This window comes from Poecile atricapillus, chromosome 16, assembly GCF_030490865.1.
Source record: "Poecile atricapillus isolate bPoeAtr1 chromosome 16, bPoeAtr1.hap1, whole genome shotgun sequence".
NCBI lineage: Eukaryota > Metazoa > Chordata > Aves > Passeriformes > Paridae > Poecile > Poecile atricapillus.
In genome coordinates this window covers 12,834,861-12,975,996 of record NC_081264.1, presented here as the reverse complement: position 1 = coordinate 12,975,996, position 141,136 = coordinate 12,834,861, and the positions used below count along the sequence as shown (strand labels likewise).

The 141,136-nt window shown below is 53.9% G+C and overlaps 3 protein-coding genes across 10 annotated transcripts; all 3 read right to left on the bottom strand.

The window, feature by feature from the left end:
• Positions 1-25,725: 25,725 nt before the first annotated feature.
• On the bottom strand, positions 25,726-29,867 carry LOC131585221 (uncharacterized). 3 transcript variants are annotated; one of them, XM_058851083.1, is made up of 9 exons: positions 29,816-29,867; positions 29,223-29,332; positions 29,066-29,135; positions 28,816-28,902; positions 28,167-28,298; positions 27,634-27,785; positions 27,425-27,551; positions 27,246-27,314; positions 25,726-26,853 (listed from the first exon to the last, which is right to left on the bottom strand). In XM_058851083.1, the coding sequence occupies exons 1-9, from the start codon at positions 29,849-29,851 to the stop codon at positions 26,521-26,523; spliced, it is 1,116 nt and encodes a 371-aa protein (XP_058707066.1). In that variant the 5' UTR covers positions 29,852-29,867; the 3' UTR covers positions 25,726-26,520. The 3 variants fall into 3 exon arrangements, with proteins under 3 accessions (XP_058707066.1, XP_058707067.1, XP_058707068.1); XM_058851084.1 differs by lacking the exon at positions 27,634-27,785 and having other exon boundaries at positions 27,246-27,551; XM_058851085.1 differs by lacking the exons at positions 27,634-27,785; positions 28,167-28,298 and having other exon boundaries at positions 27,246-27,551.
• A 3,601-nt stretch (positions 29,868-33,468) lies between these two features.
• OSBP2 (oxysterol binding protein 2) lies at positions 33,469-126,966 on the bottom strand. 6 transcript variants are annotated; one of them, XR_009278904.1, is made up of 16 exons: positions 126,600-126,966; positions 118,860-118,937; positions 100,406-100,614; positions 61,675-61,925; positions 48,187-48,385; positions 46,084-46,204; positions 45,153-45,219; positions 44,647-44,814; positions 41,716-41,961; positions 39,790-39,910; positions 39,065-39,168; positions 38,727-38,822; positions 38,208-38,392; positions 37,122-37,342; positions 34,968-36,384; positions 33,469-34,357 (listed from the first exon to the last, which is right to left on the bottom strand). XR_009278904.1 is itself a non-coding variant. In XM_058851078.1 (15 exons), exons 1-15 carry the CDS (start codon positions 126,863-126,865, stop codon positions 36,242-36,244), a joined length of 2,475 nt encoding a protein of 824 aa, XP_058707061.1. In that variant the 5' UTR covers positions 126,866-126,966; the 3' UTR covers positions 33,469-36,241. The 6 variants fall into 6 exon arrangements, 5 of the variants coding, with proteins under 5 accessions (XP_058707061.1, XP_058707062.1, XP_058707063.1 ...); XM_058851078.1 differs by having other exon boundaries at positions 33,469-36,384; XM_058851079.1 differs by having other exon boundaries at positions 33,469-36,384; positions 46,084-46,201; positions 126,600-126,964.
• Positions 126,967-127,558: 592 nt separating this feature from the next.
• On the bottom strand, positions 127,559-134,621 carry IQCD (IQ motif containing D; the record flags this gene model as incomplete). Its single annotated transcript, XM_058851087.1, has 5 exons — positions 133,811-134,621; positions 132,373-132,606; positions 130,108-130,179; positions 128,940-129,201; positions 127,559-127,605 (listed from the first exon to the last, which is right to left on the bottom strand). Coding segments are annotated over exons 1-5 (1,263 nt in total), but the record flags the coding sequence as incomplete, so codon positions are not given.
• Between the last annotated feature and the right edge of the window lie 6,515 nt (positions 134,622-141,136).

The following is a 141,136-nucleotide window of genomic DNA, read 5'->3' as shown; positions in this document are numbered from 1 at the left end:
CTCCCAGGCTGTTGTGTGCAGGAGAACTGTATCTCTCTGGAATTCTGCTCCTCTTCCAGATCCACAGGCAGGGTCAGCTCTCTGGCCAAGGTGAAAACTGGAGCTGGGCATGCACTGGTGGGGCTGGGTCCACCCACCAAACCAAAATTCAAATTAACTGGCAGCCCTCATGTGGAAATTATGCCTCCTGCTGCTCTCAGGCCATGATTAAAGTCTGGAAGAGGGTAATGCCTTTGGAAAACTCAGCTTCTGCACGTGACTCTCAAAAGTAGGATTTCCACTCCTGCCAAGATCCAAAGCCCCCTTTGCGCATGGGAGATCCCCTTGGGGCGCCACCTCAGCCCTGCCTTGGAGAGGCTGGAGAGGCACAGGGGAGAGGAAATGTGTCCTTTGAATATCCCTGGGCTGGGGTTTTCTCTCTGCTCCAGGGAACACAGACAGCGCCCTCATCCCACGGATCCGAAGCCGAGCCCGGCTGCTCCGCTGTTCAGTGGCTCCTTCAGAGATAAACTGGGATCCTGCCTGGATATCTGAGCACACAGCTCCCCCACATTTCCAGGGAGAAGAAATTATTCCCCAGCCTGCAAACTGAGACTTGATAAATCAGATTAACCTGTCCCAGCTGTGATGGATTGGTCCTCTTGCTCTGGTACAAAGCACCAGGGCAGGTCTGGAATTTTGATGTCCCCAGAGCCACCTCTTGGCCTGGGAAAGCCACAGCCCTGCTGTGAGCAGTGGCTGAAATGGGCTTGAGAGCATCTCCAGGACTGTCACAGGTTGGGGACGTGGTAGGGCAGGTCCCCAACAGGTGGAAAAGGCAGGGCTGAAGCCACTCCAGCAGAACTGAATGTGTCACATTTGGATGAGATTTCCCTGGACATGGCTCTCCATGGTACGGTTTAGTGGGGATGGGAGTAATTGGCCAAAGGTTGGACTTGATGATCTTGGAGGTTTTTCCAACCTTAATGAATCTGTGATCCTGCAAACCTGGGACAGCAGTGACAGAGTCAATGTTTGAAGGGATGGAGTTTGCACCCTCAGGGTGCTTTTACACTCCTGTTGCATCCTGATGCAGGAACAGCAACAGCAGAATTTTGATTTGGATTTGATCCAGACACCACCAAGGCCCAACTCCTCAGCCCACCCACTACAGCCTCCATTCACACAAGCCCCTGGCCAAGGGCCTGGAGGCACCTGGAGGGCCCTGGAGCTCACAGATCTGTGTTCACAGGCAGCTTTAGGACTTCTCACCCTCATGAATTCCTCAGGGCTTCTGCTAAGAAGAGAAAAATGGGTCCAGTTACCACTTTTAATGAGCTGGAGATCATCAGAGGAGCTGTGTCAACAGAGAGTCCAGCAGTTCCAGTTGCTCTGAGCTTTGTGAGCTTTATCTCTCTCCAGACACCTCTGAGAGCTTTGGACAAATAAAGCTGCTTCACTGAGCATCCCTAGAACACCAAATTCCATTGCCCAGCGTGAGGGTTTTGCAGGAAAAGTGGATGTGTACAATAATTCACCTGCTCCCAAATGCCCTCCTCCTCTGCCCTGGTGTCTGCAAAGGAAGGGAGGGAGGAAGGGAGGAGATGAACACATTCCCAGCTGCCCAGGAATGGGGCTCAGCCCAGTTCAAACAGATCAGCTGAGTTAATGGACACAGCTCAGGGGTTGGTTTCTCCCCAGAATTACCAGGTGTAAATCAGCAGAGAAGGATTTTGAAGTAAGCTCCCAGTGAGCAGCTGGAAGTGAAGTGATGCCACATGTGCATCAGGAAAGGTGATTTATCCCAAAGATAAATATGGATCCAGTTTTGGTTAGACCAAGGTGGTGGCAGCTCCTCTGGATTTCCAAGCTTAGAATTGTGAAGTGGTTTGGGTTGGAAAGGACCTTAAAGATCATCTCATTCCACCCCATGCCATGGGCAAAGGTGTCCTGAATTCCATGGATCCCATAGGATGGATGGTGTGATTGATTGATTGATTGATTGATTGATTGATTTGTGCTCAGCTAGTGGATTCCTTTCCCTGATCAAGTCTGAGCCGGTCAGGAGGGATGAAGGGAGGGATGAAGGGAGGGATGAAGGGAGGGATGAAGGGAGGGATGCTCCTTCCCCAGGAGTGATGAAATCTCCTTTCTGCTGAGATTCCTAGGGTCAAAGCTGTGGAAATCAGGAAGTTGTTCCAATGGATGTGAGCCCACAGACTGCATGAAGCTTTCCCACAAATTATTGTGCCCAGGGAGAGGATGGAGGAGCTTGCAGATTGAATTAAATGTAAATATTTGTCTTCTGAGAGCTCTTTGTTTGCGTGTGTTTTTTTTAGAATAGAAGTGAGCCTCAGGATGGTAGAGAAGAGACCAACAGCCCCCTGGACCAGCAGAACTAAGGAAGAGATGATCCTAAAAAAGTCAGGAAATGGTTTTAAGGGAGACTTTTTTCAGGATCAGCCTCCCAGTCTTTCTGGGGCTGAATTTCAACAGAATCCCTGTCCTCTACTCCTTGGCAAACTTATTCAGCTGCTTTTTCCCAGCTCCACAATTCCTGTGCTGCTTTGATAACAAATTTCCACATTGAAAGGTGTGGAATTGGGGGTTGGATCTGCCCTTGTCCATTGCTTCCTCTCCATACAGTTGCAGATTTACAACATTTTAACAGCTTGCCCTTGTTTCCTGTAAATGTTTCTTCAGTAAATTGAAACAATTACTGCTGGAGGTGATCAATACTGCAGCCAATACAGAGGTTCAGGAGCTGTGATTGGGATTGGGATTGGCAGCATGGAGTTTATTGGTGCTGGAATACATTGTGGGATATCCTATGGAACAAGCAGCCCTTCCCTGAAAAACACTGAAATGTAAAATGTAGGATTAATTCTCCTTGGGATGTGTTTAGGGCTTTACCTGCATGGAAAGAAGAATTTTCCCACTATTTGGTGTTCCAAACACAAAGGAAAATGCAAATGGTTTCGTTAGCACATAAATAATTGGATTTGTCAGCCCAAGGTGTGAAGGCTTTCCCTGGGTGCAGAAGGCTCAGAATCCCGAAATTCCAGGAGATGGGGGTGGCGTCAAACTCAAAATAAACCCCCAGGAAAGATGTGAGTTCCAATCCAGCACCAGCTCCAGGTAAATCAAAATGCACAGGGAAGATCCAGACAGGTGTAATGACACAACAAAACATTTGTCTGCTCCCAAATTTCCGGCTCATGGAGAGAGTTTTCCATCACAAGGCGAGTGTGGGTCCCCCAGGAAAGCTCCTCTGGCTCATTCTTCACGGCAGCTTCTTCAATGGCCTCTGGATATTTGTTCCTGGGGAATTTCCAGAAATATTGAAAAGTGACGAATTGAAAAGCATCTGAAACTCTGTCAGGCTCCTTTTGGATTTTGCATTTAATTGAATTTTACCCTGCATTGTCCCAAAGTGTCACTGAGAGATGATGTGTCTTCTATAGCTCCTGGGAAGTGTTTTTTGCCTGGGACAGCAGCTCTGTGTGGACACTTCATTAAAACTCCCCGTGCTTCCTGATCCATGGGCACTTCCACAGGGAATGGGAGCACTGCTGCCACAGCCCATCCCAGCTCCAGCTCTGCTGCCACTTTAAAATGAGATAGGAATTCTATCCAACCCTAAAGCAATGCTCTGAGGGAGAAAGGTGACATTTTTGTGTCCCCAGAGGGTCCAGAGTGACCAGGTGGGGATTGTCCCCCTGTGCTGCAGGGGGTGAGGGCCCAGGAGGTTCCTTTGCCATTCCAGCCGCTTTTCCCTTTCCTGGTAACAGCTGCACTTCAGGGGAGGAATAAATGGATCCTGTTCTGTTCTGTCCTCTCCTATTCCACATCCTTTCCTATTTGGGGCTGGCTTTTTTCCAAAGCTGTGTCCCTGTTACTCTGCTGGGTTGTTGGACCTTCCTCCACTGCATAATAACAAATAGCCAGGGAAAAAAATTCCTTTTTCCTCCCAAGGACAGCAGCATCGTTCAGCAGCCATCCCTGTGACACAGCACAGCCCCCAGGGAGAGGGAGCCGCTACTGGAGCACATCCCAGCAACGGGAGAAGCTCTGGATAAGCCCAGAGGGATCGCAGGAGCCTGACAGGAGATCTCACAGCAGTTTCCAGCTTCCCCCCTGTCATGGGGTTAGTTTACCTTTAAGAAAGTTAAAGTTGCTAGGGACTCCTGGGAGTCTTTTCTCCTGACCAATTATCGGTCATTGCTGAGAATTGACAGCAGTTTTAGCCATTGAAAAGTAAAATCAACTTGTGAACCCCACCTTAAAGTGTACAACCAGAAGTCTGTGGTTTTTCTTTGTTTCTTGACTGTGAAGGGTGGCAGAGCTCCGGCTGGCCTCCGGTTCCCTGCCCAGGCCATGCGGCCGGGCGGGGGCCGGGCCGGGCCCGCCGCGTCTCTCGTCTCCCGGCCGGGAGATGAGGCTTGCCCCGGGCCAGGTCGGGCTGGGCCGGGCCCGGCCCGATCTCTGGTTCAGCTGGAGGTTTTGCTGTAACTACATTCACTAGAAAACTGCTGAGTGAAGAAGGAGAGGAGCTCTGAGCCTGCTGCAAGCAGAGACACCGACCACGCAGCTATGAAGAACTTTTCATCGCAGACAGCTCCAGCTCCTGTTCAACAGAAATCACCGAACCATCTACAAAAGCTTGGGCAGGATTTTAACTCTTTCTTATCCAGATGAGACTTGCGGATTAATCTTTTTATCCAGAGAGAAAAAAGGAGAGTGATCAACATGAGAAGAGACTTTATAAACTACTAGTGGCAAGAAAGAAAAGAGACTTCAAGAAAGGTAGAGAATTAAGAAGATGCTTTAATTAAGCTGAAATATCTTTCTGTTAAAACTATGGAGATGGACAATGAAGTCCTGAAAAGAATTCCTTTAATTCATAATAGAGATGGGGAGGAATAGAGTGTTCAAAGTGTGAATTTGAGTAAAAAGCAGAGTAATTGTGGTATAGTGAAGTGCTGAGAGATTTGAAGCCTTGAGAGGCAATGAGAAAACTGTTTTCTAGTGAAGCGCGTAGAAACAGATAAAAAATACTGTTTGCCTTTGACTAACTTATCCTTAAAAATGCTATCCCCAAACTTATGACCCATAACACATTTCAGAGTGATGTGAAATGGGAGGAGTGAACTTTGATAGCAGCAGCTCTGAGCAGCTGATATCAAGGAGACAGAAAACTATAACAAAATAGCTTTCTTGTGAGAAACTCCATAAATTAACAGAAAGGAACTTCTGTTTCTCTACAGAAACTGAGGAAAAGACTATAAGAAAATTAGAACTGTTTAAACCATCAAAATTATAAAGTTTTTGTCTCTGTTGTCATGTGAACGAAAGAATAGTGAGCAGTGAGAAATGAAAAGGTTTTTCTAAAAGTTTATTCTAGTGTTCTTATTCTTGTAGTTTGTCAATAAACTTTTCTTTATTCCTTTTAAGTTTTATGCCTGGTTTGCTCTTATTTTAATCCATATCTCACAGCAAGAAATAAATAATTCTTTTTTCCCCTTTTTGTTAATTACTGGTTCAAAACCACGACACCCCCCAGGACAGCTCTGATCTCAGCTCTGGGCCAGGGACAGCACCCAGGGAAGGGCTGGAGCTGGGCCAGGGCAGGCTCAGGCTGCGGAGCAGGGAAAGGTTCTTCCCCCAGAGGTGCTGGCACTGCCCAGGCTCCCCAGGGAATGGGCACGGCCCCGAGGCTGCCAGAGCTCCAGGAGCGTTTGGACAGCGCTGCCAGGGATGCCCAGGGTGGGGTTGTTGGGGGGTCTGGGCAGGGCCAGGGCTGGGCTGGATGATCCTGTGGGTTCCTTCCCACTCGGGATATTCCAGGGTTCTGTGAGAGGAGGGATGAAAAATGATGAGAGGGCTGGAGCAGCTCTTCTGCAAAGACTGAGAGAGCTGAGAGAGCCTGGAGAAGGCTCAGGGGAGAAGGTTCAGGGGAGGCCTTGTTGTGGCCTTTCAGCACTTGGAGGGGGCTCGTAGAGGGGCAGACAGAGACAGGCCAAGGAGTAATGACTTAAAATTCGAAGAGAAATAATTTTGAATAAATGTTGGGAAGGAATTGTTCCCTGGCAGGGTGGGCAGGCCCTGGCACAGGGTGCCCAGAGCAGCTGGGGCTGCCCCTGGATCCCTGGCAGTGCCCAAGGCCAGGTTGGACATTGGGGCTTGGAGCAGCCTGGGACAGTGGGAGGTGTCCCTGCCATGGCAGGGGTGGTACTGGGTGGGCTTTAATGTCCCTTCCAACCCAAACCAATCTGGAATTCTGTGATTTGACAAATCCCTGGGGGAATGTGGGGGGCACAGTGTGGGACAGGGGTGTGCTGGGATCCCAGCACAGTGAGCAGCCTCTGCAGGCAGAATTGTTCCCTGGCTGCAGAGGAATGGGATCACAGCCACACTCCCAGCTGGGCTGCTCCCAAAACATCATTCCCAAAGCAGGCCCGTGGTCTCCAGAGGTACAAAACAGCTGTGGCAGCTCTGGAGAGCTGTGACAGGAGCTGGCAGAGCTTTGGGAGCTGCTGCAGTGGCTACAAAGGTCCCTTGTCACAGGTCATGGCAGCTCTGCTGAGCCTGGGGTGGCGGATTGGGGAGCGAGGGGCAGCAAAGTCACAGCAGTGACACCGAGCTGGCACCACACAAACCAGCCTGCAGCACCCGTGGTGGCCCTGGGCCTGCTCATCCCCCCTGGAGATTTGTTGGAACAATTTGGGGAGCAGCAGGGAGCTGGAGGGCTGCAGGTGACACAGGCAGGCAGGTCCTGGCAGGGAAGGAAGGGACCAGGACTCAGCAAACGCTCCTGAGAGGACCCAGCTTTGGAGCACAAAGGGACAGTGGTTGGAAAGGGGGAAATCCCTTCTCTGTGCCTTCCCTGATAACCTCAGTCCTCCCCTAGGACAAAGCTCCAGGTGCCAGCTCTGCAGTGCTGAGAAAGGAGATGCTGGTGCAAACTGGGACACCCCGAACCCCCCGTGGGAGTGGAGCCACACAGAGCCAGGATCAGGATGAGGATGAGGCCACCTGAGCACCCTGTGGGAAGTGTCCCCTCTGCCTGGACCAGGAACATGCTCTGGAGACGTGAGGGAAGTGAGGAGAGCATGAAGGGAAAAAAGCACACAAGGGGAAAAATCCAAATCAGAGAAAGGTCTGAGGGCAGTGAGAGGAAATGGAGGGAAGAACACAGGATAGGAAAATGGGAAAGGGAAATGGGAAAGGAAAATGGGAAAGGGAAAGGGGAAAGGGAAAGGGGAAAGGGAAATGGGAAAGGGAAAGGGGAAAGGGAAATGGGAAAGGAAAATGGGAAAGGGAAAGGGAAAGGGGAAAGGAAAATGGGAAAGGGAAATGGGAAAGGAAAATGGGAAAGGGAAATGGGAAAGGAAAAGGGGAAAGGGAAAGGGAAAGGGGAAAGGAAAATGGGAAAGGAAAATGGGAAAGGAAAATGGGAATACTGCTGAGATCCACACCCCAGATTCTGAGGTCTGGTGCTGTACTGGTGCCTTTGGTGCAGCCAAGTGCCCCACAGGAGCCCCAGTCCAGCAGCAGCGTCTCTGCAGGTGCCTGAAGGTGCCTCCAGGGTGGGCAAATCCATGCCCAGGCTCCGTATGGATTTGGAGAGGCCGGGCAGTGGTGCCCAGCCCAGCACATCCTTCCCCAGCTCAGGTGAGTCAAACTCCCCCAGGTGCTGTCCAGAGGTGCCCAGGAGGAGCCCCAGCAGGGTTTGCTCAGACAGAGACACCTCTAAAACAGACACTGGAATGCCGTACCCATGGATCCAAGTCCCAAATTAAGGATGTGCAGCACAGACCCACTGAGCTGAGCCCAGCTGAGGAAAGAACAAGAACCCAGAAACATCAGTGCTGCTCCAGGACTCTGTGTCTTCTTTCTTCCCCAAGTTCTTTCCACGTCCATCCCACTGCTTCCATACATTCCTGCCCCTCCCAGAAAAAATCAGAGATCTTGGAATGCAGTTTCAGCAACCAGCTCAGTTTCTCTAATGGATTAGTAGTAGTAGTAGTAGATGATGATAATAATAATAACAGTAACAATAACAATAACAATAATAATAATAATAATAATAATAATAACAACAGTAGTAGTAGTAGTAAGCCAGAGTGGAGTATTTTCCAGACTGTTCATGCTTCAAGCCAAGTCTCTGCTCTCACAGACAGATATTCCCTTTTTTCCCTACCCCAAGCCCTATCACAAAGGATCATCTTCCTATTCTTTCACCCTATAAACAAATTGTTTTCTTAATTTGTCACATGCTGGTGCCTGCAATTGTCTCCTCATTATTCCCTTAGCAGATGACTCTCTGCAGCTCCCTGGAAGCATGCTCCCAGGCAGAAATTTATGTCTATTCTTCCCTAAAAAATCGTGTGCTTGGATGTTTTCCTGGTTGTCTGAGCTGGGGAAGAGCTCCTTTCATCAATGAAAGGCCTATTCAGCCTGGACCAAGCCCACAAGAGCATTCCCAGCTCCAGAATATTTTTAATTGGTTCCATTTCAAAAACTGGGCTGCACAGCTCTTGAAAGGGTCTTAATTCTTATTAATTTTCCTGATGGCAGACGTGGCTTCCTTTTGATGTGTAAATTTGAAACTATTTTTCCACACACAACCCCCCCCCCCGCTCCTGCTGCTGTGCGTAGATTGGGATCTGTGGGAAATGAATTCCGAGCAGCTCTGGGGGAAGGGATGGGAGGGATGGGAGGGACAGGCCCAGGGATGTGTCAGGAGGAGGAGAAAGCAGCAGCCAGGAGATGTCTGAGGCTTTAGAGATCAAGAGCAGGCAGCTCTGGCCGTGGAGGGCTCTGGGGGTGGAGGTGACTCCGCTGGATGTTCCCTGTGGGATCCAGAGGTGCTGCAGCATCCCAGGCATCACCAATCCTGCCAACAGCAGCTGAGCCCTGCTCTGACTGACCCCACGGCTGGCCAGGCACCGTGGTGGTCACTGGTTTTACCTGGAGCTCTACACCCACTCTCCCTGGCCAGAATGGGGTAGAAAATGCCCCACTTTATCCAGGATTTTCATTTTTCCCTGTTTCAGTCACCCATAATCATGGAATGGTTTGGATTGAAAGGGACCTTAAAGCTCATCCAGTGCCACCCCTGCCATGGCAGGGACACCTCCCACTGTCCCAGGCTGCTCCAGCCCCAATGTCCAGCCTGGCCTTGGGCACTGCCAGGGATCCAGGGGCAGCCCCAGCTGCTCTGGGAAACAACTTCTGGGGTCAAGGTTGCAGGAGTGGTTTCCTGGTGAGGTCTCCTCTCCTCCAGCCTCAAACCCTGCCTGCCTCTCCCCTCCCCAGCCCTGTGGGACTGGAAATACCCTGGCAGTGCCCAAGGCCAGGCTGGACAGGGCTCAGAGCAGCCTGGGACAGGGGAAGGTGTCACTGCCCATGGCAGGGGGGGGAATGGGATGAGCCTTAAGGTCCCTTCCAAACCAAACCACTCTGGAATTCTGTGATTTCATGATCTTTTCAGCCATTTATTTCTATTTATGGACAGAGAGCACTGATCTGCTGCCAACAATAAAGGAATATAGCTGTAACATTCTCTGTACAAGACCATCACTATTTTCCCTGTCCCTTTCCCCATCCTTTTCCTCTCACTGCTGATCACCACCTGCACCTGTATTTTTATGCACCAGGCCAGCTCTGCAGTCCCTGCACTGCACATTTCTTGGGCCTCAGCACCCTCAGACCCCTCCCAGGCTTTTTCTCCACAGGGCACAAGGATAAGCTTCATCCCCTAAAAATGGTGAAGGCCGTACCTCAATTCACCAAGATTAAAATCCATGTTCACCGTGGCCCCTTTTGTCACATAATTCCAATTTCTGTAAAAACCTCCTTGTCCCTGAGCAGCAGTTTGTGTCACCTGCAAAATCCATGGGATGATTTAAGGCGTGCCTGGCTCGGGATCATTGAGGAGGATTAAGACTTTCCCAGCAGCCTCCCAGGAACTTGTGGCAACTTGGCACCACTTTATGACCTTTTGGGGATGTTCCATCCCCAGCAAACTGCTCCAGGGAGGGGAATCAGAGGTGTCCAAGGACTGTAGATCAAATCAAGCAGAAAAGAGAGAGCGGCTCAGTTTGGGAAAGGTTTACCCAACCTCACTATGGAAATCATTTCTGTCACTTCTTCCCAGTGAGAATGAGGGACCCAAAAATGGGACAGCAGCCACCCCCAGTGAAACTCCAAGGAATATTTTGAAGTGATGCCACTTGAAATTTACCCTGTACAGCCAGGTGATAAATGGAGAGCGAGGCAATGCAGCCAGTGTGGAGAATCCAAGCTTGACCACAATATGGAATTTATGTAAAAATAAATGTGATATGGGAAGAATTAATTTTTTCGTTCAGGAGTTTTGTTTTGGAACAAAACACAGATGCCCAGCCTGTGTCCAAACATACTTTACTGAATCCCACTCTGACATCAGCCTCCTTCAGTGTGGGCACTGTGGGATTTGGGCTGGAAGGAAGGAGCTCCTGCAGTCCCAGGAAGGTCAGGGGTGTTTCCCAAGCATTTTTTCCCACACCAGGATCCTTTGTTTGCACTTTGGCATCTCCCAGCTACAGCTGGGATGTGCAGCAGGGAAGAACACGGGCATGGATAGGGATGGGACTGCAGGAAAAGCATCCACAGGATATTTTCCAAATCCCAAAGTCCCAAAAGTTATGGATTCCCTTCAAGCAAAGCCCCTCTGCCTTCCCAGGGATGGAAAAACAGGATAATGGAGTGAAAACTTGGCTCACTGGGGAAAACACAGCTTGGGTGGATCCATGAGAAAAAGATTAATCCATTTAAATATAAAAATAGGAAAAGTCTAACCCCAAACCCATGACTTTGTTAAGGACAGTGAGAAGAAAGGAAGCTACAATTAACAAACATTTTAAACTTTCCTATGTCTTAACTGAAGGGAGAAGGCTGAAAAATTTAACAGGAAGATCCTGGTCCCAAATTTAATTGGATATTGGCATAGAATATGCATTAAAGGTTCATTTTAACTCAATATTGCTGAAATATAACCAGCACATCCAGGGTTGTGTCCATCAGCTCCCTCCCCCATTCCCAGCGTGACCCCCTCCAAATTTTTGCTGGGGGAACCAAAGGTGGCTCCAGGGAGCTGTGGCACAGCCAGGTCCTCCTGGAAACCCTGGGAATGTGCTCCAGAGGGGTTTCCAAAGGATAAATGTGTGACTTTCCATAAACACATTGTCTGAGGGCTGTCAATGCTTATCCATATTTTTAAGAAGGGTTACAATTTGTGACGTCAAACCTCATCACCTGGAAAAATAATTCCCACTTCTCTGGTGCTTTCACCATCCATGGTCCATGTCCCAGAGCGTGGTGACAGTGACAGGAAAGCAAAAAACTGGGAGGAACTGGCCTAAAATAATCCCATGTGTGAAAAAGCAGCTTTGGAAGTGTGAAACCCTGAAGGGAATGGACATGAGGCTAAAGGGCCACTTTCCATCCCTTTGTTTCTCCTTCACCACAACCCAGAGAAGCAACCCAAAGGTTTATTTATTTTATTAGGATTATTTCTCTTTAACTCCACACATTTTTGATTGGGGGGTGGCCAATTCCAGAGGGAGCTGATGAGGAAGCACTGAGCCCTTACCCTTGAACTTTAGCCCAGTTTGAGTTATTAAAGCAGCCACAGCACCTAAAACTTGCACCAGTCTTGGCCTGAGGCCACATCTGAGCCCGGATGAACCTCTAAAAGACAAATCTCCGGGCAGAGGAGCAGAGGGGAGAGTGTGGAAAAGAAAAATGAGGCCATTGCTGGGGCCAGGTCACATTAGAAGACTTTAACACAACGCCTACAATGGAATGTGGGGTTTTTCCAATTTTTGTTTTTTTAATTTGCTTGCAGAAGCTGCCAGGGGACCCTGTGCCAGCAGCCAGGGATTTGCTGAAGCAAGCAGGAGGATTCTGGGGACAGGAGGGACAATTCTTCAAGCACAGCCATAAAAATGCCATCAGTGTCTGATGAGTTCATTCCCATTTGTAGCCCTTTGGTTTCAGTGACACCCACTTGGATAAACACACTCTGGGATCCCTGGATTCTCCAGCAGTGGGGAACAGCAACCAGCACTTCAGGCTGATGGAGCAGGAACATCCCTGGATGTCCCAGAGCAGCTGGGGCTGCCCCTGGATCCCTGGCAGTGCCCAAGGCCAGGCTGGACATTGGGGCTTGGAGCAGCCTGGGACAGTGAGAGGTGTCCCTGCCATGGCAGGGCTGGCACTGGGAGAGTTTTAAGATCCCTTCCAACCCAAACCATTCCTGGCTTTGGGGTGGGATGGGGAAGGGGACACCCACTCCGTGCTGTTTCCTATGGATGTGTGTGTTTAGGAAAAATAAAACTCAACCAAAAAATTCATTTCCCCAACAAGGAGGAGATTCTGCATGCTCTCGATACCTGCTGGGGATTCTCCCTGAGGAAAATCAGGATTCATTTAGGGAAAACACTGAGGACAACAAACAGCCTGGGCTTAGATTCCACTTGAAAGTGATCCTGGCAGGATGAAGGGATTGGTGCTCCTGGGCAGGACCAGTGGGGTGGCACAACTCACGTGGCTCCCCCCATCCCAGCAGCTTTATCCAAGATATTTTGGGCAACACAGATGCAGATTCCAGCTCTTAAATCTTTCAGGCTTATCAAAGAGTTTGTTGCTTTTTTTTTTTCCCCCTTCTTCTTTTCCCATTTTCAGCCCCGTGGATTCTTAACCACCGAGATCTTCTTATGTCTAATAAACACAAAAATGCTTCTCTTTCCAGCTTTACTGCTAAAGCCAGGATGATTATAAAGCTAAATCCTGGGCATATGGCGTGGGTGCTGCTCCTGGAAACTTCTCCTGGGTCTGGCACTGAAGGGGGAATTAACCCTTGGCAGCAAAACCAGGGGGAAACCAGGGCTGTCCCCCACAGCTCCCTGTGCCAGGGAGGCAGAAACAGCTGCCCACAAGGTGACAGAGTGGTGGGGCACACTCAGGATGGTGACACTCCCCATTCATGAAGGAATTGCCTCTGGAAGTGCATCCCCAGCACTGGACAGGCAGTGGGAGGGAGGGAGCACAGGGACAGAGGCAGGGAAAGGTTTAGGTAACTTGAGCACCTGAATGATTCCAAAATTCTGGCCCTGCCTCGCTGAAAGCTGCTGCATCCCAAAGCCGTGCCAGGATGATCCGGTCTGGGATGATCCAGCTCAGGATGCTGCTGGGATTCCATAGACCTGGGAAGGGAGGAGAGAGCAGGGAAAAGCAGGATCTTGCTGGGAAGTCCAGAGGTGGCCAGGGCACAGGTGCCATCCCAAAAAACAAGGTGCAAACACCCGGAGCTGGGATCATCCGAGCCCAAATCAGTGCCAGGGACCATCCTGAGCTCCTTATTGAGGCCACCTTCCAAAATCAGACCCCCCTAAAAAGGCTCAGTTGCCTCCTCCAGGGATGGGGCTGAGCAGCAGGAAAGCCTCAGCTGCTGGCTCCAGCCTGAGCTGAATTCCAGGAGCTGGAATCCAGTGGGATAACCAGCCAGAGCCACTGCACACCTGCAGGGAGTCCAGAAGAGCTGCAGGACACGAGGGGTTTGCTCAGCACAAGATGCAGCTGCAGAAGGGCCCAGCCAGGCCCTGGCTCCTGGATAAGGTGGGATAAGAGCCCCAGGGGATCCAGTGGATCTCCCAGAGGTACAGGAGCACTGGCAGGGCACTGCCAGCCTTGGCAGGGCAGGGGGAACATTCAGAGCATCCCCCAGAGCTGAGCCTCACAGGGCAGGTACAGGGAGAAACCCTGAGATGTTTCTGGCTGTGTTTTGTGTGTTTGTGTTTGAATACAAATTGGTTTTCCATATAATTTCCAAGTTTTGCACTTTTCAAAGTGATCATTTTTTCCAAAAAAGGGCAAGTTCCACATGATTTGACAGCATCTCTGCCCCATTAGTTGGAATTAAGTTCCAAGTACAAGGATTTATATTGTTAAAAACAGAAGGGACGCTACAGACCCTTTAAAAACATTGGAAGTGTCTCCCTAATTTAACTGGCAAAGTGATGCTGGTCCCTACCACTGCCTCTGGTGGCTCTGTGCTCTGCAGAGGGACAGCTCCAGCCCTGGGGGGCAGCAGGAGCAGGGCAGGGCCCATCCCCTGTGCTGGCCCTGCTGGGGCACCTCCAGTGCTGGGGCAGCTCTGGGACCCTCCTGACAAGAGAGACCTGGAGGGGCTGCAGCGTGTCCAGGGCAGGGAACGGAGCTGGGGAAGGGGCTGGAGCCCCAGGAGCGGCTGAGGGAGCTGGGAAAGGGGCTCAGCCTGGAGAAAAGGAGGCTCAGGGGGCCCTTCTGGCTCTGCACAACTCCCTGCCAGGAGGGGACAGCCGGGGAGGGTCGGGCTCTGCTCCCAGGGAACAGGGACAGGAGGAGAGGGAACGGCCTCAGGCTGGGCCAGGGGAGGCTCAGGTTCGCTACTGGGAAAATTTCTTCACTGGAAGTGATCAAGCACTGGAATAAGGTGCCCAGGGCGGTGCTGGAGGGATTTGAAATCCCTGGAGGGATTTAAAAGCCACATGGATGTGGCACTTGGGGACATGGGTCAGTGGGGAGTGTTGTGGTGCTTGGTTTATGGTTGGATTGATGATCTCAGAGGGCTTTTCCAACCCAAACAGCTCAGTGATTCCATGATTCCATGAGGAACAGCGCTGTCTTCACTCCCCTGGTGAGTGAGGGACCCTCAGCACCCCGGTCCCTGATGAGAACAGCCCCGTGAAGAGCTCAGCAAGAGCTCCAATGCTGGGAGAAGCTTTTCCATGACTGTGTGGCTCCCACACAGGATCTTGTCCAAGGGAAAGGCCCAGGGGAGCCAGGACAGCTCTCACTGGCCAAAGACAGAGGAGTTTCCTCTGAATATTCCCACAAAATCCCAGCCCTGAGTGGGTGGGGTGAGCTTGAGCACGAACTGCTGCAGATGTGCTGCGGTCAAACCCCAGCTCTCCTTGTGTGAGATTTTGTGAGGGGCAAAGAGAAGAACAAACTGCAGCTTTGAGCAGTTCAGACACCTCAAGAGCTCGAGCTGCAAGAAAACCTCAGCCCAAAGACAGCATCGAGGCCCTGCCTGCTGCAGTCACTACTGAGGAGATGGGCGAGTGCACAGGTTGAAATGTGAGTTTTTGATCAGATCTCAGGAAAGGTTGGCTAAAGGGGTTCCCTGTCAGCATTTCACACGTGGCTCCAGAAATCAAACACTCCTGCAGGCAGCTCGGAGCCACAGGGCTTCATTGGGGAGCACCCCTGACTTTGAAAAGCAGGAGGCTGCATCCATAGGAAAAATAACTTCAATAAATGCAAGCCCTGGGTTCTGGGCCTTTGGGAACCTTTGGGTCTCTGTTCCCTGCATGGATTTTATTTATCTCTTTATTTATCTCTTGCAGGAGTGCTTTGAACAGTGGTCACGTTCTGTTCCATGAGTTATTTCAAATATTCAAATATTCCTTCACGATGGACAAGGAGTTTGATACATAAATGGTCTGAAGGGTCCCCTCCCTTCCTGCTGTGCTCCTGCCCCTGAGGGGTGACACAAAGAGGGTCAGCAGGGAGCAATCCTGGTCCTGAGGGAACAAGATTATCAGGATATTGTCAGCCAAACTCCGTGTCCATGGGCAAGGTGCCTCCCCTTGTTATCTCAAAATAAGGAGTGCTGGAGAGCTGCTCTGCTGGAGGAATTGCTGAGACATCTGAAAATCAATTCTCTGGCTCTGGGAGGAGCACTCGGTGAAATATTCCACAGGTCACTTGGTAAGGAAACCTCCATTCCAAAGATTCCAAAGGAGCCATTACCTGCTCAATGGGGAAAAAAAACCACCTTGAGGATGGAAACAGAGGTTGCATCCACTTTGTAAAGGGTGGCAGCTCAGCTCATACAGCCCAGACATTCTTTTTATCTCTTGTGATTTCAGGTATTAGAGCTTTATCCCCGATTGCATCTCCTTGCTCCTCCTCAGAGCCAAGTGCCCGGCACAAATCTCCTCCAGCCTCCTGTGAGGGACCATCTTCTGCAGCAAATGACCTCTGAGACGTTATAAAGAGGCTGTGGAACCACATCAGGCACCAAATAATGCAGCATTTGAGTGTCCCCTGAAAGATGACCCGAGCCAGAACACAACTCATGGGCATCACTCTCCTCCTGTGACTGGGATGTGATTTAGGGCTTCACATCCTTCTTCAAAAAGTGGCAAAATTAATAATGAAATCAGTGTCTTTCACAAGCAGGGAGCAAAGCAACCCAGTGGCCAATGCTGCAGATTGGTTTGAGAAGAAAAATGGGAGCCCAGAAGCTGTAAAATGATGAGGGAAGGAGAGGGAGTCAGAGCAATGTGAGCTGTGTGTAAAGCACAGGATGTAATCACAGGGCTGGGAGAGGAGCACTGCTGGGGACTCACGGGGACAAGAGGAGCACAGAAGCCCCAGAGGGTGGAGGGAGAGCCTTTGTCAGGGAACAGCAACAGCGTCAAATCAGCCAGCAGGGATGGCAACACAACCAGGGGCGGCTCCTGGAAAACCTTGTAGGGAATGGTGATATCGATGGGAAATGATCTGATCCATGGAAGTGATCTGATGGATGGGAAATTATCTGATCCATGGGAAATGATCTGATCCATGGGATCTGATCCATGGGAAATTATCTGATCCATGGGATCTAATCCATGGGAAATGATCTGATCCATGGGAAATTATCTGATCCATGGGATCTGATCCATGGAAGTGATCTGATCCATGGAAGTGATCTGATGGATGGGAAATGATCTGATCCATGGGAAATGATCTGATCCATGGGATCTGATCTACAGGAAATGATCTGATCCATGGGATCTGATCCATGGAAGTGATCTGATCTGTGGGAAATTATCTGATCCATGGGATCTGATATATGGGAAATTATCCAATCCATGGAAGTGATCTGATCAATGGGAGATGATCTGATCCATGGGAATGCACTTCCAGTGCCACGTAAATCCATGGCTGGGGCATGTCCTTGGCCTCTGGCGCCGTTGTCACCTCCTCACCTCAGACTCATGGAACAAGATGGTTTTTAGGATCCCTTTTATCCCATTCCATGACACAGCAGAGCCAGGAAAACAGGGCCACAAGGAGGTGCTCAGAGGTCTGGAGTGGTTTTGTGTGAGGAAAACTGGAGGATGAGATTCTCCAGCAGAGAAAAGGGATTTGCTGTAACAAAGCTATGGAAGAAGTCAACAAAATGATGAGAGGACATCAAGGACTCAGGTTGTGATTCTCTTCCTGCAGAAGGAAAAGGGGAAACAAACAGGAATCAAGGTCAAAACAAAAACAAAAAAAACCTCTTTCTTCATCAACAGGAATTGCATTTTCTGAGCTTCTTGCCAAGGAAAACTGCAAGTGCTGAAATCCTGCATGGGCCCATAGGAAAAGTGGGAGAGGATAAATGTCTAAAACGATTTTAAAAGGTCCAAAAACTCTAAAAAAATGTCCAAAAAAGCAGGAAGCAAAGGACAGGAATAAATTCTTGGTTCCTGGAGTGCAAGGAGGTGGATTGTGAAGGGATCTCTGCTGAAGGCAGGACACTTCTCCATGGTCTGTGAAGGAAAGGATGGAATCATAACCAGATTTGCAGGGCTGAGTTACTGAAGGTGGAAAAGGCAGAGGCTGCCTGCAGAGAATTCCAGGAGGAGCTCCTAATAGTGAGTGAGAGGGTGACAGAACAGCAGCTGGAATTCAGTGGAGAGAAATGGAAATGGATGCACAGAGGGAAAAGAAACCCTGACTCCAAATGGACCATAATGGGCTCTGAAAAATCCCCAGTCAGGAAGGAGGGCTGGAGTTATGAGGGACATTTCTGAGGAAATGTCAGCACAGCTCTTTGCAGGGGTCAGAAAAATGGGAAAATTGAATGGTGGGGACAGGCAGGGAATGAAAAGGAACAGCCCTGGTACAACACAGAGGTTCAGCTGCAAGCAGGAAATTGGGAGTCTTCCCTGTCCTCATCCCATCTTCCAGAGGCACAGGGCAGAGGATTTACTGAGAGGAAAACCAGACTTTACTGGGTGCAGAGCTATTGAAGCCAGGCCAAAGGGAATCTCCAAGGCACAGGCAGCTGGAGCCAAGGAAATCTCATCTCTCCAGGCTGGTGCTGCTCCCCAGAGCTTCCCTGAGCACTCCCCACGGTGCTTGTTGCTGCTGCAGGGAATGAGATCCAGGGCAGGACAGGATGGGATAATCCAGGAGCCAGAGGAGTGCAGAGATCATGGAAGAACCAGCACATGGATGCAGGTCCAGGAGCTCTCATTGCAGGCCTGGCCTGCTGTCTCAACTTCATGGCTGGCTGAGGCTGTCCCAGCTCTGTTTCTCACTCAGAATTAATTGTGTCTCCTGTCCAAAGGTGGGAGAGTTGGGCTCTGCTTCCATCTTCGCTCACTCCCAGTCATGGGCTCAGTCTGGAGCTGGAACTGTCACACATTATGGAGGTCAAGTCTTGTGGAGCTCATTCCTGTGGAGCCTGAACTCTTTCTCCTCTCCTCTGCTCCTCAGTCCCTGATCAGCTCTGGCAGGACTTTCCTTCTCATTTCATGGGGACTTTGGGATTCTTCAAGGTTTCACAGAATCCCAGAATGGTTTGGGTTGGAAAAGCCCATCCAGTGCCACCCCTGCCATGGCAGGGACACCTCCCACTGTCCCAGGCTGCTCCAAGCCCCAGTGTCCAACCTGGCCTTGGGCACTGCCAGGGATCCAGGGGCAGCCCCAGCTGGGGCCTCACAACCCTCAAAGAGAGCAATTTATTCCCAATATTCAATCTAAACCTTCCTCCCTTCACCTTTAACCCATCCCCCTTGTCCTGGTCACTCCATGCCCCTGTGACAGTGTGTTTTCAAAGTTATTAAGGCCCTTTGATTAGAGAACTTGGTAAAAATCTTTAGGAAAGTCACGTAGATTGTGCCCATTGGATCTCAGGGCCACTTGATCTCCTCCCTTGCTGCATCACTGAGAAACTCCAGGACAAAAGCCTGGTTGAATTTCCCAGGAGCTGGTCTCCCATGTTCCCTAATTCCCCTCCTTAGTGCAGTTCTACCTCATTTGAACATCACTTCTAATAATCTGCCTTTTCCGGAGCTGCTCAGGAGCGTTTTTTCCAATCAAGGTCTCGCTGCTTTCTTTCCCTCTGATGGTGAGGAAATGTTAAGTGAGAGCTTTCACAGCAGAGTTAATGCTGTTAATAGCTCAGCTATTTCATCCTTGAATTCCTTAGGAGCTCTGGAATGAGAAGCAGCCGGCACTAGCCGAGTGTTACCGTTTATTTTGTCAGGTTGTTTTATAACTTCATCCACCGAGACAGCACTTGGAGCCACATTTTCTGACTCGTCCTCCATCAAGGTTTCCAGACTGAGGATTCCTAGAAACTCCTTTTTTCCTAGAAACCTGCAGTAGGTTCTCTGCTGAAGTTTGATCCTCTTCATTCTGTGCTTTGCATAATTCCAAATACTTGGAATAATCTTCTTCCTGCTCAGGTGTGTTTGGGAAAGAAAACACCCCTGGAAGGCAATGGCTGAGCTTCCAGCAGGCACTGGAGGGATGCAGGGTCCTGTGGATGGTGTGGGGGATGATCCTCATGGAGGATCCAGAATTTGGAATCGTGTTGATCCAGTCCTCCTTCCTCTGCTGCCTCCTTTTCCTCAGGATAACCACAGGGGTGACCCCGATCCTGCAGGAGCAGCTGCCAAATCTTCATGAAGGAGTAATTTTCACATGGGCAGAGAGTGATCAAGTTTTAAACTAAAAGAGGAGGGATTTGGGTGGGAAATTGGGCAGGAATTGTTCCCTGGCAGGGTGGGCAGGCCCTGGCACAGGGTGCCCAGAGCAGCTGGGGCTGCCCCTGGATCCCTGGCAGTGCCCAAGGCCAGGTTGGACAGAGCTTGGAGCAGCCTGGGACAGTGGGAGGTGTCCCTGCCATGGCAGGAGTGGAATGGGATGGGATTTAAGGTCCCTTCCCACCCAACCCTTTCCATGTTTCTCTGATTCCATGTGCAGCTCACCAGGCAAGGCTGGAGGCAGCAGTGGCCTCAATGACCCCTGGCCTTGGCCACCCCCAGGAATGAGGCAGACCCAGCTTCATCTTCCCCCACATCCCTCGCTCTCCCGCAGGCAGATCCATATTCTCCTCCATCCTCTTCTCTTCCTTCAAGAGCCTCAGCTGTGCTCCAAAGATCTCCCTGCCCCTGCCCCAAGCTCACATTCCCCCCCAGCCCTCCCAGCTCGGAGCTGCTCCCTGTCTCCCACAGCTCAAGCTCAGTTCCAGCCTCATTGAGCATTTCACCGAGGCCCTGGCTGTTTGCTGGAGTTTGTATCCAGCAAAAATTGGATTTGCCGTGCTGTTAGAAGCATTTCCTGCCTGGGAGAGGGAGCTGTGGCAGCGTTAACATTCCGGTCACTGTGTCCCCATCACTGCTCCTTTAGTGCTTCCCCTGCTCTGGGGATGGAGCAGCCTCGGGATTCTCCCTGGGCTCCAGTGAGCACCCCCCGAGTGCCAGCATGGCTCAGGTTCATTCCTGGAGTGTTTGACACTTTTCCAGCCCCTTTTTCCCTTTTTCCAGGTGCACAGGAGCCAGCAATGCCTCTGGAAGAGGAAACACCTCAGGGAAACACCTTGCATGAGGAAAGAGGATCATGAAGGGTCAGGTACAATTCCCTCTTCCTGCTGCTGCCTTTGTCTCCAGGCAGGTTTGAGCTGGGGTAAAGCAGCTTCTGTCCAGCAGGAGCGGCCCAAGAGGTGCCAACAAGGATGAACACGAAGGACGGGAATAACTCCCAGTGAGGCTGGGCGTGGAAATCTCCTGGGTTATGGAGGAGATTTTTCCTCACCTTGCTTTGGCTGTGTGGGGAATCCTCCCCCTGGGCTGGAGGATGTGCTCTGGGATAGATCTGCTCTGCTCAAACCCCCCTGAGAGCTGGGCAGAGCTGCTCTGATGGAAGTGGTGAACGGAGAGAGAGCTGCCCAGGGAAACATGGAAACGCCAGGGAAAAGGGAAAACTCTTCCTTATCCCTCCTTTGGGGGTCACAGATGTCCAGTGCTGGCACTGCCAGGGAATGGGCACGGCCCCGAGGCTGCCAGAGCTCCAGGGATGCCCAGGGTGGGGTTGTTGGGGGGTCTGGGCAGGGACAGGGCTGGGACTGGATGATCCCTGGAGGTTTTTTCCCTCTCGGGATATTCCACGATTCTACAACAAGCCCAGGCCTAGGATTTGGTTTTAGGGTGTTTCATCCAAGGTCTGCACCTCAGACATGGAGTTGGGAAGGATCCTGTGGATCTGAGCCCTGGAGGGGCCATTCCATGGCAGAGACCCCTGGCCCAGAAATGCCCAGTTTGGGAAGAGGGGGATGGCACATCTGGGACCGCTCCATCCCTCCCTGTCCTCGAGAGCCATTCCGCTGCATCCAGCGGTGCCGCTGTGCCCCGCACATCTGTATCCCGCTGCTTTCGGAGGAGGAAACCCCTCCAAGTCTCCAGGGAAGCGGGAGCTGCTGGATTTTTGGTCACATTTGCGGTTTTCCGAGCGCTCCGAGCGGAGCCCGCGTTGTGCGGAGCGCAGTTGCCATCTAGTGGGACAGAGCATCCCTGCAGAGCCGCTCGGGGCATCCCCGCTCCCCGCCCCGGGATTCATCCCCAGTGGGAATTGTCCAACGGGAAAAGATTCCATTTAACCCTTGGGATGAGCACAGAGCCTCCCACAAGGGGCCACCGCTCTCCATCTGCAAACTGAGCAGGGATTAAATGCATTCACCCCGACCTTGCTTTTAGCCCCAAACTTGCTTTTATCCCACTAATTTACGTCAGGATGGATCCTCTGTGTGTGGACACGGGAAGGAAAAAGCCTCAGGATGATGTTCTGGGAATTTCCTGCCTGCCTGGGACTTGCTTTGGGCTCTGAGGCTGCAGCTGCAGCTCCAGTGCAGCGTTCAGTGACTGCAGAGCTGTTCTGACTCCTTCCCTAATTGCCAGATTTTCCAGGGTTCTAATTAAAACAGGAGCTCTGTGTAATTCCAACACCCATTGGATGCAGCTCCTGCAGGGAATTGGATTAAAAAAAAAAAAAAAAAGTAATAAACCATTTCTTTTCCTACAAATGGCAGCTCCTACAAATCAGCAGCACACAAAGGGTGTGTGTCCCCCTTTATGTTGGGATCCCACCCTAAACACCCCCAAATTCCCCCAAATACCCCCAAAGGTGCTCAGGCTGCAATTCCTGATGGCAGCTCCACAGCTCTGCCTTCTTTGAGTATCCCACATTTTGAAAACAATTGGCAGATGTTGCAAGTTGCTGATCTTTGTCCTGTAAGCACCAGGAGTTCTCCAGGGTTTCACAGAATCATGGAATGGTTTGGGTGGGAAGAGACCTCAGAGCTCATCCCAATCCACCCCAGCCATGGCAGGGACACCTCCCACTGTCCCAGGCTGCTCCAGCCCCAGTGTCCAGCCTGGCCTTGGGCACTGCCAGGGATCCAGGGGCAGCCCCAGCTGCTCTGGGCACCCTGTGCCAGGGCCTGCCCACCCTGCCAGGGAACAATTCCTGCCCAATATCCCATCCATCCCTGTCCTCTGGCAGTGGGAGCCATTCCCTGTGTCCTGTCCCTCCATCCCTTGTCCCCAGTCCCTCTCCAGCTCTCCTGGAGCCCCTTTAGGCTCTGGAAGGGGCTCTGAGGTGTCCCTGGAGCTTCTCCTCTCCAGGTGAGCAAGAGGGAAAAGAAAATAAAGTAGAAATAGGAATAAATAAATTAGCGGGGGAAAAATCACTCCTTGAGTAGAATTAAATTCCTTGCCCTTGGATCATTCCTTGTGCTTGGTTTTGTGTCAGTGGAAGGGAGATCTTGCTCTCAAAGTTCCATGAAATGAATTTTTTTCTTATTTCCACAGTTTTTCTAATTGATTCTCCCATTTTTTTCCCTCATCTTCTTCAGGCTTTCTCCCGTTTTGCAGTGAAGTGTGAAAAGTTTTTTTCATCAGATTTTACCTTTTTTTTTTTTTTTTTTCTTTACTTTTTCCTGGGGGAAAAGTGATGGGATTTTTCCCCTATTCCCTCTGGGATTGGGAAGTGAGGCAATTTCCCTGCTCTGCTGCTCCCTGGCTGTCAAAATCCTTAATCCCAGCAAGGCAGCAAAAGTTTTATCTCTTTTCTTATCATTTATTCCCCTACAAAATGGTAGCAGATATTGTTTTTTGTTTTTCTCCCTTCCTCCCCATAATTTTCCATCTTTTTCTGTAGTTTGCTTTTGTTTTTATTTCCTTTTTCCCTTTGATTTTCCATCCAGTTTCTCACATCACCCAAGTGGAAAAAATATTTTCTTTGGTCCTGCTTGGGTGGGTGGGTTTGTTTTGGGTTTTTTTCCCTCTCATTCTCTTTTCACAAGGGATGAAGAAACATTCCAGAGGGGAGGAATTAAATCCCATCCCATTCCACCCCTGCCATGGCAGGGACACCTTCCACTATCCCAGGCTGCTCCAAGCCCTGTCCAAGCCAGCCTTGGGCACTGCCAGGGATCCAGGGCAGCACTTCCAGGATCAGCCAGTGACAAATTTCCTCCTTTTCCACCCTCATTACTCCGATTTTCCCAGGAAAGGTGGGAATTTCTCACCATGGGCATGATCAGCTGGGAGCATCCACAGGGAATGGGAATGAGAAAAAAGCCCCAAAAATTGGCTGCCAGAGCCAGAAATGGCAACAGGGGTTGCTCAATGTGAGTATAAAATGCATTTAATAAGTTTAATTGCACCAAAATTAAGAGAATTAATTGTCCCTGTTTAATGGGCATTGATGGTTGAGGACTGAACAACAATCCCAGCCATTCCATGGAAATTATGGGATTTCAACAAAACACACACCTGATGGAGCAGAGCTCCTCGAGGATGGAAAGAGTGGAATTCTCCAGGCAGGGTGGGAATTTTTGCCGTGGGACCACCAAAATCCCCTTCCAAGCAGAGTTTCCCTCAGGAGTGAAACACTCGTTGCCATTTGTGCCTTTCAGAGGGGTTTAGTTACAAAATGTCTTAAATTGGGAATAAAGGCTCTGCTGGAGCAGCGTCCTACAGGAATTCCTGGAATCAGGAAGAAGACAGCGAATGCACCTTTAGCTCAGCACTGCTGCACCCTCATTCCTGTGGGGAATAATTAACCAGGAGAATAAAAATGTCTTTTCCAGGCTGAAATTGCCTCAGAATAGTCGGAATTAATCCCTGAACCCACCCTGTTCCCTGTGGCACGGCTGGAGTTCATCATCATCATCATCATCCAAGGAATCGAGGTGATGAACCAGGACTGGCCAGGAAAAGTGGGAATGAGGGAGGTACGTTTACATTTGAGGTTGCTCCAAACCCCATCCAGCCTGGCCTTGGGCACTGCCAGGGATCCAGGGGCAGCCCCAGCTGCTCTGGGCACCCTGTGCCAGGGCCTGCCCACCCTGCCAGGGAACAATTCCTGCCCAATATCCCATCCATCCCTGCCCTCTGGCAGTGGGAGCCATTCCCTGTGTCCTGTCCCTCCATCCCTTGTCCCCAGTCCCTCTCCAGCTCTCCTGGAGCCCCTTTAGGTCCTGGAAGGGGCTCTGAGGTGTCCCTGGAGCTTCTCCTCTCCAGGTGAGCACCCCCAGCTCTCCCAGCCTGGCTCCAGAGCAGAGGATGAAGAATTCCCAGATGTTTTACTGGGAAGTGCTGCACTTCAGACCCTTCAGCAACATCAGCAACTTCCCAAGCAATCCCTGGGATCCTCTGGATGGCTCCAGAGCGAGGCAGTGGCTGCGGTGTCCCAGCACATTCCAGCTGCACCCCAGGGTGGGAAAAAAGGTCAGAAATGGGGGGGAAAGGTGAATTCATGGATATTTGAAAACATCTGACTCCATCTGCTGCCTCACAGCTCCTTTAGAGGCTCCTCCCAGGAAAGTGTTCAATTGGTTCCAAAATCCCAACAGCACCACAGGGCTGGAAAACTCCATCCCAAAAACATTCCCAGCTCAATTCCCACTGGAAAGGATCCTGCTCCAGAACCAACCAAAAGATCTCCTTTAAATCACGTCCATTTTACTCTTTTGTTTGCCCTGGGGAATAATTTCAGTTTCTTGTGGCAGTGGATCCAAAGGATCCAGGACCCCACACATGGCACCAGGACCTGGACCCAGGCACCAACACCGGGACCCTGAACCCTAAAATTTGGCACCCACCCCTATGTGGGACCCTGCACCTCAACATTGGCACCCTACAACCCAAAACTGGGTCTCTGCACCCCAAAACTGGATCCCTGCACTACCTGGGACCCAGCATCACCCCAGGCTGTGCCCCAGAGGTGCCCCCAGGATTCCCTCCCTGGTTCTGCGACATCACGAGGGAGCACCTGGCACTTGGACAAGCGGAAAATCCCCCGGGATGAAGTCCTGGCTGTGACCATTCAGGGATTTGGGAACCATTTCTCCAGCAATCTCCTGCTGAAGGGTCAGTTTTGTGTCCCTTGGTGCCATCCACATGTCCAGGAACCCTGAGGTTGGCAGAGACACCCACAGAGCCTTGCAAACATTTGGGGTTTAATTAAAAACTGTATAAAAATGGGTTTGTGGCACTGTCCTGCTTGTGAAACTTAAAAGGAAAATAATAAATTCTGACCTTCAGCCAGGGACTGGCCAAGCATCCTGAGGGATCCCACATTGCAGAGAAACAAACAAAACTCACTTTTATTTTCATTGGAAAGAAAACACACAAATATTCCAATCCTCATCCATTCCCTCCCCTGGGCAATGAAATCCTGCAAGAAACTCCCATTTTTCCCTTTTCACGTGTAGAAACTTTCCTTGGGTGTTCTCCTGCAAATTAAAACCAGCATTTCCCAAGATGTGCAGAGATGGAGGAATGGGTTTCTCTTTTTTCCAGATTAAATTAAAGCATCCAAACAGAACAGTTCCCTTGGATTTTCTCTGTCGCAGGGTCAGCGATCCCAGCCTGGCTCCATGGGCAGATCCCACCTGTCCAAGGGCACTTGGCAGCTCCAGGATCTGTCACAACCTCGTGGTGCTTTTTGAGGAATTTTCAGGAGCTTTGTTCTGCCTATTGTAATTCCATAACTGAGACCTCAGTGTCCAGGGAGAAAACTCAGAATCACGGAATCATTAAGGCTGGAAAAGACCTCCAAGATCATCAAGTCCAACCTTTGAGCAAATCCCACTAAACCCCATCCCAAAGTGCCACAAGGACCCGTTTTTTTGACACTTCCAGGGATGGTGATTTCACCACTGCCCTGGGCAGCTTGGTCCAGTGTTTAACTTCCTTTTCAACTTGGAATTTTTCCCAAATATCCAACCGGTGTCCTCGTGGTGGAACAGAAGAGAAAATGTCACCTGCAAGCTGCCCCCGGCTCTGTCCCAGAGTGAGAGATGGGAGAGTGACCAGGGGAGGATCTGCAGGGTGGGAAGAGGATGTGGGAGCCCTGTGCCTGATCCCTGGGATTCCATGGCCATCCCACCTGACTCCCTCAGGATCCAACAGTGACCCTGGGATCACTGGTGCCGTGGGGTGGTGCTGGTGGGACCTGCCTGAGGGCTGTTCCCACCGGGAATTCTGCTCCATGGTGGAGCTCAGCCCCTCTTCCTTTCCTTGGATCAGCGCTGGGCCGGTGGCAGAGGGGGAGTCCCCACCCCGGGCTGGCCCCGGGGCTCCTCTCTGGTGCCCGATTGTCCCCCAGGGCTGTCGGGCTCCCAGTGTCCCGTGTCTTCTCCAGCTGCAGCTCCTGGAAGTGCTGCTGGAGCTGCTGCAGGAGCCCCCGGGAGCTCAGGGCCAGGGAGGGATGGGGATGTTCCCTCTGTCCCTGCACAAGAGAGGGAAAAGTCAGCTCGGCCCAGGTTTGGGAGCTCCAGGAGGATCCTGCCCACACATTCCTGGTTTCTCTTGGCTTGGAGATCAGCCCTGGACTTCTGGGGCTGGACCTTTCACCAGACAGCGCTGACGGAGCCTCCGGAGCTGCTCCGGGGGTGCCCGTGGCTCTCTGAGACCCCAACCCCGCTGAGACCCGGCCCGGCCTCGGAGCAGGAGCAGGAGCAGGAGCAGGAGCAGGAGCAGGGACAGGAGCAGGAGCAGGAGCAGGAGCAGGAGCAGGAGCAGGAGCTGGAGCAGGAGCAGGAGCAGGAGCAGGAGCAGGAGCAGGAGCAGGGACAGGAGCAGGAGCAGGAGCTGGAGCAGGAGCAGGAGCTGGGCATTCACCTGGACCAGGGGCTCCCTCGGGGCTCCTGGAGCTGGGACCTTCTCCGGCTGCTGCCTCTGCTCCCCGTCCTGCTCGGGGACAGAACCAGGGCTGGCACCCAAAGGGAAAGCTCCAGGGGTGAGGAACGGGGCTGATGCTGTCATGGGCTCCGTGTCCTTCCTCCCAGCCCCCGAATCACCTCCTGCCTGTGTCCGGCGGCTCCCAGGGCTCTCTCCAGCCTCTGCCACTGCCCGAGGCGCCGCTGGATTTGCTGCCGGAGCCGCCGCAGGGCAATGAGGGCGCGGCTGGGGGAGGGCAGGGATGAGCTGCGGGGACAGGGAGGGAGGGAGGGAGGGAGGCTCGCACGAGTGGGACCCCCCGTCCCCCTGGGCAGCTCCTGGGACCCACCCGAGCGCTGCCGGCGAGGGGCCGGGTCCCACGGCACTGCTGGGGCGGGGGGGGGTCCCCAGGCCCGGGGAGCCCCCAGCCCGCCCCGGCACCGCCGGGTCCCGCGGGCGGCTCGGGAGATGCTCCCGCAGGATCCTCCTGCCGGCCCGACCCTGGAGGAGCAGGGAGAGAGGATCAGAGCAGCACCAGCTCTGTCCCCCGAGCCCACGCAGCCTCTGCTGGGAGAGCTCTGGAGCCAGGTCAGAGCTTCAGGGAACATCCGCAGCCCCCAGGGCCGAGCAGAGGTTTGGCAGGAGCAGAACAAGCACATAAACACCCGGAGGGCGCCTCCTCTGCCCCCCGAGCCCCCTCCCAGCCCAGTCCGTGCCCCCGACACCGCCGTCCCCCCCCCCAGCCCCTCTCCTGGAGGGGACAAAACCTCTGGGTGGCCTCAGAGGAGCAGCACATCTGGGCTGCTGTGCCCCCCGGCTCTGGGGCCGGCTGTGTCCTGGAGCTGCCCCACATCCCCACCGCTCCCTCTTCCCTTCCCTGACCTGCTCCAGGGCCTCCCGGAGCTGCCGAAGGGTCTCCGCCTTGTCCCTCTGGAGCAGCCCGTGGAGCCGCTGCAGGACCCGCAGCCGCTGCTGCAGGAGGGAGCGGCTGCCCCGCTCCAGCTCCCGCAGCCTCTGCAGGAGGAGCAGAGTCACCCTGGGGCTGCCCAGGGCCACCCCCGGCTCCTGCAGGGCTCTTCCCACGGGCAGTGTCCGGGTCCCTCCCGGCCAGGGCGGCACCACCCCCGCCTTGACGCCCATTGGAAAAGAGCTGAAGTTTGGTGGGTCAGTGCCAGGAATTCTCACCCCTGCCTGCTTCTCTGCCCTTCCCAAAATTCCAGCTCTCCCTGCCTCTGCTGGGGCTCTCCAGGGAGCTTCTGACCTGCAGACAGTCACCCCAGTTCTCCTACAGCCACAAGGGTGGATTTCCCCACAAATCCTTCTCCTAAAAGCCTCAGTCCCTCAATAAAACCCCCCGGTGGATAAATCCAGTTTGGTTCTTCAGGAATTTGGGCAGCACGGAATGTTTCCCAAGGCATGCACGTGGCTGGAAAAGGGGCTGAGCTGCTGGCAGGGGTGGGATGTGTGTGTTCCTTCCCACGGCCCCGCCGGTGTGATCCTGGCCCCTCTGGAAAACCGGGAGTGCGCTGACCTCCAGCAGCTCCAGTTTCTCTTCTTGTGAAGTTTTCTCCTTGTCCAGCCACTCCTGGCCCACACAGGCTCTCTGCCCCTGCCAAGACTGGAAAAAACCCCTCTTTTCCCATTCCCACATCTTTGCCTCTTGCAGGAGCCGGCTCTGGCCCTCCCATCGCAGCCAGGAGCAGCAGAGCCCCCAGCCTGTCCCTGCCACCTGCAGCAGTGCCAGGCCAACCCCTGCTGGGGCCACCTCGAGGTCACCTCACCATCCTCTGCAGGTCTGTGTGGCACCGGTGGTTGGTGTCCCAGGTGTGTCCCAGCAGTGCCAGGCCAGTCCTGTGCCAGGGACAGCGTCACCCACGTCCCCAGCCAGGCCCCAGCCCAGCCCTCAGGGTGCAGGACCCGTCCCTGGAGCCCCCTTACCTGGCTCTGTCCCCTTTGCTCCAGGGCTCGGCACCGGATCCCGGCTCTCGCGTCCCCTCCTGGCGGCTCCGCAGGGACCAGCGCGGTGGCACCGGCTGCCCCGTCACCCCCTGGCACCCAGGACCGGGGTCACAAACCCGTTTTCCCTTTTCTATTGCGTTTCCTCGTGCCTTTCCGTGGGACACAAGGAGCAGGGCCAAGTGTGGTGTCCTGGCCACATCCCGCTGCTCTCCAGCAGAGCCAGGAGCATCCCTGCACCCATCCCTGCCCCCACCAGTGCATCCTGTCCCAGCTGTGCCTGTGGCAGACCCCAAACCCCAGAGCCCAGGGCCGTACCTTGCAGGGCAGCCCCCCTTTCAGGTCCCCACGCAGCCCTGGGGACACGGGTGACCCCCAATGCCCGGGGGCTCCCAGGGCTGTGCCAGCACCTGCGGGGAAAATGGCATTTGGGGGAGGGGGCCCCACAAACCCACAGAAACCCCACAGGCAACTGGGGCTGGTCCCTGCCACTGTGTCCCTGGCCCTGCCATGTCCCTTCCCCTGCTTGTCCCAGCCCTGCACCTCCCAGTGCCCCACGGCCAGCCCGGACTCACTCCTGCTGCCGCCTGCTCCTCCCCTGGCCGTGCCATCCGTGCTGAGGGTGACATTCCCTCCATGTCCCCAGGGAGCCGCTGGCTCCCGTGGCCTCATGCCCAGGACGGGATGTCCCCCGGCTCTGGCACTGCTGGCCCTGGGAAAGCTGCTGCCAGGAGAGCCTGTCCTTGTCCCAGCCCTGCTGGTGCCAGCAGAGATCCCTGGAGTTCTCCAGGAATGCCCAGGGGAGGCGGTGGCCAGCAGGTCCCCACGGGGAGAGTCCCTGTGGCCCAGGGCTGGCTGGGCAGGGGGGGATGGCCAGGGGACCCCCCAGGCCACCCCCACATGGCTCTGGCTCAGGCGGGAGATCCTCGCTCCCAGGGACTCCAGGCTCTCCCTCCTGCTCCGGGATGGAGATGGGTCCTGCCAGGGGGCTCTGCCCAGCCGTGCCCGCGTGTCCCGACTTCTCCCTGTGGGGAACAAGGGCTCATCCTGCCCGGGGTGAGCTCCTTCCGTGGGGCCATCCCCAGCAGGCTCCTGCTGGCACAGCAGCGGCTCCACCATCCCCTCCCAAAAGCTGGCAGCAAAGTCCTCGGTGCAGACGGAGCTGGAGCTGCTCCAGTGCCCCGGGCTGGGCTGGGAGTCCAGGAGCTGAGCCCAGGAGTGCTCCTCTTCCCCTGGGACAGGGCTGTCACCCCTGGTGTACCTGGCACGACGTCCTGCCAGCTCTGTGGGGGACAGCAGAGCCATCAGCCCACCCCAGTGGGAAGGAGCCATCCCATCCTGCTGGATCTGAACCGCCTTGGAGGGGCTGGCAATTCCTATTCTTATCAAGGAGCACTTGGGGAGCACCAAAGCACCGACACTGAACACATCCCACCCTCTCCTGAAAGATCCTCAACTGCTTCCAGTAGGAAAAGCCACGGTATCATCCTTATTTTCATTTTAAACCAGGGTCATTTTTGACCTTGATGCTCCCAGGGTCGGCACAGCGTGGCGGGGGCAGTGCCAGCGAGGGCTGGCAGCACCCAGGATGGGGCAGGGATGTTGTCAGCTCTTCCCAGGAGGAAATTATCCCTAATATCCAATCTAAAGCTCCCCAGCATGACTTGAGGCCATTTCCCCTTGTCCTGTCCCTGTTCCCTGGGAGCAGAGCCCGACCCTCCCCGGCTGTCCCCTCCTGGCAGGGAGTTGTGCAGAGCCAGAAGGGCCCCCTGAGCCTCCTTTTCTCCAGGCTGAGCCCCTTTCCCAGCTCCCTCAGCTCCTCCTGGGGCTCCAGCCCCTTCCCTGCTCCCTGAACCTCTGCTCCATCATCATTCCCAGCCAGGCCTTGCTCTGCAGGAGAACTGGCAGAGGGGGCTGGGGGCCCCAGGAGAGCTGGGAGAGCCTCAGAGTGCCCCATCCCCACTCACCGGCCATCCCAGGACGCTGCTGCGATGGATGGCACCGTCCCTGCTGCCACCAGCTCTCGACACAGCCACACGTGGGTGCTGCAGAGAGCGGAACAGGGAAGGGAACAGGGAATGGAACAGGGAATGGCACAGGGAATGGGACAGGGAATGGGGCAGGGAATGGGGCAGGGAATGGGGCAGGGAATGGGACAGGGGATGGAACAGGGAATGGGGCAGGGAATGGGACAGGGAATGGGGCAGGGAATGGGGCAGGGAATGGGACAGGGAATGGGGCAGGGAATGGGACAGGGAATGGGGCAGGGAATGGGACAGGGAATGGGGCAGGGAATGGGACAGGGAATGGGGCAGGGAATGGGACAGGGAATGGGACAGGGAATGGGGCAGGGAATGGGACAGGGAATGGAACAGGGGATGGAACAGGGGATGGGACAGGGAATGGAACAGGGAATGGGGCAGGGAATGGGACAGGGAATGGGACAGGGAATGGGGCAGGGAATGGGACAGGGAATGGGGCAGGGAATGGGGCAGGGAATGGGACAGGGGATGGAACAGGGGATGGGACAGGGAATGGAACAGGGAATGGGGCAGGGAATGGGACAGGGAATGGGGCAGGGAATGGGGCAGGGAATGGGACAGGGAATGGGGCAGGGAATGGGACAGGGAATGGGGCAGGGAATGGGGCAGGGAATGGGGCAGGGAATGGGACAGGGAATGGGGCAGGGAATGGGGCACTGCCAGATGAGTTCACCAGGGGGGACAAGGCAGGAGCTGGGCTGTGTCTTCATCCCCACATCTGAGCCCCACAATGGAATCCCCCATTCCCACACCCCACACCTGGATTTGCCAGGCATCAGCAGGGTCCAGGTCCAGGATCCTGGAAACCCTGGGGTCCAGGGCTGCAAAGAGGAGAGAACCACCGATGGTCCTAAAGCCCTTGGGGTGGGGCCAGAAATCCCATGGGCGGTTCTCCAGTGGGGCCAGGCAGGGCAGGCACCGCCCGGCCCTCCCAAACCGTGGAGGGGATGGGGTAGGTCCGTGCTGGAGCAAAGGAGTGCGAGTCCCGGTGTGCTGGTCCCGGTGTGTCTGTCCCAGTGTGACTGTCCCGGTGTGACTGTCCTGGTGTGCCTGTCCTGGTCTGTCTGTCCCGGTCTGTCTGTCCCAGTGTGTCTGTCCCGATGTGTCTGTCCTGGTGTGCTGGTCCAGGTGTGTCTGTCCCGGTCTGTCTGTCCCAGTCTGTCTGTCCAGGTCTGTCTGTCCCGGTCTGTCTGTCCCGGTGTGCCTGTCCAGGTGTGTCTGTCCCAGTGTGTCTGTCCCAGTGTGTCTGTCCTGGTGTGTCTGTCCCGGTGTGTCTGTCCAGGTCTGTCTGTCCCGGTGTGTCTGTCCCGGTCTGTCTGTCCCGGTGTGCCGGTCCAGGGCTTAGGGAAGCTGCTGAGTCTGACACAGCCCGGCCCGGCTGCCCCCGGTTCTGATGGGCCCGGGGAATGTTTTTCCTCAAACCCAGGACACGGCACCGGAGCTGCCCCCGGAGCTGCGGTCCCGGGGCCACCGCCGTGCCCAGCGCCCCGAGCCCCCGGCGCCCAGGGGGGGTCACAGTGCCCGGGTCCCCCCAGCGCAGCCCCGACTCACCTGGGGCCGGCACAGAGGAGGCAGGAGCGGGACGGGCAGGGCTGTGTGTCCCTGTCTCCTGGCAACATCCCGCAGGGACCGGCCTCAGCCTGCCCGGATCAGCTCCTGCCCACCAGCCACAGGGAACCTCCGTGTCTGGGAACCTTCCCTGAGCCCCGTTTGCTGCTCCTCATTCCCTGCTCCTCCTCTGGGCCAGACTCCCCTGGGACATCTCCCTCCCGGGGCAAACCCTGCCCTGGTTCTCCTCCTTCAAGCTCCCAGATGATCTCTTTTCACATTCCTGCTTCCCTGGACCTCCTGCCCTTGGACACCTCCTGCCTTGGACAACTTCCCCTGGATCACCACCCCTCCTGCCCCTCAAACCACCCTCCCTGTTCCATCTCTTCCCCTCAGCAACTTCTCCCCCAGATCCTTCTCCTTCCCTGAATCACCACTTCCCTGGACTTCCCTATACTTTGGGCAACCTCCTCCTTTGAGCAACATTCCCTGGATTTTCTCCTTCCTCTGCCACCTTCCAGGATCCCTCCCCATCCTCCTTGGAGGATGCCCAAGCTGTGTCCATGTCCCCTCTCACACCCAGAGCTCCTCCAGGACCTGCAGCCCTGGGGAGCCAGAGACCATCTGAGCACCACGGCTTTTAAAACTCCCGAATCCAAGTTTTATTTCCGTGTAGGAGAAGAGGGATCACTCACAATATATTATTGTTCAAAAAGAAAATACATTCAACAGCATTTACAGTGGAATGACATTAAAATCCTCGAGGAGGAACAGAAGGACCAGGAGATGGTGCTCTGGTTAAGTGCTGCTGATAAGATGATTTCTGGAAGATGGAGCAATTTTTTCCATTAGCCTAAAATCCGGGGGATTTCTGGGTTGGGGTGCTCCCCGTGCTCCCCCCGCTGTGCAGGGTCAGTGATGGGCATTCCCAGATGGACACAGGGGAGGGCACAGCACAGGGGACCCCTCAGGACCAGCAGGACCCTCGGTGCCAGCACTTAGGGAGCAAAATCCCGCTCCCTGCTCTGCTCTGCCCAGGAACACCCCAATCCAGCTTGGGAACAGCCTGTGCTGGAGCTTCCCCCTGCTCCAAGCTCCCGGGTGACGCTTGCATTGACACAGCAAAAAGGAAAATAAGGCATTCTGAAGAGCTCCATCACGGACCCGGCCCAGACCTCGCGTGGGACAAATCCCCCAGGACACTTCGGGGCTGCCACAAGCCAAGGCAGCAGCATCAGGGATCAGTGGGAGCATCCTCCCTCTCCCAGGTAGGACACCTGGGGCCAGGGCACAGGCAGCTCTCCACAGGCTGAATCCCACACTGGATCATTTAAGATCAGCTTTCCCGAGCCAGGGCAGGAGGGAACATTCCAGAGCAGCAACTCTCGGGACACTGGGAAGCAGCTTGGAGCACCCCACTCCCAGGAATCCCCAGTGCCGCTCCTCAGACCACAGACTCATCGTTTCCAGATGGGAATGTCTCTGGAACACCTTTTCCATGCTACAGGATCCAGCTTTGGAGCTTCCCTGCAATGGGAATCATTCCACTACCACCCGAGCTCGGGGATGAGCCAAGGGGAATCGTACTTGTGCTGTAAAAACTCAGACAGACACCTCTGTCTTCATCATTTTTCATCTATTGTGTACCATAGAAATTTAAGCAAAATAATTTTATATATATATATTTTATATATATATGTATAAATTAGAAGCAAATAAATAAGATTAAAGGGTGCACTGAGAGCAGTGGGGGCTGCCCCGCACCACGGTCCAGGGCCATGGGGACTGTACATTGTGGGGATCACAGGGATGGAAGTGCTGGAAGCTGATCAGGAGACTGATGGATGAGGAACCTGATTGCATAAGTGTCCCATGTGCAGCCTGGATATTCCAGTTACCATTGCCTCAAGGTTTGTTATTGCTAATTAACTTCCACGTGGGTGTGATGGGCCCGGCCCAGGGCGGCCCTGGAGGCAGGGTCAGTGTGATATGATGGAGTGGGAGAAGGAGACAGCAAAAATGGGATCCAGCAGGGCCAGTGCAGATCTCCAGGTGCTCCTGCTACTCCCTGGCCCAGCAGATCCCGTATTTGGGGTGCTGCCACCTCCTGCTTCCCCTCGGTGCTCCTGATCCTCACCTGTCACCAGCAGAGCTCGCTCCACTTCTCCCGCTGCATCCAGGGCCAGGCAGGGCAGTAGCACCCAGGAGGGGTGAGGGGACAAGGGGTTTCCTGCCCTGCCAAACTGGAACCGCTGCAGGGAGAGGCCAGGATGAGGGAGGAGAGGAACAGGAGCCAGGAGCAGGAGCTGGGATGCAGGGACCCTCCAGCCTCAGCCTGTGCCCAGGCCTGTCTGGCTGAACAGGAGATGCAGGACCGAGGCTCCATCCCAGCGGGACCACAGCATCTCTTCCCTCCTCTCCCACCCAACATCAGGCACAGCTCAGCAGGAGACACCGATGGAAAAGCCAGCATGGAGAGCCAGCCCCCGTGTGCAGGGATATGGAGCAGGGACACGGAGCCAGAAGCATCTCTGGGATAAAAACTCCTCACTGCACCAGCCTGGCATTCCCAGCCTCGCTGAGGCCATTTCTCCCTTCGGATGTGGTCGCAGGAAAACCAAAGCAAACCTCACTCAAACCACTCCCACATGATAAAGACAGGCCCAAGCTTTGCCTGAACACATCAGACTGTGGGGAAGCGCCTCCAAAGCTCTTGAAAAAGAACAAAAACCACATCAAAAACCCCGAAGTCACCAGCTGAAATATCCTACTGGGTGTTACTGGGATGACTGGGCACTGTGGAACCACCAAGAGCCTCTGGGATCAAGCTCCTGGGGACAGTTTTCCAAGCAGAGTTGTTCGTGTCCGTCTTTGAAGGAAACCTGAACCAGGAGCAGGATTTGTTTTTTTAAAAAAATAATTCCATAAAGTCCACACAGAAATGGGGTCAAAAAAAAGAAAAAAGAAAAAAAAATGGCAAAGAGAAGAGTTCACACAAGCACAGCATTCCCACACCCCAGGCATCTTTGGAAGTCGACGTCTCGGCCGCCGGAGCCGAGGCGCTGGAGGATAGAGGCAGCAACTCCTGACAGCAATGAACATCCTAAACCCAAACCAGCTCCACGTGTCCTCACTCCTGAGCAGTCACTGGAAAAGCCATCATTATAAAAAAAAATCAAAACAAAAAAACCAAAAACAAAACAACAAAACAACAAAACCCAAAACAAACAAAAAAAAATTAAAAAAAAAAAAGGATGCTATTTATTAGTGCATAAAAAAATAGGTCTGGAATCCCTGTTTGGATCTCTGTGTGTATTGACTGTGCTGGCCCGGCGGGACGCTGCCGGCGTGTCCTCGCTGTCCCTCGGGCTGTGCTGCTGTCCCAGGGCTGGCCCCGCAGCACTGGGGGGCTCAGAAGATGTCGGGGCACGCGCTCCAGTCCTGCTTGTCCTTGGCCTCCCAGTAGCCGCCCTTGTAGACACAGATCAGCTCCCCGGTGACGGCGTCCACCTTGCGCTCGAACCACAGCGGGATGTACCCCTCGTAGTCCTTCCCTGGCCGGGCAGGACGGGGGTCAGGGGGGCTCCTCCACCCGCAACCCCGTGATCCCACAGCTGCCCCAAGTGCCAGGACTGGCTGTTGCTGCTCCCAGAGCTCCCAGACTGGTCTGAGCCCAGCCCTGAGGGTCACAAGGGCCAGGTCCCCAAGGGGACAAAGTCACTGCTGGGACATGATGGCCAGGGACACAGTGACCAGCAAGGCAAAGCGGCCAACAGCCCTTCCTGCCAGAGCCCACTGCCCCAAAACCCCAACCAGCCCCACAAGTGCCCCAAACCCACCCACAGGAGTCCCCAAAGCCACCCTCCCATTGCAGGGTCTGTCCTCCACAACCCTCCCACAGCAATGGCAGCGCAGTCCCTGCATCCTGAACCATCCTGAACCACCCTGAACCCTCCTGAACCATCCTGAATCATCCTGAACTATCCTGAACCATCCTGAACCACCCTGAACCATCCTGAACCACCCTGAACCATCCTGAACCACCCTGAACCATCCTGAACCACCCTGAACCATCCTGAACCACCCTGAACCACCCTGAACCATCCTGAACCACCCTGAACCATCCTGAACCATCCTGAACCATCCTGAACCACCCTGAACCATCCTCAACCATCCTGAACCATCCTGAACCATCCTGAACCACCCTGAACCACCCTGAACCATCCTGAATCATCCTGAACTATCCTGAACCACCCTGAACCATCCTGAACCATCCTGAACCATCCCTCACCTTCCTCCAGGGCCTCCACGGCCTCGGCCTCCCTGCGCCGGCGCACGGCTCTCTGCTTCTCCTCCAGCCTCTGCTTCTCCACGTTGGCCTCATCCCAGCGGCCGCTCTCCATCAGCCGCTGGTCGGGGCGCAGCCGGCTGTCCGTGGGCGCCACGCGCTCCTCGGGCTCGTTCAGCGTCAGCGCCAGCTCCGAGAAGAAATACATGTTCTCTGCGTTCTCCCTGAATCCAGAGAGCCTGCTCAGGCTGGGGGATACCTCAGGAACAGCCCCCCAGCCCCACTGATCCACTCTCGCTGTGCTGGCCCTGCTGGGGCACCTCCAGTGCTGGGGCAGCTCTGGGACCCTCCTGACAAGAGAGACCTGGAGGGGCTGCAGCGTGTCCAGGGCAGGGAACGGAGCTGGGGAAGGGGCTGGAGCCCCAGGAGGGGCTGAGGGAGCTGGGAAAGGGGCTCAGCCTGGAGAAAAGGAGGCTCAGGGGGCCCTTCTGGCTCTGCACAAGTCCCTGCCAGGAGGGGACAGCCGGGGAGGGTTGGGCTCTGCTCCCAGGGAACAAGGGATGGAATGAGAGGAAATGGCCTCATGTTGCACCACAGCAGTTTTAAATTAAATATGAGGGGAAAATCCCTCCTGGAAAGGGTGGTCAGGTATTGGAACAGGCTGCCCAGGGCAGTGGTGGAGCCCCCATTCCAAGAGAATATTCCCAAAGCAGGGCTCTGCTCCCAGAGCTCCCAGACTGGTTTGAGCCCAGCCCTGCCAGGGTCACAAGGGCCAGGGGAGGACTGGTCTCCAGGGGGACAAAGTCACTGCTGGGACATGATGGCCAGGGACAGGGTGACCAGCAAGGCAAAGCGGCCAACAGCCCTCCCTGCCAGAGCCCACTGCCCCAAAACCCCAACCAGCCCCACAAGTGCCCCAAACCCACCCACAAAGCCACCCCCCCCTTGCAGGGACCTATTCTCCCACCTCAGAAAAAGCCACTCAGCCCCACACATCCTCAGTCCTGGGCACATGAGCCTCCCATTCCACAAGGCTCTGAGAAATCCCATCCCTGTCCTGCTGCTCCATCCCACCCCCAGGGGACTCACGGCAGCGGGTACTTCCTCCACAGGACCTTTGGGGACAGTGTCTGGTAGACAGTTTTCTGCTTGCCCTCGGTGCTGGTGCTGCCATGGCTGCTGTGGACAATCTTGGAGCACTCCATCTTCTCATCCCACGTGCCAGACATGACGTAGTGGGCTTTGCCATCGGCGTCGCTCACCACCCCCGTCACCTGGCAGGGGGACACGGCTCTGGTGGCATTTGGGAATGTCCAGATGGACACCACAGCCTCCAGATGCCCAGCTGGATGTGGTGCTGTGTCTCCTGGGACATCCCAGCTGGGTGCCCAACCCACCAAGCCCCTCCCAGGCCTCAGTGCTGCAGCTCCAGCACATCAGAGCCAAGCCATGGCACATGGTGGTGCCACCCAGCCCTCCCTGGTGACACGTGTCAGAGGGGCCTGACCAGCCCCTCAGCCCTGTGCTGGGGCTCATCCCAGTGGTACTGGGAGCCTGGAAGAGCCAGGTCTGACCCCTGAAGGAGCAGAGTCCCTGCTGGATACTCACCTTGCGGGGGACATCCCTGGAGAAGTAGCTGTAGGGGGTAAATTTCAGCTGGCATTTATCTTTGGACTTATGGTTAACAATCTCTATTTCACCAGACTGGATAAAAGACAGAAAGAATCCCAGCAGGGAGAGACAGAGGAGGTGTTAGTTGTAGTGCAGGTACCAGGGGCTGTCCCACACAGCCACCCCCACCACACCTGCTGGCCTCGGGGAAGGCTCCGGGAGGCCTTTCCCATCCCTGCAGGGAAGCAGCTTCCCATCGTGGCAGGAGCACGTGCCCCAGGAGGGCAATGCTCCTCCAGCCCCCCAGAGCCAGGCAGAACTGTCCCCTCAGCCACCTGGTCGATCCAGAGCTTGCCCACGATGATGTTGTGCACAGTGGAGGTGACTTTCCTCCAGACGTAGTGATTCCCGCTGGAGTGGAACTCCAGGTGGATGGCGCCTGTGGAGAGAGGAATGATCTGAGCTCAGCGGGGCCAGATGTTCTCCAGAGCCCACCACCTCCCCAGCACTGTGCTCATCCTCAGAGCCATCCCTCTCCCTGCATCCCCCAGCCTGGTCTGGCTCTGGATTCATCCCTCCCAGGCTGCTCCAGGAAGGGAGGGTACAACTCCTGCCAGGCCCTCTGCCCAAAGCAGGTCAGAAATGTGCTGCCTGGTTAATTAAGGCACTGGCACCACTGTGGGAATGCTGCCCAGCCCAGGGACAGGCAAAAGGAAAATAAAATGCTGGAAGGAGGCAGCTTATTGCACTTGACTGGCAGAGAGAGGGTTAAAACAGGCAGCAAGTTAACTTCAAATATCATGGAAGGAAAAATCGATTTCTGGGCAAAGCAAAGGAGCCTTTGCAGCTGGCATCATTTCCACTTCCAGGGCAGACGTTATTGTTGGATCACTGGATCAGGAGCACAAATCTGGGCTCCTTAATTGCTTGGGGTGGAATTCACTGAGCCCCAGGTGAGCCCAGGGAATTCCTAAAGGCTAAGGAAGCAGTTTCTTTAACTGCTGGGTTTTGTATGAGCAAGGCCTATCAATCCCAGTTAATTCCAGAATCCATCACCTACCCAGTGGCATGATGGAGAGGTATTTGCCCCTGAACTTGCTGGCGATGGTGATCTCCTGCCACAGCGTCCACCCTCGCCTGGAGTACACGTGGTGGGCGGCTGCTGGGGGGTGGTGGCTCACCTGGGGACAGGACACACAGCCCATGAGAGCCCAGCTGGGTGCCTGGAGCAGCTCCACACCAGCCCTGCACTAAGGATACTCCAGGCTCTGCATATCCCAGTCTCCTCCTGGCCAGCAGGGGGGTCCCCATGCAGTGCCCTGGCAGCAAATGCAGACACACCAGGATCCTGCCAGGATTTGCTAAGGCTCATTTCAAAGCATGATCCATGAAATCTTCACTTGAGCAACCACTGCTGAGAGATGCTGTTGTTTCCTGACCCCAGAACATGGCCCTGCTTTCCTGGGATCCTGGCTGAGAAACACTGATGTGCTGGCACCCCAGTAATCCCAGAGGAACAGCAGCTGGGAAATCCCAGAGGACACAGGCTCACAAGTTGTCCAAAACACACAGCAAGACTTTGGCTTTTCCCCCCCACACACACCAGGCTGGAAAAGCCAACACAGCATCCTAAACCCCGAGAGTGACTTGTTAGAGGATGGTGCTCACAAGCCCTGCCCTGGAAAAGCTGCCCAAAACAAAGGTGGGAGCAGGAAGATCCCAGGCAGAGGGATCTGTCCTCAGGCAGGCTCTCAGCTCGTGGCACAGCCTGGCACAGGCACTCACCGATCCCCAGAGCTCTGGGATGATTTCCCTGCTGTAATTACAGGCTGAGCGCCCCGAGCTCTGGATTACACACACGGGCAGGGCCAAGGCCTTGCCATTAAATCCCAGTCACCAGCAGCAGGAAATCCTATTTGGATAACTGGATTTCAGGCACTGGATTATCACTGCTTGGTTGGGCGTGTTGGCAGGCTGAGCAGCACAGGCAGCATCCAAGGAAAATTCAGAGCAGTGGGAAAGGCAGCTGGAATTGGTCAGGAATAGCAAATCTGGGTACAGAGGAAAACTGGGACCAACCAGAGAAAGTAATTCTGGGCAGGTTATTTATTTGGGAGGGAACAGGGCTGGAGGAAGGAGCGTGGTGAAAAGTGGGGGTGAAAGAATGAGAACAGGGATGACAGAGTTTGGGAATGATGCAGTCTGGGTGTCCAGCAGTACTGGACAGGCAGGATTGGGAATACTGTGGTCTAAGGTATCCAGAGCCAGCGTGTCTGAGGGATGAGGCCACCCCTGACCCTGGAAGGCAGGAGGGCTGCACCAGGGCACACCTGCTGCAGCCACGGGCACTGGGATGGCTCCCAGGCTGGGATGGGCGATCTGGGGACATGCAGAGCTGGGTGGACTTTGGGCACACAGAGCTGTGGGGTGTGGAGGGACGGCAGAGCCAGGAATTTTGGGGATTACCTGCTTCAGGACCTTCCCTGGGTCACACTTCCAGGAGACCCCACACAGCCTGTTCTCTGCCACTGCCCAGAGCAGCACAGCCTAGAGATGCAGGGTGGCATGGCATGGCATGGGATTTGACAGGAGGCCCCATCCTGCCTCAAGCAAGTGCTGCACAGGTGTCTGACAAGTTTGGGTACTCAATGCCAGGGAGGGCTTTGCCCACCCCTGGGTGTCCTGCAAGGAGCTGGTGGCAGAGCCTGGCACTGCTGCAGCAGCTGCTCCAAACCTGGGGATGAAGGGTCAAACCCATCGAGTCCAACGTGTTCCCAATGCCCCCCTTGTCACCCAGCCCAGAGCACTGAGTGCCACGTCCAGTCCTTCCTTGGACACCCCCAGGGGTGGGGACTGCACCGCCTGGGCCACATCCCACTGCTGGGAGAGGAGCCCACGGGAGGCTCAGGGAGGTGCTGGGTGCCCCCAGCAGGACAGGAGCAGCAGCAGGATGATCAGGATGATCCCACGGAGCCCCAGCCCTCACCTGCTCGCAGAGGGAGCGGAATCCCAGCTCCTCCAGGCGGTCCAGCTCGTAGGTCTCCCCCAGGAGGGGGTTGAATGGCTTTGCAGTGCGGTGGACAGTGGTGGAGTAGGAGGACACGGAGAAGGCGGCCACAAAGCACATCTGCTCCGTGGAGCTCTCGCACTTCACCGCCTTGTCCAGCAGCTCGTGGTACTCCAGGTCCTCCGTGAGCCGCTGCAGCATGGACAGGGGCTCGTTGAAGTTTACCTGCAGGGGAACAAGGCAGGGTTAAGAAAGCAGGAGAGATCCCCAAGAGGCACCACCGAGCCCAGAGGGAACATGTGCTTTGCTCCCTGATCTGTGCCAGGCAGCACCAAGGGGTGTGGTGGAGCCAACAGCCCTGTGAGATAATCAGGGATCACCCCAGGTTACCACCCTGACCCCAAAATGAGCTTCAACAATGAGATCAGCCCCCTGCTGCCTCCACCGGCCACAGGACAGGGATGTGCTGCTCCCCAGCCTGCCCTCATCACCTTCACCCCTGAGCCAGGTGACCCAGCTGCCCAGAAAACCTGGAAAAGCTCCATTCTGGGGTCTCCCTGCTCCTGGGACTCGAGTCACATGACAGCACCCCTATTTTTCACACTGAAAATAATGAAATTAAAAAATAATTGAAAGAAAGACAGACCCTCAAAAGGTCTTCTGCCTTTTTAGTTCCAGTTCAAAACATAGAAATATATTTTAAGAAGAGCAGATGGCTGAAGGATGGGAGAACCACTTCTGCAAGCCAAGTTAAATATTTCATAGTAGAAAAAACAAACTCCAGATTCCAGGATTTAGCTTTTTTTAGATTCTCCACTCAAGGATTTAGCCTGTAAGTGGCAGGGATCTTACAGTATCAGAGAAGGAGAGAGCTGGAAAGAAAGAGCAGCATCAAATCCACATAACGAGCAAATCACTTGGGATAATTCTTGGGAGAAATGCAGAGAACAAAGCCAGCAGCTGCATCCTCAGAACCACTCAGGCAACAGGGAGCGAAACCCTTCTATAGGGGAAGAAGATGAATCCACCCAAATTCCTACAACTGTTTTCCTCCTTTTCAGTGCTGCAGGTTTGTTCATTTAGAAGGAAAATCAAGGAGCTGTTTGCACAAGAGGTTTGTCAGTCCATCACATCCCCAGGAAGGGGATGGATCTCAGAAGAGCTCAGAGAATCTCAGAAACACTCTTAATTCGTCAGGAATCTCCCCAGAGAATGTCCACATGCAGCTGAGCTTGTGGAGTGGATCCTGGTGCATCCTCTCATTTCACAGTAGGATCCTCCAAGATTTCACAGAATCCCAGAACAGTTTGAGTGGGAGGGACATTAAAACCCATCCAGTGCCAGCCCTGCCATGGCAGGGACACCTCCCACTGTCCCAGGCTGCTCCAAGCCCCAATGTCCAACCTGGCCTTGGGCACTGCCAGGGATCCAGGGGCAGCCCCAGCTGCTCTGGGCACCCTGTGCCAGGGCCTCAGACCCTCATGGGGAACAATTCTTTCTTATATCTAATCTAAACTTCGTCTCTTCCACACTGCCCTCAGGTTTGGACTCAAGCAGCTCCCAGGATGATTTGATTGATAGGGAAAATATAAATTTCTCTCTCCAGGCACCAGCAGCTGCTGGGATTTCACATCCTGAGCTTATTCCTGTGTCCATCACACCCTGATCTGCTGCTGCTGCAGAATTGGATGGTGCTGGGCTGTCCATCCTAGCTGGAAATAGCACAAGGAAGAGACAGCTCATCACTCAGCCAGAGCTCTGAGCTCTCACTCAGGCTCTGTTTGAAGAGACAGAACACAACCAATTCAGCATCCCAGCCTCTGGAATGAGCTCCTTGCTCTTTACCCAAGAGAGGATGGACCATGAATGCAGCTCTGTGCAGCCCATGTGAGGGGCTGTTCCACACAGAACCCCCAGCAAACCCTTTCTGGCCATCACGGGGAGCCTCTGCCCCCAGGGCTGAACCAGCAGCACCCAAAGTGTGCCCCAGCACCTCCTTCACCAAGAAGCTGCTCTCTGTAAGGAAAATGAGGCTCACTGAGCCCCTGGGATGGAACCCAGCTCTGCTGTGCTTGGTGCAGGTGGGACTGAGTCCTGAGTGTCCTGACCTAGATCACACCAGGGAAAACATCACCAGCAACAAGGTCCCTTCTTCATGAATCCTCAGGGATTCACAGTGTCCTGCTTCCCTCCACGCCTCTGCAACAGCCGGATTTGCAGAACACACCCAGGCAATGCTCCCTCTGCTCCAGCTTGCCCAGGAGCCAGAATGTGCTGGAGCCAGTCCAGAGGAGGCCAGAGATGCTCCAAGGGCTGGAGCCAGGCTGGGAGAGCTGGGGGTGCTCACCTGGAGAGGAGAAGGCTCCAGAGACACCTCAGAGCCCCTTCCAGGGCCTAAAGGGGCCCAAGGAGAGTTGGGGACGGACTGGGGACAAGGGATGGACAGACAGGACACAGGGAATGGCTTCCCACTGCCAGAGGGCAGGGATGGATGGGATATTGGACAGGAATTGTTCCCTGGCAGGGTGGGCAGGCCCTGGCACAGGGTGCCCAGAGCAGCTGGGGCTGCCCCTGGATCCCTGGCAGTGCCCAAGGCCAGGCTGGATGGGGCTTGGAGCAGCCTGGGACAGTGGGAGGTGTCCCTGCCATGGCAGGGGTGGCACTGGATGGGCTTTAAGTTCCCACCCAAACTGCTCCACAATTCCATGATAAGCATGCAGCAGTTACAGAGGGCTCTGCCAGCACAAAATCCAGGCCTGGTGCCAATCCCCTGTCCCTGCTTGGGGCTGCTGGGGCACCACAGCACCGGCAGGACCATGCAGAGCTGTAACCCAAACCCTCTGCACAGTCAAGAGCTGCCCAAACACAGCCCCTGTGCCAGCCCTGGGTGCCAGGGACACTCAGACTCACGGGCATGGGGATCTTGGAGAGCTCTTTGCCAATGCAGTTCTTCATGATGCTCCAGAGGTTAAGGCTGTAGTTGGGTTTGTCAGGAATGCGAGTCCGTCTCCTCTTCCTCGGCAGGAGATCTTTGCCCATGGACTCATTGTAGCTGCTTTGATTTGAACTCTCGAAGACCTGTGGAAGCAACAGAAGGAACTCAGGTTTAAGCTGGACTCAACCAGACACAGCAGCTCCCAGGAACAGCAAGCACAGCCCAGGAGACACCTGAGGAGCATTGCTGGAAGCCTGCTCTCCAGGGAAACATGGGTACAATTGTCCCCCAACGCTCTCCCGCTTCCCTCAGGAGAATGTTTAGGACGCTGACGACTGCTGATATCTGACCCCCACCCATGACTGACAGAGGAACCACCACAGAGCACCCAGACCCAGATGGAGGGTCCCTTCACAGCCATCCCCTCTCCCCTGCTTTCACCCCACCAGGACCATCCTTCCCACTCTGCCCAGCAACTCACACTGTCCTCCAGGTTCCAGTCCTCGGGGTGGCCCTCGCTGGCCCCGCTCAGGTTGCTGCCCGAACGCCTGCGGGAAGGGAACAGCGGCTGGTGAGCACAGGTGAGGGCAGAGCAGGGGAGAGAACACCCAGGGCTGGTGCAGCATCACCCAGAGCATCTCCCTGCACCACCCCAGGGGACTGCCAGGAAGGAAGAGGGGTGACAGAGGCTGTGCACGGCTGTTAGGAGGGGATTCTAAGGACAGGACACACAGGAAGGGATTCTCAGCCCCAGCCCCGGTGGCACAGAAATTCTGCTTTCATCACCAAGCCCAGTGATGTGACCATGGGTCAGACCACAGGTTCCTCCAGCCCAGATGTCCATGGAGGAGTAAGAGCAGGTGACAGCAGACAGAGAGCAGGGTTTGATGGGGTATTAGGAAGAAAATTTTCCCTGTGAGGATGGTGAGGCCCTGGCACAGGGTACCCATGGAAGCTGCGACTGCCCATCCCTGGCAGTGTCCAAGACAAGGCTGGATGAGGCTTGGAGCAACCTGGGACAGCAGAAGGTGCCCCTGTCCATGGCAGGGGTGGAATGAGAGGAGCTTTAAAGCCCCTTCCCCATGGAATCCCATGATTCCATGATTCTGTCTCAGCAAGTTGTTCCCTGCCTCTGCCCAACACTCGGAGGGATTTCCCTCCAAGTCCCTGCTCCCATCAGCTGAGGGGCAGAGGATTAAGCTCTCCCACAGCACCTGCCCTTCTTCACCTGCTTCACTACAGCTGGGAGCCATCCTCAGCCTTGCTCCAGGAATGCAGGAGCACCTGGACACAGGATGGAGCCCTGGACAGAAGCTGGGGAAATTTTGGAGTGACTCTGCGGGAGGTGCTGCTGCAGGAGAATCAGCTCTTCCCAGCCCTTCCCACATTCCCAGGCAGGCTGGGGACGGTACCTGTGGTGCTTGGGGTCTGCGGTTACAGTGATAAAAGCTGGTGCATCCTCCATGGCATCGAAGTACTCTGTCTCCTCATCTTCATCACTGGCCTCTCCTTTGGCAGACTGCACACTCCCTGCTGGCACAGAGCCTTTGAGACATCCTGTGCTGCCGTCCCCTCCAGAGCCCACAGTGCAGGATCTCTCCCCAGAGCCCCCCTGTGTCCCCTCCTCACCAGCTCCCTTCACAGCCTGACCCCTCCTCCACATCCCACTCCACACCCTGAGGATGCTGAACCGATTTCCAGCTCTTAGGAGCAAGGATGTGCCCTGGCACACAAGGTGACCCTGCCATGCTCGGGAGCACTCCCGAAAATGCCCCCAGGCCACCTGAGGGTGACACGGGTGTGCCCAACCCTGTCTGATGTGGCTCCGCTCCAGCACCGCCCCATCCACTGGGAAATCCGGTTTGGATTAAAACAGGAATCAAAAGTCACGTGTTTCAGGTGATGCTCAGAGAGGTTTCCCAGTCCTGAATTTCCAAACATTCCTCCACTGCGGCGGGAGGGATCGATGGCTGCAAGTCCCGGTGCAGCTTCCCCGCTCCTGCCCCATCCCGGACAATCCCATTCCCTGCCTCATTCCCACTCTCCAGAGGAGCAGGGTCACCACCTCAGGCCGATTTGTGCCTGTCCCTGCAGCGATCCCCACCCTGCCCTCCCCACCTGCACCTCCCACAATGGTTTAGGCTGGAAAAGCCCTCTGGGAACATCAAGCCCAGCCTTTCCCCCAGCACTGCCCAGGCCACCACCAACCTGTGTCCCCAGTGCCACATCCATACAGCTGGTAAATCCCTCCAGGGATAGGGACACGGCTGGACAACCCCTTCCATGAAGAAATATTCCCCAATATCCAAACTAAACCTCCCTTGAGGCCGTAGAGGAACGAGGGCAGTGCCTGGCACCAATATCAAACCCCCCCCAGCAGCCTCTCTCCCTCGGGTCTGTATTTCCTTTAAAAGTAAGACCTAGTACTGTTAGCAGTTTTTGTGGCTGTAACTAATGCTTCCCTGGGGGAAGGACATTTGGCAGGAATCTGCAAAGCTGTTGGATCTTATTGCAAACAAGCCCTGGCCGTTCCCCTGCCACCCCATGCAGCCAATTCAGCAGTGCCAGGGGCCCCTGAGCCTTGTTCCAGTGCCATGGCTGCCCTCCAGCACCCGGAGATGTGCCCACCCACAAGGGTTAAAGCTCCCAAAATAGCCAGGAATAGCATGAGTGAGCTGGGGACACAGCCCTCCCTCACATCTGAATCTTGGGGACATCCAAGTCCCTGAGCAAGGACAATTAGGAATAATTATGGCATAATGGGATCCATTTAAAAAAATACCATGGGGATACAGGGCATTGCCTTGGGCATCCTTCCCATTGCTGCCAGCTCGCTGGGAGCAGCCAGGCAAAATGCTCTCAACCCTCCCAGAGGTGTCTGAGCAGCCCTGGCCTGTCCCACGGGTCCCTGAGCAGCCCCATCCCATCCTGGGGGTCCCGAGCAGCCCCATCCCATCCTGGGGATCCCAAACAGCCCCGTCCCATCCTGGGGATCCCGAGCAGCCCCATCCCATCGTGGGGATCCCGAGCAGCCCCGTCCCATCCTGGGAATCCTGAGCAGCCCCGTCCCATCCTGGGGATCCTGAGCAGCCCCGTCCCATCGTGGGGATCCCGAGCAGCCCCGTCCCATCCTGGGAATCCTGAGCAGCCCCGTCCCATCCTGGGGATCCTGAGCAGCCCCATCCCATCCTGGGGATTCCGAGCAGCCCCATCCCATCCTGGGGATCCCGAGCAGCCCCATCCCATCCTGGGGATCCCGAGCAGCCCCATCCCATCCTGGGGATCCCGAGCAGCCCCATCCCATCCTGGGGATCCCGAGCAGCCCCATCCCATCCTGGGGATCCCGAGCAGCCCCATCCCATCCTGGGGATCCTGAGCAGCCCCATCCCATCCTGGGGATCCTGAGCAGCCCCATCCCATCCTGGGGGTCCCGAGCAGCCCCATCCCATCCTGGGGATCCTGAGCAGCCCCATCCCATCCTGGGGGTCCCAGAGCAGCCCCAGCCTGTCACTCACCCTTGGCAGTGCTGGAGATGCTGGCAGAGCCCGAGGCCAGGCCGGGTGCCCCGCGGCAGGCGCGCTCCAAGCTGTTGTGCTGCTTGGCTAACTGCTCGATGGTCTCCTCCAGCCGGATCCGCTGCTCCCGCTCATGCTGCAGCAGCCGCTGCCATTTCCGGCTGTGGCTCTCGGCTAAATCCAGGAAATCGCGGCAGGCCTGTGGCAGGAAGGGAAAGCTCAGCTGGGAGGTGTCATGGTGACTCCGGGGCTGGTTCCCCAACGCCCCCTCCTGCTCCTCTCCCAGGAGTGTGGTTTGGTTTTACCAACTCCCAGAGCTCTGCTCAATCCCCACATCCACAGCTCAGCTCCGGCCATCCAGAGCTGAACCACCCCACGGAGGTGGCTGCAACACGGACACCTGTCCAGGGCAGCCTGGCCTGTGCCCATCCCTGACCCCACTGTGCCCCCCAGGCTGGGCCCTCACAACCCTCAGCCAAGCCCAGAGGTCTTCAGTGGCACCTTCATGCCCAAATTCAGCAAATAAGAAGCTGAATGGGACCATGGTCCCTGGGGTGACAGCCATAGACAGGAGAGGATCATAGAATCATGGAATGGTTTGGGCTGGAAGGGACCTAAAGAATATCCAGTTCCATGGGCAGGGACACCTTCCACTGTCCCAGGCTGCTCCAAGCCCTGTCCTGCCTGGCCTTGGACACTTCCAGGGATCCAGGGGCAGCCACAGCTCCTCTGGGCTACTCAAGCCAGCAATCCCTGTGCTCCAGGGAGGCAGAGCGGAAGGATGCCCAGCTCCTCCCCAGAGCTGCACAGCCCAGGACACGGCACAGGGCCTGGCCTGGCCCCTGCAGCAGAGGGGGCACATCCACCATAGCCAGAACCCCCCATTCCCTTCCCCAGCGAGCCCGGGGGACCCCCCCAGCCATGGAGACCCTGCAGGTGCACTGGGCACAGGGAAGGAGGGCTCAGGGAGTGCTCCAAGGGAAGCCTTGCAGTGCACACAGCATCACCATCCTGTGCCACCAGGCAGAGGACAGCCAGGACACCACAATCCAGGCTGGCAGGGAACCCCTTGGCACCAACCTCCCTCCCAAAGCCCCCTGGGCTGGCATCACCCAGCTCCAGCTGTGCAGGTCCCACAGCAGATTTCCGGGAGCAGGACATCCGCCCGGGGCCAGGACACCGGGACACTGCTGCCTGTCCCACACTGCCTCATCCCAAACAATGGTCTCACAGGACAGCCCGGCCCTCACAGCTCTATTTTTAGGTTATTTTCCATCTTGGATGAAACCCTGAGTTCCCGTGGCCTCGGCAGTTCCTTTGCCATCAGCCCCACGTGCAGCTGCACACGGAGGCAGGGATGCTCCTCCCGCCCCAAATCTCTGCCAGATTCGACACACTGAACTCCTTCTTATGTTTCAAAGTAGGAAAAGAGGATTTTTATGGAAATTCTCCAGGAGCTGGCAACATGAAGGGAAATTAACTGTGCTTGTGCAACTCCTCGTCATACCAAGCAAGTCCAGTGGATAAATGCTGGCTGAAAAACTCAAAGCTATTCAAAAGTACTAAACCCGCAGAGTTCTGGAGGTTCATTCCAACATTCACAGGACCTGCTTATTTTCTGTTTCCAGCTATTTGGAATCTACAGATTCCATCCAGCTCTTGGCTTGGTTACTCAGCATTTGGGCTGCAGGTGGCACCTGAAGATCGAGGTAAGATTCAGGGCTTCAGCTGCCATGACTTGCTCTGATTTTACCAGGATTTGTCCAAGAAAAGCTCCAATTCATCAGTTCTTCATCAAACCTTTCCTTTGAATAGGAGCAGGATTTGAGACTCATCTAGTTAAGAAGTTTTTCCTTTAAGGTTTTGTATCACATACACCTGGAACATGGAGGGACCAGACCCTGCATGTGTCCCCTCCATCACCCCTTTGCTGCTTTCCCTACTGAAGGCAGGGAGGGCTCAAGGTCCTGTCCCCCGAAATTCCTGGCTGTGCTTCCATCTTACACGTGCTCAAAACTGGGATCAGCTCTGGGACCCTCCTGACAAGAGGGACCTGGAGGGGCTGCAGCGTGTCCAGGGCAGGGAACGGAGCTGGGGAAGGGGCTGGAGCCCCAGGAGCGGCTGAGGGAGCTGGGAAAGGGGCTCAGCCTGGAGAAAAGGAGGCTCAGGGGGCCTTTCTGGCTCTGCACAACTCCCTGCCAGGAGGGGACAGCCGGGGAGGGTCGGGCTCTGCTCCCAGGGAACAGGGACAGGAGGAGAGGGAACGGCCTCAGGCTGGGCCAGGGGAGGCTCAGGGTTGGTATCAGAGAACATTCATGGAAAGAGCTGTCCAGCCCTGGCACAGCTGCCCAGGGCAGGGGTGGATCCCCATCCCTGGAGGGATTGAACAGCCCTGTGGATGTGGCACTGGGGACATGGGGCAGTGGTGGCCTTGGCAGTGCTGGGGAATGGTTGGACTTGACGCTCTCAGGGGGCCAGACCAGACCCCACATTCTCAGGGCCCTGTTTTCACCTCCTCCTCTGGAAACAACTCAGCTCCTCCTCACCCCAAAATCATTCTGGGAGCCACCCATGGCCCAAAGCCCACGGAGAGCCTGCCCTGGCCCTTCCCAGTGACACCATCCCAGGCCAGCCCCTGGCTCCGTGGATCCCACGGATGCACTGGGCTAAGAGGATGAAACCAGGGCACATAATGGGATATGGCCATGACTTCCCCATCCCAGCAAAGCTCATTATCTGCTCCAAAGGTTCAGCTCCACAGGCAGCAGGCACAGAAATGCCCCGTTTGGCACCGAGGGTAGGAACTGCCGGCTGCTCCCAGCTCAGGGGCTGAGCAGTTTAAAACGAGATCACCTGTAATTATCCTACTGCAATTAACCAGGGGCTGGAAGGCGTAAAAGGGAATTAGGGGGAAAGGAGGTAATTATGAAGGAGCCATGGGGAGGGAGGGCTGGGAGAGCTTGCACCAGCAGCTGATGGGAATCAATGTCCCAATGAAAAGGAACAGGTGACACCTCAGAATCTCCCATCCCAAAGCTTCAGGAGGATTCCATGCTGTATATCCCAAAGGGAAATCTGCACCACTGGGCTTCATTTACAGCCATAAAAAAAATCCAAGTGATGGGGAATGGTTCTCAGCATTGCTGAGCATGGGGAGGTTTTGGCAAGGTGAGCAGGACAGTCCTCACAGGGCCACAGATGCCACCATGGGCTGTGGAGCTTCCATGAAGCAGGACAGGACAATGCATGGTCCACACTGCATCCCACAATGGTGTCCATGTGGATTTAGGAGCTGGGATACAGGTACAGTACAGGAATTATTATTCCCTGGTTTTGAAAGGCTGTACAGGCTCCCTCTCTGCAGCCTCTTCCTCTGTAATTCAGACAATGGCTTGATCCAAACCTGGATCAAAGGATCTGGATCAACCCAAACGAGGATCACGTTTGCTCCTTGGGAGAGAAGTGATGCCAGGGTGGAGAGGGGAGAATTTCCTGCAAGAGGGATCTGCCAAACTCAGCCCCCACTGCTGCCTCCAGCAGCCAAGCAAATTAAAGTGATTAATTTGGGTTTACACCCCCTACAGCCAAGACAGTGCCAACTTCCACAGGGATGCTCACTGGAGGTGGGAGCAGCACCAAACAGGGATCAGGGGATATTTTTTCACAGTCTCTGTCGACTGAGCTCAGTTCTGAGCCAAAACTCATTCCTGTATGGAACAAGGGCTGCAGAGCACTGGGGTGAGGAGCTCAGACACAAATATCCCAGCTCATCACTCATTCCCAGCATTAATCCCCTGCCTTGGTGTTCCCAAGCAACAAACAATCCCAGCCACTGAGCAGGAGCAACACCTCGAAATCCAGCTTATAAAATCCTCATGGAGAGGTGGCTAAATTTAGTTCCAGCTGAACTTGCTTGGGGATGCAAGACTCAGCCACAAATCCACGTGAGGCTGGCACAGGAACACAGGACAGCGGGAAGAGGCTCCTTGAGGAACGCACCCAAAGGAGGGCACAGAGCCCAGGCTGAAGGATGAAAGTGCAGGAAAAGTGATTCCCCAGTGAGCTGTAGGGTTGAGGAGTCAAAGCCATGAAGGTACAGCCTTGGGAGGCACCATCATTTTCAAAGCTCTCCCAGGATCCATCCTCTGGAGAGTGGAGAAGAGGAAAGGGCAGAGGATGCTGTGCCCATCCCCACGTGCTTCTCACCCCATCAGGAGACTGCCTTTATCCTTCACAGCATCCAAACTGCTGCCTGCCACTCACAGAGGGGCAGCAGGTACAGGAGGTGACAGAACCTGGATTTTGCCCCAGGATCAGAGCTGGATCAAATCCTGAAGTTCCAAAGGCTGTTCTGCCTCAGCATCATCACGGCACAGACAGGGCTGGAGAGCAGCAGCCAGGCTGACAACCAGCGACCAGAGCTAAAAGCAGGCTCCATCCACGTGCAGCCCCTGAGCTCAGGGTTACCTGCAACCATGTGGAAGAGGGACAGGGGAGGTTTCTCCTCCTCTCCAAAGCTGGGAAAAGTTGTGGCAGGTCCTAATCCAGCACTGGCCGATGGAACTGCAAATCTCAGCCAAGACAGGGAGGTACAGCCAAGGTGACCAAAAGAAGTGGAAAAATACCACCGAGGCTCCTGCAAATTCCCGTGGAGGAAGGGGCAAAGTGCCATCGAGGTCCTGCCGGAGAGCAGAAGGCAAGACTTGGTGCCATCAGCTCTGTGGTCCCTCCCAGTGCCCAGCAGCTGCCTCGCCAAGGGCACATTTAGCACCTTTCACACATTTGTCACGGCAAATATCCCGATTTCACAGCTTGTTGCTGGCTAATGGGAACGTCGTTAACAGCCCCGGGATTATTCATGCAGCGGAAAACAATCACCCATCACCCGAGGTCACCCATGTCCTGCCAAGGTGGTGGTGCCACACACCCGCGGGGATCTCTGCTTCCTCAGTGGAGCAAACAGTCAAAATCGGATGGAAGGAACAAAGAGACGAGGTTAATTAGCTTGAAAGGGTAAATGATCACAGCAAGGCTTGCCAGACTGCATAGAATCATGGAGTGGCTTGGCTGGAAGGGACCTTAAAGCTCATTTTGTCTCATCCCCCTGCCATGGGCAGGGACACCTTCCATTATCCCAGGCTGCTCCAAGCAGTGCAGCAAGTGGCCTTGGACACTTCCAGGGATCCAGGAGCAGCCACAGCTTCTCTGGGCACCCTGTGCCAGGGCCCCACCACCCCGACAGGGAACAATTCCTGCCTGGGGTCACCACAGGGTGACAACCTCTGGGGCAGCCCCAGCACAGCTGAGCATTCCCAGTGTCCAGCACAAAGCTGATGGATGCCAAAGGAACGTGCTCACACCTGCAACCCCACCTGTCCCACCATCCCAGAGGATCAGCTACACAAATCCAACCTGCAGGAAAAATCCAGCAGGGAAGTGCCTGCTGCTGTGGGACCAACACCTCCTGCTCCTCAAGCATGGGACAAGGAGCACTTCATGGCCCGGGAGTGACAGGGGAGGAGGCAAGTGCCAGATGCGTTCAATCATCTCTTTCTTGGGTGAATTACAGAGCAGGAGCCGTCACCACTCAGCGGGGCCAGAGCTCTGTCGTTCCCTGGGAGATAAGTGCTCCCTTCCTTCCTGGAGTCATCAAAACCCTGGGACACAGCTGGCTGCTGCAGAACAGCCCCCCGAGGGAAGGGCACTTGCAGAGCCTGTCTGGCTCTGAACATGGCACAAAGGCACAGAATCACAGGATCATGGGTTGGGTGAGAAGGGACCTTGGAGCTCATCTCGTTCCACCCCCTCCATGGGCAGGGGGACCTTCCACTAGGCTGCTCTGAGCCCTGCCCAACCTCGAGCACTTCCAGGGATGGGGCTGGAGCTATTTGGGTTCAGAGATGTGAGATACAGAGTCACAATCTGCCACTGCACCCAGAGAGGGTTAATTTGTCCTTCCTCCCCCAAAAAATACTCTGAGCAGAAAGCAAAGGGGAAATAAAAGGATAGAGCCAACCTGAATCCCAAATCATCCCACACACCGTCAGATGGCAATGAGACATGGAGTGTGGTCATCACAGTGATGGCACCCACAGCCATGCTGGGGCCCAAGGCCAGGCTGCTGCTCAGCACCACATCAACACAGCCTGCTTAAATAACAGCAAATCTGTCCCAAATCCTTGGGGTGACCCTCAGCCAGCACCCCAGCTGTCTGAAGCAGGAAGTGGGAACACCAGGAGCTGCTCCTCCCTGGGGCAGAGCTGGTGGGGAGAGCTGGGCTGAGCCTCAGTACATCATGACACCCTGAGAAACCAAGGTGACATTGTGTAAAACCCCAGAGTTCAACACGGAAAATCACCCCACTCCCTCTGCAGCCAGGGGAAATAGGTGCTACAAAAAAGCACAGACATGGAAAAAATCCTTAGTGAGCCAACAGGGAATGGGAATACACTGGAGCAGGCTCCAGCCCATCCCTTGATGCCACTGTCAGCAGCTCAGCCAGACCCCCAGTGCTTGAACAAGGTGCTCCCTAAATCCCTGATGGTCCCATTCCATGTGGTATTTTGTGCCCCAGCAGTGCCTGCTGCCCTCTGGGCTTCATGGATTCCCTGGGAGTCAGAGATATTCAAGATGGAGAAGTCCAAGACTGAGAAGTATGGGACAGGTATGTCCGAGATGGAGACATCCACAGGTCAGATCTTGACTCCTGGTTGTGAATCTGGGAATTCTTCCACCTTACCATGTTCTTTTGGGCCACCTGATTCAAGGCCGTGGACAGCAGTGTTCCACCAGATCCACCTTGGCCAGGGGTTCCTTAGCTCATCCCAAAGCTCATCCTGGAGCACTGGGGCCAGCACAGCACCCAGACCCCGCCTGCAGCGCCGCCGGCAGCGCCATGGAATCCACCCCATCAATACAGAGGGGATTAGTGGGAAACAGTGGCAAATCCACCGGGCTGGCTGTGCTAAGAGGCTCTAATCCCAACCCCACACAGCCTCCATGGAGCAGGAATCACGGACAGATCCCGAATTGGCGGTGCTCAGCGGGAGAGGAGGATGTGTTCAGTGTGGTTCTGTGATGGGGAACGAGCCAGTGCTGCCCACGGCTTACAGACCAAGGCAATGCCAGCCTGGAGCTGTATCATGGGAAGGATCTGGGTCTGCTTTCTGCTGGGAAAACAACTAAGCAATTTGCTGGATACTCTGGGGTGTCAACCCTTCCACCCCAAACCTCACTGAGCAGCACTCAGCAGCCTCCACTGGCCATGCCAGAGGGTGCCAAGGACATGCTGGGACCAGTACAGAAGATATCCTGCGAGCTGAGACTGTGCTGGGACCTCCTGCTGCAGAGTGGCCACCCCAGAACTGTGTCCCTGCAGGGCTTCCCTGCTCTCCTCCAGCCATGGAAAGTCTCAGGCTTGTCCTGGTGCTCTCACCTGCCTGCACAGTAGTGGGGCCTCTCCACTGCCACCTGTGCCAAAAATCCCCTCCCTGGGCAGCTCCCAGCACTGTTTCCTTCCCTGCAGGGAGGTACCTTCAGGTGGCTGCTGCACATTCCTCATTCTCCTTCGCTTGCCCAAGCCCCCAGACCCACCCCAGCAGTGGGGGACCACAAGGAGAGTGGCCAATCTCCACTTCCAGGCCCCTGGAGCCCCAGTCCAGGTGCTGGTGTGCCTGGAGAGCTCTGTCCTGCTGACAGCTCCCAGGATGACAGATTTCCTCAGGCTCTCGCTGGCTGCTTTCCTCATCCCCTGATGGAGCAGATTCCAGGCTGGAGGAGCATCTGTCCAAGCACTCAGCGGCAGGAGCAGCTGGCACTGCCCACGGGCAGCTCCGACCCCGGGATCTGCAGGAAGCTGCCTCGGATTGTCCCTCACGTTCAGCCTCGTGCAAACCTCCCCAGGGTATGAGAGGGGCTGCAGGAGCAACAGCAGCCCCCCACAATCCCCTCATCTCCCTGTGCCATAAGTTCTTCCTGGGTAAATCCATGGGAGAGCAGAGCTGCCATTCCAGTGCTTTCTCCTTCACTGGAGGAAGGAGACAGAGTGAAGCATCTTGGGGCAGCAGCCCAGGGAAGAGGCAAACACAACCCTCATGATCCCAAAGGTATTCACCCAGCAATGCTTTGATATTTGCCCTCCCCACAGCCCCATCCTGCCCCAGCCTCCAGGCAGGGATGAGGATCCCAGGAGGATCCCTGGGCAGCGGTCAGTGGCAGAGGTGATGCCTGGCTGGGCTGGCTCCCAGCTCAGCAGAGCTGCTGCTCAAGCCCAGGCACTGCTGATGGTGCAGGGCTGAGCTGAGCCCACCAACACAGCCCTGCTGAGCCAGCAGCACAGCACAAACACAGCACAAACTCCCGGCTCTCCTCAGTGCAAAACTCAAACCTCTCAGCCAAAAACATCCAGGAGGGAAGAGCTGCAAGAAGCACCCTCAGGTGCTGGGGACAGATTCATCCTCCCTCTTCTTGCATGAGGTTCTGAGGGGAACCCTGGGACAGTCTGAAACCTCCTGGGTTTCTGGGACAGCAGGAGGAGGAAGAGACAGGAAAGGGGTAAGAAAGGTGAAAACCCCCACAGCAGGTGAGCACCCACTGCAAGCCCTGGCCAGCACAGAGGCCCCACGGCCACACACAAGGGCTGAGTACCCACAGGCCTGATAAAATCCAGTTGGAAGCACCCAGGGAATGATGATGACGAGGGAGTGGGAGGAAGGCACTGCCTGTCTGAACAGATCTGCTCAGAGATACCCTCACACTTCCACATTTAAAAGCATCACAGGATGCTCTGGGAAAGGCACAACATCTCCAACAGCAGGGGCCAGGCTCCACCTCTCCCCATCTGCACTCCCCCAGCCCCACTCAGGCAGGGACAGACCCCGGGGTGCCACTGTCACCCTCCCACCCTCCCCCGTAACAGCAAAGCACCCACCAGTTATTTCCTGTGGCGCCTCCACAGTAGGAACACGCAGGACACCCGGAGCCCTCGCTGCAGCCCTCTCATCCGAGGGGGATTAGGGCTGGGTTAGGGATTTAATCCCACTGCCGGGGCTTTTCTGGGTCGGTGACATGGTTTGCGAGGCGCTGATTAGTGCGCGTCGTTAGCGCAGCAGGATAATTAACACAGCCTGTGCCACATGCCAGCGAGAGCTCCTGCGCCATCACCCTCACCACAGCTATGGGGGACAAGCCCTGGTCCCCTGTGGGGTCTGGCTGGACTTTTGGGCAGCAGAGCAGCTGCCTGGGGTCACAGAGGGAATCCTCTCCCTGAGGAAGCAAATCCAGGAGTTAAAGATGGGAGTTTTCTCACTGCAGTGCTGGAATTAACCCCTGAGAGCACAGGGAGAGCTCCTCCAGCCCACTGGCTGTACTGGGGTGAACTGGGAGCTGCTGCCCAGACGGAGGACATCCATTCCATCATCCTGCCTGTGCCATGATGGGTTTGAGGACCCCAAGGGACAGACCATATGTCCATCCACACCAGTTCAGCACAGGGACGTGCCCAAGGTAGGGACCAACAGCATCACCCCAGCCCCACGGTCACTCCGGAGAGGTGATCCCAGGGACTCTGCTGCCTCCCAGCTTTGAGCAGGTTTCCAAGCAGACACAGACACACCCACAGGGTGTATCCATCATCTACCACTGGATAAACCCAGAACTCACACACTGGGCTGGAGGCCGTGCTGGGCAACCTGAGGCTGCCCAGAGCAGGTGCTCAGCATCATCTGAGTTAACATGGAAACAGTTTGGGGAGTATGGATCAATCACAGCAGCATTCCCATGGGGCAGTGCTCCACAGGGAAGCTGGAGGGAAGCACATCTTGTGCCCAGGCAGCTCATTCCAGCACAGGCACCCAAAGGGCTCCAAATAAACCAACTCCATCAGGCAGATGCCACTCTGAGTCCCCAGGAGACCAGTGTGGCTGCAGGGAGAGGCCAGAGGTTCCTTGAGCCACTGGCACATGACCACCCCAAAAGTGCTGCTGAGCTGGAGCACAGCCCTGGAGGGATCCACAGGGAGAAATCCTGCTGGGACTGGAGCGTGCAGCCTCCAGGATGCTGCTGGGTGTCCTGGAGGGGATTAAAGTGACAGCCTGGGGGCCCTGTCCTGGAGGAGAGGCAGCACATGCTGTTGTCCACCTCACTCTGGCTCCAGCTCTGTGTTTCACACTATTGGAGGCCCTCCTGGCAGGACTGAAGGATGTGTCAGGCAGGACTGTGCTGATGTGTCAGGTGCTGTTCCTCCAGGAAAGTTCATTCCCATGGGAAAGGAAAAGCTGGGTGGGAAATCAGCCTGCCTCAAAGCAGCTGCTGGCATCCCTGCAGGACAGCCTGGGGCAGCCAGCAGTGCCTCTCAAGGGCAGGTGAGTCCTTTGTTCCTGATGGAGCAGCATCTCCCACCCAGCACCTCTCCTGCTCCTCTCACCCTTCCTGCACTGGCCTGACAGAGCCTTCCTGAACCCCTGCTTCTCCAAAACCTCAAGGGGAAACACAAACTAACCCAGGAATAACACAGGCAAGCCCAAGCCCTGCTGCTCTCCAGGCTCCTGTTCCTTGAGGAAGCACAAAGCTCCACCGTAGCATCCCCATTCCCATTAAAAAACTATTTCCATCACCACCCACAGCACTGTGAGCTCTTCCTGACGCCCAAACTGCTTCCTCAGCTCATCCACACACCCCTCCTGCCTGCTGTCTCCTGCTCAATGATGAGACGGAGCTTTCCCCACTCATGCGTGAGTCTACACAACTCAGCGCGCTGCTCCGGATCCTCTGGGCTTCTCATCCCGGTAATTTGTTGCTTCTTATTTTTCCACACCTCCCACTCCTCCCCCGTGGCAGATTGTGCCTTGGCTTTCCATGTCTCTGCCCAGCCCTGCTGACACCGGGCTCCTCCATCCCAGCAAGCCTGGACCCTGCCTGGTGAGATTCCAACAGGAAACAGAGCCAACAGGAGGCTCCCAGAGCTCTGGGCTTCAGTTTAAGCCCTGCAACAGCCAGTCTGAAATCCAGCACATCTGAAACCCTCACCTGTAACAGCCCAGCACATCCCTCTCTGCCTCTGCCCAAACCCTTCCCCATCACTCCCAGCACCTGCTCAGGGATGTTCCCAGCCTCTGGAGAGGAGCACCCGGTGCCAGTCGTGGCAGCACCCAGAGCACAGAGGGAAGGTCACCTTCACAGAGAGGCTCTTTTATTTCCATTTCTATTTATTTATTTCCTCTGCTTGCTGCGCTCCCCGTGGCTCCGGGGCCATTTACATAATCAGATCAGAGGCAGCTGCACAGGAACTGCACACGCTGGCCCCAGAGCTCCCAGCCCCTCTTCCCAGGAGCACCTTTCCATTCCCTGGAGTATGCCTTCCCTCCCTGGAGCATCCATCCCCTCCCCAGAGCGCCCATCCCTTCTGCTGACAGCCACAGCACCCAACCTCACAGACCCGTATCCACTTTCCACTCCCATGGAGCAGATCCATGATCCCTGCTGCAGCCAGGGCAGAGCCTGGACATGGAGCACCCACATGCCAGCACCAGGACAGTGCTGCCAGCTGGGATCTCTGGGAAAAACCTGGTGGGCAAGGACACTTTTAACTTCTCCTGCAAGGAACTTCTGGCCTGGCAAAAGCACCCTGTGCTCCCATGGGATATGTGCTCAGGGATGGGCACGAGCACGGTGTATTTGTACAAGGAAACTCCACCTGCTTCCCTGGAGCAGTTTCATGTTATACACAGATTTTGGGACCTTTGCACTGCACAGAGCTCCCCCATCCCCCCATGAGAGGCTCCTGGCAGCTCCAGAAGGCATCAGCCCATCTAAAAGGAGAAATCAAGGCACAGGAGGGGATCCATGCTGGAAAAGGTGACAGTGTGGCTGGGAGCCACCAGTCCCTGTGACAGGCTGGCATCAGGCTGGTCCCCCCCTCTCTGCTTGTCCCTCTCCTGCCTTTCTAACCCAGCCCCTCAAAGTGTCCCCCTGCCCACAGCTCCATCACCTCCTCCCAAAACAACTGATTCAGCAGGGATCTGGGAGAGCCACAACCTCCTCCCAGAGCTGCTACACTGCTCCCACCCTGCTCCTTCCAGTCCTGCTCCTTCCAGGGCACAGCCCTTCCCACAGGCATCTCCTCAGGATGCCCATCCAGAGCCAAAGTATCAAATGATGCACAGCATCCACGTGAGAACGTGCCCTGCCACCCCCCAGCCCCTCTTACCTGTTTGGGACTTTGGGCAAGCCACGTTCCTGCTGTTATATCCCAGCACAATGGTTTTTGTGGAATTTCCCACCCTCCAGACAGCCTTGCTCAAGCTTTTATCACGTTGCAACCAGCACAACCTCCTCCTCCTCTTCTTCCTCCTCCTCTCTGGGCTGGACACGGCAAATACCGCTGTGCTCATCCCTTCCCAAAGGCTGCTGGAGAATTCTCTCCCTGGCAATTCCCTGCCCACATCCCATTGCTGTTCCGCCTCCTGACAGCAAACCTGGGCAGCACCGAGGGTCTGCTGGCACCTCCCACCATGCTGCCAACCCCATTCCCAAAACTTGGACAAACTCTCTGTGGGGAAAGTGCTGCACAAGCATCCCCAAACTGCTCTGAAACACAAAAGAGGCTTGGGAAGCCCTTTCCCCCTGTGGCTACAGAATCCTAGGAGTGGGGATGGGGAGGATGCAGCGACCGTGGGGCTGTGAGTACCCTCCAGCTCCTGCTGGGAATTACATCAAACACCACCCAACCTCCTTCTGCTCAGGGCTAGGACAGCCTGATGACAGCACTGCTCCATTCACAATTCCCTGAGCTCTGCCTTCATACATTATTCCAGTCGGTTGAAGCTTTGGGATTGTTTTTTTCTCATTTCCTTTAAATATTTTATTCAGTTTTGCTCTCTTTTAGAGCTCCCTGGAGTAAAGCAGGCTCCCAGGAAGGGCTGTCTCACCGCGATGGAGGCACACTCAAAGCACAGCTGGAAAGAACCGTGAGGCTGCACAAGGCAGGAGCAGAGGTGGTGCCAGCACCGCTTCCTGACCTCCAACAGCCCAGCTGGGAGAGCAGAGCCAGCACGAGACCCCGAGGGGGTTAAATCCCACAGCCATGTGGAACACCAGCAGCTCCATGGAAGCAATGAGGATGTGAGGGATGTGGGATGTAGGTCTCAACCCGCAGCGGGACCTGAAGTGCTGTGCTGGGCAGAACTCCCCCACGGAGCAAAGGAAAGCCCCTCAGCATTCCCAACATGCACATTTCCCAGCTTTACAAAAATGACCTATTACATGGAGCAGGCTGTAAGGATGTAGCAGAGCTGTGTCTCAGTGGGGTCCATACCCATGCCCTTTTCCCAGCTGCATCTTCCCAACTTCCCATGCCCTCACCACGGCGCCGAGCCCCGGCCGTGCCGAGCCCCGCGGTAACGCGACTCAAGCCACGGGGAACAAACAGGGAGGGCAGGAGGATAGAGGAGGAAGAGGAGGAGGAGGAGGGGCAGGAGAAGCAGCACTCACGTTGATCATAGCATTGGAGGTGATGCGGAAGAGCGTGGCGCGCTCGTTCACCGCCTTGATCTTCTCTCCGCTGTCGGCCGGCAGGCGCAGGTTCTCCAGCTCGCTGAGCGAGCGCTGCAGGGCCGCGCCGTGCTTGGCGATCAGCTCATTGCAGGTGCTCAGGTCCTCCAGCTTACTTGACAGGGTCTTCAGGGGGCCGTGCAGCTCGCTCTTGTCTGACTGCGAGGCGGGCTCCTCGTCACCCGAGTCATCTGCACGGGGAGGGATGGAGAGAACAGCGTTTCCATGGTTACCCCCGCGGGCAGGGACCAGGGACCTCCCGCCTCCTGCTGGGCCGGGGGTCGCGGCCGCCGCGGCCCCCCCGGAGCACTGAGTGGTGGGGGTGGCACCAGAGCCCTGAGCAGCCGCTCCTGGGGCTGTCACTGAGATCTGCTCCAGGGTTGGGTGATGGGGTGGCACAGGGGGTGCCACACACCAAACCTGCCCTTCCCAGGCTCACCAGGGTCGATCCACCCTGCACTGGGGGCTCTGCCAGCTCTGCTCGGGGCAGGGTGTTGTCACCTGAGGGAAAGGTGACAGAGACACCAAGGAAAGTGACACTTTACCCAAAACCACCACATCTTCAAAGGGCAGAAAACTCCACAATCAGCACCTCAGCCACAGCAAAAATTTCTGCAACTCCAGAACACTTAAAACCAGGAAACAAATCCAAATCCACTCAATGGGCATTTCTGATCACCCCACTGCTCCCCCAGGAAGGAGGTGATCGGCCCCAGGAGGAGCAGCACCCAAAGCAAACACAAAGAGAGAGAAGCAGGTCCTGCGCAGGGGCTGTGCCCCATCCTTATGCTCCGAAGTTTAGCCGAGGGTTTTCCAGGTGCTCCCAAAACCTTCTGAGGCAGCGGAGCAGGGACCTGCTCCTGTATCTCCCCTCCCTGAATCCTCTGTCTCTGGATTTCAGAGAGATGGGCACCAGCAAAACCCAGCTGCAGCTTCTCTGCCAGGTCTGGGGGAGCTGGGGGAGTGAGAACATTCTCTGAACAACCGAGGCACAGAGCTCAGGGATGGCTCTGGTGTAACGGGGGAGCAGCACATTCCCTCTCAGGGCTGTGAGGAAAGAAGGAAACCCGTGATTCCCTGGCAGGTGGGTGTTTGGCTGCTATTCCTGGCTCATTGATAGGAGCTCTGGAAATGCTGTGGGTACTGGGAGAGGTGTTCAGGCACTGCTCAGACTGGATCCACAGTAAGGGAAGCAGAGGAAGAACAGTGATTTGATTACTGTGATCCAAAAGCAAGGATCTGGATAAATGTGACAGGATCATGAACCTGGAGTGGAAGCAGGAGCAGAGCACAGCACAGTGTCCCCCATGGTGAACCTCCCCAGAATGGGTGTGATGGGACAGGGGACACAGCTCAGGGACAGCACTGATCCTCTGCAGCAGGACCAACCTCACTGGCCAAGGACAATGGGAGAAAATGCAAAGGAAACAGGACACAGAGTGGCTCATGAAACACCAGGACAGCATCTCCCAGTGTCACCACTTGGTCCCTCTGCAACCCAGCTGACAAACACGAGCAGCAGCTGCTGGAGCCAGGAGAGGAAGGGACCACCAAGGACAATCAGAGCACCCAGGGGAATCCAGCTGAGAGCTTCCCAAGGAAGATGAGCTGCCAGCTGAGGTGTTTGGGAGATGGGCAGCTCCCATAACCAGGCTGGGGAGCTGCTGAGGCCAGACAGGGGACAGGACCAGAGGTTTGAAAACACACCCGGAATCAGGGAAGTCTCCAGAACAGCTGGTAGGAGAAGGGGAATAGGAACAGGCAGGATTCCAGGGACTCCATCCCAGGAGGGTGCACAGAGGCACCACAGTGATGGCACAGGCTCACACCACAGGCCAACTCCAAAAGACCTGACAAGAAAATTGAAGCCACCTTTCTACCAGTACAGAATATACCCAAAACCTCCTCAAAGCCCATTTTCTGATACAAAAGTTTCAAGTATTCCCACGGTGCCTTCCACACTGGGGCACACAAAGTGTCTCCAGCATTGTGGGCGCTCTCCCTGGTCTCTGCACCTGTCCTGATCCAGTGCTTCCAAGGACAGAGCATTCCACACCCCAGACACTCACTGGGAAAGGGGCACCAGGCTGCTCCTGCTGCTCCAAGCTGTGTCCCTGGGGCTTTCCAGGGTGGTCTCTGGCCTCCTTCACCATCTCTTCTCTCCAGGTGGGGAACTGTGCTCTTCCCACCAGCAACCCAGCAGCCAGTGCAGGCTGTGCCTGCTGCCTGCACTCCTCCACAGCTCTGGGATCTGATCACTAACGAGGCTGGACTTTAACAGCCAATTTATAATGAAGTCCCATGTTTTATAAAGCTCCCAGGAGCAGAAGCCGACCCTGCTGGCTCAGCTTTCATTGCTAACAGGAGCCTCAACATGGCAAAACCCACCTCTGAGGGACTCCAGGGGACAATCCAAACTTCCCAATTTTCTGTTTGCAGGCATCAAAAACAATTTACAAAGCCAATTTTACCTGTTTACAAATGCTGCAAAAATGGTGCCAGGCAAGAGAAAGTGCCTCTCTGCCCATCCCCAGGCAGCACTTAACACCCAAATCCCTCCCTTTAATTTTCCCCCCATCCTGCCTTTCCAGAGCAAAGCCTGGATCACCTTGCCAGGTGCAATCCCAGACCACAGCCTGGAGATTTTTCACAGAATCATGGAATGCCCTGAGTTGGGAAGGACCCACAAGGATCACCCAGAGCCCCCAACAATCTCACCCTGTCCCTTGGCAGCGCTGTCCAAACACTCCTGGCAGCCCTGGGGCCGTGCCCATTCCCTGGGAGGCCGGGCAGTGCCAGCACGGGGATGGCAGGGCACGGAGAGGGACGGGCTCTGCACTTTGCCAGGACATTATTTCCTGCCCATTGATTGAGGCTGTGGGAACAATCCCTGCCCGAGTGCTCAGCTTGAGGCAGGAACACAGCATGGCCCAATTTTTTATCTCTGTGCAGAATTACATAAATGCCTCAAAGCCCAGGAAAAGGGAGAAGGAACCTGGGTCAGCCCAGTGATGCTGCTCATTGCAGCTGAGCTGGCTGAGCTGAGCATCCCTCACCAGCTCCTGCTGTCCCACAGCCACTGCTGTGGGATGCTGGAATGCTGACAGGGTGGGCAGCGGGATCCCACCTTCCCTCTCCTGCCTGAGCAGCTGCAACCATAGAATGGGTTGGGTTGGGACCTTAAAGCTCATCTCTTTCCACCTTCTTGACATGGGCAGGGACAGCTTCCACTAGAGCAGGAACCAGTTAAGAATACATACATACAAACATATATACATGTAAATATATATAAATCTCAAGCAACATCATTTGTTGTAATTATCTCAAATCAAAACATGGGAAGAAGGAAATCCAGCGTCACAGATACAGTCAAATAAATCAGAGTAGCTGAAAGCAGAAATGATCACACAGAGCACCCAAACCTCCTCACTGCCATGCCCAAGAGCTCTGACACTGGCTCTGAAGGTGCTTCCGTCGTTCTCCTGGGAGCTCCTGGGAAAGCTGACCAAATCCCAAATCCACAGAAACATGAATCCTTCTGTTTCCTGCAGTAAGTAGCAGCCACTCAGATCTGCACCAGCTTTGGAGCAGCAGCTCCAGGTCCCAGTGGAGGAGCCCTGCTCCCACCAGGCCATCCCCTCCAGCTCTCCAGCTGCTGCTGGCACCAGCAGGACAAACTGCCATGGGAATGCTGGGACACAGCACAGGACAGGGACTGGGCTCTGCCATCCTCTCACTCCCCCATCAGGGCTGGTCTCAGGAAAGCTGCTTTGAATCACGGGACCACTTAGGCTGGAAAAGACCCCCAAGACCACCATGTTCAACCTTTTCCCAACTTCGCACATGACACACCAGTTCCTGTAGTTACAGCTGATTATCATGAAGGATTGAAGGAGAGAGCTGCAGAAATATTCATCCTGTTGCTGAGGATGAAGGATTCACTCATCCAGAAAGGTGGAAGAGCAGCAAGCCTCTGCCTGGAGGTCTCTGCTTGGAGCCCAGCCAAACACCACAGCTTTGAGGATCCTGCCCTTATTCCAGCTTTTGTATCAGCTCAGACAGGGAAAAAAATTATTTGGCTTTGCTAAGGCTGGGAAAACACCCTGAAGGTCAGGAAATACCCACAGAGAGTCTATCCAGGGCTCCTCATTTGAGGATGGACCACAGGGAATTTGCAGAAGCCAAAGTGCAGCAGGCCCAGCAAGATCACAGCACTGGGACTTCAACCCAAATGGGGGGTTCCTAGCTGCACTCCCTCGGGGTCACAGAACCTCCTGGAAGCTCCCTAAATACCTGGGAGGATTTAGGAGAGGGACGAGGGGGAGAGGGGAAACACGACTCCCACAGGATGATGGTGATGAACACCCAGCAGAATCCAACTGAAACACTTTCCAGCACAGCCCAGAAGTTTTAGTGATGGCTTTGGAGGGGATTCCAAACGTGCAGGGAATGAGGAGGAACCAGAACAGGGGAAGTGAGGACTGGCTGAGGTGGACGATGCTCAGGGGCTGCAGCGTGTCCAGGGCAGGGAACGGAGCTGGGGAAGGGGCTGGAGCCCCAGGAGCGGCTGAGGGAGCTGGGAAAGGGGCTCAGCCTGGAGAAAAGGAGGCTCAGGGGGCCCTTCTGGCTCTGCACAACTCCCTGCCAGGAGGGGACAGCCGGGGAGGGTCGGGCTCTGCTCCCAGGGAACAGGGACAGGAGGAGAGGGAACGGCCTCAGGCTGGGCCAGGGGATATTAGGGAAGATTTCCTCATGGAAAGAGCTGTCCAGACCTGGCACAGCTGCCCAGGGCAGGGGTGAATCCCCATCCCTGGAGGGATTGAACAGCCCTGTGGATGTGGCACTTGGGGACATGGGGCACTGGTGGCCTTGGCAGTGCTGGGGAATGGTTGGACTCGATGATCTCAGAGAACTTTTCCAACCATAATGATTCTGGGATTCTATCCCAATGCTCTGTGCTCCTTGTCTCTGGACGCTGCCCTCACTCCTTTCCTCCAGTTTGGTCCTTTTGGATCCTCAGCTCCCAGCAGCTCCTAAATCCCATTAAACCTCAAACCAACATCCCCCAGCTGGGAAGGGCCAAAGTGGGTCAGGACTGTGTCCAGGGCCAGCAAAAAGCCTGGAGGCCCTGCAGGAGCCAGGAAGGGCTCCCTGCTCCTCCACACAGGGAGATCCTCCAAGGACACAAAGAGTGCTTTAATCCATGGTTTCCAGCCCCCAGCACACCCTGTCCCTGCAGAGGGAAGGGCTCTGTGATGGATCCCCTCTTTCCATGCAGGATGACAGCAGTGCTCCCACCTGACCCTCATTCCTCCTGGTGCTCCAGCTCTGCCATCTGCTCTCCATGGAATAAAGATCCTCCCTAGAGCAGCAAACCCTCAGGGGCTGGCAGGGGGCTCCCAGTCCCATGCTGGGATGCAGGTGGCCCTGGATCCCCTCGGGAAGCAGCACATCCCTTGCTCAGGAGCTTCACCCCGGCTCACCCTGCTCCTCCTCGTGCTCAGAATGAAAGGCAGACATTCAGCAGGAGCTCCTGCTGCTCTTCCCCAGGGAACAAAAGCTCCTCAAGAAAACAAACATGAAAGGCTGGCAGAAAAAATCTGACAACAAATTGCCAGGTTCCTCTGGCTCCTGTACTATGGATGAGGCAGCCCAGCCTCCACAGCCTCCTCCTAAGGGCTCCTGCATTCCCAGTGTGCTCTGGAGATTTCCCTGTGCTCGCCAGTGGCACAGAAGGACTATCCACAATTTGAATTCATCCCCATCTCCATCCTGCAGCCAAGCTTTGCCCTGGCCTCGTGCAAGGCTTGGTGCCAACACCTCCAGGACCCTGGGTCAGAGCAGTGGATTTGGGCTGACCAGAGCGTGAGCGGCCATCACCACCCAACTCCAACCCCATCCCTCTTCCCCGTGCCACGACACAAGTGTGGCACAGCAGGGCTGCCCCCAGGCACTGCAGTAACCCACATAACACCCTCCTCCTCCTCCTCCTCCTCCTCCTCCTCCTCCTCCTCCTCCTCCTCCTCCTCCTCCTCCTTTTCCTCCTCCTTTTCCCCCTGGCTCCAGGAAGGTTCCACAAATGCAGCTGCTGCTTCCTGCTCCCCTCACGATGCACTCGGGGAGCTCTGCAGGCACAGGCTCAAATCCCAGAGACACAAACCACAGCATCTTCCCATGAATCCCCTCTCCAGGAACACTCCAGGCTCGTATTTTACACCTCCAGCCCCAAATCCAAGTGCACCCCAAGCCAAGCCCCTCGTGCTGTGTCTGGACTCGGGAGCAGCTCTGGCGATCCGGGCTGCCTTTGGTTTGTAGGGCACAGGCACGCAGCGTTGCTATAGGAACAGGCAGCCTCACCGTAAGCTGGGGAGATTATTTTTGGAGCTGTGATGCAATTTAATCTATGGAAAATGGATCGGCAGCCATCGGCCATAAGCCTCCAAGGGCTTGTTTCTCAGCCCAGAAAACACAAACCTCAGTGCCTGGAGCAGTGTCCCACCAGAGCCACCAAGGCAGAGCTCCCTTTCCACCCCCTTTTTCCATCTTGAAATCTTCACTCAGATAAATGTTTGCCATTGCCTGCAATTTCACCAGAGCTGATGGGAAAGCTGCTGGCTGGAGGCACCAGAGCATCCCCAAGCTCTGGGGACACAGTGGGGCTTTGCAGTGCAGTCCATGAGATCCCAGAGGAGGCACTGCCACGCTGAGCTCCCACCCCAAAACCAGCAGGGAGCTGCTGCTCACGGCTGAGCTGTGCCTGTGCTACCCGTGAGTGAGCAGAACTGGGAACAGCCTTTTCAGGGATAAGACAGAAGGAGGAGAAGGGATTGAAGGATTCAGGCTTGGATCTTTTATTCCAAAATTCCCAAACTGCATCCAGAGTCTGACTGTGATATCTGCAGCCCAAAGCACCACAGCTCCTCAGCCCCACACCACGCAGTTCATCCCTGCTTATCTTCCTCTCCAAATCCAGAACAGCTCTTGTCACCCTACACCCCTCACCTTCCTCCATCCCTCACCTTACTTCTCCCTGTGAGTGGAAAACTTTCCCTTCCCAAGTATTCTCTTTTTCAGCAACAGCCCTTGTCCTTCCTACATCACCTTGAATCTCTCCCCAGTCCTCCTGCAATCCTGAGCTGCTTTCCTACCACTGCACTGGAGCCTCCAGAGCCTCCCAAAGGCAGGACTGGCCCTGTGCTGGAAATTAAACCCAGCTTTCTCCTGGAGGCAGCTGGAATGAGCTGATGGGAGGCTTGGAAATGTGGGATCAATACTGCAGGAGTGAAGTCAAGGCAGAGCAGAGATCCCTGAGTGCTGTCCACAGAGAAAGCTCTGATGGGATAAAAGGAATGCTGATGACTTGAATTCAAACAGCATCCCTGGGTTGCCCCAAAGCCACCAGAGACTGCAGCAGTGACAATGGGGCATCTCAGATTTCCCTATGGGCAGCAGGACCTGCACATCTGCCAGGGGGAGCTGGGCTTGGGAGCACTGGAGTCCCAACCCTGGCTATTCCCAATCCCTGGAACAAGCTGCCTTCAGGTGCCTGGATGATCCAACCACCAGCACAGCATGGATTATGTCTCCATTCCCAGTTCCACCTCTTGTGCACTTTCTCCTACCTTTTCCCACACTTGTCTGGGAGTTTTGGATCTGAAAGTATGAGAAGTATCCCACTGACTGGGAAAAGCCTCTTCTCCTCCCACAGAGTGGAGGATGTCCATGAGGATCAGCCAGCAGCAAATCCTGCAGCCATCCCAGCTGAAACTCCAAGCTTTCTCCCCACAGCAAATCCACAGAAATCAACCCCCCCTCCTTTCCAGATTCCCTGTTTATCCCAACACCAAGCAAGGGTATGATTCAGAATCAGCAGCCCTTCCTGTGTGGAATTATCCGGATCTCTGGGATACGCTGCTCGCCCGTCATTCCTGAAGCAGAGCAATTTCCACCCTGGCTCTGGCAGACACAGCTGCTTTCATCACTTTTAATCGCTATGAATATTAAATGGAGCAGGGATCTATATTTAATAGCCTGGCCCGGCTGCCAGGGAGATGGATGAGGTTTATAGCAGCTGCAGATGCAGGAACAAGCGGAATTTTGGTGGCTAGAAAGAATTACACTGAGAATTAATCATCAAAATAGTAGGGAAAATAATCATTCATAAATCATTCCAAATCCGGGTGATCGCTCAGCAATTGCCACCAACCTGGCAGGGCTGTTGTTTCTCCCTGCTAATGCAAAGGGAAAGCTGCACAGGCAAATGGGAGCCTAAAAATAGGGAAAATTGCTGCTCGTGACAAGCTGGGACCTATCCTGAAGTCACATTCAGTGGGAGCAGGTGGGGAGGGCTCCACAGAGCAAACCCAGAGATCAAAGGCCACTGCAGACACACTGAACTCCAGGTTCACCTGGAGAAGAGAAAACTCCAGGGAGACCTCAGAGCCCCTTCCAGTGCCCAAAGGAGCTCCAGAAGAGCTGGAGAGGGACTGGGGACAAGGGATGGAGGGACAGAACACAGGGAATGGCTTCCCACTGCCAGAGGGCAGGGATGGATGGGATATTGGGCAGGAATTGTTCCCTGGCAGGGTGGGCAGGCCCTGGCACAGGGTGCCCAGAGCAGCTGGGGCTGCCCCTGGATCCCTGGATCCCAAGGCCAAGCTGGACACTGGGGCTTGGAGCAGCCTGGGACAGTGGGAGGTGTCCCTGCCCAGGGCAGGGGTGGAAGGAGATGGGTTTTAAGCCCATCCAGCCCAAACCATTCCATGATTCTGTGAAAATAAGCAGGATACAAAAATGGGCAGTGGGAAAGCACAAAGCATCTCCATTCCCATCACTGCAGCATTCCCAGCCTGGCTATTGAACATTTTATTGCTGCAATTACAAAATGATGATGTTCCTGGTCAATAATCCTGAGCAGCACAAGCTGCACTTTGTCTGGCTGCAGTCATGCATTTCCTGGCACAAATGGGACTTTCCCAACACCCAAACACCTGAGCAACCCCAAGAAGCTGAAATTCAGGCTACAGAGTCATGCAGATTTAGTTTAAAACACACCAAAAGGCAGAGTTTAAACTACAAATAGGATGGACACACTGAAGAAATGGAGATGAAATGCAGGATGTGATCAATCCAAGACTCCTCATGGCATTCATGGAGAGGCCCAGCCCAACAGGCAGCCCTGGGAGGCACTGGTCAAAACTTCTAAATCCATACAAATTCCAGTGAAGCTTTTAGAAGTAAGCTAAAAGAGCAGATGAATTCAGGGTTACAGGAATAGAGAAGGCAAATTCAAGACATGAGGTGGTTTCTGGTAAGTCCTCACCAGCCCAGGGCCGGTTTGGGATCCTGCACTCCCAGGAAAGGACAGCCCTGAGGGCATTGGGGCTGGGAAGCACAAAGGGACAGCGACTGCAAAGCCAGGCTTGGGCAGAAGTGGGAGAACTCAACTGGAGACATTTTGACAATGCACGAGGAACAATTTGAGACACTCGGGAAGAAAAGCAGGAAAACAGAGCAGCTACAGAGGGGCAGCTGTGACACACAGAGCCCTGAGGGGTGGAGAGCAGTGTCCCTGTGTCCCCCAGAGCAGGAGAGACCTGGAGGGGCTGCAGCGTGTCCAGGGCAGGGAACGGAGCTGGGGAAGGGGCTGGAGCCCCAGGAGGGGCTGAGGGAGCTGGGAAAGGGGCTCAGCCTGGAGAAAAGGAGGCTCAGGGGGCCCTTCTGGCTCTGCACAACTCCCTGCCAGGAGGGGACAGCCGGGGAGGGTCGGGCTCTGCTCCCAGGGAACAGGGACAGGAGGAGAGGGAACGGCCTCAGGCTGGGCCAGGGGAGGCTCAGGGTGGATTTTGGGAAAAATTTCTGCATGGAAAGGGCAGTCCAGCCTGGCACAGCTGCCCAGGGCAGGGGTGGATCCCCATCCCTGGAGGGATTGAACATTTAACATTGACTGTGACACTGAGGACATGGGGCAGTGGTGGCCTTGGCAGTCATAGGGGAACAGTTGGACCTGATGCACTCAGGGGGCTTTTCCAACCTAAAAACCATTCTGTGATTCTATAAATACCTATACATGTGTGTGTGTGTATATATATATGTGTGTATATGTGTATATATGTATGTATATATATATGTGTGTGTGTGTGTGTGTGTGTGTGTATATATATAAATATGTGTATATATATATATATGTATGTGGGCTGAAACATAGGCAGGCATCAGTGCTGCTTCCACAAGTCTTTCCAGTGGATTTCTTCACAATCTTTCCAAAACTCTTCTCAGGAGGAGCCAAGAGAGCTTTGCAAGATGCCACTTTGCTGGCTTCTGGAGGAGGTGGAGGATTGGTGGTTGTTTTCTGCTCTGCCTTTTGACTAAAATACTCTGCTCCCTATTTCCAACAGGATAAGAAGTTGGGAAGCTCTACGGAAAAGTAGGAATCCAGCCCTGAAACCTCCTGAACAGCAATCCCAGAGACTGAGGGGCAGAGCTGGCAGGGAGCACCAGGGGAGATAAAATGAACCCAGCTGATGCTTTTGTGGGAACACTGGAGAGTCACAGTCAGTCCTGCTGGACACAGCCAAATGTCCCTCCTGTCCCCTGCAGGCACTTGTGAATAGCAATGAACAAAAACATGGAGGGGAAGGTGTGATTACAGGGAAATAACAGCTCATTAGCAGATAATTGGGGGCTCAGCAGCACAGCTCATTGCCAGGAAAGAAAATAAAAAATAATTTTAAATAATGGCTTGATAAAAATAGAAACTTTTTCATTCTCCAGCTCGGAACAGCAGCAACACACGAAGTGCTGAACTCCAGGAGCAGTCTGGGTGCAGAGCTGGGGTCAGGGACAGTGACTGCCTCTTGTCACACCTGGAAAATGCTTCCCTTCCAGGAATCCCTGCGGGAGAAGATGGGACTGGCCCCACTGGCAGGGGGCAAGAACACAGCATCAGTGCCTGCATCACCTTCAGCTCCTCATTTCCTCCACAAGCCCAGGAAGTGTCCAGGGATCCCAGCAGCCCCTGCCAGTGCCCAAAGGGACTCCAGGGGAGCTGGAGAGGGACAGGGGACAAGGGATGGAGGGACAGGACACAGGGAATGGCTCCCACTGCCAGAGGGCAGGGCTGGATGGGATATTGGGCAGGAATTGTTCCCTGGCAGGGTGGGCAGGCCCTGGCACAGGGTGCCCAGAGCAGCTGGGGCTGCCCCTGGATCCCTGGCAGTGCCCAAGGCCAGGCTGGATGGGGTTTGGAACAGCCTGGGACAGTGGGAGGTGTCCCTGTCCATGGCAGGGGTGGCACTGGATGGGCTTTAGGGTCTCTTCCCACCCAAACCATTCCATGACTCCGGGAGCTATGGTGACCTTGCAGGAGGCCCCATCACTCCAAAATCCTGCAGTCAGCCTGGATATCCTGTTACCCCCCCAGCAGCCCCTCCCAAAGCTGCCTGTGAAAGCTTTTCTCATCCCTGGACAGATCCATATCAGCAGGACAGAGGCACAGACCTCTGTGTCCCTTTCTGAGCCTCTGAAAGATCCACATGCAGCTGAACATCTCCCATTTGCCCTTCACCAAAGCTCCCCTGCTCGTATTTCCCTGTACCCTCTGAATTCACAAGCCCTCACCTGATCCAAGACATCCCAGCAGGGAGAACTTGCCCTGCCTGCAGCTCCAGGACCATCTCCAAGGGAATATTTAACCCATGGACACAAGTAGCATCATAAATCATTCAGTCACTCGTTCTTGTCCAAAGCATGTCAGAAAATGTAAGAAATTTTTTAATTAATTGTTTCTCTTTGTTTAGTCACTGAATCCTTCAGTATCCAGTGATTACTACAGATTTACATCACTCCCCCACACTGAAATGGAGCAGCTGCCACAGCCTGGTGGCACCGTGGGCTTGGGGACAAGAAGTCCCCGAGTCCCTGAAGGGGTGACAGGCAGGAGCAGGACACCAGGCCAGGCTTAAGCAGCTTTCTTAGTCAAGAACAATCCCAGAAAAGGGCAGAAATAACTAAAATTCTAATATTTTGGAGGAAATGAGGTTTTTCTGGGAGCAGAAACTCACAGAAGTGAGCACTGTCACAGCTGGGGGGTGACACCCTGTTCTTCCACAGACAACAGCAAACCCTGGCACACTGCTACCGAAACCATCACAGGTCTTGGATGTCTCCTCCTGCATCACTGAACATTCATTTTTTATGATGCTTAAACATTTTCCAGCCCCAGGTCCATCTCCAATGTCAGAAGGTGAGGAGGGGAGCTCACAGGTGGGCTGGCCTCTCCCCTGACATCCATCAGGGAAGGAGACTCGGAAAGCCGATGGCCTTGGAGAGCTGCAGGAGCTCCCATCCCCGAGCACAGCGTCATCCTTGGTGTACCCAGGACCACTCCCAGGGTTCACCACAGTCAAGCTGGCCCAGGATTTTTTTCCTTTATGTTTTTTACCAGGAGCTTCTTTTTTTTTTTTCTGGAAGTCTCCCATCAGCAGGGAACACACATCCTGCCCCAGGCTTCCTCCCTCTCACAGAAAGCAGTGGGAGATGTGCAGAGGACACTCCTACACTCCTGTCAGCTCTCTCCTTGCTCACTAACCCCATGAACATGAAGGAGATGACAAGAGCCCTCACTCCCAGGGAGGGGGAGCAGAGGGAGAGCGAGGCAGGGAAGGGACAGAGCCATCACAGCACTGTCCCTGTGGCAGCCACGGCTGCACAGGATCACACAGGAACAGCAAAACCCAGCAGCACCGGGACAGCAGCAGTGATGGTGTGCTGGGACACAGGCAGCCCACCCCAAACAGCTGCTGTGCCACCCAGACAGCTCAGAGAGAGCACCTGAGCCTCCCTTCTCCCAAATCCAGTCCCTTGCCTCGGGATCAGGGCTCAGCACATCCCTGCAGGCCCATCCCAGCTCATCCCAGGCCTTGGAGAAGCATTCACACCGAGCCGCAGTGCGGACACGGAGATGGAGACACATCCTGATGGGCACTGAAACCCTCCTGAGCTGCCAGGGCTCATCTTACCCGGGGTAAGAGGATCCAGGGGTGTCACTTATCCACCATCCTCCGATTCCCGAAGGTCAGGACATGCCAAAGCCACCGCAGAGACGTGCAGGACCTGGGAGTCTCCCAGCCCCCCTGCTCAGGCTCAGGGAGGATGGCAGCAGGGCAGCAGCAGCCCCAAAAAGGCACCCAACTTACATCCCCTTTGCCTTTGGATTTTAATGCTGCTCCCTCAGAACCCACAGGCAGGGATAACCTCCAAGCCCATAAAGTCCAAGCTGTGCCAGGTCCCCACCTTGTCACCAGCCCAGAGCACTGAGTGCCACATCCAGGCCTTCCTTGGACACTTCAGGAATGGGGACTCCAAATCTCCCTGGGCAGCCCCTTCCTGACCACCCTTTCCATGAGGAAATTTTCCCAGTAGCGAACCTGAGCCTCCCCTGGCCCAGCCTGAGGCCGTTCCCTCTCCTCCTGTCCCTGTTCCCTGGGAGCAGAGCCCGACCCTCCCCGGCTGTCCCCTCCTGGCAGGGAGTTGTGCAGAGCCAGAAGGGCCCCCTGAGCCTCCTTTTCTCCAGGCTGAGCCCCTTTCCCAGCTCCCTCAGCCCCTCCTGGGGCTCCAGCCCCTTCCCCAGCTCCGTTCCCTGCCCTGGACACGCTGCAGCCCCTCCAGGTCTCTCTTGTCAGGAGGGTCCCAGAGCTGCCCCAGCACTGGAGGTGCCCCAGCAGGGCCAGCACAGGGGACGGGTCCTGCCCTGCTCCTGCTGCCCCCCAGGGCTGGGACAGCCCCGCTGCCCTTGGCCACACCTGGGCTCGTGTCCAGCCCCTGGCACTGGAACCCCCAGGGCTTTTCCCAGCAGCAGCTTTCCAGCCCCTGTGTCCCCAGGTCACCTCCCCTGCAAGGACAGGTGATTTCACGGGTGTCACAGGATAACACAACTGTCCCCACGGCCAGGGCACTGTCACATGTCCCAGGTTAGAGCACAAAGTCACAGTTCCACTGCCTGTGGTGAGCCATGGACCACTGGCACCAGCCTCCTTTACAGCCAGGACAACCCCAAGCCCCATCCTGGGCTGGCTCAGTTCCTGCTGTGGGAGCACCTGTAAATCCAGGTTTGATCCCTGCAGGAAGCAGCAGCACAGCAGCACTGGCTGCACTGACAGCTGCTCCAGCAGCAGGACACAGAGCAGCAAAGGCTGAGGCCAGGCCATGCTCTGCTCCCTGCACAGCAGGTCCTGTCACTGATTTACTGCCAGAAGCTCCTCCAACAACCAATCCATCCCTGGAAGCTCAGCAGCTCGGCACAGAGAGGGAGAAGGGCACTCCATGCTGTCTCCCCAGGAAGTGCTGTGCTGGCTGTCAGTGCAGATACATCAGGAAAAAAAGGGAAAAGAAATAAAGAAATCCACTCCTGCTGCAGTCAGGGCCTCTGTTTGCAGAGCTGTTTGATGGAGCTGGGAGTTCATCTCCCTTCCAATTCTATAAGAGCGTTCCTGGTCTCTAATTAACACTATCAGGCTGTCAAGATGGCCATTTCCTCCCTAATTACTGTGCTTTGTAATTAAGATACAGCTAATAAACTCCTGTTATTAGTGATTGCTGCTGATCAGCTCCGAGGTGCAGAGCAGCTCCTGCCTTGTGCCTGCACCGGGAGCTCCACGCAGTGTGTCCACATCACGGAATCCCAGGATTATTTGGGTTGGAAAAGCCCTTTAAGGTCGTTGAGTCCAACCATTAACCTCCAACAGCTCCACACCCAACCCCAAACAGTGTCCCTGAACCACTCCCATGGCACTTGCACATCCTTGGGATTCATCCTCTCCCAGCCAAGCCACATGTGCTCGTGGGCAGGAATCCACCTTCACAACAGCTAAAAATGAAAGGGAACAGGGCAGAGAGGGCATTATTTGGAAAGAAAATGAACATTCCCTGCCTTCAGCACATGATCTGCTCTTTGCTGAGTGTTGAGGGCTCCCTGCTGCGAAGGATGGGCTCGGCCAGCTCCAGGCACTGCGACATTCCCTGATGGCCCCACAGACACTCACTGTCCTCGCTCATCCCAGTGAGAATCATGGAATAGAATCATGGAATACCCTGAGCTGACCCACCAGGATCATCCATCCCACCCCTGCCCTGCCCAGACCCCCCAACACCCCCACCCTGGGCATCCCTGGCAGCGCTGTCCAAACGCTCCTGGAGCTCTGGCAGCCTCGGGGCCGTGCCCATTCCCTGGGGAGCCTGGGCAGTGCCAGCACCTCTGGGGGAAGAACCTTTCCCTGCTCTGCAGCCTGAGCCTGCCCTGGCCCAGCCCAGTGCACACAGATACCCCCACATCCACCTCCCCCAGCCCTGGGGGTCAAGGGCAGTCACAGGGAAGGGTTTCCTTCCACTCCTGACCTGGACACCCCAGCTCACACTGAGCTCCTGCTTCTTGAATTGAAAGGATTCCACTCCATGAAACATCTCCAAACATGTCCATGGACATTCCTACATCGTTATTTCACCTGGAAAAACCATCCAAAGCAAAGGAAACCAGGCAGGGCCTCATATCAATGTACCCTGTGTGACCCATGACTCAGGCCTGGAGCATCCAGGCTTTCTTTAAACGAGGTGAATCCACCAGCCCTGATTACAGATTTTAACTGCTTTTCACAAATAAATCAGCAGCCACAACTGCTAAAGCTACAACAAAACACCTCCAGTTCCCCAGCAGCTCCAGCCAGGCACAGCCCCAGCCCAAATTGGAGACTTAACCCAGGAGCAGAACAACCAGGATGCAACCGATGGATTCAGCACCCCCTCACACCAAAACTCTCAGGAAAGAGCTCCTCACCTCAAGAAATTTCAAAATAAACCTGCAGAAAGGCTGAATTAACATATCTGCTTTGGGAGCAGGATACAGCAAGTCCATCATCAACGCTCCAGTAGCCACATGTGCTTGGTCCTCCTGGAAATTTAATCCAGCTCATTCCTGAGCAGACTTTAAACACTCATTTAAATGGTTCCTAGCTGGGCCATGAAATAAATACACTCTGCATGTCTGTAGGGAGAGAAATGCATTTTTCCATCTATTTTATGCTCCTCTGTGTGCTGAAGCTGTGGACCAGGTGCAGCCCAGGATCTGCCATTCCTTTGAGGATAATTATCTATGTCACCACCAAATACTAATGACAGATTTCATTTGGGCATCGTAAGAAACTGAGCAGGTAGCTCAGGAACTTCAGCATGGAGCTGGAGAGAGGAATTCCTGATGGAAATTCCCTCTGAAAGCAGGAACAACGCTGCTTCTACTGTGAGGAGCTTTGAGATCCTCAAAATTAACTAATGATAAGCTAATTATCTTTATCTCTTAGCTACCCACGGACCTTCCTGTGCACAGCAAGTGAAGTGTCTGCACTCCTCTTTCTCTGAAGACTTCAGCACCTCAGTCCTTCCTCCTTAATTTGACCATGAACACAAAACCCAAGATCCTGTCAGCTCTGACTGAACCAGATCAGCCCCTGAACCCACAAACACAGAACAAAACATCTTCTTAAATCCATCCTCACCTTCCTTTGTCTCTGAATAACCACAAAACCACTGGCACAATTTGTGCTATCTGCACCCCTGGCAGTGGCCAAGGCCAGGCTGGACAGGCTTTGGAGCACCCTGGGACAGTGGAAGGTGTCCCTGGCCAAGGCAGGGGTGGCACTGGAGAAGCTTTAAGGACCATTCCAACCCAATCACTCTGGAATATTGAATCATTCAACCCAAAGATTCAATAATTGGTTTTATCTTACAAGCACAAAAGGAACTCCTAAAGCCACCCAAAGCCTCCAGGCTGAGCTCTTCCAAGGAATCTCCTGCTGAGCAGAGCCAGGCCCAGCTTTTCCCTGGGCTGCTCATTAAAAATCATCAGCATTTTAAACATACTTCAGACAGCTCCTTTTGAGATAAGTGGATTTAAGGACAAAATTTTGGTAGGGGAAAAAAAAAAAATCACAGCATGAAGATTTCCAAATGAAAAGCAAAGCCTCCTTGGGATGTATTTTCCCATCCAAAATAATGCATTTCCAATGGGGAATGCGCTTACCAGAGCAACACACTTTACACATCACAGTTTTTACAGTAAATTGCTTTTAAAAGCCAACATTTTCCCAGCTTTGGGGTTCAGTTTGCTGTTAGAACATAGCAAATATTTGTCTGTCATGTCCCAGGGCCAAAACCTCTGGGTTTGTCAAATTTGTTCCACATGTGTGAAATAGATGTTCCCCTACCAGACAGGGAAAATTTTTCCATGTCACTGCAAAGCTTTCCCAAAATACCACCATAAAATGGGGAAAAGATGTTTTGGGGGCAGCAAAAGACCAGGCCAGCCATGGAAATACCCCAGTCTCACCTCAGACACCCTTGGCAACATCTCCCCAGGTTCCTCCCTGCAGTTCCCAACCCACTCCCCGTTTCTCCAGTGCTCACCACTCACCTTCCCCCAAATTTTTCACACAAGGCTGGTTTCAGCTTTTGATGAGAATAATTCTGGTTTGGGGCATTTTGTTCTCCACTGAAGCCTCGTTATGTAAAGCTCTGTGCAGAACTCCTGGAACACGCATGTCCTTACGTCACCCAGCTGGAAAAACAGCTCGAGAAGGAAAGCAAAGGGAAGGGGACAATCTGGATTTGATAGAAAAAGATTTTTGTTTTTTTTGGTCATCTGAAGGCAGCTGTAAATCCTCAATTGCTTGAATTTTGATTTGACCTATTTGCATTTCTCCTTTCCTCATCCTTTTCTGGGAGAAGGAAATTGCATTTAGATAAAATAATTTATTGTGAAGTGACGCTTGGGAGCAGGACGGGACCACAGGAGGGAGTGGAGTGACACAGGGCCATGGGATCATGGAATGGGTTGGGTGGGAAAGGACCTTAAAACCCATCCAGTGCCACACCATCCATTATTCCAGGCTGCTCCAAGCCCCAATGTCCAGCCTGGCCTTGGGCACTGCCAGGGATCCAGGGACAGCCCCAGCTGCTCTGGGCACCCTGTGCCAGGGCCTGCCCACCCTGCCAGGGAACAATTCCTGCCCAATATCCCATCCATCCCTGCCCTCTGGCAGTGGGAAGCCATTCCCTGTGTCCTGTCCCTCCATCCCTTACCCCAAATTACATCAAAGAAGCAACATTTGGATTTGACAAGGCCCAGGTGTGAATCACCAGGTGTTCCCAGGTCCCTGCAGGGAGAGCCTTGGAACACAGCAGAGATAGAAATAAAACATTGGATGTGATGAGCTGCCAGTGCTCAGGATCAGGGGAGCTGTCTTGGGTCTGCAAGGAAAGCAAAGAACCTCCTGCAAATCCGCATTTCTCACTATCAACCTTCACTGTGAGACACCAGCTTTTGCTCAGCCCCTCCACTGATGAATCACGGAATGGGTTGGGGTGGAAATGACCTTAAAGCTCATCCAGTGCCACCCCCTGCCATGGCAGGGACACTTTCCACTATCCCAGGCTGCTCCAAGCCCTGTCCAGCCTGGCCTGGAACACTTCCATGAATTGCTGTGCTGCCATGAAGCAACATAAAAGTTGAACTGAAAGGCAGGACCCACCCCCAGCCTTTTCCTGCTTCATCCCACTCAGGAAAAAACAGCAAATTGGGGATTTCTGTCCCAAACCAGCGCAGATTTGGGCAGAGCATCCTTTACCCCATGAAGGACAGCGCTCCTGCACACCCAGCACTGAGCTCGACTGGGAAACACCTGGAGTAACACAGAGGGCAGTAACAGATGGGACATTTTAGTGCACACCTTAAATCACATCTCAGTGCTCCTGGAGAACATCTCTGCCTCTCACCATGGCGTGGGTAGGGAGCAGCACAGGACTGACACAACAACGCTCTCATTCCATCTCAACTCCAAAGGAATTTAGCTTAGAACTAAAAAAATAAATCCTGACACCAACACAGGGACTGATTTACCCATGACAAACAGACCAGTACCCTGTGCAACTAAAGGTGCCCCAAAAGAACAAATTATCAGCAAATTTAAGGGGTTTTTGTATTAAAACTGAGTCAATCTGAGTCAATCTGGATTTTTTAAACACCTGATAAAGCAGGAGCCCCACACTTTGTCCATCTCCAAGCAAACCCAGCAGGGCTGTACAGCAGGTGATGCCTGCAGGGCAGATTCCACACGTGCATTCCTAATATTCCTCTTGGTGGGGTCAAACACCCCCTCCCCACCCTGGGCAGACACCCCAGTAGAGCAGCCCCTCCATCGCTCCCCAGCAGAGCAGGGAAGCCCCAGGGATCCATCCAGAGCCGGGAAGGCCACTAACCCTTGTGGAATTTATTCAGACAGCCGGCGTTGCAGAAGGAGCGGAGGGATCCTGTCTCCCAGCAGCCCCTACCCTTCATTCCCACCGCGGGATCGCTCTCGCCGAGGCTGCCTCCTACATGGCTGGGAGCTTTAGGATGGAGGAAAACCCACAGGAATGAAGAGATAACAGCCAAGGGAAATGTCCTTATTCCAGTGCCACACTTGCCATCATCCATTCCCGGCACATGCCGGTAGCAGGGCACTACGGCTCCATCATCAAACCAGCCTCATACCAGCATGCACCACGGAGCAGCCCTTAACTCCATCCCTGCCGGAAAATCATCTCATCCTGCCAAAAAATCGGGATGCAGAACGCCACCAGCAGCCCCAGCCCGGGGAGGTTCGGCTGGGGCCGGCTCCGGAGCGGTGCTGCTGGATATCCAGCCCCAAATCCAGAGGGATGCTGGTTTTTTGGGGACAGAGGGGGAGATTTGGAAGCTTGTCCCTTTAAATGCTGCTGGAGGTTATTTTTAGGACACTGGCTTAAAATAAAGATCAGAATTCCTTTCTTTTTTATCAGAAAGTCCATTATCCATTTTAGTCGCTTGGCCACATTTCACATCCCAACAGCTCCGTAACAAACCCCCAGGGGCTCCTTCAGCCCGTCCTCCCTGAGATCCCTTTTCTCGCCCCTCCATTCCGAATCCATTGGATTTTCCCAGCTTTGATTTTCCCAGCCTTGAGGGAACGAGAGATTCTGGAGGAAAAATGCGGCATAAGTCCCAATTCAGAGCCCAGCAGCTGCTGGCAGGAGCTGCTGCGTTTGTGCCGCGGGATCCAGAGCATGGAGTGGGAATTGGGAATCTCCAGGACCCACATGGATCAATAGTTTGTATTTGATCATTTTTTTCCCACTTCAGATGGATTAAAAGGATTTTACAGCAAGAAGTTTATATTCCAGCTTTTGAGTGGGAACCACTTTCTGTGGACACACAGAGGCAGGGACTGTGCAAGAATTCCAGGTGGAAAAAGGAGAAATTCAGCCAGATCACACTGTCTTTCCTCTGTGCATCCAAGCCAAGGAAACTAATGCTGGCATCCACACAAAGATTTTATTAAATCATTGGCATATTTATTGATGGTTTGGGTGAGAATCAGCAGCTCCTAAAGGGAAAATGACCATCACAAGAGACTGGACTTTTAATTGGAGAGGAGAGGGAGGACTTGATGGGATTTAGCCCAAAACAAGCATTTCCAGCTCTGACATCTGATCCAAGGACCAGCTGGAGGCAGGATCTGGGTTTTGACACTGAGACCAGAGTTAACACAGGGCCATACAGACACAGACACACACACACATTTACATTCTGTATTATATCCTCATTCCCAGCCCCTGATCAGCAGGTATGGAGACACAACTCAGCTCCACTCCTGCTGCAGGAAATCAAGGCAGAATCATGGGAAAAAATCCTAAGATCCTCTCCATAGGGATCACATTCCCAAACTGCCACAGCTCTGCATCTTTTCTGCCAGCTGCCCCCAGCCTCCTCCTGCCAATATTTAAGTCACACCCCCAGTGACACATCTGAACATTTGGAAATCAGTCCTGAAGTTCCCTGCTTATCAACAGACTGCAGGTTTATCCCTGGATTTAGTTGGTTCTTCTCCAAACCAAGAGTTACCTGTGTCCCAGGAACAGCAGAAGGTGCCTGGGAAAGGCTCCCTGCCCTGTGTGTCAGAATGAGCTTTCTCCTTTCCTTCCAAGGGAAATGCTGGAACTGTGATGTTACTTTTGCTGAGCAACTGCAATTCAGGAGGTGACTGAGGTGCGAACAGGAGTGAGGGTGTGGAACAGCCAGGGCTGGATGAGGGGTCAGGAAAAGGCTGGGATAAACACAATGAATGAGGGGAACCAGGAGATGATCCATCTCATGATGGCACACACAGCTCCCAGACCATGGATCTCCCAGCAACACCAGACCATTCACCTTCCAGAAACTGTATCAAATTTAGAAATGCATTTAAAAATGCAACTTCTACCTATCAAATATTTTCCCTGGAAGACAACAAGGCAGGTAGGTCAGAGGATGGATGCAGTTTGGGTTTAGTCTGACTTCTTTTCCAAGTTTGATGAAATTCCAAAACAAACTGGAGAACTTCAAGAATTCTGTTTTCCCATTCCCGAGCGCTCCCAACACAACTCCCAGCTGCAGTCGCTGCACTCTTCAGCCTGACATCTCCTTTATCATTATCCAGATAACCTTGAATGCATCCATAATCCCTAATTTTCTAGTATCTTTACAGCTCTGCCACATCCACTTCCCAAACCAACTGATAAAAACATCAGGTGATTGTTACAAAGCCCTGACAGGATCAGTGGGACCAAACCACCTCAAACTCCAGCTCATCCATTAAAATCGATTGGAAATGTTTTATTTGGAGCAGCTACAAAAACTTCTCCCTGGTTCAGAGGTTCCCTGCACTGGGCAGAATCATGGACTGGGGTGGGTGGGAAGGGACCTTAAATCCCATCTCGTTCCAGCCCCGTGGGATTGCTCTGATCCCCGTCCAGCCCGAGCACGGGGCAGGGTGGGAGGAAGGGCTGCCCCACACCGGGACCCTCCAGAGACTCCTCAGGGATGGGAACACCCATCACTTCATCCATTTAGCACCAATTCAAGAGTCTGACCAACTCCAGGGGCTCTCCCAAACACTTCCAAACCCACTGCACACCCAAGAGGAGCCCAGCCCCACACGCTGCACCCACCAAGCTGAGCCCAGGGATTACATACTGCGTTTCCCACAGCACCTCTTCCTCATCCAGCGCTCCGGGGGGGAGGCAGGGACGGGGGCTGTGGGATGGGGGCCCGATGGCTCCGGCCCCGGGCCAGCCTTTCCCCGGGATGCTCTCCGCAGGCTCCATATCCTCATTTCTTCCCTTCCCCTCTCTGCAGCTCTCATTCCCCGTGCTCAGGGCTGGGAGTGCCTCCTCCTCCTCCTCCTCTCCCTCTCCCTCCTCCTCCCTCTCCCGCACCTCACTCACAGCAGCTGCGCTGCCCCAGCACATGGAAAATGGGCTCAGAAAAAGCAGAAACTTGGGAAATTTCACTTTTTACAAGTTTCCAGTGGAAAAACTCAAAACCAGCCCCTTTTTGGGGTCCCTTCTGGAGCACATCAGGGCAGAGTTGCACGTCAAGGGTGACACAGACACTCCTTGCCCAATTTCAAGTCATTGCTTCAAATCTTTAACCTACCTAAAAATAATTCTGGGAACTTGTGCCTGCACTGAAATACCTTACAATACACTGAATATGAGATATTAAATATAATCATCTACTGTATATAATCTAATATTGCCTTGAAATACTCTTCCCAGAGTATTTACATTCTTTTTGGGCAGAAATGCTCAAATATTCCAAAATAAAATAGCTGCGCTGATTGCAGGTCTTCCTGCTTAGGGATTGTTGTGTTTTGTAGGCAGAGTTATTCCCAACCCTCAAATTATCTCCCTGCTCCAACTGCAGGGATTGTCTCTGCCCCCTGCAGACACAAAAGAGAAGTGGCCACTTCCCTCTGCAAAAACCTTCATTGTATTGGAAAATACTCAGCCCATCTTCATCCTCTGCTGATTTTGGCGCTTTTAATAAAATTTGATTAAGTGTTTCCTAGAGGAGTGGGTGTCCCTCAACTCCCCAAATTCCTGCTATCTGTTTAAAGTGTGATGCCCAAAACCACCCCACATAAAGTCACACACAGGAGTGAAGAGAACATGTCTTAAATATCACAGAATCATGGAATGGTTTGGGTGGGAAGGGACTTTAAAGCTCATCCAGTGCCACCCCTTCCCTGTCCCAGAGGGCTCCAAGCCCCATCCAGCCTGGCCTTGGGTAATTCCACAGATCCAAGGGAATCCACAAACTCCCTGAAAATCTGTGCCAGGGCCTCTTCTCCAACCCTTCCTGGTCCTCTCCTCCCTCCCAGGAAAAGTCAGTGTCCTCGTGCCTCCACTGTCAGAAAACTTTTAGGATTTCCAAAAGGAAACCCATTCAGCACTTGAAACCTTCTCTGGGTAAGGAGATAACACTGGATCTTTACTCTTGCTCTCTGTGAATCAAAGAAAGAATTCTTGACATAGTAAAAAGTAAAGAAAAAAACCTCACAGTTATACTGGGAGGGATTTTCCTTCCTGACTGAGAAGAGCTCCAGCCCCTGGATATCACCAGGAAACAGCACTGCAGGTCCTGAGCAGTTTAAGCCCCATCTCCAGGCTGCAAATCTCAACCCAGGGATGCCCAGAATCCAGCATGGTCCAAGGTCAACCACGAAGGCTCTCTGCAGAGAAACAGCTCCCTGAAGGCTCTTCAACAGCTCTGCCCAACAACTGGGGTTTTTAACACTTTGTTCCTGACTCCATTTATTATATTTCTCTCAAAAATGCTTCTGGAGTGAGAGAAATTCCCACCTGTTCAACCTTGGTGACACTGAATCCCATGGTGGGTTTGTGTGCTCTGGAAATCTTGGATTCTTCAGTTACACAATTCATCCTTGAGAAGGAAATCAGTGGAATAACCAAAATATCACTGGTTTAGTGTAAACAGGCAGTTGGAAGAGCTCACACATGAGCTTTCCTTCACACTCCACCAGTTCTGCTCCCAGACTGCTGGGGGAACTTGGTTCATCCAGGAGCTCCATCCTGCAGCCAGGGGCTGGAGAGCAGAGGCAGAACCTGGAGGGAATTTGAGGGTTTTTTTACTCCTTTCACTGTTTAAAGCCAGACATTCACCCTCCAGCAGATTTCTTCTGCACTGCTTACTGACAAGATGCCAAGGAAGGAAAGGGAGCAGGAAAATGCTCCTCTGGGTCAGGCTCCCCAGGGCAGAGAGGAAAGGAAGGGACCACTTGAGCTGCCTTAAAATGACAGAGCTACAGAAGGAGAAGTGGCTTAGCTGGGATTTCCAGAGCCAGTCACACAGACAGAGACAAGAGATCCATGGAGTCCATCATTCCTTGCAGTCTGCAGGAATTACATTCAGGCAGGAGCCCTCTTCCAATGCTCCCCACGCAGCACCCAGGTAACTGAGTGCCCTGGGATGGCACTGCCTGCTCCACCTCACTCTCCATGGGAATGAGCTGTTCTCCTCCAGCAGGGAATCCTGCCAGGAACAAGCACAGCCTGCAACATTTCTGGGAAGAGGGAGCAGTGATGCTGGCTGTGTGCAGGGGCTGGCTGCAGGTCACAGCTCTGAACCTGGCAGCACTGGGAGCACCAACCTCCTCACCACCACACAATCCCAGGATCTCTGAGGCTGGAAAGGCCCTCCTGGGCCATCGAGTCCAGGCTGTGCCCAGCACCCACCTTGTCACCAGCCCAGAGCACTGAGTGACACCTCCAGCCCCTCCTTGGACACTCCAGGGACGGGGACCACAAACCTCCCTGGGCAGCCCCTTCCAGTGTTTAACACTTTCCATGAAGGAAACTTTTCCTGATATCCAGCCTGAACTTCCTCTTCATAAACCAACCTCCATGGCTGGAAAACCTCCACCTGCAGCACCCAGAATCCTGGGTTTAAAAAGGATTAACAGCTTTTGTACTCCTCCATCCTCTCCCAAGTCAGTGCCAGCACTTTACACAATCAGATCTTGCTGCTGCTGTCTGCATCCAAGGGTTCAGCCCTTGCTCCCTCCATCCTGTCAGGAGCTGAGGGATAAGCCAGTGTGTGCCACTGTGCTCCTAGATACAACACCCACCACACCCCTCACCGAGGCTCTGGCAGCAGTTTAAGCTCCTACCAGCACATTTCAGGGAGAATTCCAAATTGGGTGTTTATCATCTTGTCATGCTTTCAGCCCTCTCTGTTTCCCCTTCCCTTGCCCAGCTTTAACTGTAAATGAATACTTGAGTTCCTCATGAATGAGTTACTGCCAGAGGGAGAGCTGCTCCCTGAGGAGACTCATTTTAAATTGGAAACACTCCTTAGAGCTAAATTTTTAGTTGAAGCTACAAATCTAATAACTGAGGTCAAAACTCCCTCATTACCTATCTCCAGGAGCAGCATCCCTGCCAACATGATGTTATTACAGAACCACAAGAAGTCATTTTCCATAGGAAAAGGCAGGCTCTGGTGCTGCATCCATCCTTGGAGAAGTGGCTCTTCACTCCACGCTAGGTTTGTGTTTCACCTCCAGCATGGAGCTGGAGCTGGATCCCTGCTCCCAGGACAGGGCTCCTGCAGGAGAGGCTGCTGAGCCCACCCAGGGCACCAAATGTCCTCAGACCAGCAGGGCCAAGACCCCCAGCAGATCTCCCAGCAGAAGCAGCATTCCATGAATCCCATCTCATCCCTCACCAATGCAGCCAACGGAGGAGACTCCAAATTATTACACAAGAGAGATTTTCCTCAAATAAAATAAAAAGCTGAGCAGAACAGAAGTGGCATTTTATCCTCTGCAAGTTGATCTTCACTCCCTAGAGTGACAATTTTAGCTTAAAGACTCCTAAAACTTCACAGGAATTCTAAATTTCCCAGGTGGATCGGGGGAAAATACCCCAAAGGAGCCTCTGCTGGCCTCAGATTCCAGCCCTGGGAGGAGCCGAGGCGCTGCAGGAGCACAGGCACCACAAGGTGCCAGCACAGCCCAGCTGGATCAGCCATTTCCAGCCGGGAATGTGTCGGTGCAGGGGGAATTTTGGGGTCCCCACACGCTGTGAGCAGCCCGAGGGCTCTGTCTGGAACTGGGAATGGGGCTGGAATGCTGGGAGAGGAGGAGCAGCTCTTCCCCACGGAAAAGCCGACTCTACTGGAGCGTCCAAGCAAGGTCTGGCTGGCAAATCCCTGTTTTCCAAGACATCCATTAAAGGCCAGTTGCAAAGTCAAGCACAGGCAGTAAATAATGTCGGCACCTCCAAGGCCGGGCTCTCCGCAGGGACAGCGCTTACGCAAGAGCTGGGAAAGCTCAGAGGAGCCAGGAATCCCTGGGAGCAGCCGGGAGAGGGCAGCGTGCTCCTGCTGCACGGCCTGAGACGGGAACACGAGCAAAGAACCCGGCTGGAAAGGCCCTGGGGGTTCCAGTGCCAGGGGCTGGACACGAGCCCAGGTGTGGCCAAGGGCAGCGGGGCTGTCCCAGCCCTGGGGGGCAGCAGGAGCAGGGCAGGGCCCGTCCCCTGTGCTGGCCCTGCTGGGGCACCTCCAGTGCTGGGGCAGCTCTGGGACCCTCCTGACAAGAGAGACCTGGAGGGGCTGCAGCGTGTCCAGGGCAGGGAACGGAGCTGGGGAAGGGGCTGGAGCCCCAGGAGCGGCTGAGGGAGCTGGGAAAGGGGCTCAGCCTGGAGAAAAGGAGGCTCAGGGGGCCCTTCTGGCTCTGCACAACTCCCTGCCAGGAGGGGACAGCCGGGGAGGGTCGGGCTCTGCTCCCAGGGAACAGGGACAGGAGGAGAGGGAACGGCCTCAGGCTGGGCCAGGGGAGGCTCAGGGTGGATTTTGGGAAATGTTTTTCATGGAAAGAGCTGTCCAGCCCTGGCACAGCTGCCCAGGGCAGGGGTGGATCCCCATCCCTGAAGGGGTTTAGCAGCCCTGTGGATGTGGCACTGGGGGACATGGGGCAGTGGTGGCCTTGGCAGGGCTAAGGAATGGAGGGATTTGGGTGATCTTTGAGGGTTCTCCCAACCTAAACAATTCTGTGACTGTGGTATGCTCAGATATCCCACATCCCTTGTCCAGAGGGATGTCTCAACTCCCATGGGGATGGAAGCCACACATGGCCCTGCAGGTGCTCTGTTCCCTCAAGCTGTGATTCCCAGAAATTCCCTGGCTCCTCAGTAACAAATGAACATCCAACCCAAATTCCTCCATGTGCAGGGAGAACCCTGAGGGACTCCCTGTGCCCTGCCAGGGTTGTACAGAGCTGTTGTACCCCGCCACCAACCTAAATCCCATTTTCCCTTCTGTGGCCAGGAGCAGGAGCTGTTTGGCTTCATTAGGCACAAACACCACAAGGTTTCCTGCCAGACCCTCATTCCTCAGTGTCCAACAGCTCTGCCACCTCTGCCTCTGCCCCAGCCCAACCCCCCAGAGATGCCTTCAGACCCACTGAAGGATCAGTTTTCACTCAATGACTCATTTCTACTTAGCAAGGACTGTTATTGTTTCCAGAGTTCAATCTTGATTTACCTCCAACAGCCTCTTCCTGTGCCAGGTAAAGAAAAAAGCCCGTGGGAATTCTGAAAGACTAACAATAACAGTGAGATACTGAACTGACTCCCTGAGCTGGGAATCTCCCCCTTGCTGCTCCCAATTGTATGAAAATCCCTGCTGTGTTGATAAATGTGGCATCAAAAACTACTTACAGGTGAAACTTGCCTTAAAAATCAGCACCCAGAGTCTGCTCCCAGCACTGAGAGTTCAGGGCACAAGAGCCAGGGTGAGCAAGGATCTGGCTTTGTCCCCTTCCTGCAGCCCCATTTCCATGAGGACACCACACCCCCTCACCATACCAGGAAACCCCTGTGCTGGAATTGTTCATCCCAGGGGCAAAGACATCTCCCACTGTCCCAGGCTGCTCCAGCCCCAATGTCCAGCCTGGCCTTGGGCACTGCCAGGGATCCAGGGGCAGCCACAGCTGCTCTGGGCACCCTGTGCCAGGGCCTGCCCACCCTGCCAGGGAACAATTCCTGTCCAATATCCCATCCAGCCCTGCCCTCTGGCAGTGGGAGCCATTCCCTGTGTCCTGTCCCTCCATCCCTTGTCCCAAGCCCCTCTCCATCTTTCTCGTAGGCACTCTCAGGTACTCTCATCCTTTAGTTCTCCCAGTGGATAAAGTTGATCTGTGTGTCCAGTCCCTTTTCATGTGTTGTTTTTCCACAAACCTGTGAATCTTAGTTTGGGATTAAGGTTTTGCAGCATATAAATACGATGCATACTCCTATTTTAGACAGCACTAGAAGTGCTTGAAAGTTTTGTATATTATTTTTAGCACAAATATTTTTGAAAGTCTTCCCAAGCTAAACCTGGTGTGTCACTGGTACTTAGGGAAACCACATTTTTTTGCCTGTTGTGAAAAATAACAAGTTTGTAGTATATGAAAGTGTTTTCTTGCTCAAACACCAAAGCCTTGTCACCAAGGGTGAGTCTCTCTTGGTTCCCTGCCAGGCAAGCACTGTGTATTCCCTGGGATCTTAAAAATCCCCCTTCCTGTGTGGGTGCAGAAGTGGGAAGGATGATCCTTGTTGTTCCTTCCCTGCTGCACTTGCTAATGTTGACTGGGTTTGTCATTTTGGGAACTTTTTACTTGAGTTGGGATGAACTCAGGGCAGGTGGTCCCTCCTTGCTGGGCACCGGGAATGGGAAAGGACATAAAGGTGTCCCTGACCATGGCAGGGGGTGGGATAAGATGAGCTTTAAGGTCCCTTCAACCCAAACCATTCCATGATTCTGTGGCCCTGCAAAGGTTGTTTGAACCCCTTTGGCTGGAAGTTACAAAGCACCACTTGCAATTCCCCAAGGGAAATAATTAGCCCTGAGTTAAGGTGAAATGTGGGCACAGCTGCCCAGACGTCACTGGTTTGGGCTTTGCAGCCTTGCCAAGTGACCTTGGGAAATTCTTTTGTCAAAAAGATGTGTGGAAGGGAGAAGATTGTGTGGAAGCAACAAAAAAAAAAAACCACTGAGAATGGCAGAAAGCAAACACTAACTTCTAAACAGCTGGAAAACATGGAATGATGGAAATCCCCTTACTCAGGCCACACATTCACAGTGTTTGGCCAGGGCACAGGGGGAAAGGGCTATAAATAATGAAATGAGGGAAAAAAACATTTAAAGAAACACAGGAGATGGGAATGGCAGAAACGCAAACCAGTAACACAATCCACACGATTTTTGGAAATAAGAATGGATTTGTGGTACCTACAAACATGGCACAGGAGAGACCATTCTGCCCTGGTATTTATCACTTTATCAATTTATAACCAGTTTTTCCCTGCTCTTTATCAGCTCCAGGAGTAGCACTATCCTCAGCACAGGAATTTATCCCTCTCTCCCATATTTTGCTGGAGAAGAATCTGCTCTCCAACTTGCCATGGAGTGAACTGAGTCCTGTGTGCACAACAGGATACTTTAGCCCCGGGGTTTTGCCCACTCTCCCAGCTCACACAGGCACCAGGCAGGACTGAACAAGGACCCAGAAGGATTTCTCCTCCTCCTGTTCCTGCACCAAACTCCTTCTGCATCAGCTCAGCCAAGAAAGGGCCTTTTCCTTCACCACAGCTGTCCCAGGTCACCCTGGTGAGGAAAGAAGGGGCTTGGTGTGGCAGTAGAGTTCAGAGAATCATGGAATCACTCAGGCTGGAAAAGCCCTCTGAGATCATCGAGTCCAACTCGATGCTCCTCAGCACTGCCAAGGCCACCCACGTACCCAAGTGCCACATCCACATGGCTGTTAAATCCCCCCAGGAATGGGGACTCCACCATCTGGGCATCCCGCTCCAAAGCCTGACCACCCTTTTCATGAAGGAATTTTCCCCAATATCCAATCTAAACCTCCCCCAGAATCCTCGTGCTGCACATCCCACCCTCCTCCTCCGGCAGTTTTCCCGAGCTCCAGCGTGGGCACGGAGCCTCCTGCCCACCCCTGCTCGGCTCCTGCTGCGCCAGCCCTTCCCAGAGCCTCGCCCCCGCCACTCCTCTGCTCTGTCACGTTCCTGTGTTTATTTCCAGGGGGTTATTGCTGCAGCCTCACCTGGAATGCTGAAAACACGGGAGCCCAAAAAGCTCCACGGAGAAACTGCCACAGGGCCTGGCTCACCACACACAGCTGAATGCCAGCCCTGCTGAGGGATTTCAGGAGCCCTAAAACATTCTAAGAGGCTGCCAAGAGAGTGAAAGGACAGGGTGACTGCCAGAGAATGGAGCACCAGGATTCCCTGGGCAGTGGCACAGGGCAGGGGAGGCAGGGGGGATTTGCCTCTGCCCTTGGGCAGGGGTAAGAGCAGCACTGGACGGCAGTAGGAGCTGTGACATCAATTCCCATCCCACTTCTGAATCACAGAATCCCAGAATGGTTTGGGTGGGAAGGGAACTCAAAGCTTATGTAGTTCCCCTGCCATGGGCAGGGACACCTCCCACTGTCCCAGGCTGCTCCAGCCCCAATGTCCAACCTGGCCTTGAGCACTCCCAGGGATCCAGGGACAGCCCCAGCTGCTCTGGGCACCCTGTGCCAGGGCCTGCCCACCCTGCCAGGGAACAATTCCTGCCCAATATCCCATCCATCCCTGTCCTCTGGCAGTGGGAAGCCATTCCCTGTGTCCTGTCACAGAATCATGGAAAAGTTAAGTTTGGAAAGGACGTTAAAGTTCATCTTGTTCCAAGCCCTGCCATGAGCAGGGACAGCTTCCAGTGGACCATGGAGACCATCCAGTGCTGAGGAGCAGCCACAGCTCCTTCGCTCACTCCGGAGGATGAGGCAGGAGCAGCAGGAATGGCCTAAATACTGCTGGCTGCTCTGAGCTCCTGCTGGAATGTTTAATTCGTGCTGTTATGTAAGTACTGTTTTCTGGGTTCCTTCGCTGGGAATGATTATCACGGATTACATCTGCAAAACAACAACAGCCAGCGTGGAGCGGTACCTGGGAATCACGGGAACAGCAGCACCACAGCAAGGAGGGAAGCTCAGTTCTGGGGTTACTCCATCCCCACATGCAAGTGGAGTGGAAAACAGCAGCAAGGGAATTAAAAACAGATTAGAAAAATAACAAGGCGGGGGAGGGAGGGGAGGGAAGTGGTTCCTGGCTTGTGAAATAGAAAAATGCAAAGATTCCTCCCATCTTCCTCATGTTTGCACCACCAGGAGCAGCCGGGAGAAGGGAGCAGTTGGAGGCTGTGTAGATAAGAGAACCCTACACTGGTTTGGGGTGGAAGGGACCTTAAAGCTCATCCAGTCCCACCCCCTGCCATGGACAGGGACACCTCCCACTATCCCAGGCTGCTCCAAGCCCCATCCAGCCTGGCCTTGGACACTTCCAAGGATCCAGGAGCCACAATTTCTCTGGGCACCCTGTGCCAGGGCCTCAGCACACTTACAGAGAACAATTTCTTCCCAGCATCCCATCTCACCTGTCACTCCAGGCCTTTGTCCAAAGTCCCTCTCCCTGGCTCAGGTTCCCATGGATCCAGCCTGTCCAGATCCCTCTGCAAACCCTTCCTGCCCTCCAGCATCCCTGTGGCTGCAGCAGGAGGGGCTGAAGTGTTGGCTGCAGCTCACTGGGGTGGCTGAGATGGATCAACCCACCCCAATCCATCAGGAAACCGGGGAGCCAGAGCATCCTGCCAGCTGCAGGAGGGAACACAAGTGAGAGCAGAAGGCACTGAGAGGAGTCAGGAATCATTAGGAATGGGAAATCCAAGCAAACAACTCCATCAGCAGCACCATCAGTTCTATTTCCCACAGCAGCAGCAGCTCCTGGCATAGTTAACAACAGCTGGCTATCCTGGGAAAACCCAGACTCCAAGGATAAAAAGACAATTAGAAGAGCAAGGTGACAGCGTTGGCAGCCAGTGCCTCCAGGCACGAGCCCTCCAGCACAGGGAAAACAGCTCACTGTGCCGGGGAAGCTCAGGGAGGAGGGGAAAAGGGAATGCTGTTGTCAAAAGAGCTGGGAATAGCTGGACTGTTACAGGCAACAATGACAGGGATTGTCCTGTCCTGCCACAACCCCAGCAGAGCCACAAGCCAAGGCCACCTGGCCAGGAGCTTCTGTGAGGCCGGGGGGGGAGCAACAAGGGGATAATTCATGGAATGGGACAGGGAAGGTGCCAGATGCTTTGCAGTGTCACAGGCCCAACTCAAAATGGCTTTTGCAAACAAAACCCCTGCCTTGGAAAAAGAACAAAAACCAGCCAAAATTAGTTGAGTGATAAAAGTGACATTATCAGTGAGTGATTAAAGGGAAAGCTGAGGAATAATTAATTATGACTATTTTTTAATGCTGCCATAAAGGCTGGATCTGGGATGCTGAAGGGGAACTCCTTGGTGGCTTAAGCTGCCCCTTGGCTTCCACCCACCCAACTGCAGCCCAACCCTGCAGTGGGATCCCCACGGCTCCAGGGTCCCTGTCCAGAGCTGGATTTTCCCTTTCCACTCTACTGCAACAGGAATTCACCCCAGGACCAGAGCAGAGGGCATCACCAGCACAACCAACCCTCCTCCTCCCCCTTGCTCAGAGGTTCCACCCTCCTGCAGTCCACAGAAAGCCCCCAAAAGCAATTCCTCCCTGTTTTTCAAGAAGAAAACATTAGACTGAGGCAGGAGGAATAACCAGTTAACCCAAGTAATCACCCCCATTATCACTGACCCACACCACAGGGTGTTGGTTTTGAAGTGAATCCTCCCCCTGGTCACACAAGGTGAACCTAAAACCTCAGGAGATTCCATCCCTTCCCCAGCAAGCAGACTGCAATTGGTATTTTGGAAACAGGATGCTGGTTCCTCTGGGCACTGATCCTTCACAGTCAGAGCTGTGGTGCACAAGGAGCCCCCAGGTCACATTCCATACACAGCCAGTTACAGCTTGTACCCCAAGGGATGAAATTGTGCCCGAATCTTTTGAGTCTCCCTGGATTTTCTGGCTCTCAGCAGCAAGTGCCACCACTTAATTGGATGTTGTACAAAATATTAATTATTCTTGCTCCATTTATGACCTGATAATTTCCTCCTTTCTCTTGTTATAAGCACTCATCCCCAAATGTTCCTAGACTCAGACATTCACAGAAATGTTGAGGTTGGAAAAGACCTTTAAGATCAAGTCTAACCATTAATCTAGAACTACCAAGGCCACCAATAACCCATGTCCCCAAGTGCCACATCCACCCCTCTAGGGATGGGGAAATCCATCACTGTCCTGGGCAGCTGTGCCAGGGCTGGACAGCTCTTTCAGTGAAGAAATTTTTCCCAAAATCCACCCTGAGCCTCCCCTGGCCCAGCCTGAGGCCGTTCCCTCTCCTCCTGTCCCTGTTCCCTGGGAGCAGAGCCCGACCCTCCCCGGCTGTCCCCTCCTGGCAGGGAGTTGTGCAGAGCCAGAAGGGCCCCCTGAGCCTCCTTTTCTCCAGGCTGAGCCCCTTTCCCAGCTCCCTCAGCCGCTCCTGGGGCTCCAGCCCCTTCCCCAGCTCCGTTCCCTGCCCTGGACACGCTGCAGCCCCTCCAGGGCTCTCTTGTCAGGAGGGTCCCAGAGCTGCCCCAGCACTGGAGGTGCCCCAGCAGGGCCAGCACAGGGGACGGGCCCTGCCCTGCTCCTGCTGCCCCCCAGGGGTGGGACATACGAGGTCTGAGCACACTTGGACAAAAACAATGATGGAATGGAGAGGGCATAAAGAGCCACAAAATGCTGGATTCTGGAGCTGGGACAGCTGGGAGAAGGGAGAAAAGCAGCAGTGGAAATGAGATGAGAAAGCCAGTGTTGCATAGTTGGTAACTTTGCTTTTAGAGCAGCCAGCAGCAGTGGACACAGTGGGATGTGAATGTGTAAGGAATGATGGGGTGTTGCTCCTCCAAGGGAACCTGCTCCATCTAAACACCTCAGCCTGTCCTTGTTTCTCTGTTTGTCCATCTTTTCCAGCTTTAGTGGATTGGATGTGAGTGCTGCCAGCTCAGGATGTCTCCACAGGTCTGTGCTGTGCAGGAAGGTGCCTTGGAGGCGTTCTGGGGTTGCAGGGAGTTGTGCAGAGCAACAGAGGTTCCCTCTGAGCCTCCTTTCCTCCAGGCTGAGCCCCTTTCCCAGCTCCCTCAGCTGCTCCTGGGGCTCCAGCACATTTCCTGCACCACTGACTATCATCCATGCAGCACCTTCAGCTGTCCCTCTCCCAGATGAAAAATTTACTTTCCATCATCCTCCTTCCCTTGTCAGAGCAGATCTTATTTCTCTGGTTAATCTTGTGCCTCTGGTTGTTTGGGCTTTCTTTTCAAGTTCTGCTGAAAACCCTGTGAGCCACTGTGGGAAGAGACAGGGCTTCTCTAGGAAAGAGATCACAGCAGCACACAGAGCAAACCTTCATTCCTTCTTTTCCACTCTGATTATCAGTTCCCAGTTTTTCTGCTGCACTGACTCCAGCCTCAGCCAAAGAAACCAGATGCCTCTGAGAGTGGCTGGCAGGTGAACTGTCCTTGGCACAGATAGCAGCACTGACCTGTCCAGTGAACTCCTGGATTTCAGCACCATGAACACCAAAATCACTTTCTGAAATCTGCTCTGGATCAGGAGAGCACTGGAATCACAACACGGCTTCCACCCTCTCTCCTGCCAGGAATCCCTAAGCAAGGAACCAAAAGGAGTCACCAACTCCCTTTCCAAGCAGCCCAAGCCCATTTTGGGGAGTTTTCCTAGTGCTTAAAATACCAGGAACAGATTTCCACCCTTCCCTTGTACACTTTTCCAAAGACCCTCCTATTACAGAGCCAAGAGAATAATCCTCATATATTCAGCAATCATACAATTCCTGGATGTCATGATACTGCTCTAAAATGAAAGGATAGTTTTGTATCTATTTTTGTATTTGTTTGAAGAAAATCCACCACCTACAGTCACCAAATACCGAGGGTGAATACAGAAATCTGATTTTCAGGCCAGGTAACAACACAGGGCCACAGCCAGTACTGATAAAAGCAGGTGATGGAGCTGGATGTGGACAAATTGAGTTTACTACAACTTTCCCAACACTTTGCAATCCCACCTAGAAAAAGGAATGCCAGGTTTGGCTGAGCAGAGCTTGGTCTGGGATGGGACTGTCCTGTCCTCCTGTCACACTCTGCATGGAGGAATTAAGCACATGTGCTAATTGAGGAGAGGGATAAGCCAGCAGCTCAGCTCTGCTCTCACTTTCTGCCGCTAATCCTCCCGGAATCCCTGGGCAGGTTTCTCCCTGGGAAGCAGGATGAGGACAGGGAGCTCAGGTCACATCTCCCAGTACCAAGGTCCCAGGTCACAGCTCGTTACCAAAATACTCCTGACTCCAGAGTGGGCAGAGGGGAAACCAGAGCTCCCCCATGCACAGAACAGCAAAGTCTCCCACCCCGTATTGGTCTGGGGACAGGTTTGCTGTTAAAGACAGACATGAAAAGCAGTCCTGTGAATGGCCACTGTGGGTGCACAGCTCCAGCCAGCAGCTGAGTTAAAAACACTTCCACAGCTGCTCAATTCAGGAGAACTCCTGGGGGAAAAACCCTTTTCATCCACCCAAAAATGGTGACCCAGCAGTGAAGATATGGACAGCAATTTGCCAGTCCTTCTACCCACCAAATTTCCCATCAAATCCCAAATGCCCTGACAGCACTGAGGGATCACTGATTCCTGCAGAAACAGTGAATGAAATCCCAGCTCAGGCTCCAGCAGCTTTGTGGGTGATTCAAGGCTGAGCGGTGCTGTCGACACAACAGAAGGATGGGGACATCCAGGGGGGTGGAAAGCTGGAGAGGGCCCGGGAGAACCTCACAAGGTTCAAAAAGTCCAAGTGCCAGGTCCTGCATCCAGGTCAGGGCAATCCCAACTGTGAGCACAGTATGAGAGAGGAACTCCTTGAGAGCAGCCCTGGGGACAGGACTTTGGGGTGCAGCTGGGTGAGGGCTGCCATGCCCTGGCTCTGAAACCCCCCTGCCCTGGGCTGAGCCCCAGCTTGGGCAGTGGCTGGGGGGGGATTCTGCCCCTCTGCCCCACTCAGGTGAGACCCCACCTGCAGAGCTGCCCCAGCCCTGGGGCCCTGCACAGGAGGGACCTGGAGCTGCTGGAGCCAGTCCAGAGGAGGCCACGGAGAAGCTCCAAGGGCTGGAGCCAGGCTGGGAGAGCTGGGGGTGCTCACCTGGAGAGGAGAAGCTCCAGAGACACCTCAGAGCCCCTTCCAGAGCCTAAAGGGGCTCCAGGAGAGCTGGAGAGGGACTGGGGACAAGGGATGGAGGGACAGGACACAGGGAATGGCTTCCACTGCCAGAGGGCAGGGATGGATGGGATATTGGGAAGAAACTCTTCCCTGTGAGGGTGGTGAGGAGAGGTGTCTCTGAAGCAGGGAGGGCAGCAGACAGTGCCCAAGGGCACAGATGGCCACAAGGATGCTCTCTGTGTCCTTTCCCAGAGGACAGACAGCATCAGAAACCAATCTGCCCCCTCTGCCACCCTCTCCCCACCTTCTGGCCTCCTAGAGCCATGGATGCTCCTCCTTGAGGGCACAAATCCCTTCAGCTGCTTCACCACCCTCTGCACTCATTGGAGCCCACCTGGGCTCTGCAGAGCAGCCCTGGGGGAACACACAGATTTTGGGGATCCCTCAGGATAAGAGGGGGAAACTCAGACAATTCTGCACATGAGCAGACTTGAAGGACTGGGGATTTCTACAGTAAATCCAGAACTTCTTCCCTTTACTTGTAAACATCCAACCCAGTGGGGGCACAACATCAGGAATTCTATTTTGATTCAAGCCAAACACACAGTCACTCTTTACTATAATTAAAAGATCTCTAATTGGGACCATCAGCCAGGTGAACATTAAGGCATAAATTAATTCACTGATATTCTCAGCTCTACCTTCACAGCACAAGGATTCAGCACCCATTTACAGAGTGTCTTATCCCCTCTGATGAGATCAGGAAAGCTCGGAAAAGCAGGAATCCAGTGCGGATTTTCTCTCCCATCAGCTCCATGGCCTGGACCAGAGCTGAGTCAGCAGAGCCACAGGGAAGCGCAGTCACAGCCACAGCACTGCTCTCAGCCCAGAGAGCCCAGAGCCAGAGCTCAGCACAACCAGGCTCTGCATTTGCTATTTTTATGGGCAGACACAAACCAAAATAGCTGTGCCTGACTCAGGAGGCAGCGTGGCTGACAGCCCCTGTGACCGCTCCACCCAGCACTGCCACAGCCCTACGGTCCCAAAGGGAAGGTAAAGCCACACACCACTTCTCCAGGAGATCCTTTCCCACACCACTTCTCCAGGAGATCCTTTCCCACACCACTTCTCCAGGAGATCCTTTCCCACACCACTTCTCCAGGAGATCCTTTCCCACACCACTTCTCCAGGAGATCCTTTCCCACACCACTTCTCCAGGAGATCCTTTCCCACACACCTCCCTCTCCAGATCCTTCTCCACACACCCACCCAGCTAAAGGACTCGACAGTCCCCACAGCCACCTCAGTGCAGCCACAGCCAGCAGAGAGTCCCACCTGCCCAGCTAAACAAGCGTGCCCACAAACTCTCCCCTTCTCCTGGATCAGCTGGGCTCTCTATCAGTATTTGCATATTCCAGAGCTGGAATTTTAAGGGACAGAAAGTTCACAGCACTTGAAAGTCACAGAATGGTTTGGGCTGGGACTTCGATTATCAAGTAGTGCCACCCCCTGCCATGGGCAGGGACACCTCCCACTGTCCCAGGCTGCTCCAAGCCCTGTCCAATCTGGCCTTGGACACTTCCAGGGATCCAGGGGCAGCCACAGCTGCTCTGGGCACCCTGTGCCAGGGCCTGCCCACCCTGCCAGGGAACAATTCCTGCCCAATATCCCATCCATCCCTGCCCTCTGACAGTGGGAAGCCATTCCCCCTTGCCCTGGCACTCCTGTCCCAAGTCCCTCTCCATCTCTCCCGGAACTCCTGCAGGCACTGGAAGGTGCTTTAAGGTCTCCTGGAGCCTTCTCTTCTCCATTTCTGCAGTTTATTTACTGCAGCTTGAAGCTGTGTGTGCTTGTAGAAGAAAACCCAATGTTACCCCCAGAAGCATTATAAACATTGAAATACAGACTCACAGAATCATTGAAGTATTTCTAAAATATTCTGTTTGTCAAGCCTAGCTGACCCAACTGACCCATTACGGAGCAGAACAAGGTCACCCTGGGGAGGAGCTCTGGACCAGGCACAGGGCTCTGACAGCTTTACAAAGTGTAGCTGTCCCAAATCTACTCCAATAAACACCACAACAAAGGGACAGAAGGAGAGATGCACACAGAAACAGCTCAACTAAATATCTGTGTCATTCATCCACCAAACCTCCCCAAGCTATGGAACACCATCCACGTGGTGCCCGGGCCTCTGACCACAGAATTTACAGCATTCCCAGCACAAAGTCTCCAGGAGAAAGACTCATCATTCTGCCTTCCAGAAGCAGCATCATTAGCTCATTGTTACTGCCTCTCCACAATTTACAGCCGTTCCCAGGCTTTAAAGACCTGCTCAGAGCTGCCCAGGCAGCTGAGATACCACAGGTGCAGCAGGGCTGTGTCCAACCCTTTGTGTCCCTGGGAGACCATCATCAACTCCCAGCTATGTGTGAAAGCATACCTGGGTGGGCTCTGCACCATTTAACAAGCCCAGGAGAGCTGGGTGACCAGGAGGAACTGGAAGGCTGTGGCTGCCCATCAGGTGCACCGTACCTGACTGGTTGTTCCGCATGCGGATGGCCTTGGCCTTGGCCAGCTCCAGGGCCGTGACCCAGCGCTGCCTCTCCACCTCTGAGTTGGCCTTCAGGTGGTAGGTCCTGCCCCCGTTGGACAGCACGATGTTGCACGAGTCCTCCGTGTCGATGTGGGCCGTGGACAGGTTGATGGTGCCTCGGCACGTGTGAGCCATCTCTGCCTGCGTCCTGCACAGGAACAGAGGGACAAGGAAGTGTCAGTGCCCCTGTACCTGACCCCAGAACGCCTCCAAGGCACCTTCCTGCACAGCACAGACCTGTGGAGACATCCTGAGCTGGCAGCACTCACATCCAATCCACTAAAGCTGGAAAAGATGGACAAACAGAGAAACAAGGACAGGCTGAGGTGTTTAGATGGAGCAGGTTCCCTTGGAGGAGCAACACCCCATCATTCCTTACACATTCACATCCCACTGTGTCCACTGCTTCTGGCTGCTCTAAAAGCAAAGTTACCAACTATGCAACACTGGCTTTCTCATCTCATTTCCACTGCTGCTTTTCTCCCTTCTTCCAGCTGTCCCAGCTCCAGAATCCAGCATTTTGTGGCTCTTTATGCCCTCTCCATTCCATCGTTGTTTTTGTCCAAGTGTGCTCAGACCTCGTATGTCCCAGCCCTGGGGGGCAGCAGGAGCAGGGCAGGGCCCGTCCCCTGTGCTGGCCCTGCTGGGGCACCTCCAGTGCTGGGGCAGCTCTGGGACCCTCCTGACAAGAGAGCCCTGGAGGGGCTGCAGCGTGTCCAGGGCAGGGAACGGAGCTGGGGAAGGGGCTGGAGCCCCAGGAGCGGCTGAGGGAGCTGGGAAAGGGGCTCAGCCTGGAGAAAAGGAGGCTCAGGGGGCCCTTCTGGCTCTGCACAACTCCCTGCCAGGAGGGGACAGCCGGGGAGGGTCGGGCTCTGCTCCCAGGGAACAGGGACAGGAGGAGAGGGAACGGCCTCAGGCTGGGCCAGGGGAGGCTCAGGGTGGATTTTGGGAAATGTTTTTCATGGAAAGAGCTGTCCAGCCTGGCACAGCTGCCCAGGGCAGGGGTGGATTTCCCATCCCTGAAGGGGTTTAGCAGCTGTGTGGATGTGGCACTTGGGGACATGGGGCAGTGGTGGCGTTGCCAGTGGCAGGTTAATGACTGACCTCAATGATCTCAGAGGGTTTTCCAACCTCAAGGACTCTGTAATTCCACATGAATATCAGAGCAAGGAGGTTTTACAGGCACAGCCTAGAGCTGCTCCAGGAAGTGCTGGTGATCAAGTTCACTACAGGATGGAGATACGGCCCCTCCCAGGGAAGAGTGGGCAGTAATCCAGGGATACCCCCTGCCAACCTGATTCCTGCTTGTTACACAGAAGGAAACCACTCTGCCTGACCAGGAACTCAAATCCTCAAACCTCCCAAACATCTCAATGACATCTCTCACCTGCTCCACCCTGACACTGCTTTGTGGGACAGATCTACCCCAGGGCCATATCCGAACTTGACATGAAATCCTCTTGGTGCCTCCTAAAGACTTCCAGTTTGTGTCTCTCAGCACCACAGGGTAAGTTCAGACCCAGTGCACAGCATGGTTACACTTTTTGTAGGGGACGAGCTGGCCCCAAAGGAATCAAGCCCATATTTTCATTCCCAAGTGATCCCTTCACACTGCAGCACATACTACATTCCCAGAAGGGATCCCTTCATACCTTGAGAGAGCTGCTAAAATCATTTTTTCTCCACAAAGCAAAGGTCTCCAAGGTGACTGCACTAAATCAACTGCAGATGTTCAAACAGTTTCCCAAGAAAACTGGGATGCTGCTCTCCCAGCTCCCTTCCCGTGCCAATCCACATGGGAAATCAATTCCTATCAATCAGCAGCCACACACGAGGCAGGCACCTGACCCAGCCTGGAGCCAACAGCGATCTCCTATGTCCACACATGGGGAAAGAAGCAGAGGTGCCCTTCAGAGCCCTCGTGGTCAGCTGGATCTGCTTATTCACCACTCACACTTGGCTCTTGCATAACGTGATCCCGGCAGATTTCCCGGTTCTCCCCTTCCCGCAGCGCTCGGAGCGCTGTGTTTGGAGAGCACCTGGCTGAGGGAGGTTGAACGTGGACATGGAGCACACAGAGGTGGAGGCAGCTGAGCCTCCGGGATTTTTTAGCTCTGAGAGGGAGCAAAAACCACCGGGATTCGCCCTCAGAGAGCCAAAATTAGAGCTGTGCAGGGGAGGCTGGGGGGGGAATGACAGCTTTGGAGAGAGTCCTGGCCAGGACACACCAGAGAGAAAAAGTATCCCAAAATACCACAGGGAGGACTAAAACACCCACCCAAACAGCCAGGGGACAGCAAACATCATCATATCAACACCAGTATGTCCCTTTTCCCAGCAGCAAGATCCCAAAGCATCAGGACACGCTCCATGGAAGCCTTGAGTGATTGGCCCAAGGCAACACTGACCAGCCCAGGCAGCCAGCTCCAGACAGAGCAGGACAGGAATCATGGACAGATGTCATGGCTTATCCCCAAAATCAGGTTTGTGGCAAGACCAGTGCTGTTATGGATGTGCTAAGATCATCAGAGAGAAGATTCCTTACTCTAAAACCATTGATATCTTTTACCACAATGCCAGCAAGACCCTATTTCAGCTCTCCAACCTCCTCTGGATGCACAGGTCCCAATTCCCACATGGATTTTGTCCAAGCCAGCAGATGTTGCTGCTCTAAATATATTTTTTCCTTTTTTATTTCAACAGAATCATAGAAATTTCAGACTGGTGAAAATCCTGGCATCTCCATCACCTACCCTACCCACCAACCCAGCACAGCTCTTGTATCCCAGCCACTCACAATGACAGGTTTTGCAAAAATCTTGAAAGATTTTCTTTTTAAAATATTATTTATAGCACTTCTCTCTTTTTTGACTGAAAAAGCTGCTCCAGCTCCTTAACACCACAAATCTAAACACAGAGCTTGACAAGACAATTTACAGCATCAGTTCCTTACAAGGGCTTCAGTCTAAAACTCCTGGAGTCTGATTTTCAGGGACTTGGATTGTACAGCCTGACAGAGCAGCTCCACACTGCAGTGCCATAAAAGAGCAGCAAATTATAATTTAAAGACCTGTTTCCTACTTCTGAAGGGACACTTGAGCTCCAGGAGGCTGCTCAGTATGCCAGTGCTGTGCAAGAGAAAGATGCTCCCAATTTTTAACAACTGTACCAAATCTCCCTGGCTATAAACAACAAATCTCCCTGTAAGGGCTCACAGGACAGGTTTATCTACAGACCAAAGAGAAGGTGAAAAAGGAGATAATAAAATGGTTTTTGCCTGCCAGCTCCACAGCTGTGGTTTTGGTGATATCCCAACAGCCAAAGATTGAGTGTGGATGCTGGGAAGATGCTGCTTACACAGAATCTCTAGTTGTAACTGTGTGGCTCTGCTGGAAGTTAACAGGACACAGCAAGGAATGAACAAGCCCAGCTCACTCTGCTCCCAACACTTAACAAGCACAAGGGATGCCCATGGAATTTCTCCTAGAATTTTATTTCCAGCAGCAAGGCTCTGCAGCATTCTGGGTATCCCTGTCCTTCCTGACAGCATCAGGCAGAGGAACCCAGCAGGGAACCGAGACTGTCCCCGTGTCCCAGGCACAGCAGAATTACAGCCTGAGCATCCACAGGAGGTCAGGGAGCTCCCAGCAGCCCAACCCTGGGACCAGAGCATTCCTGCAATCCTGGCAGCTCAACAGCTGCCCCAGTTCAGCCAAGCAGAGTGGGAGTGACACCTGGAGGGACCTTATGCCATTCTGTCCTGACTGGGAGCGTCTGGCACCTTGAGGGAGCCAGAAACACTCAGGGTAGTGAGGGACAGGTCTCCAAACTGGATTATCCACCTGAAACCCAGCAAGGAGCTACACAAACACTGAGCTGAGGGTCCCCTTCAAAGCTGGCAAGGCCAGTCTCCATTATCAGTCGTGTTCTAAGGGATCTCCACAGGGAAATCCAAATATAGCTTAAGTTATATCCTGAAATACATTCACACTCTCATCCTACAGATTTCCCTGATTATCTCAAAACCATTGCCTCGCTATGAGCCTCAGAAATCAGCACACCTGATTCTACATCATGGAATCATGGAAGGCTTTGTGTTGGAAGGAACCTCAAAGCTCATCCAGTGCCACCCGTGCCATGGCAGGGACACCTCCCACTGTCCCAGGCTGCTCCAGCCCCAGTGTCCAGCCTGGCCTTGGGCACTCCCAGGGATCCAGGGGCAGCCCCAGCTGCTCTGGGCACCCTGTGCCAGGGCCTGCCCTCCCTGCCAGGGAACAATTCCTGCCCAATATCCCATCCATCCCTGTCCTCTGGCAGTGGGAAGCCATTCCCTGTGTCCTGTCCCTCCATCCCTTGTCCCAAGTCCCTCCGCAGCTCTCCTGGAGTCCCTCTAGGTATTGGAAGGTGCTCTGAGGTCCCCCTGAAGCCTTTTCTTCTCCAGAACACCCCCAGCTCTCCCAGCCTGTCCCCAGGATCTCAAACACTGAATTCCCATCTTACCACTGTTTGCTGGTGTAAATGTAGGTCCCTGCAGGGCTCACACTCAGCCACTTCCCCAGGACAGGCTCACAGACACACAAGGGGAGCAGGAGAGACCCTTAAAGACTCAGAAGGTTTTGTCTTCCTTATCCCAGTGTCACCCTGGGCTTTCACTCCCTGCTGTTACACCACAACCAGTGAAATTTGGGCACTGAGGGGTTCAGAGGCTGCATCTGAGCCCCCAGCCTCAGACCACACACTCCAGGAACTTCACCCCAGTGTTATCCAGGAGCCATCACATCTCAGGAGGAGCCAGAACAGCTTGTGAGCAGCCTCTGACTGCCTTCCCTTGGGAAAGCAGCACAAAGTGCTCCAACAGGGACCTGCTGGGAGCTCTGGACAAAGCAGGAGGCACCAGCAGCCACACCAAACCATTTGCAGGGCACCACTCAGCTCCCTGGACACTGCTGACCCAGCAAGTATTTCCTAATTTAAACAGCATTTATAGAAAAAATCTCCTGCTGTTGCTACACAATCTTCGGGTTTTTTTTTTGCCTTACATAATGATCTAAGTTGTTTCCCAAGGAAGTTTTGCTGTCCAAGTTTGGAGGGGTGAGTGTAGATCCAGCAACAGCTTCCCCTGCACGACCAGACAGCTTCCTGCAGGTCCCACACTTCAGCTGGTGGGCAACACAGGGCCAGAGCCAGCAGGGATGCCCCCAGCTCCTCCTCCCTTAGGCAGGATTCAAGGAGAAAATAAACATCTGAAGAGCTGGAAAAAGCACAAACTGTCAGGGAAGAGAAGGAAATTGCTTGTGGTTTGGGGTGGGTTTTGAGCCTCTGGCTGTGAGGTACAGAGACCTCACAGCAACATCCATCACTACACACGTGGGATGGAGCTGGACACCAATCCCAGGTTCATCCCTGGAGCTGGCAAATGGACGTGTCAAGGGATTTTCCCAGTGAGCTCCACCACCACGCTGTATTTGGAACTCAGAAACACTTTTTGGCTGTCAGATCTCAACAGAATTACAAATCCAGGCTCCTGAATTGCTGCAGATCACACCCAAAACCCATCACAACACAGCCAGGAGCAAACACACCCGCCCACAGCACAAACCAAACAGCTTCGTGAAACACAGAGGAGCTTTGGACAAGAGCCCAGAGGGACAAGGGGGAATGGCTTCCCACGGACAGGGGCAGGATTAGATGGGATACTGGAAAGAAATTCTCTCCTGCAAGGGTGGGCAGGCCCTGGCACAGGGTGCCCAGAGCAGCTGGGGCTGCCCCTGGATCCCTAGAGATGTCCAAGACCAGACTGGATGGGGCTTGGAACAGCCTGGAACAGTGGAAACTGTCCCTGCCCATGGCAGGGGGTAGAACAAGACGATATTTAAAGTCCCATCCAACCCAATCTATTCCATGATTCTGTGACACCCTCGCTGCTTCTTACACCACTGACCTCTCCAGACTCGGAGATTAAGACCTGTTTTTTTCTACTGTTTCTTTTATGGATTAAGTAGAAACCAGTTTATAAAACTCATTTCTTCATCATACTGGAAAATATTGTAACATTAAAGGCTCTGCAGCCATAGAGGAATATTTATACCCGTGGCCAACTGGGAAATGCTCTTTGGAGTCAGGTGCAAGGACTGCTGCAGGCAGAGGGAAGGAAAGAAATCAAGGACAGGGAGCAAACCAGGCAGAATTGGACAATTCAATAGCTGGGGACATTATTTTCTTTTCTTCCCAAGAGTGGGAGGCAGCACAAGAGATGCCACAGCCCTGAGTCCCTGCTGTGCCTGAGCAGCACAGCTCACTCTTCCCACAGGAACAAGGATTTCCATGCAGAATTCAGAGCCTAGCACAGCTACCTCTCCCATTCCTCACAGCATTCCCACAGGGCGCAGGGACAGGAGCTGCACTCCCCATTGCTCACTGCCAATAAAAGGCTCTTGTGCCACCACCTCCTCCCGGTGTCACCCACACCAGACAACAGCTCCCACTTCCAGAGCATCCATGCCCACATGAGGTGCTTGAATTCCCTGTCACCCCCACCCCACACTCCATCCCTGAAGTATCAGACACAACGAGCCCACCCGCACAAGTGCTCCAAGGCACATTTCCCAACAAACTGACATTTCCCATGTCCTTTGTTCAGTTTTTGGGGGTATAAAGCCAGTGAAATCTCTGCTTCCCTTTTAGGCATGAGAAAGTCCAAAAAGCACTTGAATTTGAGTTCACATGCCTGAAGTCAGGGCATGGAACATTGAAACCAACCCTCTTGGGGTTATTACTCTCCCTGGGTTCAAGGAAAAAGGGATTTTATGACAATTCAATTCCAGAACTCAAATACCCAAGGGGATGCAGGCGTGTGGCTCCAGAGGTATTTTCCCAGTGAGTTCAGCACACCACAGCTGGTTCAGCAGGGCTCTCACAAACCACAAGCCCTATGTGACAAACGGCTCAGCTTTTCCCTTTGCTTCCTCTTTTCACCTTCCCCAAAACCAAGAAAGCACAAACCAACCCCAAACAAGCACATGGCAAGTGTTGGGTTGAGATTGCCGAAAGAACACGTGATTTAAATCTATTTAAAGGCCAGCTAATCTGCAACTGGCTGCAGTCAGGGTGGGCACAGATTGGGAATGATCAGGGTTAAGGGAAAGGCTGCAATCCTGGATGCAATCCTGGCTGCAATCCTAACCAGCCTGAGAGCTGCAATCCCTGTCAGCCAGAGGGATGCAATCCTGGCTGCAATCCTGGCTGCAATCCTCAGCAGCCAGAGGGATGTCTGAAGCTCGGGTACTCACCACCTCCACAGATCACAGTAATATTCCACCACAACCTATCCAGCAGCTTCCCAAGTTGGTTTCCAGGACAAACCCCTGCCCACACTGGGACCCAACATCAAAGAGCCTCAGCAACACCACCCAAGCATGATTTTAGGAAGATTTGGCCATACAGATCCTCTGTAAGTGAGCAATAAGCACAGCAATCTGGAGTTTACACTCCATTCTCCAGTGCTTTTCCACTTTAATTTGGCTGCAATACTCACCCCAGTGAAGGGGCAAGGAAAAACCTGGAAGATGCCTTTGCTCCAGATCATTCACAAACAGCCCTTGTCTCTCTGTGCTTCAGAGAGGGGAAAAAACCTCCAGAGGAGCTCAGGATAGGCAATTCGTCAGACAAATTCCCTCAGAGCCACAGTGCAGGACCTAGCACTGCCTGCCAGGAAGGTTCCATGAAACATCTCAGGAGGATGAGACATTCTCCCAGTGGCAGCACTTCCTGCTCAGAAGCATCTCCGATGTGACTCCATCCGAACATCCCCTGCTGGGGGAGTGCAAGATGTGCTCGGGGCAGGAAAACCAACACTGCCAAGCTGAAAGGGCTCTGAAAAACAATACCCAGGCTACCCCTCACCTCTTTCCTAAATGAAATCTAGCTTGAGCAGCTGGGTGGCTGAGGAGCACACAGAGAGCAAGCTCCTTCCAATATACAACATATCCAAGCTGGGTGCCGAGTACAGGGGCTCATTTCCTCAAAACCTGTGTAAAACCTGCAAAATGCAATCAGACCTCAAAACCTTTCCCTGCCAAAATCAGAATCACAGCAAAAGACACAGTTCCCTTCCCCTCGTTCCATTGTCCCCATTGTTCCATTGAGGACAATGTTGTTTCTGCAGTGCTCCCACTGACAAGACTCCCATCCCAAATACAAAGACAGTCTGAAGTCAGCCCATCCTGCTGCACATCTCTGGCATTGCCTTTTACACCACACTCCTGCCTCTCTCGTGTGCATGGTGCTGGTTTTCTGCCACGACACCTCAGCAACAGCCAGGAGATAAACTAAACCATAGTGCAGGTATCAGCAGATATGGGTAGCAAAGAGACTTTGTGTTGGAGTTTTTATGGGAAAAATAAATAAACAAATAAACAAATAAATTCATTAATGATAAAACTAATGTTAAAAAAATTACTAGCAAGCACTCCCGCTTTTCCCAGCACTTTGTGCTATCTCCTCTGCACCTCTAGAGAGGCTGGTGTGGCCCTGGCTGACAAGGGCCCTGCAGACATGGGCACCCAAGAAGTTTCTGGAGGCACTGGTTTGAGGCTTCACCTGCTGCACCATCCCCCAGCTCTGCAGGGCACCAGCAGCTCCCTGAGCTGGCACAACACAGAACAACTCCGGCCTCGCTCCCACCCAACACCGCTGTGGCTCCCCAAAAAAGGGCTTCCACTCCTTCCCTCCCTGCAAGAGCAGAATTAAAGGAACTCGGCATGGGGAAAGGATCTCAGTACATGAGCAGAAGGAAACGCTCCAGGAGCGTGTCCTTGGTGGCAGCTGACCCAGCACGGGGACACTGGTGTCCCTCACAGCCCAGAAACCAAACCACCGGCTCAGCAGCTTTGGTAAAACCGCTGAGCAGGGCTGTGGGGAGCTGGATCCTGGGCATGGAGCTGGGAATGGCTGTGGGGAGCTGGGAATGGCTGTGGAGAGCTGGGAATGGCTGTGGGGAGCTGGGAATGGCTGTGGGGAGCTGGGAATGGCTGAGGGGAGCTGGGAATGGCTGTGGGGAGCTGGGAATGGCTGTGGGGAGCTGGGAATGGCTGAGGGGAGCTGGGAATGGCTGTGGGGAGCTGGGAATGGCTGTGGGGAGCCGGGAATGGCTGTGGGGAGCTGGATCCCAGACATGGAGCTGGGAATGGCTGTGGGGAGCTGGATCCTGGACATGGAGCTGGGAATGGCTGTGGGGAGCCGGGAATGGCTGTGGGGAGCTGGGAATGGCTCTGGGGAGCTGGGAATGGCTGTGGGGAGCTGGATCCTGGGCAGGGAGCTGAGAATAGCTGTGGGGAGCTGGGAATGGCTGAGGGGAGCTGGGAATGGCTGAGGGGAGCTGGATCCTGGGAATGGAGCTGGGAATGGCTGAGGGGAGCTGGATCCCAGGCATGGAGCTGGGAATGGCTGAGGGGAGCTGGGAATGGCTGAGGGGAGCTGGGAATGGCTGTGGGGAGCTGGGAATGGCTGTGGGGAGCTGGATCCTGGACATGGAGCTGGGAATGGCTGAGGGGAGCTGGGAATGGCTGAGAGGAGCTGGGAATGGCTGAGGGGAGCTGGGAATGGCTGTGGGGAGCTGGGAATGGCTGTGGGGAGCTGGATCCTGGACATGGAGCTGGGAATGGCTGAGGGGAGCTGGGAATGGCTGAGAGGAGCTGGGAATGGCTGAGGGGAGCTGGGAATGGCTGTGGGGAGCTGGGAATGACTGAGGGGAGCTGGATCCTGGGCAGGGAGCTGGGAATGGCTGTGGGGAGCTGGATCCCAGACATGGAGCTGGGAATGGCTGTGGGGAGCTGGGAATGGCTGTGGGGAGCTGGATCCTGGGCAGGGAGCTGAGAATGGCTGCAGGAGCCATGCTCTGGGCATGGAACTTCCAAAAATGCCAGAGGAAGCCCCCCAGTCATGCCAGTTCATTGTTTAGTTTCCAAACTAAAATGCCGAAGATCCAGAAACAGAAAATCCCACCAAGACTTCGGTGCAAAAATCCACCAAGCCCTTCAGCTGCTGCTGAACTTATCACATCAGTGATATCACATCAGTCATGAAAGGTCTGGTCCAGATCCCATCACCCCCATGGCTAGCAGGATAATCCAAGACCTGGGCCAGGCCTGACTCACGAGCTCGGTGGCTCATTTGTAAGCAAGAATGAACAAGGAGTGACCACACACAAGGTTCATTTGACAAATGCTCTTTACTACACAAGAAATAATTGTACTGAAGCAGATGAGAGCCTCAAGCAGTCATTTTTCTCATTACAGCCTTTGCTTTCAAGTTTTTACTGGTGCTTCAGCCCTTGGGAATTGTGTTAAATGATCAGCATAAAGATCAGCCACAGTCAACTCGTGTTTTATCTTTTCTCACCAGCACAGCCAAGGACATAATACCACATATGGCACACAAAGTCAACATTAAAACACAATTTTTATTCCTATCCCACCAATTCCTATCTCATTTACAATATTCAGACTGGTTAAAAAACCCTGGTTTTCCAGACTACAGACTTGAGGGATGTATTTGTTTCAAGCACAGGACTTATCCCATCTTTCCTGAGATTGAGGGTAGGTAGAAGAGCTCACTTCCAAGAATTTTTCCATGCTGCAAGCATCTCTCTTTTCTACAAGCTACTGTCAATATTAATGTTTTCAGTACCAAATAAATTTCCCTCAGAGACAGCACATGAACTACAGTCTGTGACCTTAAACATCACTCTAAAATCATCACACTCCTGACTTCTTGCCAGCTTTCAAACAATGCTCAATTATAGCCCAGGATCTCTGTGTGGATGAGGTGTTTCTTAGGGATAGATATCTAGATGCAGAATCTCCTTCTGGATGAAATATTCCTTAGATATCCAGATGCAAAGCCCACATGGTTGAATAAATATACATTTTCCTCTATTTTAAGGCATGAGATGAAAGATAAAACTTCATATTTAAAAGCTGAACTGTTGCTTCTCAGCCCATGACTATGAAATCCTCAGTTCAAGAACCACTTTCCTACATGTTTATGTGGAGGCAGGTTTCAGGTGTGTGTCCAGCGCAGACATGGAGAGAGGTTCCTTCAGCTCCATCTTCTCCCTGAACAGGACTTGCAGCTGCCTCTGCTCAAGGCAAACACCCCGTATCAGCCAACAGCAGCAACTTCTGCAGCCTCCTGTGACACCCAGAACTTTATTCTGTGACAAATCCATGCTCAGCTCGACAGTCAGCATATCCTATTTCTGGGAGCAGTGGCCAGTGGAGGCAGCTGCCTGCTTCCAGAACAGATTCCAGGGGGCAGGAAATCACTACTTGAGAGCAGAAGGAGGGATCATGAACTTGAGTACTGCATACAAGGTGCCTCTACGACCTCCACTACCCAGGAAACGATCAGCTGATCCTTGCAGGACACGCTCCTGAGGAGTGTGGAGGTCAGCAATCCTGGGAAGAGCAGGTTTCCCATAAGAACTGAGGAAACAGAGGGAAATGCAAGCAGCACAGCAAACCATGTCAGCAGTGGGAGTGCAAGGGGCAGTGTGGCACAGTGCAAGACCTTTCCCATCCCTTACAACACCACCAATAAAGTATGTTGGCAGCTGGCATTCCAGATGCTGTAGATGCCAAGAGTTTTATTTAAAACAGAAATCAAGAGTTAACCACTTACTGGGCCATGACTGGGGCTGAGGGTGCTTTTGGATCAAATCCTGCAGGAGCCCGAGTGACCCTGGCCAGTAACTCAGAGACAGTCCTGGCACATCCCAGCTGCTTCACTGTGACACCCAACGTCCTTCTGCATTGAGTCCCAGGGCCAGCACCAAGGGCAATGGCTTCCCACTGCCAGAGGACAGGGATGGATGGGATATTGGGCAGGAATTGTTCCCTGGCAGGGTGGGCAGGCCCTGGCACAGGGTGCCCAGAGCAGCTGGGGCTGCCCCTGGATCCCTGGCAGTGCCCAAGGCCAGGCTGGACAGGGCTTGGAGCAACCCAGGACAGTGGAAGGTGTCACTGCCCATGGCAGGGGGTGGGACTGGATGCTATTTCAATTCCCTTCCAATCCAAACCATTCCATAAATCTGTAATCCAAGACATGGTCTGGGATCAGTGCTCAGGGCTGCACATCTTCTGCAAAAACCCTACAGATATTGACTGTGGGTTACCAGGAACAGCCAAGAGGGAAGGCAAAGTCATTGACCTTCACAAGGGAGGGCTCTCACACGTAGAAAGGATGAATTGCAGTTTTCAGCCAATTTCCCAAGTGCTCAGACTGTGTTATTTCAGTGCATTGTGTTGCAAGACAACTTGTGTGGTGCAATAAATGCTCAGAGGTTTTAATGCAGAAACATTGCAGTTGTTTCAGCACAATCTGAGTCCTGCCCTTCGTGCTCCCCTGGCTGCAGCCAAGCCTGGCCATCATGTCCCTGCACAGGACACCTTCACACCTCCCAGAACACCTAGCTGCCATCCCACCCCTTTGCTCCATGCAGGAAAGGTTCACATTAACAAAAGCAGCACCAGCACTTTATCCAAAGTCACTCCCTCCCATTCCAGAGCCACTCTGGGAAGCCAAGGGGTTCCAAAGCAGCCTGCTGTACACACAAAGGCAAAAAAGCAATCCATAGAATCATGGAATGGATTGGAAAGGACCTTAAAGCTCATCCAGTTCCAACCCTGCCATGGGCAGGGTCACATTCCACTGTGCCAGGTGGCTCCAAGCTCCATCCAACCTGGTCTTGGACGTTTCCAGGGATCCAGAGACAGCCACAGCCTCTCTGAGCACCCTGTGCCAGGGCCTGCCCACCCTCACAGGGAACAATTTCCTTTCAATATCCAATCTACATCTACTCTCTTTCAACTTTAAGCCATTCCCCCTTGTCCTATCATTCCAGGGCCTTGTGTGAACTCCCTCTCCAGCTCTTTTGAAGTTCTTTAGCTGTTGTTTTTTCATGAGAAGAACCCCAATTTTACATGTTGCTTGGCCAGACAACTCCACAACCCCTCAGCTGCTCAGGCTCCTCAGAAACAACAGGATTGTGCCAGGAGGCCCCAGAATCCCACTGCAGTCCAGGCTCTGGTGCTTCATAGAGGACATTAAAAGCCTCCATCCCCGAGAGCTCGTGTCCAGCAGTTCCTGTCACAGGGACAGGGCTGGGAATGGTTTATTTTTAGCCCTCAGCATCTTTAATTTCTGTCGGAGCTGCATTCAGTGCTCCCTTCTACAAAACACTTCCTCCCCTGCCTCTCCAACAACTGCAAAACCAGAGTGCAGGGACAGAATGCAGGGTTCTGGCTGCTCTTCAGGACAAATCCCACCCAAGGAAAGAAGCAGAGAGGCACCACACACAGGCTGGGTGCTTTGCCAGTGCAAGGAGACAGGGAAAACAGGAGAAGCAGAGAGACATTTGCCACGTGTCCCAGCAGGATCCGTGCAGTGATCCACGCTCCCAGTGAGGTGTGAGACAACAAACAAACACCAGAAGTGCAGCCAGCACCACAAGCAATCCAGCTCTCCGGAGCCTTTCCAGAACTTTTCATCTTCTCCAGTCAACAGCAGGGAGATGAATGTTGCTCTCTAGTTTTAATTTCCCGTGTGGTGAAGTGCACCTATTTATACAATTTTTTAAACAGATAAAAGGCCAAGCTTGGCCTAGAAGCCACTGTCTGCATCTCCGTGCTCCTTGAATGACTCCAAGGAGTGGCTCTTGGCCCTTCTCTCCAGCAGGACCCTGAGCCCTGGGGGTCTCACCCTGGCAGGTTCAGCAGCTGGAAGGGCTCCACCAAAGGACCCCAAAGCACACAGAGGAGGACAGGACATGGAAAGTGTCCCAAGAGAGAAGGAAGAGGCCGGCTGAGCTGCAGAGGAACAGAGCCCAGCAGCGCTCAGCTGGTCTCCCAAGCCAGACTTCATGCAGGGGATAAATAAAGCTGTGACCACCCCACTACTCTTTCTTCCCAGGATCCACCAAACTGCTTGAAAACTCTTTTTTTTTACCTTCTCTACCCATTTTTATTTCTTTAATCTTCTGCAGGAATAAAAGCAGGTTTAAACCTTCAATTTTCTATCTATTTTTATGTCATCAGAGGTTTTAAAAAATAGTGTAAGAGGGGACAGAAGCCAGGCCACTGTAGGGAATTCTCCCATAGGAACATATTCCAGGAGTTGGACTTTGATGATCCTTGTGGGTCCCTTCCAACTCAGGATATTTCATGACTGTATGATATTAAGGAGCACAGAGCAGTGAAAAGCAGCACAATGCCCTTTTCCCAAGTGAGGGAGCAGGATCACATCACATCCAGGCTCACTTAAGCTAAGCTGTTCTGACTCCAACACTTGCAAATGGGTGCAAATGCTTTTTATAGAGACCTGCCATGGCACAAACACTTCTCATGAGGTAGTGTTAAAGGGATAAAGGTGCAGCAGCAGGATGTGCCCCCACAAACTGCCATCACAGGACTGCACTAATCCCACATAAGGATTTCAAGCACCTCTGCTGGGTTTACATCAAACCAGCAGTTCCATAAATAAACCAATCTGTAAATTAAGACTACAACTAATGCTATAATGGTCTATTACACGGTAGAATATATTTTGAACTTGGAAATTAAAGCTACACCTAATGCTAATAGCAGAGTTTAGGTACCTGCCCCGTGGGACAAAGGGCTCACTACTTATCTCCTGTACAAGGCAAATGGAAAATAAGCAGAAATATTTGGAGGATGGTGCCTCGAATGTCAAACAAAACTCTAATTCCCTCTGTACCCATGAGGATGTCTCACTTCAGGGTAATGCCTGACTTAATATTGGTGCTTTAGCTACTTTACAAATTCACCCTTCCTAAAACTACAGAAATTGTAAATCTTCATGGAAACACCCTGAACCAAATTACCAACATTAACCTCACTACATTAAAGCTGAAAGAATTAGGATTGTTCAGCCTGGAGAACAGAAGGTTCCAGGGACACCTCAGAGCCCCTTCCAGGGCCTAAAGGGGCTCCAGGAGAGCTGGAGAGGGACTGGGGACAAGGGATGGAGGGACAGGACACAGGGAATGGCCTCCCAGTGCCAGAGGGCAGGGATGAATGGGATATTGGACAGGAACTGTTCCCTGGCAGGGTGGGCAGGCCCTGGCACAGGGTGCCCAGAGCAGCTGGGGCTGCCCCTGGATCCCTGGCAGTGCCCAAGGCCAGGCTGGATGGGGCTTGGAGCCACCTGTGACAGTGGGAGGTGTCCCTGCCATCCCACACCTGGAGGTGTCCCAGGGGGTGGGACTGGATGGATTTTAAAAGGCCCCTTCCCACCCAGGCCATTCCATGATTCTATGATTAAAGATTTCCCCCACCCCCCAGCCTGACACCCCAGGCCTTGCACCACAGCCTCGTGACGGAGAGAAGCTCCTTGCCACGATCCCACTGCTTCCTACAAATGCGTCACTGCCTCCCTGCAGCATCCACAGGGATTCCTCCGTAAAGCTCTCGGTCTCTACTGCCTGCAGAATGTGACTTTCACAACCATTAAGCCTGTTCAGGTATTGTGCACTTGGAAATCAATTGTACAAATCCTGATGGGATCAATCCTGTTCTCACGGCATGTGCTTTGTGCTTAGATTAACCTACAGCATTCCAAAAACAGGGAATAACAGCTACAGGCAGCCAGAGGTTTCATTCCTGCACTGCAATGGCACCTTAGGGCTGCAGTTGTGCAGCAGAACTCAATCCAATCCAGTAATTACAGACCTTATCTGTTCTGGGATACAGAGCTGCAGCCTCTCAAGGTACTTAAAAGTGGCAATTCCAGGCTGGATGTCTGCAACTGTAAGGAGGGGAAAATGGGCTTGTTACAGAGCAACAAAGCACAGATTTCAAGACCTTTACAAGTCAAGTTTCAAATTCAAAACTAAATTTCCAAGGAGCTTGCATCCATAGGTTTTTCCACTCTGAAGCAGAAATTTTTACTTTTTTCCTTGTGAAAAGGAAGGGGACAGAGAGGGAGAGGCGGATGCTTCACCCAGCACATACTCAATGTTTACCCACAAAACAATGTAGGTTCCTGGGAAAACAGTTCCAGGGCAGCACCCAGCAGGGACATCCCAGAGACTGCAGAGGCAAGAAAATAGGAAAATTGCTGTCCATCAGCTCCTAAGCCAATCCCACTCCTAAAAGGATCAGAAACACCACTGGGTCTTTGCTTCCCCAAGCGTTCCAGCAAAACACTGTACTTATAATAAGCTTTAACAAATAAAAGCCTGATAGAGGAGTAAAGCACAGCTTAATCCCATAAATTTGGCTTGCCAGTCCTCAGGCTGTCCCAGTGTCAGGCAGCTCCTCCCTCAATTCAGAGTGCCGTGGAAGTGAAGTGAACAGACCTGTGGGGCTGTTTCACAAGGTCTGAAACATGGTCTGTGTAACAGCCTGAAGGGTTCAGACACAGAAATCACCAAGGCTCCCCTGGCACTGACAGGACAAGCCGTAACAGGACATGGCTTTTCCTCATCCCCATCAGCATCCAGAGAGCTAAAGGCAAACTCACGAAAAGCATCAGAAATAATCATAGAATGGTCCATGAAATGTGTCTGGAAGGTACCTCAGGAGGCCTCAGGTCCAGTCTCCTGCCCCGAGCATCTGCATCCAGACAAGGTTGCTCAGGACCCTGCCTATGCCCAGCTGGAATAGCCATGAATTCCCTGCACTTCTCCAGATCCCTATCCCAGTATCCAGTCCTCATTCCCAAGTCAACATGCTTCCATGTGTCCATGCAGGATTTCCCACGTGTTCTCCCAGCCCTGTGCCTCACCCTGCCATGAGCAGAGCCAGGCTCTGTCCTCTGTCTCACATCCTCCACCATGGAGCTGTGGGTGTCCCTGTCTCCTCTGCTCCAGCCTCATCCTAGCAGGCCCCAAACCAGACTGATGGCCCAGACAGGGCACCCCAGGGCACTCCTCTGCTGAGCAGAGGGGACAGTCCCTTCCCTCAACACTTCTGCTAACACAGCCAAAGCCACCACTGACCTCTGGTCACTCCTGGTCACCTTCTTGTCCCCAGGGGCTCTGCAAAGCTGCTTCCAGCAGCAACCCCAGGGCAGGGCTGGTGCTTGCCTCTGCTGAACACCGCAGGGTTCCCATCACCCTGTTGCTCCAGCCTGCCACAGTCCCTCTGAAATCCAGACCTGTAACCTCTGTGCTCCACTTGGCATCACCCACAGCCCGGCTGCGAGCACACTCACCCGTTAATAACCACATTACACAGCAAATACTGCAACTAATGAACTGTGATCACAGCTACCAAAAACCAATCAAATTAGATGTACTCCTAATCAATGCCTGAGAGGATACAGCAAACTGGAGCACCACCAGCACCAGCCCAGCCCCCAAAGGGAGCGAGTCCTGCATCTTGGGTACAATTCCAAATGGGAGCTGATAATGTGCCATGTGTGGCCATGTAAATTATGCAGTATTAAGATGATTGTCACCTTTGTACCATCACAAAATAACTTTTAGTTTGAGCACTCTCTTCCTCCTGCTTATAAAAGTTCCATTCAGCAGAGATGCAAAGCCAGAGAACCTCAAGTAGACTCTCCCCAGCACAGACCACAGAGCCTCAGCTGACAAGGAATGGAAAACTCTGCTGGGATAAAATAAAGCCATGGAGTAGTTCCACCTGACCACGCACTATAAACCTGCAGTGCTTTCTGCTCCACAAGCCCTGCTGGGAAACACTGCACTGGCAACTTGGGAATAATAAACAGCAGATAAACAGCATCCAGCATCAGTCACAGGAACGTGCATGCTTGAAAACATAAAAGATGGAAGGTTTCAGTCTTCCAAGAACAAAAGATGGGACTGCTGGAGAATAAAGCCCTGACACCAGACACCACCTGAGCACTCCTGGATGGAGCTCTCCATAAAGAGCTTCAAACCAAAGGCTGAAACTTTACACAGAATCATGGAATCTCCTGAGCTGGAAGGGACCCACCGGGATCATCCAGTGCAGCTCCTGGCCCTGCCCAGACCCCCCAACAACCCCACCCTGGGCATCCCTGGCAGCGCTGTCCAAACGCTCCTGGAGCTCTGGCAGCCTCGGGGCCGTGCCCATTCCCTGGGGAGCCTGGGCAGTGCCAGCACCTCTGGGGGAAGAACCTTTTCCTAAAATCCAACCTAAACCCCCCCCGACACAACTTCATTGACTCCTCATGAGCTGTGGGCACAGCTGCCACCCCCACCTGCTGTGCAGCATCTCCACATCTCAAAGATAAAAACTGCTTCTTTAATCTTGTGGTCTCCACCCCTGTATGGTCCTGGAGAGGAGGGGCATGCCTGTGTCCCACTGCCATGAGCACATCCCAGTCACCCATGTGCATGCTCCAGCCAAATCCACCCAAACTCACCCCATCTTCCAAACTGGGACCGGTGTATTTTTCAAGCGCTTCCAAGAAGAGCCACCACTCCTGACAGTTGCAGAAGACCTGAAAAAAAAAGTTTGTGGAACCACCCCTGTGCATTTCACAGGAAAAGAGAAACTTCAAAAATCGTGAAGATTTCCAGAGCTGGGGAATTAGTTGCTATGGATATTTGCTGCTGTGACAAATACTCTAATTCTGTGCTGGGGTGAGTGACAGGCACAAAGCACCAAGTCAGCTGGGAACAGCAACACGGCGCGGCTGGAACACAGCACACACAGCCCCACATCTCTGGGAGCATCCCTGAGGAAACTAAGCCATGGACCTGAACATCACCAGCACCAGGCTAAGTGACTCACCAAAGGAGCTTTGCTCCCATCCAGGCTACCCAGCCCTGCTGTCACATCCGTGGCTGTGCCACGGGAAGGAGAGTTCACTGCTCTTTGAGAGCCCACCCAGCCACAGTGTTTAGGTGTCTGTGCCAACCAACCAGCCTGCAGCAGGAAGATCTTACTCACAACAGCAGTACACAACCAGCAGGCCCCCAAGGACAACATTTTCCTACTCTGTTTCTTATAAAGTTCCTAGAAGAAACCTGCTCTAGCTATTAATAACAGATTAAGAATCACTGCTTTGTGTTAAAGAAGGAGAAAGGCACTGACTCCCACTTCACCATATTTACCCCCACATGCATTGCAGAAGCTGCTTTAAACAGCCACGTGTGCCCAGACAGTGCTCTCATCCAGAAAGATTTGGAGAATTAAGACTATTTTTAGGAAGTGAAGCACCTCCCCCTGTGTCACTGCAGGGACATACATCTATCCGGTCGTGATTCAAAGCAGAAATAGCCTTGAAGAGTTAGATAAAATTTTTTTAAAAGCCAGGAAATTGGTTACTAACACAGCTTGGTGTGAAAAGAAGGGCAGGGAAAACAGAGGTGACAATGGGTTTGGCCACAGTCAACAGTGCTGGCACAGCAGCAGCTCCATCAGTGGCCGTGTCACAATGTGACCTGTGAGCAGCTCCAGCCCCACAGCGATGCTCACAGCGAGGAGCAGCATCACCTGCAGACAGCACAAGCCAGGTACAAAACAGCACTGCCAGGAGCCCTGGCTTGCAGAGGGGGAAACGAATCCCAAGTGCCTGGAAGGGGACCAAAGAGGAGATTTGCTCCATTTGTTCCGCGTTCATCGCAGAGCTCCACTGACACGCAGTCCCACGCTTCCCATCTGCGTGTTTCATTCCAGCGTTGATCCGTTCGCAGCCCAAGGCTCAGCACCGGCCCTGCACACACGGCTGTGAGTCAGCAGCACTGCCCCAGCACCACACACACATCCAGCTCTGTTTTCCTCCAGCTTCAGCTCTGCCTGCCCAGCCCACAGCCACGGGAATATTATGTCATTAATTATTAAACAAGCTTTTTGATCGAAACCAAACAAAGGCTGATGCAAAGTGCAGAAAGATCCCTGCCACGGTGCTGTAGGAACTGCTACAATAATTGAACAGTATAATGAGGACCTGAAGGGATATTTAACACCTCCAGATAGCCCAGGCTTGGAAGCACTATCTTATTTAGGAATAAATCTCCAGGATGCTGCCTGCCCTCCTGACAGAAGGCTGGGACAACTCACATTTCAAGGTGACAACCTGAGCTATTGGCCATCAGCTGAACAGACCTACAGGGAGCAGCGGGCTCTGATATCACTGATAACACTTCAGGCACCTAAAATTACCAGGCTGAGTTACCCAGCTACAACAATTGATACACAAGCACAAACTACAGAGAAGCTCAGTAGTCTGACCTGCTCCAGGATAACTCAACCTACAGATAATGAATGTCATCATCGTTCAGAGGTGAGTTCAGAGCATATTGCACTGATTGGAAACTCCTTTTCAGGGGAAAATGAGGCAGGATACAAGAGATACTGCATGGAAAAGCACAGCAGGTTCCTCAAATACTCCTGACAAGAAGGATCAGTTCCTTCCCCAGTGACTCACTGTGGGTACAGAGGATGACAGGCCATACAAGCACCAACTTAAACCTGTAATTGGAGCAAGCCAAGTCAGAGCTGAATACGTATCTCCCTGGAAAAAGACAGGCAGGGGAGCTGCAGGAAGAGGCAGGTGATGCCAGTCACCTCTGCAGGCAAAGGACAGCCACCCTGTTTCTGGAGCAACACGATAGCAGACGGACCAAGGGCTTGGCAAGGGTTTTCCAGGGGTGAACACAGCCATGGATGTCCTGGAGCAGGAGCCAGTCCACACCAACCTCTGCTCCTAAAGGTCAGCACAGCCCCTGCTGTCCCACTCCAGCAGAGCTGAGCGAGCTCCAGCACCATGCAGGAGAAATGCAGGGCTGGACAGTGACACCCTGCCCTTGCCTGGGACAGCAAAGCAGAACTGCACCAGTGTGTGCTCCAGCAATGGAAGCTGGACCAGGGGACACCAGAAAGGAGTAACAGGCACCTCACTGAGGTAAGGACCCAGCCCACAAACACCCTCCATACCTGCAAACAGCTCCAGGAGAAAAAAACTGCCGTGTGAGCTACCTGAGGGATCCCCACGGGACCAACATGGAGACAGCAGCACAAGCTGCTGTGCTTCCACACAAATCCAGACTGCTCCACCCCCTCCAAGTTTAGTTCTGCCCAAGACAAACCAGTTACTTCTTCTACAATTACATCACGTTAAGTATTTGGCCAGTATGGAATCATGGAATGGTTTGGGTGGGAAGGGATCTTAAAGGTTCCACTCCTCTGCCATGGACAGGGACCTTTCACAAGACGAGGCTGCTCCAAGCACTTGGCCTGGAACACTTGCAGGGATGGGATGAGGGATGATATCAATCCCATCTAGGCAAATGAAGATGATATGGATAGAAATAAAGCAGAAGGATGGCTCATGGCTCTTGTCACAGTTTGCAACCAGCAAACAGAACCAGGCAACAGCTGCAAATCCCCTCACCCAGCACTAATAACCAAGCCATGATGGGAACATCCTTAAGGATAAGATCCATGCCTCACGCCCTCCTGCAGAGTCAGCAGCAGTTGCTGTTTGGACTCAAGTGAGCCCGGCCTCCTCCACAGCACTAAACTGGGAGCAGAGCAATCCAGCCTGGAACCAGCAGCCCAAAGAGCATCATTCCCCCCACCCCACAGCACCTCCCAAGTGTCATGTGGACATGCAGTGTCCCCACGGAGCAGTGGCAGCACCGTGTCCCCAGGGACAAAGCAGAGCAGAGAGCTGCCTCCAGAATGGGCAAATAACAAGGAGCAACAGCAAAGCACCATATGGATCCAGAGAGTGCCATGGGAAAACAAGCTGACTGGGAACACCAATTATTCATCACTGTTTAAAAACAAGTAGCTCCAAGTCACCAGGAGCTGCAGAGCTGCCCTGGAAACCTGCACACTCCAGCACCCAAAGGGAGACAAACACTCCAGACCTTGTCTGCAGAGGGACAGGATGTCACAAAAATCATTCCAAGAGAGCATGCTGCCTCATTCTACTATGTAAAAACTAAATGTAAGGAAAAGTTTTCCCTTCCAAGGCTGGTCCAACACTGGAAGAGGGGCCTGGAGAGGCTCTGCAAGCTCATACCTTGGAGATTTCAGGGACTGGAGCACAAGTGTGATGAGGAACAGCTGAGGGACCTGGAGGGGCTCAGCAGGGATCTTCTGGCTCTGCACAATTCCCTGACAGGAGGGGGCAGCTCGGGAGGCTCAGGCTCTGCTCCCAGGGAACAGGGACAGAATGAGTGGGAACAGTTGTGCCAGGGAAGGTTCAGGTTGGTTACTGGGAAAATTTCTTCCTGGAAAGGGTGGTCAGGTGGCACAGCTACCCAGGGCAGTGCTGGAGTCCCCATCCCCTGGAGGGATTGAACAGCTGTGTGGATGTGGCACTCAGGGACATGGGGCAGTGATGGGGGAACAGTTGGATCAGAGACTCCCAGAGGTCCCTCCTGGCTCCCTCAATCCCCCTACATCTCTGCCATCAGCAGTGGTTTTCAAGCTCCTTCCTGAATTCCCTTCCTCAGCTTTCAGTGGAGTCTCAGCACAAGAAACAAAAAAAAACCTCTGGATTGCACTCAAGCCTTGATGATGCCAACCAAGAGTTAACTGCTGGATAAACAGAGCTGGTGAAGAATGCTGCTCTGTGAAACATAGCTTTTCCAGGGAAATGAGCTGCAGGATGACCCAGACAAGACAGCTAAAGTGCCCCAGGCACCCATCACTGCTCTGAGAGGGGAGTTAATGCTGCTTGATGGAGAAACCTTTCCCTTCCCAACAATGACATGGTTTTCCCCTCTCTATTTGTCATTGCTTTCATTATTACACCCCGTGCCCACACAAAGCACTGCTGAAGGCTCTCCAGACACTCAACCTACAGGTACCCAGCTCCAGCCCATCCCACAGAGGAGCCAACACATCCCAGAGCTCTTACAAAGGTCAAGGAGCTGCTGGGAAAACACAACACTCTTGGAGCATCCATGGTCACATGAGCCAACGCCAACCTTCGATGAATTAATACTCACCTGAAGATCTTCTCTAATCTCCTTGAAAACACTTATCTGTTCAAGGTGATTAGACTCTCCCATACAGAGCTGCTAATTATAGACAATGATAAATCTGAGTGGCAGCCTGCAAGAGGAGTTCAGAGAGAGAGTTTGGATCATTAGCAAGTCAAGCAGACTAGTCCTGAATCCCCAAACTGCCTTCCCACGCTGGCATCACTGAATCAGCCAAAAAACTTGGTCAAAAACAACCTAGGAGGAACAATCAAGGGCAAGTAAAATGGTCCAAACGTATTGCTGTGGATTTAGGAACTTCGTAAACCCACACACCTCACTCCAGAGGAGGGTACTGCACAGCAGCTCCTCAAGAATTCCTCAGCAGTTGTTATTTTTTACAGGTTCAGAGCAGGGAATACAAAGCAAAGGCACGTGAAGTTTCCCTGGCAGCAAGACTTGATGTCTTCATCGATGCAGCAAAGCTACAGGAGGCTTTAAATGCTCCATTTGGGAAAAATGCTGTAATTAGAAGCTTTAATTCAGCAAACTGTCCCTGTGAAACCAATTGGGTAGCAAACAGGCGTCGCTCTTGGCTGCTGAAGCAAACCCCTCAGAACAGCTCCAAAGGATGGCACAGCACCCACCCACGCAGCAGCAGCACCAGGGACACCAAGGGGACACCCGGGATTCCAGCAGCTCAACTCTGCAAACCAAAATCCTCCCAGGCAACGTGACAGGCTGGGGTTTAAAGCTAAAGAGCGAGCGGCAGGAAATCCAAATGGAACAAAAAGCTTCTACCTGGAACAAAATTAATCCACGCAAGGAGGCGGCTTGGGCACCAAGGGGCAGCTTTCCCAGTCTAGATAATTTTAGCAGACAAGCAAAATGAAGTTTCTACAAAGCTACTCCTGAGCAGCCACAGCTAAATCAGGTAGGCTGTGCAGCTACAAAGATGACAACACAAGGAGCGTGCAGCAGTTCACCTGCAAGGGCAGGAAAGGAGACTTCTGGGGTGGATCTGCTGAGCTGGGATGAGCACAAAGAGCCAGCAGAAAGCAAGACCCGTGACTCTCAGAATGCCAGAGACCTCTATAGAATATATATACAGGTAGACAAATACAGATATATGCCCTTTATCAGTGAACAGGCAGCAGCCTGACACCTGCCTGGCTCCTGTCATGGAGCTAGAATTTGTATCAAAACAGAACTGCCAGTTTTTACCCCAGACTGTCTCCCAGGAGCCCTCCCAGATGAGCAATTCAAGCTGACACAGCCACTATTTCAGAGCGCTGGTTTTGAAGAGTATCATGGAGGCTTTTCTCCACTTAAGAAAGACTTCACCACGTGTTCTGCACTGTATTTTTGTACTTCTGACTCACAACCAAATTAACTCAGTTGTCATCAAGCCCAGCGATGAAAAGAAGCACAAAACCCTCCAGCATCCCTTTTCCCAAGCAGCTGCTGAAGGTCTGCCCTGCCTGAAAGCTCCACGAAGTTTCACCTCCTTCAAATGCTGCTCAGAATCATTTCCTTGGGTGTTTCTATTTCTAAAACAGATCAAATGGTCTTAAAATAAGCTTGGTTGCTCCCATCTAAAATAATTGTTGAAGAAAACCACTTGTTCACTCATGACAGACTTGGCATCAACACATAAAAATAATATCCTGACATGGTTACAAGTGGGGTGTTAAACTCCAACAGTTTTTTTGAGCAGAGTTAATGCATTCCAGAAAGGATTACAGTAAATTAGCTGAATTACTCAGAGGTAACTACTTTTTTTTGGGGGGAGGTTGTTTGGCTTAAGTTCTTCCAGGGTTTTCAACAACTCCAAGCAGATAAACACATCATTGACCTGCACTGTTACCTGCTGTGGTCCGACCCCAGGACCCAGGTCTCTCTTAGAGCTACAAGAGTTTATATTCACATCTGACAGGGAGCTGGAGCTCTGCAATCTGCTTCAGGCTACGTGTCAGCAGCTGGAGCTGAGAGGAAATCAGCTGATGAACTTTATGTCAGGAGGAAAAACAGCTTTGGCATAACCTTCACAGAGAATTCCTGTCTCAGGGGGTTTGGCACTTTAAAGAATTATTATTTTATAAAGTTCAACCATCTCTAATATTCAGGATTGTTTCCGTGTCCTGAAGTACGGCCAACATCTGCTGCACAACACTGAGGGTGACAGAGCACTTGTATGCCAAGTGACAAGAATAAACTTGATCCAAATCACAGAATCCCTGAATGGTCTGGGTGGGAAGGGACCTTAAAGCTCCTCTCGTTCCACCCCCCTGCCATAGACAGGGACACCTTCCTGGAGGATAAAAACACCAACATCCACGTTTGTATTTTCACCACTCAAGTGAGACAAGCAGCACAAGAGAAGCTACAAAGATGACACCGCTTTGGATTCAGCCTCACAGCCTCGGGGTGTCTGGCACGCTCCTCGCCGTGCCCACAGCCCGTCTGCACAAACCCACCGCGTCAGACAGCGCAGGGCGCCAGGCACGGCTCGGAATCACTGCTGGAGCTTCCTTCTGTCCCCCAGGAGCGCAGCCCCCAGCCCGGGCACGGCTCGGAATCACTGCTGAAGCTTCCTTCTGTCCCCCGGGAGCGCAGCCCCCAGCCCGGGCACGGCTCGGAATCACTGCTGGAGCTTCCTTCCATCCCCCGGGAGCGCAGCCCCCAGCCCGGGCACGGCTCGGAATCACTGCTGGAGCTTCCTTCCATCCCCCGGGAGCGCAGCCCCCAGCCCGGGCTGACTTCCCGAGCACAACATTCCCAGCACAACGTCCCAGGCCATCCTTGCACCGCCGCCGCAGCGCCCGCAGCCACTGGCACTGCTGGGGGAAGGATTCCCAGGATCTGGCAGGGTACGGCAGCAGCAGGAACAGGTTACATAGCTAAGGGAGGAGGGTTTGGGGTGTTTGCCTGGAAGGTTGTGATTTGGGCAGTTGTAGCAGCCGGAGCTGCTGCAGCAGGAGCGGAGGGATGGAGAGAGAGAAGGATGGGAGATCCAGGGCGTTCCATCATCCCGGGGCCCCGCTGCCCCACACCGGACCCCGATGCGGCTCTGCAGGATCAAAACCCGAGTTTGACTTTAAAAGATAAAAAAAAAAACCCAAACTAAGCAATACGAGGCGATTTTCGCTGTGCAACAGGGAAGCTCCCGCGGTGCGTTCCCCCCTCCCAGCGGCCCCTGCCCGGCACTCTGGCCCCGGTACCTGTAGTAGCTGAGCAGTCCATTGCTGAGCACGAACCAGCGACGCTGGTAGCCCTTCAGGTAGTTGGTCCACTTGAAGAGCCACCCCTTGTAGGTGTCGGAGCCCGGGGGGGCGGCAGGCGGCCCCCCAGCCGGGCCCCCGCCGCCGCGGCCGCCCGGCTCGGCGCTCATGGCCGGCAGCTCGTGGCAGGCCAGGCAGGGGACGGCGCTGAGGAGTGAGACCAGCCCGCGGGTGCCGCCGCCGCAGAGTGCGGCTGCCTTCCCCATAGACCCCGCGGGGCCCGGCCGAGGCTCCGCCGCTCCCGGGGCGGCCCCGGCCCGTCCGCACCGACCGGGGGCGGCGCCGCCGCCACGTGACCGCCACGGGGAGGGGAGGGGAGGGGAGGGTGTGAGGGGAGGAGAGGGAGAGGGAGAAGGGGAGGGTGTGAGCGGAGGGGGAAGGGGGAGGACAGGGAAAGGGAGAGGGGAGAGGAAAAGGGAGAGGAGAGGAGAGGGAAAGGGAGACGAGAGGAGAGGGAAAGGGAGACGAGAGGGAGGGGAGAGGAGAGAGAGGGGGTGAGGGCGAGAATGAGGGCGAGGATGAGGGCGAGGGTGAGGGCGAGGGCGGCGCGCGCCCCCCGGCGGCGGGGCGGGAACAGCGCGCACCGCCCCCCCCCCTCACCCCTCCCCCGCCATTTTGACCCCCCGCCGCCATTTCGTGCCGGGGGGCTGGGGCGGGGGAGGAGGTTGAAAACTGTTCCATGTAAATCTTTCCGTAAAAAATCCTCCAGGGTGCCGCCTGCCTTGCTTGGAAGCTACTGTCCAGCTCACCTGCTCCCTCCAAAAGCACACGGGCCTGGATTTTGTGCCTGAGGAGGTACCTGTCCACAGGGCAGTGTGGAGGCCTGTGGCAGGTGCTGCCGAGCCAGGTATCCGCATGTCTGCTGAGGGTTCTTCCCTTTCCCCATTCCCCTTTTTCTTCCCAGCCTTTTTTTCCCTTCCTTGTACCCTCTTCCCTTTTCTCTTCCCTCTCCTCTTCCTTCTTCGTTCTTTATCATCTCCCCTTCATTCCCATCCCCATCATAGATCATGTCTCACTCATCTGCTTGATCCATTCTGATCCCTCTGATCCCATTATCCTCACCCATCACCTTCCCACACTGTCCCAGCCGTGCCAGGGGCTCAGGAGGCTCCGCCAGCCCTGGGAATTCTTCATAGAGGGCACGGGGCTCCAGGCATCGGCATTCAGGCTAGGCAGCTCCAAGGGTGAAGGGTGCTCCATGTGCTGCTCTGGGCTGAGGTCCTGCCCCTCTGGAGCTGGGTGAGCAATTCCTCCCTGGAGAGTCCTTCAGCCAGGGGCACTAGGGACACTGAGACAGCCTGTGGGGCCACTTCTGGGTCTGCAACAGCCTGAGAGTGCTTTGGACTCCAAAGGCTGCTTTTCAAAGAGTCATGGAATTGGTTGGGATGGGAGGGACCTTCAGGTCCATCCCAGTTCCACTCCCTGCCATGGGCACAGACACCTTCCAATATCCCAGGTTGCTTCAAACCCTATCCCTGGCCTTGGATGCTTCTGGGATCCAGGGGCAGCCACAGCTTCTCTGAGCACCCTGTGCTAGGGCCTCACCACCCTTAAAGGGAACAATTCCTTCCCAATATCCCATCTAACCCTGCCCTCTGGCAGTGGGAAGCCATTCCCCCTAGTCCCAAGTCCCTCTTCCATCCTCCTGGAGGCCCTTCAGGCACTGGAAGGGGCTTTAAGTTCTCAGTGGAGGCTGCTGGTGTTTGGGAACTCAAGCCTATCTGGGCGGAGAATGTCATTGATGTAACTACACCCCAAACTATCCACATGGGTACCAACTTCTCAAAGTCTCATGGATCCCAGTATCTCTTGTGGGTGCTAAGAAGGGAACACATCTTCCTTGGCCATGTGTGAGAAGAGAGGGGCCTTACCAGTGCCACTGCTCTCTCCTGGGAAGGGAGGCTGCAAGGAAGGGCCCTAAAGTCAGGAGTGGGCTGTCATGTCCACACAAGCAGGACATGACAGGATATGGTGAAATGGCCTCAAGTTGTGCCAGGGGATGTTTATATTAAATATGAACAAAACTTTTTTTCATGGAAAGAGTCCTAAAGCCCTGGGACAGACGGCCAAGGAAAGTGGCAGAGTCACCATCCCTGGAAGTGCTCATAAAGCATGTGGATGTGGAACTTGAGGGTTAATGGTGAAAATGCTGGAACTGGCTTGGCTTGATGATCTTAAAAGTCTTCTTCAACCCCAACAATTCAATGCTTTTACCTGGAAGAGCTCAGACACAGCAGCTTTGCCAGGGAGAGAAAAGGGATTTGGGGTTTTATTTCTTGCCCTTGCCCTTGCCCTTGCCTTTCTTCAGTATTGCCTTGTAGATGGACCGCACCAAGAAGCCTTTCCAGAAGGCCTGGATGCAGGTGGCAGCATCATTCCTCCTGGCCTCTTCCCGTGCAGCTTCCTCCTCCTTCTCCTTAAGCATCCTGCGCTCCTCCTCAATCGCAGTGTATTCCTGGAGCAGCAGTGCGTGTTTCTCCATCAGCAGGGACAACTGTTCCTTCTCCTCATTGTAGACAGCCTGGATCTCTTCATATGTGGTCTGACAGGACAGCAGGGATCAGGGACAGCCGGTCAGCAGCTCCTCCCCACATCCCCAGGTGAGGGTCCTGAAACCCATCCCAAAGCCATGGAACCTCAACTGGTTGGAGCCTTTCCAAAGGGATTCAAGAGGAAGGTGTGTACCCAGTACCCAGGGAATTTCATGAGATGCTGGGTCCCTTAATGCTCCCATAATGGAAGATTTGGAAAACCAGCAGTGTGGGGGTGGGTCTGCCTTGACAAATTCTGCCCCAAACATGGGGCTCCTGCCTCTCCACGGACAGGAAACCAAAATAATCCCATTATTAAACACCTGACAGGGGTATGATTCCATACAATTAGCAGCAGCTTTCAGGCCCCTCCCTGCATTTTGCTCTGTAAGGAAACCAGCCGCTTTTATCCAACCCCATAAATACTGCAAGAACAGGAAAGACATCAGGGCCTTCCCAGAGGCAAGTTTTGGGGGTGCTAATGTGACCCTCAGCCTGTCATGGCTCAGCTGGGAGCAGGCTTTTTGGTTTCTTAACACCCAGCACACATCTCCCAAGGCTTCAGCATGAACAAGAGCAGGATTTGGATACCAGGTAGGGCCATAATAATTGAGGATTGGAGCAAAACTGAAAAGCCTCTTTCCTGGTATCAGGTGGACATCCCAGACAGAACATGGTAACCCATTTGCCCCCAGATACTGTGGGATTTAGGGGTGGATGTAACTTTTCCTAAAGCCTAAGCAGCTGAGGAGTCCTGGACACACAGGCAGGACAAGGATCCCTTTCCTGTAGTTCACCTGGATGCAGAACTGCCTCTCACTTCCACAGCCTCCTGGGTAACAGCCATGTGTTCCTTTGGACAGGAATGTACCTGAGCAAATCACCTCATAGGAGAGCAAAGCACTTAAAGCTAATACCTGTTTTTCTGACATTTCTATGTCATATTTCTGGACCCATTCGTGAATTTCCCTCTCTGCTTTGCACTTTTCCTGAAACACAAAACAAGATCAGATCCTTGCAGACATCTGAGGCCTGGTAAGAAGGATCCTGGGTGAGAAAACAGGGAAACTTTGAGCCACAGCATCATTATATCTGAGTATTCCACCTCCTCCCTGTGACAAGCTTCCCTCAGCTGACACGTGTGTGGTTTGCCCTAATTTGAGGATTGTCCTGGGACATTCCCAAAGGGCTTTATTTGGTTTACAGCATGGAGCTGGGGGGCTGAACAGCACCTGGAAGTTGCTTTCTGCAGAAGGAAATGAACGTGTCTGTTGGAATGTGGCAAGTCATCAACAAATTGAGGCAACCAGCCTGAAACTGAAGCAAGAGAGAACTGCAAAACATGAATGTGGGACAGAAAGTACTCAGAAGATGGTGCCTTTTAAAATATAGATATCTTTCAGGCTGTAAAACAGTTTAGCAGTGGCTGTACTGCTGTAGAAGCTGGGGCAGTTTACCCCCAGCTCTGGATGTGTGCTCTGTGGAATCATTCCTGCTCCATTTCCTATGTGGCACTGCCCCAGGATGTCCCAAGGGCTCCCAGGCCATCACGAGGTACCACCTGAGCTATTTAGACCACAGGTACAACTTGTACTTGCTGAGGAAAGGAGGTCTCTGTGGTCAGTAAATGCATCTGCCACGGTGTTGGAATGAGCTGAGCTCTCCACAAGCAGCCCTGCTGTGGCAGGAACTGCAGCAGGAACTACCTGACACAGCCACTCTGCCAAAAATTTTGGGGGTTGTACTGCAGCTCTGACTTGGGTTTGACATTTTGTCAGTGCCCAGCCCTTCATGCTGTGCCACCCGGTGCAGCAGTGACAGATGCCCCATCACCACGTGGGCCTCCTGCCCGTGGGAGGCTGTGCTGGTTTGGAGAGAATACCCAGGATGAGCAAAACAAGAAGGAAAATTCCCTTTTTCCAGTTCCTGATTCTCTGTGTCACCAGTGTGTTCTGCTCAGGGCAGAGCTGTTGATACAGGGACCTGAGCCTGTCTGCTGGCCCCATTCCTCCTCCTTCTCAGCCCTAGGGACAAGGACTTTGGGGTGCTGGTGCGTGAGGGCTGGACCCGCCCCAACCCCAAACCCCCCCTGCCCTGGGCTGAGCCCCAGCGTGGGCAGTGGCTGGGGGGGGATTCTGCCCCTCTGCCCCACTCAGGTGAGACCCCACCTGCAGAGCTGCCCCCGCCCTGGGGCCTGCACAGGAGGGACCTGGAGCTGCTGGAGCCAGTCCAGAGGAGGCCACGGAGCTGTTCCAAGGGCTGGAGCCAGGCTGGGAGAGCTGGGGGTGCTCACCTGGAGAGGAGAAGCTCCAGGGACACCTCAGAGCCCCTTCCAGGGCCTAAAGGGGCTCCAGGAGAGCTGGAGAGGGACTGGGGACAAGGGATGGAGGGACAGGACACAGGGAATGGCTCCCACTGCCAGAGGGCAGGGATAGATGGGATATTGGGCAGGAATTGTTCCCTGGGAGTGCAGTGAGGCCCTGGCACAGGGAGCCCAGAGCAGCTGTGGAGCCCTGGATCCCTGGCAGTGTCCAAGGCCAGGCTGGACACTGGGGCTTGCAGCACCCTGGGGTAGTGGAAGGTGTCCCTGCCCGTGGCAGGGGGTGGGACTGGATGGGCTTTAAGGTCCCTTCCCACCCAAACTATTCTGGGATGATTTTATGAAATCACATTTTGCCCTCATTCAGCCCAGCCTGACTCCTTGTCTTGTCTTCTCTGCCAGGCTGGGCAAAGCAGGACTTGCTGAGCCCTCAGCATCAGCCCCATTCCCCCTTGGACACTAAATCAGCTCTAAAAGATGCCTTCTACCAAGCCAATATTGTTTGTTCTGCTCTCCCAACAGCAGATCCCTGGTTTCTCACTATCCCACACCTGTCCTGCTCCAGCCTTGTTGCCCTGAGCTCTGCCCAGTGTCACAGCACAGTGTGAAGGTGTTCCCAGAGCCGAGGCAGCTGGCAGGAGCAGGACCTGTGACAGGCTGTGTCCCTGCTGTCGCTGCAGGGCTGCTTTCCACTGGAATCAGCAGAGCATGAGGACAGGGCGGGTGTGCTCTGACAAACACCATGTGCATCCTGCCAGGAATGAGCAGGGACCAAGGAACTCCTTGCAGCAGGCAGCAGCCAGAGCTGACAGCTCTGCAAACAGGCTTAAACCTCCTGTCCCAGAGCTCTCCTCCCCTTTACCTTCATGAGAACCAGCTCTGAGGCTCGATGCTCCAGCACCAGTGCACTGAACTGTACTTCCAGGTGCTGAATGTCCTGCTTCAGCCTGGCACACCTGTCCTGCGAGGCTTTCTCATCCTCTTTTTGCTGCTTTTTTCCTTCCTTCATGATCTGCTGGATCTCAGCCTTGCAGTCCTTGGCCAGAGCTTCCATGCTGGTTTTGAGGTTTTCAATCGTTTTGTCCTTCCTGTTAACCTAGACCAGAAAACAAGAGGAATGCCTTTGGGAAATGCCCCTGAGGCATAAGGTGGGCAGGAGAAGAAAAACATTGCAAAGGTGGAGGAGATCCAAGAAGGGGCCCTCAGGGGCTGGCTCAGGTAGCACCGAGGACCTGGCACTGCCAGCTGAGGGAGGAGTTAAATTTACACAGGAGCTTTGGAAATCTTCCCCTGGCTCCTCTGGGAACCTGTTAGTAAAGGCACAAAGGAGGACAAAGTGAACAACATCCCAAGCCTCACTGTCACTGCCACCTGAGGATCAGCCAAAACAGATTCCCTGGAGTAGCCCCGTGGCTCCCTCAAGGGCTGGATCAGGCTCAGAGTGACTGCCTGGGGGACCCAGCTCAGAGAGGAAAATCCCCAGCTGGGATCAGTGAAACAGATTTATTCACCATGTCCTGGACAAGCTGCCAAATTGTACATAAAGATCTCAATTCCCAGAACTCCAAGGAGCAGAGGAAAAGGGGAAAGCAGGCCCTTGGTTCTGCCAGCAGTGAGTGCAGGTCAAAACCTTCTCATCCAACTCCTCTTGCGGGGAGTAGAAAGAGAATCACAGGTAGAAAACAAAGGATTGTTGTCAGGAGCTCTGGGCTTGGCACACAGACTGGGAAAGTGGCTGGGAAGAGCCCAGTCAATTATCTGCACCGCAGCTGCAGATAAAATTAAAGATTCATGTAATTTGTATAATCACTGATTAATCACAAATACTCCGAGGCAGCTGTTAAGAGTCAGGAGTCACAGAAATGTTGGTTTTAAGCAAGAGTGAAGACAGAGCAGATATTAAAAATGGATTTTAATCAGAGCAATCTCTCCCTGCAATGATTTTTCATTCTTTCAGCAGCAGGGAATGAAGCAGCTGGCACTGTCACCCTGCCAGGATACCACCACAGCAGTTTGTGCCTGTCCTGCCATTCCTCTGGAATTCAGGGACTTAAGTTGTTTAAGTTGGCTGCTGACAACAGGTTCAAAACATGTCAAATTCGAGTTAAAAAAAAATCAAGCATGCAATAAGCATTTTTCATTATATTTTACAATAAAAATATTATTTTTAAGTTTGAGATCTGATTTAGAAGGAATTTCTGGGAACTTGCTCTTTAGGAGCTGCAGTAAAGGGATAAGGTTTATAGATACCAAGGTTTTTCCAACACTTGGTTGGAAAACACATTCACACAAGATCATACCTCCTCATCTCGAGTCTGTATGACTGCTGCCAGCTCTTCCCGTAGAGCTGAGATCGTTTCCATGTTTTTCTCAACCTGGAGGGAAATGCGTTTCATGAATTTAATCTTTTCCTCCTCTTCATCAGGACTGGTCAGGAGCCTCTCAAGCGTGAAATCCCGGAATTCCATAAAGGCTTTGATAAACACATCAGCTGGTGACTCTTTCACTGGAACTTTGTATTTCAGACCATGGTAAAGCAAGGGGTTGGCCAGAAAGAGCCTCAGGATGTTTCTCAGGGAGCATTTCAGGCATTGCTCCACAGCTCTCACAGTCTCCTCATCTCCAGGGCTGGCAAGCAGGTCCTGTACTGTCACTGAAAGCTTCTGATGCTCCAAAAGGCTGCTCATGATCTCAGGTCCCAACATCCTAGCATACCTCTCCAGGGATCCAATAATCCGTGAGATCAACCTGGTGATCTCCAGCTTGACAATGGTCTCATCCAAGACAGTTAGGATTCTTTCTGTCTCCGTGCTATCAGGCTTTAACTGGCGTGGATCTAATGCCTTCATGACACCTGATGGGATCCCTGCCTTCCCTGAAGTTGCCATGCCCTTCACCAAGGTGCTTTGCAAGGATTCTTGGAATGCAGCTGGATCCCCTGTTGCCATGGATTCAGTTAAACACCAGTGATCTGGGTGGTTTGAGGTCTAGAAAGGACACAGCAGCACTTACACAAGGTGAGACTCTGGAAAAAAATTGAGGTCCCTCTGCTAATCTCCCTTCTTGGATTTTCTCTCTAAAAGGAAAACATGGTGACAGCATTAGAGAGACAATGTGATTTGGGAAAACATGAGAGTGTGAGATTACCCCGGAGTTCTCTCTGAGTCTGGGCAGGGGGTCAGGACATGGGGTTGTGGATCAGAGCTGGTCTCTGTCCCAGAGCAGCTGTCAAACACCCATGGGAAGGTGAGGGATGGATTCCTGGCTTTGAAGGGTGGTGGGAAGAAAGCTTCCAGCAGCTTCTGAGTAGCAGTGAGGTAAAGCAGCACAAGCTGCAGCTCTGCAGTCCCCAAAAGGGTGTGGAGAGGGGCTTGGAGAGCCCTGGGACCACCCTGGAGGGAATGGGAGGGTTTTCTGCAATGGGAAACCTCTACCCTTCCAGGCCTGTCCCTGTCAGAGGAAATGGGAGAGGGGATGTGGCAGGACTGGCAGGGACAGAGGCAAGAGGAGGAGAGAGGAAGGGGATGGGGACAGCATTAGCGGGGAGACCGACAGGGAGTGAAGGGTCCCCTCAGTGTGGGTTTGGGACAGCAGGAGGACCCAGGGACTGGGGAACAGCCAGAGGTCGGGAATGGGGGTGATTCCCGGTGGGGAAGACACCCGTGTGAGGGGCGGGTGGCTCGGGGGCCGGTGCGGGAGGATCCGGGGGGTCTGTGGGACCCGCGGCCCTGAGACATCCCGGGCGGGGACGGGGTGTCTCAGGACTCGGTTACTGGGGGATGCTGGTTCCAGACGGCCTCTACCCCTTGCAGCGTACTCAGTTCCAATTCCGGTCCCGATCCCGATCCCGGTCCCGGTCCCGGTCCCGATCCCGGTCCCGGTCCCGGTCCCCGTCCCGGTCCCGATCCCGCCGTCTGGCGTCTCCCGTTGCCAGGCGACCGGAGGCCGTTTACGGGTGGTGTGCTGGCCCCGCCTCCATCTATTGATTGACATCTCCGCTGTCCAATGAGGAGTCCCGCTGCGGCGTCCGGCAGGCGTCGGGTCTGTCATGGAGCCCGCGGGGCTGCGAGGGGTGAGGGATGAGGGTGTGGGAGTGGGTGTGAGGGGTGAGGGGTGAGGGTGTGGGTGTGAGGGGTGAGGGTGTGGGGGGTGAGGGGTGAGGGTGTGGGAGTGGGTGTGAGGGGTGAGGGTGTGGGTGTGAGGGGTGAGGGTGTGGGAGTGGGTGTGAGGGGTGAGGGTGTGGGTGTGAGGGGTGAGGGTGTGGGTGTGAGGGGTGAGGGTGTGGGGGGGTGACGGGTGAGGGTGTAGGAGTGGGTGTGGGGGTGAGGGTGTGGGGGGTGAGGGGTGAGGGTGAAGGTGTGGGTGTGAGGGGTGAGGTTGTGGGGGGTGAGGGGTGAGGGTGAAGGAGTGGGTGTGGGGGTGAGGGTGTGGGGGGTGAGGGTGAAGGTGTGGGTGTGAGGGGTGAGGTTGTGGGGGGTGAGGGGTGAGGGTGAAGGAGTGGGTGTGGGGGTGAGGGTGTGAGGGGTGAGGGTGAAGGTGTGGATGTGAGGGGTGAGGTTGTGGGTGTGAGGGGTGAGGGGTGAGGGTGTGAGGGTGTGGGTGTGAGGGGTGAGGGTGAAGGTGAAGGTGAAGGTGAGGGAGAAGAGGCGTCTCGTGCCCTCTGGGCTGCCCAGATCTGTATTCCTGAGAGCACAAGTAACCCAAAGGGTAGACTTTATCTCCCCGAGGTCATGTCTGCCAGGTGGGGGTCAGCCCAGTGGATGTCCAGGAGCCCCGAGGGGGCTGTTTTGAAACATCAGAACAAAATAGAGTTCCCCTAAGCTGCACTGGCTTTATGGGGCCATAAAAATGATAAAGAACCTCTGCTGATGAAGATGCTGATGTTGTACAGGCTGACTGTAAAGAACATGCCGGCCCTTGAACCCTGCACTGTAGCTGTGCCCTCACCCTCTGCCCAAGCAGTGACATGGATGCCCTCGGGTAAGGAGGATCTGGTTTCCAGCAGGAAACATGGCAAAATGCTGAATTCCAGGCCGTGCTCACAGTGATGCTCTGTCCCTCACAGGAGCTGGCACAGCACAGTGGTGGAGTGGCCATGTTCTCATGGGCAGCCTTGTCCTGGGTCCCAGTCTTACCTGGCCTGAGCAGCTCTTTTATTTCTGTGCAGGGAGTGACCAAGTCCATGAACAAATCTGTAGTGCCCACTGCTCACCCATTCCCAACTGCTTCCCTACACAGAGCAAATAAGGGGCTGGTGGTGGGAGATGTAGTGAGACCACCAGGGCTGGGCTTTCTGGTGTGGCACTGGTGAGGATGGATGAGGGGACACTTGGCCTTCCTGCCTGCCCGGGCATATCTGGTACCATCTCCAGCACCCCCATGTCATTTTCCTCCAGGCTCATTACCTGGAGCAGTGACCTCCATGCGGGTTCCCTCCTGCCCTGAGTGGCTCAGGCAAGGGACTGACTTGAATCAAGAACGGGATTGAGTGTGACAGTGAGTCTGGGTTTGGGTCCACCCCAAGCTGGGACATACCCAGCCCACCGTGGGAAGAAGGGGCAGCTGGAACTGCAAGTATGGGCTAGGCTGTCCCGTAGCCTCCAGGGAAAGCATCAGGCTCTAATTTGGCAACTGGGATCACACTGGATCTAAACCCAGAAGATTCGTGCTTTCCTGGCTGCACTATGGTTGAGAGCACAGCAGAGCTGTGATTTGAGGCTGCAGAGGGGTGTGCTGTCAGTTGGATGTGTCCTCATGGAACTCATCACAACAGAGAACAGCCCCTGAGACATGCAGAGCTGCTACTTTTCTTGACAAGGACACCAGAAGGGATCCTTGACCCCCCTGAAGGGTTGCCACGTGGGCTCCAGATATTTTGGAATTTAATCCATCATGAAAAGAGTGTCTTTCCAAAGTTGAGGAGTTTCTTGATTGCTTTGTTTGAAATGTGCCGCTGCTCTCCAAGAAGTGCAGACTTGGACTTCCTGACAGCCGTGATCTGGAGATGGCATCAGCTGGCCAGTGACTGTCACCAGAGTCCCCTGTGTCCTGGTGTGCACAGCCTGCTTGAGGGGACAGCAAGTCCTTGTGACATCCAGGGAGAGAGGAAGGATAAGGGGTGGAGTCGTGGGTCACATCCAAACCTCCTCTAAAGTAGGGAAGACTGTGGATCACTGCTGCTCTCTCCTGGATCTGGGTAATTACAGACATCTTGCAGGAGGAGATGCAGGTGATGACACATGTCCAGAGCAGCCCTGACTCGTCCTGCAGCTCCACACACTGCTCCAGGCCAGCAGCAGCTCTTCAGCCAGGAAGAAAACCGGGTCACTTTGGGAGCTGGATGAAACATCACCAAATCTGCGTCAATCCCACCTCATTCCAGGATGTAGAGAAGCCTCAGATCTATGCTCAAACAATTCTCTGCACCCAAACCCACCAGACTGCATCACTGCCTGAGCCAGAGGTGCCCAAGAATCCAAATTATGTGTGGCATGTCTGAGCAGGGAAGGGAAGGCCGGGAGCCCCTGGTACAGCCTGGGCTCACTGTCCCCCACAGTTTGAGTCCAGCTGTGTTCCAACAGCAGGACTCTGTGACCTGCAGGCCAGAGACTTCCCTGGCCCCCGCTGGCTTCAGCCACAACCCAAACCCCTCTCCAGATGCTGAATCCTGCTCCTCTGCAGCAAAGGGATGCACAGCTAGAGCGTGGAAGCTGGATCTAGCTTGGATAACCATGATCCACCCCAGCCTGGTTTGCCCAAATAATTTTCCTGCTCCTGCTACCACTGACCCCTGCGTGGGACCTGGGAAGGGACATCAAGGAGGGGGATGATTTCAACTGATGGTGAAACAGCAGAAGCACTCAATGAAGCCTTGATGCAGGCAGCAGCACCCCAGCCTGTCACTGCAGGGAGAGTCAGCTCCTGCCACGGTCGTTTGGCTCTAGCCTTACCTTGTGCTCTGCTGGGAACATGGAGCTCTGGCAACACACCAAGCCCTGGAGGACTCCACAGGGCCAACTGATCCCTGACCACATCCCTCCTGCAGCTTTGGCTGCTGTTCCCTCATTCCCATGTCATGCTGTAAGTGGGATGATGGCATCCTTATCCTGAACAGGTGGGAAGGAGTTTGCACTTCCCTGGCCCCCAGAGCTTGTCAGGAAGGCCCAGGCAGGGCACAGAGAAACCAGGGAGTCGCTGCAGAGTTTGCTGAAGGAATGAGTCTAGTGGGGTTGATGTAAGCTCTGAGCTAAAGCGCCCAGTGGGGAAAACAGGAGGGCTGGAGGTGCTGGGCTGGCTCTGAGAGCACCAGGCTGGAGCTGGGTGGCAGGAGCAGGAGTGCAGAGGGACACAGCCAGCTGTGGCACAGGAAAATGTCCCTGGGGCTGTTAGGGCACTGAGACCACAGTGTGTGAGTTTGGTCCTAATCTGTCTGCTGAGGCCGAACCTCAAATCCTGTGTCCAGCTCTGGGTCCCTCCTGACAAGAGAGACCTGGAGGGGCTGCAGCGTGTCCAGGGCAGGGAACGGAGCTGGGGAAGGGGCTGGAGCCCCAGGAGCAGCTGAGGGAGCTGGGAAAGGGGCTCAGCCTGGAGAAAAGGAGGCTCAGGGGGCCCTTCTGGCTCTGCACAACTCCCTGCCAGGAGGGGACAGCCGGGGAGGGTCGGGCTCTGCTCCCAGGGAACAGGGACAGGAGGAGAGGGAACGGCCTCAGGCTGGGCCAGGGGAGGCTCAGGGTAGATACTGGGAAAATTTCTTCCTGAAAAGGGCAGTCAGACACTGGCACAGCTGCCCAGGGCAGGGGTGGATCCCCATCCCTGGAGGGATTTAACAGCCCTGTGGATGTGGCACTGGGGACATGGGGCAGTGGTGGCCTTGGCAGTGCTGGGAGAATGGTCGGACTTGATGCTCTCAGAGGGCTTTTCCAACTTTAATGATTCTGTGATTCCATGAGTCTGCAGCAAGTCACAACTTCCATCTCCCAGGCAAAAGCCAGCTGCTTCCTGGCTTTGCCGAGTGGGAGCACGCAGGGCTCGATCAGCCCCTGCAGAGCCCAGGGTGTGCCAACACCCCCAGCCTGCCCGGGGGAGCGCTCCGGCTCCAGCAGCTCCAGAGGCTGGGGAGGGCCAAGGAGAGGGCAGACAGGATCACTCTGGCTTGGGGCTCTTCATCCCAGGGGTGCTGCTGCGTGCCAGCACTGCCTCTGCCATGGGAATGCTGGCATCATGGACAGCACCGAGCTGGGCGACCGGAGAAGCTGGTGGCAGGCTCCTCCCAGCACGGGGAGGATGGGGAGGGGCTCAGAGGGACTGAGCTCTGGAAGCTCCGCACTGAGGAGCCTCGTTGGAGCCCTGCGGCTCCTCTGCCTCCACGGCAAGGAAGGGAACGCTTCCCTCGCTCCCCCTGAGTGCTGCTGTGTGCCAGGAGCCACTTGGGGACCCCTCTCCGGTGTGCAGGGTGGGTGCTGTTTGTTTCTAAACCACTCCTTTTCCCACAGCATCTTCCCACAAGGAAACCCCAGGAGTGGCCAGCATGGGTCACCTCTAGGTGACAACTTCCAGGCCCCTCTCTAAAAACTTCTGACATTATTTGCTTTTTGGCATTTCATTTTTATTCATCTCAATCCATCTCTTCTTGGGTTTCAGTCACCAAACCAGCTGGTGTAGGTGGACACCAGGCTGGCACTGGTGCCTGCATGACCAGAGATGTCCACTGTCTGTCCTGTCCAGCAGTGGTCACAGTGAATCATGGAATGGTTTGGGTTGGAAGGGATCTTAAAGATCACCCAGTTCTTCTGATGAACAGCAAATCCTCATTTTCCTGGACAAATACAGCTGGCAAAAACTGAGATCAAGAAGGAGGAGTCTGTCCATGGAGAGGAAAGGATGCCAGGCAGATTCATCACAGGTGGGAAGAGGAAAGACAAGAACATACCTTAAATACTCTGGAAAAGCAAGATTTGACAGATCTGTGGTTTGAAGCCAATTCAGATGCCAAACCCTGATTTTCCATGCAGTGTTTCTAGAGCCTTGAAGCACCTGAATTATGTCTATGGAGAGGTTAGGAGAAAGTTTTGTGCTTCCTTAAATAACAGTTTTAACTGTAAATAGAAAATTTATTGCCAAGGCCTGATGGCTCCTGATTTTTGAGCACTGAGGTGTGACCTGCCTGTGCTGTCCTGGTGTCTGAGCTGTGCCTCTCCCATCAGTTTTGAGAATTCCCTTCAGAAATCCCAGCTGAGGGGCACAGATTGAAGGTACTGAGCATTTTTCAATCCAGTGAAGGAAAGACTTGATTGAGGATGTGACGTGATTGAGGACATGGAAGCAATCTTCCAAGGTCCAATTATTCCCTCAAGGTCATTGGGGAGCATAAAAAATAAGCGGCTTCATTTCACGCAGGAAAGGTTTGTGTTATCCAAACACTGCAATGGTGGCTGGAAATCCAGGACACAGAGTCATGGAATATCCTGAGTTAGAAGGGATCCACAAGGATCATCCAGTCCCACCCCTGGCCCTTCCCAGTCCCCCCAACATCCCCACCCTGGGCATCCCTGGCAGCGCTGTCCAAACTCTCCTGGAGCTCTGGCAGCCTCGGGGCCGTGCCCATTCCCTGGGCAGTGCCCGGCCAG

Coding starts and splice junctions, on each gene's coding strand:
- LOC131585221 (XM_058851083.1), bottom strand. CDS start 29,851: ATGGCACGGCCAGGGGAGGAGCAGGCGGCAGCAGGA. Junction 27,315..27,424: donor CCGCCGGACACAGGCAGGAG/GTGATTCGGGGG, acceptor GTCCCCGAGCAG/GACGGGGAGCAGAGGCAGCA. Junction 26,854..27,245: donor CGAGGGAGCCCCTGGTCCAG/GTGAATGCCCAG, acceptor TCTCTTGTGCAG/GGACAGAGGGAACATCCCCA.
- OSBP2 (XM_058851078.1), bottom strand. CDS start 126,865: ATGGGGAAGGCAGCCGCACTCTGCGGCGGCGGCACCCGCGGGCTGGTC. Junction 61,926..100,405: donor CATGCGGAACAACCAGTCAG/GTACGGTGCACC, acceptor CTCCCCGTGCAG/ATGACTCGGGTGACGAGGAG. Junction 45,220..46,083: donor GCAGACCCCAAGCACCACAG/GTACCGTCCCCA, acceptor CCCTTCCCGCAG/GCGTTCGGGCAGCAACCTGA.